Source organism: Strix uralensis, chromosome 4 (assembly GCF_047716275.1).
Source record: "Strix uralensis isolate ZFMK-TIS-50842 chromosome 4, bStrUra1, whole genome shotgun sequence".
Lineage (NCBI taxonomy): Eukaryota > Metazoa > Chordata > Aves > Strigiformes > Strigidae > Strix > Strix uralensis.
The window spans coordinates 91924166-92038655 of record NC_133975.1 but is presented as its reverse complement, the minus strand read 5'-3'; the positions used below and the strand labels follow the sequence as shown (position 1 = coordinate 92038655).

Sequence of the window (114490 nt, the reverse complement as noted above, 5' to 3'; positions counted from 1 at the left end):
ACAATGCTGGACAATAAAGGCTTGTTCACAAAATTAAAATTCTGCCTTGCTCCACATATTCAGGCATTTCAGTAATATGCTCCAGGTTCACAGTGTGTTCCTTGTTTCAGAAAAACAAAACTGTTGTTATCTCTGCAAAGAGCATAAGAGCATACCAAATACTTGCTGTGAGCTTTGTGGATAAAGGAATGTCTCAGAGACAGATTGCAGGGGTACAAAGCAAGCCATGGTCCCCCCTCCCTCAAGGGCTGTCTCTGATGTGGCTTGCAATTGTTATTCGTGAAAATGAGAGCTTTTTGGCCACTGGCACTGTGGGAGCAACAGTCTCAGAGCCCCAGTCCTGGTGGACAGTCTGGTTTATAGCTTAGCCCTCCAAGGAGATGTCGTAATAAAGCACTGCCTTTAACTATGACTGAAAGATGCCAATGTTGTCAAGGTTTTCTGTGACCTAATGAAAAATGCATTTCATCAAGCTACATCATTGTAGCTGGCACATGGAGGAAACATGTCATGTGTGTAGTCACAACTCTTCATGGTGTTGTGAAATAACATAGCCTATGGCAAAAATTTATTCTACCAAGTTGATCGTGATGACTGTTGGTATTATTTTGCATGGGAATGTGCAAAGGGGAACTGTGCTGGCTGGTAGCAACATTTAACCAGTAATCTCAAGAACGTTCAGGGAAGGGGTAGCTTTTTGGTCATAGGCAATATACAAGGAGAGCAGGGGAGCCAAGGGATTCCCCTCCCTCCAAGATTTTGACCTGTTATGACCTGATGAGGATACATGTCTTTGGCTGCCCTTTCTAACCCCGTTCCAGTGAGCTGGGAGCCATGCTGGTTTCAATGGCATAGGGGTCAGCTCAGTGCTCACAGGGGCAGGTGTGGCTGTCCTGCTGAGGTGGTGGCTTCACAGGTGTGCCAGGGATGGTGCAGAGGGCAGTGGGCAGTTGGTGCCGAGCTTTGCCTCTGGCTGGCATGGTTCATTGGGTCAGTCACGGGCACTTAAATGCAGCTAGATTACAGGCAGAGTCAGTCCGAGCTGGAAAGCGGAGCAGAAGTATTTACAGGGGGTGGAGCTAAGCTAAGGAAAGTCATTGCTTCAGGATTCTTCGTCTAAACAAAAATAATAGTAACAAGGCATAGGAAAGAAGAGACAAAAAATACAATGACTTGAGCAAAGACTCAAGCCTGCTGGACCAAGGCTGAGCAGATATAAACCACCATATGAGTGTGTCTACTCTGCACACCTAGACCTAAGATTGCAGGGACATGTGGTACAGAAAGCCTTAAAATGGCTTCTGCAAGAACCAGTTTAGTCTGAGAGCAATAGTGTTGTCCCTCTTTTTCTTTCATTAGCTGTTTCATCCTGTCTGCTTACTGCCACAGATAACCTAAATCAAATTAATGTACTGTTGATGCATCTTATTGCAGAGTATGTATTTCTGTAAGCTTTGAGGTCTTGCTAAGTGGATAGTTCAGTACTCAGATAAAAGGACATCCTTCTCTTACCATTAGTTATAAAGCTGCCATTGGCCAATATTTGGCAAAGTGACTCAAACAGCATACTTCCACCTACTGTACAGGCAAAGGTATTTTTTCCTACTTATTCGACCATAGGATTCAACTTCCTAGCGTAAGAAAATGGGAGGGGAATAACTCGGTTTAAGAAATCAGGCAGAGGTGGGGCTCTGAGTCAGTTTATAAATAGCTGCTCACCTGCATATAAGACATTTAAACTATCGGTGTCTGTGAAAGTTGGGAGATGTGAAATTGCATTGCCACAGATAACACTGGACGTGTATGTGACAGTGACCACAATGGAGCAAGATGGCGTTTTGTCTCAGGTAAGAAGGGTGCAGAGCAAGGCAAGGCATCTGGGATCTGAGCTGGTTATGCTGCACATAGTGCAAAGATGGTACTGCTTTCTTGAACTACCATTGGCTATAAATGTCTCTGCATGGGGTGAAGAAAGTCAGTGCTTCAGGAACTCATTATTGAAATTTAAAAAATGATAGCAAGCTGTAGGAAGGAATTGAAAACTACTTGGGGAGTAAGACTTTATTTAAAAAGGGAGCATTTTGTATATTTAGGGTTTTTTCTTTCTTTTAGAGATGTATGTAACCTTAGAATAAGTATTAAATAGCATGGAGATGTGCTTCAAGGTGAAAGATTATTGTCAGGGTGTGTTTACAGGAGACAGGTTTGCTGTTCCTTTAACAGCCAGGGACAGGATCTGCCTTCCCCCCTGTGTGTCATGCAAAGGGTGGACCTTCCTGGCTGCTATGCCTCTGCTCAGGCTTACTGGGGCAAGCCTGGTGCAGGCAGTGGCACTGAGCACAGCAGGAGACACCTGTACCTGCCGAGGCTCTGTGGCCAGCACTGACCAGGGGCCACCCTTTACTCCTGTCCTGCAGTTCTCAGTTCCCAATGAGGATTGCTTTTAAGAGACAGAATGGTTTTTCCAGGGGTAACGTTGGCCCTTCTTGTTGCAGGATCTGATCACTCCAACCACTTGGCTAGAAGGAATTATGCAGCTGGATCCTGACAGGGAACAGCGGACTCCTGTTACAAAGGTACTGCACAAGAGAATTTCAAAAGAAAACTGTAAAAGAGACTTTCGTGCTGGGTGGAGCTTGGGTGAGAACAGATAGGGTTCATCATCTGCCAAACAGTCTAATTACTTGCCATAACCCATCCAGCTTCCTCTGTGAAACACTGTCCCGCTTATCATTTTGATCACTTCACTTAGGCAGTCTTGCTTCACGTTAAAGTCCTACTGCTGTTTTTTATCCTTGGCACATGGGAAATGAACCCTGTTTTAACAAGACCAGTATCTTGAAAAGGATGGGTTTGAATAGGCTTTCTGCTGCATATATCTTGCTAAAGTACAAGGGCAAATTTACTGTCGGTGTAGATGTGAAATTGTGCCACTTACTCCCACAAAGAGTGGCACAATCTTGAAGTGGATTTTCAACACCTGATCTCCTGGATTAATCCTTCCTTTGGTCTTTACAAAAAACTAATACTTTTCCAGAAGACTTCAGACACGTTATAGGAAATTTAGGAAATGAGAGGATCAGATGTGCCAAAAAAGATTTTTTAACCTTGTTCTCTCTAGTTTGAGGCCATTTAGTAGTAGTTTGGATCTCTCCCTTGTTCTGTTTTGAGCTGAGTTAAGCTGCTGAAAAACAAGTGTTGTGCTTACACTTTAAGGCATAGCCAAACCTTTCTGTTGATTAGTTGAATACAATGCCCAAAGATGAGAAAATATTCCCTAAAATGCAGCTCTCTACACTGCAGGGATCACAGCAGGTTCAGAAGAACAAACCAGACCTCACAAATTTTTTAGGCAAAACTCACACAGCTGACGGGTTTTGGCCATTTGCTTTATACCTCTGTGACGTTTAAGCCAAAGCTAGCTGGTTATGACAGGGCACAACCACATGCCTGAGTACTTTGTTAATCTGCACTCCCTCCCTGGTGATTTGGGATGACCACAAACCACGAAGGTGGTTCCAGGGGACCCGATCCCTGAAACTCAGTTGAGCCCTTCCAGGAAAGAGCCTTCTCCAAAGCCAGCCACTGGCAGCACCAGTTACTGGCTCTGTAATTACCGAACACTTTCCACCTGTACCTGCCTCATTTCTGTGTCTTAGGAGTTGGGGTTTAGACATGAATAGAAGTGCCTTTGATAGGCTTATCCACAGCTACTCTTTGGACTCTTAGCAGTGGTTTGACATCCTTGATTTACACACGTGGTCACCTGCTGTGCAGCTGAACAGCACAAATGTCGTTGATGCCTTTTCCTAGAATAGGGTGCTTTGGTTACCTGGTGGCTAATGTTACCTGTTTCTTCATTAGCCTACTTGTTAACTGTCCCCAATCTCAACAACGTATATTCATTAGCCCTGGCTGCATGCATGAATACACTCAGGTTAAATATTATGAGAGACATCACACATGGACATACATTCCATTGAGCCTATGAATACTGATCACTTTTTACAGATGGTAAGCATGGCACATATAAAATTGTCTTGCTCAGACAGGCCAACTAGAGCAAAAGTCCCGCTCTCCTTTCCCATGGTACCTGTGTCACACATCCTTCTCTGTGGGACTAATGAGGTCAGTGTCATCTAATGCTACTTCAGGACTGGCAATGGTCTTTTTATAGTCCTTTTGCAGTGTAGGTGGAATGAGCAGGTGGTGTCACTACCAGTTTGTGGCCCTGTACTTGCACTAAATGCCTTTTGCATTTTAGAACTTTTTGAGCAAAATTTTCCTGCTGATTTATATTCCAACATCTTGTGTCTTTTCCCCCTTTCCGTGACTGGAGAAATTAAAGGTTAGGTTAAAATGGAGATCAATGGTATGTATTTCTTTATTTTATGGTAAAAGAAGGAGGGATATGGACTCATGTTTGGACTCTAACATGAGACCAGAACAGCAATATGAGCAGCTAAGAACTCAAGCATGAGGCCTTAATGTTGGAGACATGGGCTAGTATGAAAGAGGAAAGCCAAAGGGAACAAACAAGAGTTTCTCATCAGGTGTAGAACACTGTTTTCACTTCTTATGCAAAACAGTGCAAAGAAACTCTGGTCACGAAGAGTTTACATGGTTCAAAACTAGAGAAAAACTTCTCACAAGAAAAACTTAGAGGTGAGCTCAGCTCAGGGGGGGGCAGTTATGACCCTGTAAATGAAAAACACATGCATAGTGAGTAGCATGGTGAAAGGGCAAAGCAGCGATCTCTGACATTAAAAGCAGTGTAGGGATCAGAGGTCAACATTTAATTCTGGGGAGTACTGTACATTTAAAAGAGCAGGAATATGAGAAAATCATATTCCATAGCCCAGGAGACTGAACATGTGTAATGACTTCTTGGGAGGTGATTCCCACAATGATGGTTTTATCACTTGTAAAAAGCCTAAGGCAGCTTTTCATTTTCTATCTTGAAAATTTAACAAGTAAATCTTCTCTCAAGCTGAGTCTGAACTTCACCACTTTGTGCAGCTAGAAAGCAAATAAATGCTCTATAATAATACAAGTCCACATACCATGCTATAAAAGTAGAGAAGTCTTTCAGTCTAGTACTTGGTTTAGATATTAGTAGGAAAATAAATGTATTGGCCATTTCATAGTCACATTGCCCTGTTCTGTGCAATGGGAGCTCTATAAGGTCACAGCGGTACCTATTGCACATATTTCTCTGCATCCCCAAAGGGAGCAGGGAAAACTCTGCAGTCTGTTGAAAGTAAAAAATGTGGAAAGATATCCTGTGTTTTCCTCTGGAATATATTTATGTAACAAAGTCAACTAAGTTGTTCATGATTTAGGTATTTCTCTCTCTTGATCATATCTATTTTCTCAATATGCTATCTACCTTTAGCATTCCTTCCTGTCTTTTGAATGTTTTTTGGTTGTTTTGTTTTGTTTTGTTTTTTTTTTCCCTGCAGATAGAATCATCTGTGTGTTACTTACTGACTATAAGAGTCATAAGAGCAAGAAATATCCACCAGACAGATGTCTGTAAGTATCTGTAGTGCTCTGTACAGTCCTCTTAACCTTCATGGGGTACTAGCTAGTCCTGCTCAAAGCAAAAGTGCTTTCTAGAGTTCTTCCATGGATGGAGAAAGTCCTCTCATTGTCGTACTGGTTCCAGCAGTGAACACAGTGTGTTGCTCTTTGCATCAGTCCTGTTCTGTGCAATGGGAACTCTATAAGGTCACAGCTGTACCTATTGCCCATATTTCTCTGCATCCCCAAAGGGAGCAGGGAAAACTCTGCAGTCTGTTGAAAGTAAAAAATGTGGAAAGATATCCTGTGTTTTCCTCTGGAAAATATTTATGTAACAAAGGACACAAACTAGTTGGGATAATGGAGCAAATACTGAAAATGGAGTAACCTTATCTCAAATTCAGCTTGAACTCAAACCTTACTCAAACCTAAGTAATCCGAATTACCATACCCCAATTCCCTGTGTACCAGTTTTCATGATAAAACCCCATTAGATGTTTTGACATTTTCTAGGCTCACTTCTGATGGCCTGCAACTGAAATATAATAGAATATTATAGTTTTACTTATGCAGAAATCAAGAGACTTTTTTTTTTTTAATGTTTTGGGCTTTATTTAAATGAACTGTCTGGCTAAAATAGAAGCTATCACTTTGTTTCCTTAACCCTTGCAGATATAGGGTGCTGTGGTTGTCCTGAATTACTTTATCCTGGGTTAAATTGATTGCCCAGGACAAAAGGAGGAGAAAACCCTTTGGTTTTAATGCATTTGTTATGTCCCTAATCACATTCATTCAGAGAAGAATCATGTCCCTCTTCCTTTTTCTCCATTCATAATACTAAATTGTAATGTTTATGTTGGACAAATATGTTATCATGTTTCATGGTGTATCTCTTTGAAAGCAAAGCTTCATGTTGTTCAATTCATTCTTTCTTCTAGGGCAAATCCTTATTTTAGATGTGTTTGTGTTTTTTTAACATACAGTAAGCCAGACTGATTGCTATGTGAGCCTATGGCTGCCAACTGCTTCGACTGACAAATTTCAGACTAAAACCATCAAGAATTGCAAAGATCCAGTCTGGAATGAAACCTTCTACTTCAGGATCCAGAGTCAGGTCAAGGTACTGAGCTGGGACTTCCCTGTTAACCATGACCTAGGGAGCAACTGCCAGGTTTTATCCTTTTGAAAAGGGGACATAAGTAATTTTCTCAAGAGGCAAGGAATATGCAGAAAGGTATGAGAATAACATATATCCTTATGATGGTTTTCCATGCCATGAAAGACAAGTATCTCTCTCAGCCATGGGTAGAATGTGATCTTTGAGATGTCTGTGATTTCCTCTCATTCCTCCTCATAGGCAGATGCCAGATGGAGTTGATTTCCCCTCCACCTCCCTCCCTTCCTGCTCTTTTTCTTTACGTCCTCCCACTCCTCACAGCTGACTCTAAACAGCTGTCCCCAGGATCTCCTGCTTTGAATGAAACCTGACAAATTTCTAAAGTCTTTCCATTCTCTTCCCAGAATGTGCTGGAACTGGCACTCTATGATAAGGATGTGGTTACTCAAGATGACCACCTCTTCACGGTGTACTTCGATATAGCCAAACTTTCCCTGGGAGAGCAAGTCTTCATGCACTTCAAGTGTGATTCACAGGTGAGATCTGAAATAAGAAATGGAATAGGTCGGCATGAATGTGTTTGTCTGCTTTTCTGTCTAAAATGTTATTTGCAAAATCTTTCATTTTTTTCTTTCTTGTGTATGGACTGCCCAGCCACATAAAAGGGAGTTGGTTTTCACTCTGACATGGAAAAGCCTGTTCACATCTGGATCTGTAGACACACTGAAGGTTTTGGTGTTGGCCATAGAAGCTCACAGACTTCAGGCATCTCTGCAAAATTGTCACTTTGCTGAGCCTGCCCCCACTGAGGAGTGTGTCCACTCCAGTCCATGATTCTTTTTGTCATAACTTGTCACTTAACCTAATACTTAGGAAGTAATAACTTTGTGATCAGAACCAAGTGTTGAACCAGACTAGTTGCTAATTATGAACTGTGGCATGGGTGTTTAAAAAAGGTGTCTAAGTCATGCCACTCAACTTGGCAACAAGAAATATTCCTATTTTGAATGTCCACATTCAAAATATGAATGGCTCTGAAAGGCTCTGAAAGTCGTACATCCCACCTCCCAGTATGTTCTGTCCATCCCTCTCCTTTTCCAGTTCCCTCTCAGTCTCTTGTGCATCTATCATGCACAATTCAGCTGATTATCTACATACACCCAAACTCCGCTCTGCAATTCATTATCTTTAAATGCCTTATTTGACTATTTCTTTCTCTGCAAAATACCAGAGGATCAGTGTGTGGACTTCTACTAGCCCTTGGTAAAATAGAAACATCTGGCTAGTTGTAACCCAGCTCATTACTGTCTGGGTGGTTATAGGTGCCATATCCAAGCCTTTCATTACTGCATTTGCAAAGCTACAGTAGTTAGAGTTCATATTCTTCAGGCCTTTGTAATTTTTTTTGGTCTTATATTAATAACTTTTTGATGTCATTAATGCAATAGGTAATTTGAGCAACTAAGTAACCTACAGCGTGATCTCACTTCTCTGTTCATCATCCCTTCTGTCTCCACCTTTGTTTTCCTCTCTCCTGTGCTTTCTTCCTCCTAGGGATTACAGTCTTCTCCACCACCCTACAGACCAGGCCTTAATGTCAGATTTACCTCTGCCCCAATGCCCTCAACACATTGCCAAAGTGGTTGCTTTGCATGCCACCGTTTCCCCTCCTTACATCAGAAGGCTTTGGCTGCTCCCCTCAGCAGACCTTCTTTCTCTTTGCTGACAGACTCGGTATGAGACAGCATCTCCGCCTGGGTCTGTCCCTTGTGTCCCAGCAGAAGCAGGCAAGCCAACTACTTTCTTTGTTAAAAACTGCTATTACAGCCATCCAGAAACTTGCTATCAATAAAGAATCTTGAGGCTCAAGACTCGCTGATGTGAGGTGGTGGGTGCCTCTATTTTAAATGCTCTGCCAGTCACAAATAGTGCATGTGTACCTATATTGTGAGACTGAGAACTTGCATTATGAGAACTGCCAGTAGACAGTGCCAAAACTGTTTTCCTTTTTTTATTTTCCAGAGACAAGAGGAGCTAGAGGTGGGATTTGCATTGGATAATATGTGAGTAAACATGAAATGCAACATAATCTGCAGCAAAAAGAAACAGCAATTCAGAGGCATGAAATGATCTAGCTTAATTGTCCAGAGTGCATCATTCCTTGATGATGCTGATGATGAACATGGTTTCCCAAGGAATCTGTGCTATGAGCTGGGTGATGAATTGGTGCATGCCAGGATGACCTCCCATGAACTTCAGGCAGACAGGGACAACACTGTCAAACCTTTTCTTTGCCTAACGTAATAAATACTATTTAAGACCAGAATACTACTGTTTTGTCACGTGTTCATCTTTGAGATCAGCAGGGGAGTTCACCTCCCTTCAAAGCACGACATGGAATAATGCACTAGATTTCCAGTCTAGAGCCCTTTCTGTTCCACTCTCCAACAGACTGCAATTTTTAAAAAACTGGATTCCATTAAATCATCTGCAGCCACGTCTTGGGACTCAGCATAAAATCACTGCACTGTTTGGCCCCGCAGTACCTTTGTTTTTTGCTGACCTCCAGGACTGGATGAGCCGGTAGGATGACGAATGTGCCTTGACAGAGTAGCATGAGGAAACTTGTACCACGAGTCTCCTGGGACTTTTCTTTCAAATCCAATACGCAACTAAAAATAAGCAAGAGGAAAATCAGGAGAAGGGTGTGGCTCATGAATTATACTGTAATTATACCGAGTTATTAAAAATGTATTTTTCTTTCTATTTCCTAGTTCAGGCCCTCCTGAAACCATCATTACTAATGGAGTACTAGTGGTGAGTGTTATGCTTTGTCACCTTTCTTGTCCTGTTGCCACACTTGTTTTACTTGACTCACAGTCATCAGGCCAACATGCCCTTTGACTGAGCAAAGACAGCACTGAAACACCACGATTTCCCACTTCGTCATCTGCCTCACAACACATCCTTGTGGATGGCACCTGTGGAGACGCTGTTGCTGGAGCAGCAGGGAGATCCCCCATGCTAGCATTCCTCTGGTGTCGCAAAGGCAACACATGGAAGTGGCTTAGGTCTGAGACACTGATGCAGCAGTGAAGTCTCCCTTGGACATCACTGCTTCTGAATTCCCGTCCTGCCAAAGTGACGAGGTTTGTCCTGTCCCAAGCATACATCATTTCCTGCATTCATAACCACGCTTTTTACACAGAGACGTTCTGACCATGACATATGCTCATTTATTAGTTTTGTTTCCTCATTATTTTTGTTTAAATCAGTCCTCTGCATCTCTGTCAGGATCCTGGGAGTGCTGTTTTTCACTTTGCCCTCACCTTCTCCTTTCTTCAAGCCCTGTTCATCCATGCTGCATCCCCAGCCTTGCCCTGCCTGCATCCAGTTTCTCAGAGTCCCCTCCTGTTCCAGCCAGCATCTGAAATTGAGGTTGTGGTTGAGAGAAAATGTTTTCCTCAGGACAAAGTGCACTGCCTGTATAGCATTTGTATCATCATCAGTGGGAGCTTAGACTGAATCTCAGACTGGGAAAATTCCCTACCATGAGGTATTTTATTGTTTGTGTCTCTTAACAGTCTCGCAAAATCTGCTGCTTGGAAGTTCAGGTGGTTGAGAAGAAGAAGAAGAAAAAGCAGAAGAAATCTTTATCAAGTGAGGTTATTTCTCCATCAGCTATTTTTAAATCAAGATGTGTTAATATTGTGAAGGCAATTAGCTTAATGTAAGACTGGAAAAAAAAACCAACCAAACAACAAACCCAAAACATGAGAACAGCCTTGTGGTAGACTCTGTAAGAACCTTTGTTTCCAATTTTGATGAGAAAACTACTCTGTGTCTGCTTTTGTGTTGGTTCCTTAGAGAAAGAATTCTCCTTTAAAGTGCAAGGCTCTTACGAGGGCACCCAAGACCTTATGCTGGGATCTGATCTGGTCTTCGGCTTCTCTGCTCCTGCCAAATTCCACTATGCAAGATACAAGCAGCCAACACTGGATGTTACACTACCAGGGAAGAAACGACAGCCCTCCTTTGTATGTTATAATAGGACTTTATAAAACACAATAATGGCATGTAAAGTAACATGCACCATAAATAGTAACATAAATTTGCATGGTGGAAAAACAGTAACATTTCTTACAATATAAACTTGGATATATTTGTATTTTTTCAGTGTTCCCATGTGTATGATACAGGCTCCCCAAACATGGAACTTCATTCCCTTCCAAGTGGAAAAAACATGATCTTAGCAGAGGTGAGTGCCTCCTCTTTTGTGGAGAGGTTGAGAAGCCTGGGTGTGGAAGTCTGCATCCTCCTGATGATTACCAGGGTACCTTCTGATGATGAAAGCCTGCAGGCAAAAATGCCACAGTCTAACAGTGGTAGGTCTTTAGGTGATAAGGCTAGGTTGTGCCTTGTTCTGTTTGAAGGGGTGTGGGATCTTCCTAACTCAATCCTGATCTTACTTCATGCTAAATTTTGAGGCTTTGCTTTTCTCCTTCTCACGCACCAGTGGGTCACCTGAACTAACTGAGGTAGCACCAGTCTCGTGCTGATGCTGACCATGCTTTGAAAAGCACTTTTAGATTCATGGCTAAAAAATCCCATATAGAATGAAAGGGTCATGGCTGTTGTGGTGTACAAGCCACAGAAAGGGAAGAGCAAATGCTGCTCTGTAGAATAGTAATGTGGCTGCAGCCTGGCTGCCTGCCTCCGAGAGGTAACGTTGGTAGAGGTGGGTAAGGTATACATTGTCATTACTTTCCTCTGTAAACAGCAGTTGCCCTCAGACGTTACATTCACTAGAAAACATTAGGAATTACTGAACCACTTACCTGACAATAAACCACTGCAGTCAATTCACACACTCTGCTGGATTATTCAGAGCTCCCGATTTGTACCTGCATTGCTAGGATGGCACAAGCTAAAATTCCTCCTGGGGCTGCAGGGGAGGGGTGCTAAAGCAGGTTGTCACACTTACACTCCTTCCATTCTTGCTTTTCAGGATAAAGGATTTGATTTACATGCGAAGGCAGAAGACTGGTAAGAGACTTGGCCACTCTTGGAGACTAACTAGTCCTTAGATGAACTTGTCTCACCCTTGGCGCTTTACCAGGGAAGGGGCACTCACAGTAGGACAGTAGGTTGTGTGATCAAGTGATGTGGAATTCACATGAGCTGAAAGCAAACTATATGTGCAAAATTAACAATATGTGTAGATAATCCATACTGATGGATGTGTTATGCTCAGCACAGTTTTTAACATCTTTTTAACACTGTGTAAGAGTGCAGCTGATCACCTGGTGCTGTTGATCATGAAGTAGGTAAACTTTGCTGCCAAATTCAAGACAAACATGAGAAATTTTTACTATAGCTCTCGGTGCAGGCTTAAGTATGAGAGAATCCAGACAGCAGATTTCTCAGAAATTATCTGCAGGAATGTCTTTCCTTAGGTTTTATTTTGATAACTGCTTAGGAATTTAGTGGTCATTTTTTCTGTCATTCTTTCATGCAGCATTGTATATCTGCTTGGGAGTGTAGGAATGGCTCCTCCTGTAAATGTGGTAGTGTTTCCTTATATTTGAAACTCAGCCTGTCTACCAATAATAAAGTGGAATATTCTTTTTTCCTGATCTCTGCTCCAGCCCAGACCACCTTGATGTGCGTTTAGGGTTTGACCTCTGTGTGCAGGAGCAAGACTTTCTACGCAAAAGGCAGAATTATGTTGCTCCTGCTCTGAAGAAGGTCCTGCAGCTGGAACACGATCTGCTGGACCATGAGGTCTGTAGATTCAGCTTAGCAATGGGGGAATAACAGCATAATATGACCTCTTTTTCTTCCCAGTTAATTTTTTTTTCTGGTCCTTCCTCATCTTTAAACTTAAGTACACTTCTAATACTGCCCCATACCTCTAATCTCACCCTGCTGTTTGTGTCTTTTGCAACTGCTATCCTGAGTTTAACTCTTCTCCTGCTACACCATTATTGTCAGCCAACTAGATATTCCTTATATAGAAATGGCTTCTTCCACAGTCTTTACCCTATGATTGTTATCTTTGTTGATAATCCTTCCTCCTCTCTTTGACCTGGAAGGTTTCTGTTTAATTCCTGCCTTTACAACTGTTTTTTTCTCTCTTACGCATTTTCATTTGTTTTTTACCAAACATCTGTGTTGAACACGTTGGAGACAATTGTCAGTTATCTAAGCAAAAATTGTCATTACTTTTACTCCTCTTCTTCTTTATGAAATCAGTGGTAGCTTATGTTTCAGCAGGAATAATTTGGAAAGAAGTCTGTGCCTGGGCATGTGTGGTGGTGTCAGTAGGAAGTCTCTGCCACAGTCAGCTGCAGCCCGCTGCTCGACACCAGCCCTTTCTGTTTGTGTGTTGCACAGACCCCAGTGGTGGCCATCATGACTACGGGAGGAGGGATGAGATCTTTGACCGCACTGTATGGCAGTCTGCGGGGGCTCAAGAAACTCAATATCTTGGACTGTGCCACATACCTGACTGGCTTATCTGGTACTACATGGTAAGTAGGACTGGGCAGCTCTTGGCTGGAGTCTCCCTGATGACACCGATGCACTGAAGCAGGCTGGGGCTGACATGCAGTAGTCTAACTATGATACCTTCTCAGTAGTCCAGTTTTTTTGATCTTCTTCCAAAATTGGCAGATTAAAGTCTTTACATGGGGGCAAGTCACATAATTTGCAACAGCATGAAAACAAGTGTTATTCTAAGAACATCTTATGGAGAATTTCTCAAGCCATTTTGACAGGGATAATGACTATGACTTCTAAGGGAACATGTTAGTTTCTTAGGGAGCTGAAGACAGGAAACCTTTACTTAATTTCAAATCAAGAACTTAAAATAGAAACACAAAATGTAGCCATTGCCTATTTCAAACCTTGGTGTGGTTTTTTTCTCTCTTCAATATATATTTCTTCTTCCTAGGACCATGTCAAACTTGTACAGAGATGCTGACTGGTCACAAAAGGATCTCGACAAGCAAATCAATGAGGCTCGAAAACATATGACAAAGTGCAAAATAAATTCCCTTTCCTTGGAGTATTTAAAGTATTACAAAAAGCAGCTGTGTCAACGGAAGACAGAGGGCCGCAAAACATCTTTTATAGATCTCTGGGGGCTTGTCCTGGAATCTTTGTTGCATGATGGGGTACAGTATGTCATAAAGCAGCATTTACAGTGACTTACAATTTTCTGAAAATTAATTTCTGGAGAAGATATTTTCCTGTTTGTTCTGAGAGAAGTAATTTGTTATGAGACTGTGTATGCAAATGTACAGCTGTTTCCAAAGTATTTGGTAGCAGTCTTTTAGATATCCAACCATGGTGGAAATCAGCATTCTTGTTTGTTAGATTTTGGATATGTTCTTCTGAGAAAACTCCAAGATAAATGTTTTGAAAAAATATTATATTTTAAGATTTTTTTGCTTATTCTGCAAGTATTTCACTTAGAAATAGCAAAATTACAGACATTATCTTAATGCCTCTGAGAGGTATTTACTAGTGGACCTGCAGACTTTTGAAATATGTTGTACATAAACATGTTAAGCTGACTTATACCAAAAGCATTGTTTTCTGCTCTTCATCGTTTTCTTCCATTTTCATCCTAATGGGTCATCAAATAATCTGGCATCAGATTGGATGCCTGCAGATATTTCAGTAACAGATCACTTACAGGGATTTTGAAAAATATGGAATATTCAGAATTTAAGCCCAGCACGCATTATACATTAGTGGCAGAAATTTTTCTGCTCTACAAGCTTAGATGCAGGGAAACCGTTCCTGTGCTAATTTTCGTCTGTGTAACCGTATTTCTGGAATCACAGAAAGACAACCATAGACTCTCTGATCAGCAACGGGCCATTGATCGTGGTCAGAACCCATTGCCTATCTATACTGCAGTCAATGTCAAGAACAACTATAGCACTCTGGATTTCAAAGGTAATTATGACACTTCTGAGGGTTATTTGTCTTTATATTTAAGCTGGTAAATCCTGGGACAGTCTTTTTAGATGCTCTAAAAAACCCCCTCTCATTTAAAGATCAGAACCTCAGCAGATGTGTATTTGAATAATGTCCTTGTGGCCAGGGAAAGGTTTGACTGTCAATGCAACAGACTCAAAAATATTTCAAAGACTTTTCACGTTCATGAGTTTTCATTTTGTACCATGCTTCTAACTCATTGTTATTGGTCTGAAACACTAGACTTAACTGCAGAAACTATTTTGATTTTCAACTCCTTTCATTCCCATGATAGCAACATCATTTTTATCTACAGTTAAGTGGCTGTAGTAAAACATTGTTCTCTTTTTTGTGTTCCTTTTCACAGAATGGGTGGAGTTCACCCCTTATGAGGTGGGATTGCAGAAATATGGAGCTTTTGTTCGTGCTGAGGATTTTGGCAGTGAGTTTTTCATGGGTCGGTTGATGAAGAAGGTCCCTGAATCCCGGATCTGCTTCTTAGAAGGTAAGCTCTTAGAAACATCTGAATGATTTTATTTTTTTAAAATTGTGAGCTATATAGACTAAGCACTAATAAAGCACTAGTGCATGACTGACAGGGCAGTTTCACCAGAGAGGATAAATATCTCATTGCTAAATTAATTCTTACTATAATGGATTCAGTTTACTGTAAAAAAGAAAATTCAAAGTGACAGACACACAGTTAGTTTCATTTTTAAAACTAATTTTGAATAGAAATATAGTATTGCTTCCAGTCCAACAATAAAATTCAGGTCCCTGGGAGTCCGCGGTTCTGCTCATGTGACTCCAGAGGGGTGAACTTCAGAGCCTCTTGCCTGTCTCGTGGGTAGTCAGTAATTTGTGTGCTTCCTATAGACAGTTAATGTGAGCCTTCATGCTGATTCCTCACTGCATCGAGGTGTGTTTGAGCATGCTAGGTCCCCCTTGCTCCAGACAGTCTACTTTGGCCACACATCATTGGCTCCAGTTTCCACATTGCCTGGACAAGCCTGGGTGGAAAACAGCATAGTCATATCCAGAAAAATTTTTGCTACTGACTGAAGTGAAGCATGGATATGTGTTCTCCAGACAAAGAGGCAAGCTGTCAACTTGTGACTAGTTCGAGGTGCAAACTTCTCTTCGACTGGCCACTTCACTTAGAGTGAGGGAGACACTGTACTGTTTTAGCCTAAGCCTATGCTGGATGTTCATACATTTGCACTTCCTGAACAAAAAAACACTGAGAACTTGTGCCCTATGGGATAACCAAAGAAATTGTTTCTCAAGCTCAAAAATGTATAGTCAAAACTGATCTCTCCATGTGTTAACAGGCTTATTCTCAAAAAGGGAAGCCTACAAAAGCAGAAGTTGTAAGATCATGTTGTAGTTAGACCTTTATCAATATAATTCCCCATCAAATCTCTCAGATTGCAAACGTTCCTTCTTTCTTTTTATACAAGCCTTGTGATACTTGGGTTTTTTCCGAAAACTCAAGTTCCTTAAATCATATTAATTCACAAAAATTACACCACTTGTTAAAATACATATCCAGCCCTAAGTACTATAAGACAAAAACTGAAGACCAAAATAAGGTTTAAAAGCCATCAGCCAAATAAAAATGACATATCATCCATTTAAAACAAACTAAGAAAAAGCATGAACCTTGCAGATTTCATCTCATGATAAGAGTTTTGCGATTCATGATGTGTGAATATTTGAGTTAGAAAGCTCTTTCCTTTTACAGGCATGTGGAGTAGTTTATTCTCACTGAATGTGTTATACATCTGGAATTTGTCCCATTCCTCAGAAGATTTCTGGCACAGGTGGACCCGTGACAAAATTGACAATATAGGTAAATATCATATTTTAATCATCTTTCTTACTGTGTATTTATTGTTAGATAGGGTTAATGTTAGATAAACATCACACCCATCTGGTATGTGACATGTGCACAGTACATCTGGCATTTTTTGGAGTCTTTCTTCAAAGGCTACATTGCCTTTCTGAAAGGCATTGGATTCAAAATCACATACTGCAGAGCATAATTGGATAATTTAAAAATCTTCAGTCCTGTGATCTATATGCTCACTAAGGGCTCAACACTGATGTTGGTAGATGAGTAAAATGTTCAGGAATAATAAGACTGATCTGTAAATTATTAATAAAGCAAAATATTTTGACTACATTAAGTAGTAGCTACTGAAACGCAAATAAATACGACAGTTATCCTTTTCCAAAGCCTGCATTCAGTCTGTTCCACAAATGTGTGTATGCCTGGTGCAGATTTTTATTGCTGCCTGATACAGGGTCTTGTGTTTTATCCAAGTCTGGACTGTGTAAGGAAATGGTATTTTGCTGGAAGACTAGCATTTTGTTTTCTTTTTCATTTGGCCACTTGTGCTCATCGAGCCTCTTCATCCTAGGCCTTTTAAATAAAGAAAATGCTGATTTTTGTTACTTACCTTGACATCTTGGGGGATTGCCTTGCTCTAGGCAGGTAGAATTTAACAGTCTTTTCCTGTGCAGAGGAGGAACCCCTCCTACCGTTGAAGCTGCATGAGCTGAGGACTCGCCTGTTCACCCCCCCCGGCCCCCTTGGCAGCGCTCTGCGCAGTGCTCTCACCGACCGCTTCTGCGTTGCCCAGGAGCACAACTTCCTAAAGGGTTTCCAGGTGCATAATGACTACCTGGAGAACAAGCACTTCTGCAGATGGAAAGGTAACAGAAGACCTGTCTGCCTGAGGAGAGAATAAACAATCAGAAAAAAACAAAAACCCAGATTTGATATTAAACCCATTCTCCAAGGTTAGAGGCCAGAGGTTTGGGCAGAATCACTATTAGATCAACCAGTTGTGGCACACCAGGATGTAGCATGGCATGGTGTTATCTCCATGCCAATGGTTTGCTGGTGGCACACACCTCCTGAGGCAGGGGCACCAGGTCCTGATGGTGGTTCTCCCTTTCTCTGTTTGAACTCGGTGGGGAGGCATGAGAAACCCCTTTCATGAATGTTGCCACTGCAGGTCCAAAACTGCATGTGGCTGGAGTTGGGAGAGCAGAAAAGGGTTATCGCGAATCTCCCTTCCACAAAGACATTAACCAGTTAGGGCTCTGTGGTCATTGTGTAAGAGCGGAAAACAGGCTAATCAGTTTTGCACTGTTGCAATTACAGCAGGAAAAATCTTTCCTTTTAGATACTGTGTTAGACACATTTCCCAACCAGCTGACACAATCAGAGGAATTCCTGACTCTGATAGATACGGGATTTTTCATCAATACAAGCATCATGCCACTTTTAAAACCAGAGAGAAAGGTGGATGTCATCCTGCATTTAAATTACAGTGCAGGATCCCAGATACAGGTGAGAGAAATTGAAGCAGTCTCTACTTCTTCTTCAACAACTGTATACCTGGAAGTTTTTAACACTTAGGTGCTTTCTACATTGCTCCTACTAAAAGTCTTAACCACTAGCATTTTTAGCTTAATGCTGCAGTGTGATACTTCATTTATAGGCTGTACCTATTCCCATTTGTTTTTCTTGTACGATACAACTGTTTTGTGCTAAGAACTTGAGGAAAACAAAAACCTTCTCTCAAATGATGCAGTGCTTTCCAACAGGGATTTCAGTGCTTTCACACAGATAGCTTGGAAAATGTCCCGTTTGTTACTGGACTCGAAATCCTGAGCACTGAAATCCTCTTTAAGTCTTAGTAGTTCTGTTCATTGTTCTTAGTGTTCTGTTCATTGATCCAGGCTCTGGACCAGACCTGCAAGTACTGCTCAGAGCAGGGAATCCTTTTTCCCAGGGTGGACTTGAGTGAAGAAGACAGGAAAAACCTGAAGGAGTGTTACCTCTTTGATGGTGCTGAGACTCCAGGAGCGCCAGTACTGCTATTTTTCCCACTAATTAATGATACCTTCCAAAAATACAAAGCACCAGGTAAGTAATCAAACATGTTAAAAAAGGATGACATCACAGAGAGCCTATTAAAGGAGGTATATTTAATACTCCAACTCTTGAACTTCAATGTTGGCTCATTTTAATACATCAGACCTCTCTGTTGTTTAATGTTACTTTTTTTACTATGTCAGGTTTGATGCCGTGGCTGTGCTGTTTCAATCCTTAAACTAGTTAGTTTGCAGGTGACTTTGATGTATCTACGTAAGCTCAGACTGCAGAGTAGACCCATGTAAGAGGAATTATCATCATTTTTCTCCCCTCATGATGTGAAGCAGCTGATATCCACCTGAGCCAGGCACTGAGCTGTTAGTTTGAAAAATAATTATTTGTTTTAATTTTTTTTTTAAACTCACAAGAGTAATTTAGATTATGAATTCTCTCTGTGGAGAGACATCTCCTTTCCCTGTTATGTTGTTTGCTTGCTTATGACCAGAGTAACTCCCATCTATCAGCAGTGATTTGTCACCCCTTCCTCCTAGGTCAGAAGCGCTTAGAGTCAGAGATGGAAGATGGTGAAGTTGATCTCTATGGTTGCTGTTCCCCTTATTCAACATATTCAATTCAATACACTGAGAAGGTGTATGACCGTCTGGTTCAGCTGGGTGAATACAACATCCTAAATAACAAAGACCTCATTATGCAGGCCTTGCACAAAGCTGTGGCAAGGAAAAGGCAGAAAAAGAAATAATGATAGACAAGGGAGGATGCTTTTGTGTCCCTTAACCTGCCAAGAGACTGAAGCTCTTTTAAGATCAGCCAGCAGACTTCAAAGTATTCCTGCTCAACCCCACTAAATGGCAATCTCAGATGAACGAAGAAGAGACTGAAGAGAAACTTTTTTTTCTCCAAAGAATTTCACTGCAGCAATTCATTACAGTTCAGCTACAACAGTGGATTACAAGTCATTGTATGGTACAGAGGATGAGCAGCCACAAAGAAGGTGCTAAGATGAGCATGGTGCTAGTTGCCTTGAGAAAGAGTATGAAATATTTAAGTCTAACATGTTCAGGATAGACCACATTAAAAGCATATTTTATTAACTCAGCTTGTGTTTTGTGTTTGTGAGGTGGTGGTGAGGCAAGCAGCAGCCGGTGGGCTGGGTTTGTGACTGGACCATGGCACATTGTAGGCAAGTGTTTAAAGAAAGAAAGGCACACGTCATATGGCATCCTGTGGGCACATATCACCTCCAAGGGAGGCTTTGGTCAGAGGCAGAGGAGGCACAGGTCATGGGTACCAGATCAACTGAGAAGGCACAAGAGTGTTGATAAAGTGCTCCACTGCTTGACCACAAAGCTCCTCTGTGCACTTCCTCACTGGTTCCTGGCTACCCAACCCCCTTCCCACCCCTGGTGTGAGCAGTAGTAGTGTAGTAGCTAGAAATACAAGCCAGACAGAATAACACTCTGCTGGCTTTAAACCCCCGCAAAACAAGAGCAAGGATGTGCAGGCCCTTGAATTTATTAGCTCCACCTGACCTTGCTGTTGGTCTTGCATGAGGTCGGCACCTGCAGAATTAAAAGGCATGGACAATGGGGGAGAAAGGACTTTACATGGTCTTGGTGCAAGAAGGAAGATTTTGTGGTTTGCAGTAGGGCATCTAAAGAGGATATCCTGCTCCAGGAATGTTATTTTTCCCCTCTTGATATAGCAAAAAAATTGTTTCAATTAGAGTGTTTATGTGAGCCTTGTGCCAGCTGTGAAGACAAGAAAGTGCTGACCTATAGAGATCCTTGGAATCTCTGGGAAGCTTTGCTATAGCAAATACATCCTTCTGCATGGCAAGATGTTGCAGGAGGATCTGTGCCTCCTGAGCTATAATTTCTCTTGGACTGGCTCTGCACCAAATCCAGCACAGACATGCACATACCTGGCATAATTTCCCCATTTGGGCCAAATGTGCCATGATGAGAGGTGGTCCAACCTAGGCTTCTGTCACTGTTCCCAGGAGGGAGGAGACAGAGGGGCACTTTGCTTGAACCCACAGTGAAGATCCTCCAGCTCCTCTTGCATGTGTCTCACTGCCTGATTTTTTCCCTAGGGTTAAGATGCTTTACTTGTCATTGGAAAAAAAAAAGCAGTAGAGAAATAGCCTCTAGAGAGAATATAAAAGAGAATAGAGTACACAAGGGTATTTCTTTCCAAACACACAAATAGATTATTTTGATTAAGTTCATTGCAGGTAACCCATGCTCTAGGTTGAATTAATAACACAAAACACAGTAATACTTTGTGAACCAATTGAGTTATTTCAGGTTTCTCCCAGAGCATTCACTTCTTAGTTACTAATAGACAGTTGAAATACCCTAATTCTTCATAGGTATCTATGTTATTAACCAAAGTAATATTGAAAGCAATAATAAAAATAGGACCATCCTATTTTTACAGGATGAGACTATCTCAAAAATATCTCAAAAATAACACCTACTCAACATATGCATGCATTTCTTTTTTTTTAATGCTGTAGTACTTTTAGAAGGTTAGGTTGGAAGATGAAGTTTAGGTTGTGTTGAGTTTCTCAGTGTATGTAATATTACAGCATCTACAGTTTGTAGCCTACTAAAACCACCTGTGGTTACATTTCAATGTTAAAATTATTTGGACTGCAGAAGGAATAGAATAGAATAGAATAGAATAGAATAGAATAGAATAGAATAGAATAGAATAGAATAGAATAGAATAGAACATTTCAGTTGTAAGGGACCTACAATGATCATCTAGTCCAACTGCCTGACCACTTCAGGGCTGACCAAGTTAAAGCACGGTATTAACAGCATTGTCCAAATGCCTCTTAAATACTGACAGGCTTGAGGCATCGACCACCTCTCTAGAAAGCCTGTTCCAGTGTTTGGCCACCATCTCGGTAAAGAAATGCTTCCTAATGTCCAGTCCAAACCTTTGAACCATTCCCGTGTGTCCTACCACTGGATCCCAGGGAGAAGAGCTCAGCACCTCCCCCTCCACTTTCCGTCCTCAGGAGACTGTAGAGAGCCATGAGGTCGCCCCTCAGCCTCCTTTTCTCCCAGCTAGACAAGCCCAAAGTCCTTAGCCACTCCTCATAGGACATTCCTTCCAGCCCTTTCGCCAGCTTTGTTGCCCTCCTCTGGAGCCATTTGAGGCCCTTCACATCCTTCTTGAACTGTGGGGCCCAGCACTGCACACAGCGCTCCAGGGGAGGCCGCACCGCCGCTGAATCCAGCAGGATAATCCCTGCTGGGGACCGGCTGGTTCTACTTACTGTGTGTGATGCACCCCAGGGTGCGGGTTGTCCTCGTGGCTGCCAGGGCACACGGCTGCCTCCCAGTGAGCCTGCTGCCCACCAGCACCCCCAGACCCCTTCTGCAGGGCTGCTCTCCAGCCACTCCTCTCCCAGTTTATATTTGTGCCTGGTGTACAGGAATCCAGACTGGGTTTGTACAGTGAGGTTTTGGTAGCAAGGTGAGGCATTGCCGGGGTGGCCTCTGTGGCTTCCAGCCACATTTCAAGGCTCAGTGCAGGATTTTATCTCTACTTTCCTAATGAGTAGATAAAGGTACCCACAGTGTGTTTGGCTGAGTCATGTCACTCTGAAGCTTTAAATAGCATCATCAGAGCCTGGTAGAGGGAGCAGGACACAGTGTTTCTGTAATGACAAGCCAGACAAGGACAAAAGTGCTCTATGCAGCTCCCTATTTTAAAATACAGGGGAGGAGGAGTGTCAGTGGATGGGAGAGGTGTCTGTGGAATGCCTGCCTTGTTCCTGTAAGGGAGCTCTCTGGATATAGTCATGCTTTTATTTCTGTACTGCTGAAAAGTTATAGCTTTAATAGTATAGTTTGTCCAGGGTAGATTCTCAGAAGATATTTCTTGTGGATTATGGACAGGTTCTGGCTCTCAGTTCTTCTTCACTTTGCATTTATCCTTCCAGAACAAAACTTTTAGAGTTGGTCTTCTTGTAGTCAGCCTGGACTGATTTTCTCATGACCAGCTCACTTTCTTTGCACAGTTAGCGTGAACATCTCAAGGGATGGTTCTTACAGCTACAAACAGGTCAGATGTCATTTCCTTACAGTATCACTAGTGTTTCCAACTTCAGCTGTTCACACACTAGTGGGGAGCTGGGTATCTCCCATGTGGTGTTGTGCTTGCCTTTTCTTCTAGGTTGCCCCTCAAATAGATAGACTCTTTTAAATGACTATGGTCATTTGCAGAATGTCTCATTTTAGGCATTTTCTGGGGCATGGTTTTGCTCAATCAGGCCTAACTCAAGATTCAACAAGCTTGAAGGAGGCTTTTTACACCTTTCACATGTGAAACCAAAACCTGATGTTCAGCAAGGAGCAGCAGCAGGCTGCAGTAAATAAGACTGGAATGTCTTAGGAGAGGTGAGGAAGCCTGTGAAAGTCTTGGAGGTTAAAGTTAAGCCTGAAGGGGTATTTATGCTGTTTGCATCCTTTGCCTTTGCAATCCTTGTTTGCAAGTACATAATGATAAGCTTTTAGCAAAATGTTTAGGAACAATTTTCTGGGGCATGGTTTTCCCACTGCTGCTTGCTAAGTGGCCCCACAAGCTTACACTTCTTTATTAACTACAATTTATAACACTGTACAGAGCTCTTTAATTGTTTAGTTCTGGTTAGCTCCTATTAGGCGGTGGAAGAACAAAGTAAAACAGCAATACAGTTTTGTATTTGTACTAGATTATTCATCTTATTTCTTCCCATAGATTTATAAAAGCCAGAAGTACCATCTGATCATCTTGTTAGACCTGTTAAATGTCAGGCCTGTTACCTGCCATGCAGTTACTTAAATGTTAATCCTAATCACCTGTGGCTGACCAGAGTCCTTCTGGAAGAAAAATGAGCTCTCTTCTTTTAAAGATATCAGGAATGTTGATATTTCATAGAAGCATGTTCTAGGGGGTGATCATCTTCCAGCAGTAAGTATGTACCTGGTTTCTAGCCTCATTTAGTTTAGCCAGACCCCAGACATTAGATCTTGTTAAATCTTTTCCTAGTAACTTAAAAGCCATTGCATAACCACTGTTTCTTCATTAGGGTCGATCTTATAAAATATATCAAGGTTACATCATAGTCTTCTTTTTGTCAAACCGGTAGATTCAGCCCTTCAAGTTGTCATTACAAAAAACTTTATTTGCTATATCCAGCTGTATCTCTGTTCTTGCACTTCTTCCAACTCTTCATTGTCCCTTTATCAAACACAATCTCCAATACCCTTCCCACTATTGCTATAGACTGAGATGAACATTGTCTTGTTATTCTTATATTCTCACATATAGATGACTTCCCAGTTTCTATATACGGAATCCAGTTGTCCTCATTTGCCATTAGAGATTTCTGCTGAGTTGTTTGTCTTCCATAAGCTGGTGAGTTAGTGTTTTCCACACTACAGTCTTCCCTTTCGTAAGGGGGAGTAAATTGTAACATACACTTGTCCTTCCTTTAATCATAACTTCACACTTCAGTGTGTTAGAATTACCTGTGGTTAATCATGTCAGTTTATCAAGCAGGTCAGATCATTCTGTATGATTGCCTTGTCCTCAGTATTACTCAGCACTCCATCGATCTTTGTTCTACTGCAAATCTGGACAGTCAGGATGTCATGTTTAGTTCCAAATCACTCACGAAAATGTTGAATAGAGTTTGAGACTGGTAAATTCTTAAAAATTCCTCAGAAGAAAACTTTTTTTCAGTGATGTTTCTCACTGAGGACTAATTCTGAAATCAGTTAGCTAACAAATTCTTAACCTTAGTAATATATACCTTTTTTTAATCTTTGCAAACAGAGGTTTTACTATCTGCACGATAGACTATAAGTAAAAAAACCCCTGCAACTGCAGGATAGAAGAAAAACAGTTTAATCTTATTAAAAAACCCACTATTTTATACTGACTGTCTTCCAAAAGGTAGCTCAGGGCTTACCAAAACTACTCATCACCTTACAGGGAACCTCTGGCTAATGTTAACCCCAGAAAGATTTATTTTCCATGCAGTCACCTTGCATCACCATTTTACTATTCCATGCACCTTACTGATGGAACACCCTGTAATTGCTTTGACATCCTTTACAGCTTTATTGCACTCTGGTCACTGAGAGACAACACCAGTACTGTGGTTTGCAAGATCAATGCATCCATAGGAACAGCATACTTCAGTTTTGGCAGTACACTGGCATCAACTCTAGTAAGACTTTTGCAAAGCTTAACAGAAATAGATTTAAAAAAAAAAAAAAAGAAAGAAAGAAAAAGAAATGCACAATTATATCTACCTTTATTCAGATCAGTTCCCAGCAGCTTTCCCATACTTTTTTTCCTGCCCTTTTATTTCCCAGCTATATAGTTCTTAAGCTCTTTACCAAACCATGTGACTAGGCATTCAGTTCATATGTAAGTCAGGTAGGTCCTTTATTTCTACCTTCATGGAAAGGGTTTCAGACATCATTTTTGCTCCAAATCTCCCCGGGTGTTTTTATACATATATAGATAGATATATACACACACACAGATAGATATACACACACACACACACACACACACATACAGATACACATGGAATTTGACTGGGTGGAACCATCTGCTGTACAGACAGTAAATTGTACTAGTTGATGACTGTCCTAGGGCTAACTAATTACACATCATCAATCTTTTTTGGGGAAAACACTCTCTTGTGTGGTGGAGTGCGGTTTTCAGTGAATAATTTGTTTGTATGCTGAAAATTATATTTAATATAAACATGCATACATTAACAAATACTGTACAAAACATATGAAATATAAATAAGAAGAATGTATGTAACTTGAAACTGACTCCTGACTTAAAATAAGTGTTGCTATTAACTATTTAAGGGGTGATGGAGCATTTGGTGTGCATGACTACCAGCCCATGTTTTGAGAAATAGCAAGAGAACCAACAGTGGTAATATATGATAACTGATTTTTAATTAATCAGATATTGTGCCCACTATTGCAATGGCAGCCAGAGTAGCCAATTTAGTAACACATTACAACATCCCTCTTGCTACTTTTGAAAACTGGCACAATATTCACTTTCTTTCTATTTTCTGCAATTCTATGGAGTTGCAAGAATTAAAATAGCTCAGCCATAGGCAGTCAAGAATCCTCCTAGATTATGCTTTTGGAACTAATTGGTGAGAATTATCTCTGTTCTGTCTTAATATGTGTTGTATGGCTATGTGTTGCAAAACAGTTCATAATATTCGTCAATGAAACATGTACAGTTTCTACTTTCTCAACATAGAACACAAGTGTTTTGTTAGCATTCCTGCTTCAGCTGCATCATTAGTAATGATTTTGCTATCTCTATAAAGTAATAAATATAGACCTTTGATAGGATTTTGCTTTCTCTTCATATACATTTCCTTTATATTTGCATATATATATATACACACACACTTCATATTGTCACCCTTGGAAACCATGTTTTTTCTATATTCTATAGGTTTTTATTTATGTTGAAAGTTTGGTATTTCCCATTTTCCCATGTACTGTTTCACATTCAGCTGCTGCCTTCTTATCACTTCCGAAAGAGGTTGGGCTTTCAGCCAAAAACGTGAAATTGGGATAGCTCATATCATACACTGAGATTTCCTCAACTGCAGCAGGAATAGATAGTTATGCCTCCAGAGACATCTTTTAGCCCACCCTGACTTTTCCCACTGGTTTTTAGCATGAAGCTGCAATGTTGAGCCTCCAAAACAATACGAATTTCTCTTTGTCAATCACATAAGTTTTTTTTACCAACAGCTACTTGGACCTTATCATTGTCTTGGACTTGTGGAAATACAGGGAATAATTAATTTTCCTTTCACGTCATATCTGTGCAATGTGATCTAATTAAGTAGGTTTTAGTCATTACATCACATAGGGTCAAAATATCAAAACCATGTGAGAGTTGCATGCAATAGCTGTTTAGACAGGTTTCCACCTGGTTTAGTAACATGTGGCTTGCTTACATTTATTATAATGGATATTCAGCAATGTTTGCCACTACAAATTTGCCTTTCTTTAATCTGTGTTTTCTTGACCTGACCTAAGAGTCACATTTGTCTTTGATGTCTGTGAGTTTTAGTACAGTCTCATGTTGCAATGGTTATTTAATTTAGCAGATAATAGGATGTACTTACATAGTTGCCTATCTTGATCTGGAGAATGTTTCTTTCCTTACGCATTTCTGAAACACTTCCTTAAGATGTTTTGCAATTGTTTCTTTAAAGTCTTTCCATGAGGAGCTGTTAACATAGTTTAATCGTTGTGATCAGCCCTTTTGTGAGTAAGTGGCCACACTAGATTCCTGCACAGTTTTGCATTTTGTTCAGCGGGAGCATGTGGAATGATAGCTGGACTCTTTAGCCTACGAGCCCCAAAGTCTCCTACACTTGGCTCCCCAGACAACTGTGAAGCCTTTTGGGACTGCCTGAGAAATAGCTTTGTTTTGTTAGCAGCCGTGTGGAGTCACACATGTAGCATCACTGAGACCACATCCCATGGGCAGCTGGCACGAGGCATGGGTGATAGCTCAATCTCATGGCACAAAATGCAGGTCTGTGGGGTGTCCGAGTGACTCCCAGCAGAGCCTGGGTTCGTTAAGCACTACTTACATGACCTACCAGGTGCCCTGGAAAGGCTGTCACTCCATCCTCCCAGTAACAACACACTGTATATAGGGCAAGATACGCTGCCATGCACACCTCTTCAGATTGCACAAGGGGTCACAAGGCTTGAAGTCAACATGGCAATGGGAACATGGCTTCTGCACATGTGGATAGATACTGGATGCAAGAACTTTTGCAACAGCCAGGCCTTTCTCATGCAATAAAGAGGCACCAGGAATTTCAGCACCGCAAGATTAGTTGGAGTGAGTGCATCACCTAACCCTGTGCTTCCTCTTCCTCTTCCTCCTCAGCCTGCAAGGGGGATGGGAGCCCACAGTGCCTGGCAACTTTTCCTTGGTTAGGTACGCCTTCCCCAAGTATCTCCTTTTCCCATAGTTTGTGTTTTCTCACCAGGGCTCTCATACTGGAGGCAGCAACCTGCCCTGGGTTGTAGGGCAGAATCTCTTGGCTGTTGCTGTCCCTCTCAGTTAATTAGGAGGGAGAGACTTCATTCTCTTGCAGTACTGCATCAGAAGTGGGCTCTGGTCTCACAGTGCACTGTCCTATCCTCTTCTGTAACATAGGAAATGACAGAAAAGTTAGGAATTTCATCATACCAAAACCTGAGCCATTGTCATGTTGAGAAAAGCAGTCTCCTGATGTCTGCTGAAACACTGGTTATGTCACTCTTGGCTGAAAAGGCAATGTACGCAGAAAAGTGCCATGTTCACCTTTACACTGAGGAAGTAAAAGGGATCCTGCTTAGCAATGGGGAAGGCTTTGAGGAACTGCCAGAATCAGTGGCAAACCTGTCACCTGCATTGGGGTCCCCTGATCCTGCCTGGAACTCTCAAATAACAGTCCTCACGGGAAACCACATTTCTGTCTCTGTAGTCAGCAAATGCACTCTGGTGACCGACAGTTTTATGCATGGACTAGATTCTTGTAGTGTACTTTATCCCTTGGAGCTAATTGCAATGAACACTGTAAATTTAAAGTTGATGATAGCATATGTTATCCCATATGCTAGAAAAGAAAACTCAAAGGCATAACCCTCCAGCACTTGCTGATTTTAGTAAGATACCAAGATACCATTACTTTACTACAGCAGAAGAGGTTTAGGAGACAGTTATTTCAGGATAAGTTGTTTTAGCATACCCAATGTCTTTTAGTGTTTGATGGGAGACCGGTGATGCTGGTAAGAACTAGGATCCTACGCAGCACACACCTTACAAAAACAAAGACTAATCTAAGAACTTCATATATGAGCTCAGTAATAAAAAGGTATTGCACTTACACACATGCACGGGTCTCCTACAAGTCAGATCTATCAGAAGCAGGTTATGTTCTATATATGAATAAGCAGACCAAATAACCTTGCAAATCTGAGCTACTGTCAGTATTTGTCCAGGATATTAAGTACTTCTCGGACTGTTTCTAAAATATTTTCTGAATTTAAGTATTCTCTGAGTTTGGGTAAAGTTAGTATATATTTAACAACAAATATCTATACCCCATATTTGTCATGGGGAGGAGCATACAGAGCTGTCCTAAAAGTAATATTATACTGGTAGACAGAAACACCCCTTTTTCTGCTGATCTAACTTTATTGCCCAAATTTTCTCAAGCTATTTCACTTTTTCTGTCCTAATGTGTTTATATTTGAATTACAGATAAATATATGATGACAAATATATTTATCTTATTAAAATAAAGGGCATATGGGTCACCAACAACAATGATGTGGATCAGGCAAAGTTACACAGCCATTGCCATATTAAAGCCTAATTCTTATAAATGATATTTGGCATTACTGTCATGGAGATTGATGTGATCTCTCAATTTTTGACATGAACTTGAACATTTTTGCTTTTATTCAGATGGGCCACCATGTATTATTACTTCTAATATGCCTGAAGCATCATACTGCTATGAGTCACATTAGCTGCATCTTCCTGTATCCCTGGGGAGTAGAAAATAGCTGTTTCTAGTAACGACAATAATCAGGAGTAAACCAGAAGGGCTTTCAGGGAAGCTGGTTCCTTCCTTTCTTCTATGTGCAGAAAGGTGGTCTAGCAAATCTGAGGGGAAGATGTGCTGAAGCAAGAGGAGCTGATGACATTCCTAGGGCAAGATATGTGAGGGCCCATGATATAGGTATGAGATATAAGAAGAGTCCGTAGGCTGCAGAGGAGCTGGAAAGTATGGGAAAGAGGCCTGAAGACGGTTATCATTGAGAACGATTGAGAAAAGTCAAAAGAAAACACAGTCTCAATCTTTTATTTGTCCTTAGCTGTCACTTTATTAAATCTTTCAATAATTAACTGAATTGAATAGTGAATAATCCAACCCATGTCTTTGAGCATTAACGTTAAAATAGCTCAGTCATTGGTTGTAGTCTTGGATCATGTTGATTTTAGTCTTAGACACCATCAGACACCATCAGAAAAAAGCCTCAAATTACAACCAATTCGAGGCAGAGCAACTTTGGGTGATTTGCATCTCACCAGTACCTCACCAGCTGACAGTCAGACCCCAGAACTGCCATAATTGTGGGCATCTAAGGGCGGCCCAGCATAGTTTTTCTTCTCCTTGACCTGCATTAAATGTACCATTTGACCTCTAGGGCTCTACCCCACAGGTTGGAAGTGCATTACTTTCAGATAGTTGTAGCAGTCCTCTCCTCTCTGTCCTTCCCTCTGATGTTCCTCTTTGTTCCAAACATGTCTCAGATGCTTATGAAGCAGGTGCTGAACTTCCACAGATTGCAGCCTGGGGTTTCATGGAAAACCCAACTTCATATTTCTCCCTTAATATGCCTGGGCATGAGCTACCACTGCACAGCCTGTGCTTTACGAACAGCAGTCTCAATTCATATCCAGTCAGGCTGTCCCATTCATGATCACAGGGGCCTTAGGTGATCTCAAACTGGAATACGGTAGGAAATACGTACATTGTATTTTGTATTCTCTTCCACCCTGGTTATCCCAAAACCTCTTTGTTATTTGAATGAATCCATGAGAGGATTTTTCATTTATATGCTAATAGAGCTTCTGCCCAAGGGTATTTTGCAGCTTCACATTTCGACAGGGTGAATCACGTGTTAACAACACAACCAAGTTCCTCAATGTCAGGTTCCCTCAGCATCAGTAACTTTGGAAACAAGTGATTAAAGAGGATATACTGATTATTTAGGGTGGGATTCACCTCACCTACCTTCAGCCATTCAGAAGTTAGGTGTCAAGTATGACCTGGATATTTAGGCTTCTCCAGAAGAATCCAATATAGAAGGGCTTAGTCACTACCTGAAGTTGTCAAGCTTGCTTTGTCCTTCATTCAGTACACAGGGAACACAGGTAACCAGCTTTGACTAGAAGTCTAACTTTTAGATGGCTTAATTTAGGTGAGGTCAAGCCTATCCTAAGTGTGTGCCTTGTGAAAAGGCCATGTTTGCCTCAAAAGGAATAGTGCTTCATAGCAAAAAGCAATTTGAACTTTGAACTAATTTAGGAAATTCCGTGCCAGTGCCAGCTTTGAGTCAAAGGTACCTTTGGCTACCTCTGACTTGGGCTTAAAGAACAGGTATTTCATATTGGGAAGGCTTGAGTCAGGAAAGAAGAGTTCGTTATTAGGCAACAAACAACTCTTAGTCACCTTCCTAAGGGATGCTGGAGGCTTCTTCCCCCACCTCATTTCCTTTTGTCCTAAAACCAAAGGTGCAATATGACACACGTAAATGAAAACCGGCTCTCATGCAAAAACCTCACATGCATTAGCTTCCATACATTGCAGAAACAAGACCTGGAGCTGATAACCTTTGTGGGGCACAATTACAAATTGTAGCTAACATTCTCATTCCTCTGTTGTGGTACCTCACCTCTTCTAGTGGTACCTCACCTCTTCTAGGCACTTCAATCAAGGATACCTATAGGTTGTTGCAGAAGAAATAGAAAATGTGTGCCCTGTTGTGTGTACAGTTGCTTTTCTCTACACTGTTTCCGGTCACCATTTTTACAGAAAAAAAAAAAAAAAAAGGCAGATTCTACACATTATTTTACAGAAGTGCAAGTGCTCATACTAGGCAAAGTATCGGCCAAAGCATGGGAGAGGCTTGCGACTATCCTTTGCCTATTGCTGTAGTTTATCTAATTCTGGTTTCAGTTAAGTAGTTCCTGTTCCATCAAAAAGTTTCGATACAAACCAAAGTTTCACAGCAAACTTTTTCTTTGCACAATGTGATAAAATAAATGTGCTTATTTAATTAAAACAACAACAAACAAACAACAAATGCAGGCATAAAATTAAACCTAAGAAATCAAACTTCTGTAAGGATGGAATACTTCAGGTAAGATGATCAAACTGTCTTAACTTGTTCTCCTTGCAACACCAGCTTTTCATACTGATTCCTCTGTGCATATAAGAAAAGTATGTAATGAGACTGCTAGAAGTGACTGGGTTTGTGTCTAGTTTCTGTCAGTCAAGGTCCTTGTACAAGACTCATTGCCACAGTCAGAGTGGCTGCGATTTCATACTTATGCAGATCTCTAATAGGAAGCATCATGCTTTGTCATCCTATTAATCTCAAATCCTTTCATAAGCACTACTTTTAATCATTTGGGAGGACTTTCAATACAAATGTATGAGTGCCTAATAATGCTTGCATAATGGATTAGAAAATTTAATCACTGAGCTTCCTAGAGGTGTGCTGAACACATGCAGATCCTTATTAGATAAAAAAACCATAAAATGTACAGGATCAGTCCATTAAATACTAATAATCTGCTAGTAATGTCCAGCCAGCTGGTGATTTGAATAAAGTTGCTCAGAAATCTGAATGTTTTTTGCATCAGAAAATGACAGTTCTGAACTGGGTGGAAAAAAAAAAAAAATGAAATTTCCTAAAACATGAAATGATTTTAGTTTGTTGAAATGTTTCACGATTTGTTAAGGTGAAATGTTTGAATCTCATTTAAATTTGTTAAGATGCATACTGTATTAAATGTAAAGCCTAGAAATAAGTAAAACATTTCAAATGGAGAAATAATACATTGTGTTTTAGGGAGCACAGAAACGTTGCTTTTCAAATTTCTCCATTTCTTTTGAAGTCGAACACTGCAATAAAAACAAACATGTATGAACAAATCATGATGCAACTGCACTTTTCGGGGGAAAATATTCCTTCAGAAGAATTCTTAATATCTTCATACATAAACGTCTTCTTTCTAATGATCATCCTCATCTTTTGTTTTTTTTTTTTTATTATGGAGTCAATAGTGCATGTAATTCAGGGTCTTTGCATGGAGACAATAGGTAGATGTGTGTATTAGGCTATTATTATCATCACTTTTAGACTATTGTTGTAAGGTTACCTCTCATAGATGATCTCTATCAGATCATTAATCAGGCTATTGCTGTTACTACATTTCCACGAGCCCCCAGGTGGGAACAATTTGATCTCTGAGCATATTCTGCTCCGTCACAAGACCTGCAGATATGAACGTTCACACCTTACAACAGACATGCTCTTTGGACAAGTAATGTGGGTGGGAAATTTTCCTGTTTCAGAAATCATGGAGGGGTGGAGCTCTGACTCAATGTAATAAAACACCCATGCAGCAACTTCTGACACTCTTCAAGGGTGTAAATTTGTTTCAGGAGGCACTGACAACTGTGGAGCCTAGTACTCAGGGGCCATGAACAGCACCTGCTTTTAATGCAGCAGCAATCTTGATGGCATCAACCTCTGCCTTCCCTCTGGTAAGTGGAAAACAGAACAAGCCTGGCAGGAGTCTGTGAGTATTTGATTCAGATTTTTCCCCAGACTATAAACAGGTCAAGTCCACTGTTACCTGCAGGACACAAATCTCCAAGAAAACAAAATTGTCTTTCCTTGGCTATTTGCACTATGAGGACCTGGGGTCAATATCTTTCTACATAGCACAGAAACAACTGCCACTTCCCTGTCATGTTCATTTTATCCACCACAAACAATGAGGAGGTGCAAATTGCCCATTCCACATTGCAATTCAACAGTGAGGAGTTGAAATAAGTAGAAAGATTGGTCTTTGCTCTCTTTTTCATCCCTTGTTCTCCCTCCCTCAACAGCATTCAAGCAGCAAATCAAGTCCCTTGGAAAATGAAGAAAGAAAATGGATGATGCAGTACGTAGCCCCAAGCGACATTGATGCTAAGGTACCAACTTCAGCAAACTAAAAATAGGTGGGACTAAACTAGTATTTTTTTGAGACGGGTAGGATTTTTTTTTTTTTCTAAATTTGGTTATTCAAGATTCATGCTTATTTAGAAATAGGAACATTTCATGAAAGAAAATTCTCTTTAGGTGAAACATCAGCGTTCCATTTTTTTTATTCCATTCCTTTATTTACATGAACTGTGTTATTTTCATGGTTTTATTCCTTGGAGAAATTCCTTAGGGAGAATGTTCTCAATTTACTGTAAATGGGACTGATTTGGCCTTGTTTTAATGCTATTTATCTCTATTAACTTTAATGGAATTTTAGCCCAGCACAAATGGAGAACATTGCCAGTGTTGGAAAGTCAGAGCATGGTTGTTGGCAATCCTTTGGGTTTTGGTCGTTAATGCCAGTTTCCAGAACAAATGCCCACCTTGATCAGTGTGCAACTCATCACAACAAAAGAACAACTCTAGCAACCTTTGCAGGGCTTGTGGCAGAGATATATTTACATCACACACGTACCAGATGTATCAGTGATGATTTTTGTCTTCACTCTCAGTTAGCTTGCAGCTGACTATATATTGCATCAAGCTGCCTCAAAGTAAAACCAGGGGATTCCAAACAAAAAACTAACTTACTTCAGATGGTATCTTAAATGGCGTGTGATTCAAGTGCCTACAGCTCATAGGAAACCTGTATGTTTAATTTATTTTTTGTGCAACCAGACTTCCAAATCAGTAGAAAACTATTAACATCATTTTGCTTATGTACATCACAACTTTTTCAAACTGATTGATCAAACTGATCTCTTGTTAGTAGCATTCTGGCAGCTCCTACAGATGGAAATTAGTGTACAAAAAGGGTGACAAACTATCACTGCAGTGTGAAACTTGATGTAAATGGCAAAGTAGCATAACGAAAATTGACATGGCATTTAGGCATTCATAATTTGCTCTCTCTGTTGTGTGCTAAAGCTCAGTAAGAGAATGTACTAAAGCAGGAAAAGCAACTATTGGGGAGTGCAATGACCTGATCTCGGTAGCATTTTTGTAATGGTTTACTGTATTTATACTGAAGTTGTGTTTTTGTTTAGAATATCCATGGCTAAAAGCATCCAATCCTTCTTTACCACTAAGGTAGTTACATGTAAAAAAAATCCTGTGGCCATAAACCCCTGCATATAGGGGCTATGGGACCCTTTCTGTAGCTTTAATTTGTTGTTCTTGTCATAATTTCTCCTTATCAAATGAACCTCTGAAAGTTCTGTTTGCTATCCACGGGTGTTTCACAACCAGGACGTGCTCAGACACTCTTTATTTGCCTCCTGGTTTTTGAATATGTCTTCTCTCCTCTGTAATAAAGCTTGGCAGAAAACTGGCACTAAAGGCACAGACATGTGCAAGCTGGCTAATTTCTGCCTCTTACTGGCACTGGGTTTCCTGGGCAGCTTTTGGTAATTCCCTTAATTTTTGCAAGCCATAGCTTGCCATCTGCAAGAGGAGGATAATCATTAGTAGAGAGGTGTTGTAAAGGATAACATGCTTATAGCAAACCTGAGTCCCAGAACAAGTAAACAGGTGCAAAGCTTTCCTTAACGCTAATGCTCAAATACTTGCCCAAGTACTTGCCTCAGTTTCAGAGGACTTTACATAGCTGTGTGATAAATTGAATAGTTACTGGATTGGGTTTAGAAAAACATGCCCAGGGGCTGTGCATGGAATTTAGCTGTGTTGTCTATTTACAGTGCAAAGCCAAATATGCCCCACTGCTAAATTTGCAGGAAAATGTAGCAACCTTGTGAAACCTCCTTCGTATTTTAAAATGGATAGGAGCATCAAGAGAGCATCTCTTTAGATGTTTCAGGGAGTCCCAAGTTGACAGTTTGCCTTCTAGCACCTTACACAGGAATACAGGAAAGATGAACCATACTAAAGGAAGATCATAAGTAGTTGTGAGTAAGGTAGCCCATAATTACAGTGAATCTAGAGAATTTATCACTGGATATTATTTGTTAGTGCATTGTCTTATACAGAACAAATTGTTATTTCCAAAAATGAAAAAAAAAAAAAAAAAGGTATTTTCCTTGGTAATTTATCAGCTTAAAAAACTAGTTGTTGGTTCATCATCTGTGAATGCACTGAAAACAGATACAGTAATGCAAAGAGCAAGAAAGTAGAAAGCATAATCTCAGCTCAAGATTAGCAGTATTAACATAGGGCGGGGAGGCTCACCAAAGTATTCTGCTGGACATGAAATCAGAAACCAGAGAAGAACTAGGAGAATTTTAATGAGTTTTTGATTTATGTGTGATACACATAAAGTGATGCACATTCCTTAACGGTTTGCTGCAAAACTAGAAAAAGCCATGACATTACCAAAGGCCCTGTCACCCTTCCTTCTTAAAAAAGTATCTGTGATTGAAGTGTGTCATGTAAGGTTACCTTTTGCAGGGGTAAAACTGAGTCTTTAAGGAAGTCTGCTCAGTCTGAGCATCACTCTGCCATTGCAGGGATAAGTTCAAAGGTTCAGGGTACACAGATTTATCTTTATTAGCAGGGACTGTAAGAGGATTTGCTCATCTGTGTACTGTGGATTCTCAAATTTTGGTAACACTTTCTTTATTGTAGGTATCAGGAATTGCTCCTGACTTAACATGGAATGCACATTTTGTGCTGAAAATGGCTGTTTATGATAATTAGTCACTCATGGATATTTGATTACATTACCAATTCCCTGAACTAATCATTTTTTTTTAGTGTAACACAAATTATAATCAGCAGCAGCCACACACTTGCTTTTTAGTTTATTAACATTGTTCAATGTATTATTGCAATGAAATGATGACTAGAGGGAAAAGACAATTAGTTGCATGACTTCCATTGATGGCACTAGGGACCTGAGCTTCAGTTATAAGAAGATGTTATTTTTCTTGTTGAATTTTCTGGAGTAGTTTTCATGTCTGGCATTTGGCCTTCAGAAAAGTATTATACGAAGTAATTTTTCATTAACTACCTTCTCTAAGGAGGATAAGTCTCCTTTTCATCTGTCTCAAGAGATTTTCTTTATAGTTAATAATTTGCTTAATAGTTAGCAGTTCTCCTCAAAAGCATTGGTGTCTCAGATGATGACGATCACTGAATATTGTTCCTCCTTTGACACCCTAAGGAGGGGATGAAAATGTTTTCTAGAACAGATTGGTTTTTTTTCTGAAGGACTTTTACTTGGGTGATATGGCCATCTGAGTGTTATACTGAGAGAAAGCGAGAGGGGTTCAGAGTACAGGCTGGTTCTGAGTGCAGTGAAAACCCTTTTCTAACTGGTAAAAATGTTTGGAATATGGAGACAAAACTAGCATTTTCATTATTCCTTCAAATTTAAAGTAATCATTGTTCTTGGGGGCAGGCTAATACCAGAAGAGATTTTGCTAATGAACCATGCTGACCCTATGAATAGACCCAGGACACAAGGTTCTGGCTGAGGGAAGCTCAGCCATGACTCACCTGGCTGCACGTTCTCTGCCACCAGACACACTTTCTGAATGCATCTCTCAGGTTCACATCACTAGCACTTTCCTCTGTTAATTCCTTGAGTCTCTTTTCACATTCTCTCTGTTGTGGTCTTGGTTCCATGACTGAATGCTGGGTGTGCTCTGGCTGACATAGCCTGTATCTTGCTGTCTCACAGGACTCAGATTTCTCAGGCAACTTGGTGAGATTTTTCTCCCGGTACACAGAGTTTCCATGCACAGCTCACTGGTTTTTCTCTTGCACAGCACCTACTTAGACCTCTCCTCCCGGAGGTGAGAAATAATTCTTGCTTCTCATTCAATCCAATTTCTAATCTGTACATTATGGCTGATCAGGTACTCTGCCCCATTGTTCCCTTGGCAAGCTCTTCAAATTTAAATAAACTCCTGCTCTTTACACCAAGCCATCTTCCTGTGACATCAAATATCTCCATCTATTTTCTCACCATGATTGCACCTGAAATTAGGTGTTTGAACCCTTGCATAATCTTTGACACTATCTAATCTGTGTAGTATCTGACTTCTTCATGGAAACACTGGGTATGTTCTATTGTTTTGGGGTTTTGTTTTCCCTTCTTAATATAGCCCTCCCATACTCCAAGTCTCTTATCAGTTTGTCCTCATTTGCATGTAAAGTATGAGGTTCTTGTGATGCATTCTTCACATAACCTCTACTCTCGTCTGCTGCAATGGCACTCAGGAATGAGTGCACAACCGGTCCTTGGTGTAAACGCATCTTCACCAAACCCACGCTTGTTTCTGTTTCCATCATTCTATTTCTTAAAAAGTCATGGTAGTTCATACATGTCTCTGACAATCTTTAAAAACACATGTTCCAAAATGCTGGCTGAAGGACTGGTGCCATTAAAGAAGGCTAAGAAAGCCCCATGCTAAATGTAATTCCTTCCACTCTTTCCTTTATTTCTCCTTAAATATGTCTGCTGAAGTTTTAGTGTATTTCTCTAATTTGAGTACCATTTTTGAGAAATGCATAGAAACAAACGAACAAACCAAATGAGTGTTTGTTTTTTAAGAAAAAAACAGGTCGAGGTAAGAATACACAGTTATTCCTGGCTGATGAAAAAGGAATAGTCTAACAATAATGGTTGAAAAAATAGTGTGGAGTTGGCTCAGCCTGGATTCTGATAATGCTGAGATCTTACCTCCCCTGTCTAGAACAAACAGCCCTATAAAATATCCTCCTACATATGACTTTAAGCAACAGTGATTAACTTCCTATTTAGTTTTGGAATACACCCACCCAGAAGCCAAGATATTCTACTGCTTGTAGCCTGATAAAGAGAATGCATTTTTTCAGCACTTAATAGCACTGTTGTTGTTTTGGGTGTACTGCTTCTGCACCTCACAGCAAAAAGTATTAGCATTTCAATTAGACAACTTATTGAAAACATTCTGATATTAGGCTTCCTGGTTATAAGCTTGAGCTCATGGGCAAAGCTTTATGGTTATTTTAGACACTGGTTAACTTTTCTTTAATATGCCTTTAAATTAACCAGCATTTTATCAAAAATTTTTTCTTCCCAATTCATTGGATAACTTCATAGCTTGAGAATTACTGCAATTTTTTGCAAATTCCTTTTATGACTTTCATGACTTTCATCCTCATAGAGGTGGAAATGATTTGGCAGGTTAAGTTAAATTTTGTCATGGTCCAATGCTTTACACACTTCAGCTGATACACTCTCTTGTCTCGCTGGTTCCTTATACTTCGACATTTTTAGTAGTCTTTGACTTTTGTCACAGTAGCAGCAACTGTGAATGTGCTTTCTCTTATTTCACTCGAGAGTTTGTCTCTATTATTTTAATTGAAGTTTCTCAGAAAATAGATAACATCTCCTAATTATTTCATCATCTTCCACCAGCGCTCCTCCGTTTTCACCTCGGATAATATTTTCAAACTTTTGGTCATTGACTTTCACAACAGGTTTTTCCTTTGGCCACATTTTGTTGTTGTTTCATGAGGTGACTTTACTAAGATTTACTGATCTATTTACCTTCTGCCATTATCTCAACTCCTCCTTGAGCTCTTCCTGAATAACGCTGACTACCATCAGGCCTTCGCATCACTGAAGCGGCCACCTATTGCTTGATGCTGATACATGCTGTTCTTTCAGGATTACTTGGCTGAATATATTTCTGCAAATCTACAAATGTCATCATAATTAGTTTGGTCATTTTATAACTTCCACAGACCCTTGCTATTAGAACTGCAAGCTAACACTTCCCTATTTGCACATCCACCTCATTTTAATGCTATAGTATTTTGGTTTTATTGATGCTTTACTCAGAAATCCTTAAAAAAATCATTATTATTCCATAACCTGACTCTCTCAAGGTAATTTTTTAATATATATGCTATACTATTTATATCTTCACCTCTTATTGGAGATAGCCAATTCAGAATCTGCTGCTAACGTCTTTGTATGCAGTCAGCCCTCAGGATCTGACAGACTTTGAAAGAATATTTTCTTTCCTGTGCAGACCCTTGCCCTCTGGCATTCACTGCAGTCTTACTGTGTTACCCCATCTAACGAGACCTGTTCCTATTATAATCATACATCAGCTTGGGAATTCATTACTCAATATAGTCTGAAATTTCTGGAATTCCTCCTTTTCTTCTGCTTCTCCATCACAAAAATTTTTCTTTTAAAAACAAGTGAGAAAACCTAAAATGATCCCTCTTTTTTTTTTTTTTTCAACCAAAATTGAAGCATTTCTGAATTCTGTGTTGTTGAATTGGATGCTGATGACCGCGTGTATGATTTCATGTAGCTGGCTCACTGAGCTTTTTCAGTTTATTTACTTCCTGTCTTCATGTTCCTATTCATCCTCTCCTTCCACACTTTCTGTTTGTATGCTTAGGGGACGGCACACTTCAGGAGTTGATGAAGTTTGTGGAGAATGTGTATTTTGTTAACTACTGTATTCTTGTTGTGATGTCAACTGGAAGATATGGGTTCAGCAGAACCTGGGTTCCTTTCAGTGTTTGGTTGTCATTACAATAAATACACACATCACAAACTTTAAAGCATATCTCCTTCGTTGTTTTTTTCAGCAGGAAGAAATGTCGCCTTACTCCCTGCTCACTGTAAGAATCATAAAGTTGAGAAATGCTCATCAGGCGGATTTTTGTAAGTACCAGATTTTCCTACTGATGTTATACAGTACTAAAATTGCTTATGCTAGCCACTACACAAATGCAAAACACAGAAATCATACCAGCTAAGAAATCACAATCAAAGCCAATTTCTGCCACAGAATATCTATTTACAATTTCAGAGGTTTGTTGTTTGGGTTGTGGGTTTTTCTTAAAGAATTCAGCAACAGGTCAATGTCAGGTAGAGTATTGACTAAATATTTAGGACCCTTCATCAGTCAGCAAAGCACAGACAAGTTGGCTATTTCAGAGGTGTGAAAATATCCTAACACCAGTTTTAATACCCAGGTGTTCATATCCCATATCTATAACAAATACATAGAATACAGGGCTGAAATCTTTACACATCGGTTGCTCTTCATTCTCTGCTCTAAAGAGCCCTGCCACATCTCAGAAGTTCAGTGAGGTGTATAGTGTACATGTCCTGAGCAGCCACGTTGTTATGGATTTTTCTGGCTCTTGCTCCCCACTGAAAGATGTACAACAGAAATCTTCGGGGGACTGTAGTATATGGTACATTACAGCTTACATGCAAAGTGTTCTGAAAATATGTGGTATTTGGCCAGCCCTTACCTGGTGCTCCACTTCCACAGAGGTTTTTTTCTCCTGTCATCCCTACATGTGCCTCATGAAATTGGTAGGTCAGTAATAACTAGTTTTGCATATCCCATTACCATACTGTTCTTTCTCCATTTACTGTGTATTTTCTTTCCTTTTTGGGAGATTATGTTGAAGTTCACCAATGCCACAGCCTCTCCACTGCCAAATATTTCATATAAAATGTTACCTCACTCCTCTGTCTTCCCACTTTTTAATATTTTTAGTACATCTAGAGGATCTATCAAAGAGAAAAGTCATTTACAATTGCTGTTTTCAGAGACCAAGAGTCAATTATTTAGCTATGGTACTCCAAAATGTTGTGGTTTTGGTGCAGTTACAAGTTGTCAGAGGAAATGGCTGTACATTGCATGTCAAGGACTCTCATCTTGTCCTGATACACTCCGTGAAGTTAGAAACTTAGACAATATCTGACAGGCACAACCTTTCCAAAGAAATAAGATGAGGCACCCCATGCCTCATGCTACCAGTAAACCAGCAGCTCTGCTCCAGATTCCTTTGGCCTGGAAACCATAACAGGTTTTGCTTCAGAAGACTACTTTGGACTAGACTCCTCACTAGCAGATAGGCAGGTCTAAAGGTCCACCTTTCCATGAGGTAGCAAGTCATCAGACAGACTTTCAGGAAGGCTAAGGACATAGCAGGATACCTTCTTGTTTTCTCCAAGTGAGAACTACTTGACTTCCACTGGATAATTCAGAGATGGAAATATTTTCACCCCAAACACTACCATTTGTTTTTATCTTCATCTTCTGATGGAACAATATTCTACAAAGAAAATTTCTCACCATCTCTTTGTATTCCACTCACTTTGGCATTTCAAGAACATGGATGTCACCTTTGTCGATTTTTCCAAGCAAATGGAGAGAAGTGTTCAGTTCACATGTTCTGTAATACTAGGTTGCAGAGAGTAGAAGAAATATCATAGTATAGCAAAGAAGGTCAAATTACTTTCTATTCTTTTTTACAGCTACGAAATACTGCACATACGTGCAAGGCCTCACCTTCCTTTAAAGTGCTGATTTAATTTCTTTAGTATCATCTTTGATCTAGAATAGAAATTGAATGACAGGATAAGAACCATGATTCAGTGGCTTATGCAAAGGGATTGCACAAAGTAAAATGATGCTGCATTCTCAGAAAACAGTGTTACTCTTATGACCTTGTCCTCCATCCTGAGGACAGTGGGATTTCAGAAGTCTTGCATAATGAGATGCAGACATTTGCAAAATTCCCATTATCACCAAAATGTACATCTCTGGAGTAGGGGTCAAGATGTGTGGACTCAGTTTTTAGCTCTGCCAACTGACTTGTGTAAGTTTAGGCAAGTTATCCAGACGCTCTGTGCCTCTGTCCTATCTATAAAACAGGATAACACGGTATCTTCTCCCGTACATTTTCTCTCTGTTTATTTAGATGATGTGCTCATTTTGAAAGGGGTTCTCTCTTAATAATGTGTAGAGGGATCCTAATTTAAGATGTGAAGTAAGTCCTAGAAACAGCCAGAAGTATCTTCAGATTCTTTTGTTAATTACCAGTAAACAAGATTTGGGGACCAGCAGGTGAAGAAAAGGATGTCTTTCCTTTCTGTTGGTAATTCCCCAGGTACTCTGTGACTTTGGGCCTTTTTCTTAAGGATGTAGTTCCATAATGGAGCACCGTAAACCAGCATGTTGTTGAACAAGAAAGACAAACAAATATTAAATAGCTCTTTGACTAAGCAGCAACCTGCCTGTGCTGTCAAAGAAGCTAGAGTCTCTCAGAAAAAATAGTGTGATACCATGTGATTTAAATACTTCAGTACAATGCAAAAAGATATCTTGTGATTTTTAAGTGCTTCATTTTGCACTGATACTGATGTCCTTTTAGCTTAAGGTTTTGTTTTTAACATTTGAAAGTATTTGAAGTATCAGAAAACTAAAACAGCCATGCATGCTAAAATGTGCTGATGAGAATTAGAAAATTATTTCTACTTAGCCTTGTCTCAGCAATACAATCTTTTCCCCTGGAGAACAGATTATAAGCAGCTGATACAGGTGCTATCTGACTGTGAGATATCAGTAGAAATCTGAGAAGTTTTGTGATAATGTATTTCAGATTTCTCTAGATTTTCATCTTCCAACTATCAAAGCCAGGAACAAGCCACCTTCCCAATCAAGTGCAGCAGCTTCTATGACTTGATTTTTCTGTCCCTATGCTGGCTTCCCATCTTTCTAAGCACACACAGTTATCTGCTTGCTTGTTCGCTTCCACTTGGCTAAAACATGTTCCATTTCCCTGATTTTCTCTCGGTTAGTTGCAAGTGCAGTCACGCCAGGTCCTTCGGCCAGAGTTTTTATATTTTTCCTTGACTTACTTGCCAAATCCTGGCTTCAGAGACTGCCACTTTCTATATACTTCCACGGACATTCCTCACTATTGTGTGCACCTGACTTGATCCTGGGTGTTTTTTAAACATGCACCTTAAGATCTGTGGGATGTGTCTTTCACAAGTCTGGGATGGAGTCCCAGCTTATCCTGAAATCTGATGTTACACCTTTGCCTGTAGACAACACATGCTGGTGGAGTTTGGCAATGATTGGATCTGTTTTCACATGAAAAAAACTGAAAAAAAGAAGAAAACACCCCGCTCCTCCTCAATGGATCTATTAGCCTTTTTCACAACATCCTTGTCTCTAAATTGGAGAAACATATATTTGATGGATGGACCACTCAGTGGAAAAGAAATTGGTTGGATGGTCACGCTCAAAGAGTTTCAGTCAATGGCTCAATGTCCAAGTAGAGAGCAGTGGTGTTCCTCAGGAGTTGGTACTGGGATCAGTGCTCTTTAACATCTTTGTTGGCAATATGGACAGCTGAATTGAGTGCACTCTCAGCAAGTTTGCCAACAACACCAAGCTGTGTGGTGCGGTTGACACACTGGAGGGAAGGGATGTGCCATCCAGAGGGACCTGTACAGGCTTGAGAAGTGGGCCTGTGCAAACCTCACGAAGTTCCACAAGGCCAAGTGCAAGGTCCTGCATGCGGTTTGAGGCAATCACATGCACAAATACAGGCTGGGGCAATGAATGGATTGAGAGCAGTGCTGTGAGAAGGACTTGGGAGTAGTGGTGGATGGAAAACTGAGTATGAGCCAGCAACATGCACTCACAGCCCAGAAATCCAACTGTGTCCTGGGCTCCATCAAGAGAAGCATAGCCAGCAGGTTAAGGGAGGGGATTCTCCCTCTCTAGTCTGCTCTCATGAGACCCCATCTGGAGGACTATGTTCAGCTCTGGGGCCCCCAATATAAGACAGACATGGACCTGTTGGAGCTGGTCCAGAGGAGGTCATAAAGATGATCAGGGGACTGGAGCACCTTTCCTATGAGGGCTGGCTGAGACAGTTGGGATTGTTCAGCCTAGAGAAGAGAAGGTTCCAGGGAGACCTTATAGTGACCTTCCAGTACTTAAATGGGGATATAGGAAAGATGGGGAGGGACTCTTGATCAGGGGTGTAGGGATAGGATGAGGGGTAATGTTTTTAAACCAAAAGAGAGCAGATTTATATGAGATGTAAGGAAGACGTTCTTTATTGTGAGGGTGGTGAGGCACTGGACCAGGTTGCCCAAAATGTTGTGGCTGCCCTCTCCCTGGAAGTGTTCAAGGCCAGGTTGGACGGGGCTTTGAGCAGCCTGGTCTAGTGGAAGGTGTCCCTGCCCATGGCAGGGGGGTTGGAACTAGATGGTCTTTAAGGTCACTTCTGACCCAAACCATTATATGATTCTATGATATACCTACTGTTGCTCCACCACTTTTGTGGCCTCATCTATACTTGGGTAATGTTCAACTCCGACATTTGCTTCATACTTCAGATAACTGGTTTCTGTCTTGTATTATCATGCAAATGCTCTTGACAGACCTGAGCTTATTAGTTTCCACTGTATTCCTAACTGAACTTTATGCCAATTTGTAATCATGGGTCAGACTCAAACACACATTTCTAGCACTCCCTGACCTTGCTATGGACACTGGAAGGCGGGTGCCCAGATAAGATCAGTTACACTCATCCTGCTGCCCTGCAGACGCTGAGCGTCATCACCAGGTTCCAATGTTCATAGGCAGTTAGGCTGGGGAGGTGGTAGGCATGCTGGAAAGGAAGCAATTCCAGTGAAGTTTATGGTACTCTTACAGTCTGGCACCTGCTTTGCAGTGGTATTCCCCATCTCTGTCTGAGACTGCAGACAGCCTTGGGTAAAAGAATTACTTTTTTGGTCATTGGGGTGTTCATTTGTTCCTCTTCAGCTGGAGGTCCCCCTGAGAATTCCCCACATGTAGGAGGAATACCTGGCCAGGATGAGGTTGTGGGGGAAACGGTGTATTAGCTCCTTTCCTCACTGCTAACGCTTCTTCCAGTGACTCTGTTTCCCAAAAAGATGAGAAAGCCAGGTGATGGGAGAAGAGGACCATGGTGGCACAGGCTCTCCAACACCTACCTTCCAGCTGCTCTCCTTAAGCAAATGCGTTACTGAGTGGCCACACAGAGCTGCAGCAAGATCCCAGCCTGGCCCACCTTCACCATCATTAGCATTTACTTGCTGTTTTATGGCAGTCCCTAAAGCCCACAGCCGGACCTGACACCTTACCCTGATCCCATGGACAAACAGACAACCAGTGAGGGGATCTGCCTCATCTGGCACTCCTGAAGCTCAAACACCAAGAGAGGGGATATGTCCTGAGGCACCACGAGTGGAAGCAGACCTCTCCCAGGTCCTCAGGCAACGCCGGTGACACAGATCTGCAGCGATGTGGCCCTCCCCACTACCATTTAGCACAATGTGAAAGAGTGAAACTCTCTCAGACTCCACTGAATCTTGCATAACCCTGAAGAGCTAAGTAAAGAGGTCTCTCGGACAGGCCACTCCCCGAAACCAGCAGCCTATGTGGGTACCAGCTGATACCACATCCCAAGAGCTGACCTTTGCTGCTGGAGAGCATGCTCGGGCTCGTTAAAGCAGCAGGGATGAAGAGAGGGGGGGTCAGATATGGCTTGACATACTCAGCCTCACTGGTGCTGGGTGTTTGCGACACTCAACCTGGACCGCAGAGGTGAATTTGAGCTGTGTGTCCCAATGAGGAATTACTTGGAGTGAGTTTCAGGCTGACAGGTGCTTTCTTCCCAGAGACAGAAACTTCTCTGACAGGTGGTGTCCTGCCAGTCCAGGAGGCTGTGGGTAGGGGAATCCCTGTGATGCAGCTGTCAGAACTGAGGTAGGATAAGGTAAAATCTTGGGGGGGATTGAAATGTGACTGTGCTTATCAGGTATATTTTCTAATTAGAGAAATCAGGTGTATGTGGAAGCTGTCTCAGCTGTGGAGGGAAACTTGTTGGTCTTAGCTGGGAGGTCAGAACAATCACGCTGCTCCCTTTACCCTTGCTTTTGGTTTTGTATCTTTCTTTTTGTTTTCATCTTTGTATGAAGAGAGACCCTGCATATTTATAAAAGAGTAGCTCAAAGCCTTTCTCCTCTCTCAGCTTATGAATATTTTGTGGAAGCTCTTATTTTACCTGTTTGGAAGAAATGAGTTGGTTCTGGGGTGATACACCTGGAGTCTTTGCAAATCAGAGTGGTTCTCCAGAGACATCAGAGTTATTTTTGCTACGGAAAATAAATGGAAGCAAATTAGGGAGAATACACCTAGTGCAGGTGATACTCATGGCCCTGCCCCAAGAATGCAAGTGGTGCCAGTGGTGCAGGATGTAGGGGTGACCCAGGGTGTAAAAGATTTTCTTTATGGCTGCAGCAGGTACTGAATCCACTGAGTCTGTGCTCCAGGGAGCAAATCCTACTTTTCCACTTGATGTAAATGGCTGGACAGTGTGAAGGGCTCATTCACATGGGGACTCTGTCCATTCCTGATAAAGGACACCACTGATTAAGCACAGTAGATCTATGAGCTTTTGTTATTTCCCCAAGCAAGCTATGGAGAGTAATATTATGCTTACAGATGAGACTTGTATCTAGATACTTGTAGAGGACCAAGTTCAGTTCAAATCAGCTCTCAGACAGCAGTTGGAGGTAACATCTTAATATTGTTTGCATCATACTATGCTGGTGAGGGAAAATGTCCCGAGAGAGACCATGTCCTGTGATTGAGCAATGGGAGCGGCTCTCCTCCTCCTTTTAGGTGAACTGTAGTAAACTAGGATTCAAAGGGAACGTGTCTGTGCAGGTGGAGAGGAGCTCACTAGGAGAAAACAGCTTCTTTTTGGCATTATGAAATGCAGTAACAGGACAGATGGGATTTTATAGTTTACATTCATTGTTCTTATAAGACTAGTTTTTCGTATATGCTTTGGTCTTCTGTGCTGTAATTTTCTTCTTACTTGTGATGGAGATGAATGATTTTAGAACATGACAGTTCATTTCAGGAACAGGTCACAGGACTGTACTCTCACAGAGCCACAAACTGTTGGCTGCAGTTCTGGACTTCATGGTTCAGTCCTGAATTTTTAGTCCATCTTTGGCTTGAAGACAGAGATGAGAAACAGTCCCACCAACACACAAATGCAATTGAATCAGAAGAAGATAAAAATTGGGAAGGGATATCAGGGTCACTTAGTACTGACTTCCAAGGAGACTGTGAGTTCAGATGTCTCAGCATCCACATGGGGTGACATTATGTCATCAGGGAATGAAATTGCAACACGTGCACTGAAGTAAGGGCCTGGCATGGCATAAAAATTGCTAATGATGCCCAGCAATTGAATTAAAATTAGAGAATGAGGAAAATGCAAATGTATTTTTTTGTATTAGCTCCCAGGTAGCAATGAATAAACTTGAAGATTTTCAGTAGCTCTCTTGTATGCTTTTTTCAGGGATAAGAGGGAGCAAAAAAAGCTGGTTAGTCGTTTCAGTGCTCCCATGTAATGAGGGTATCGTAGTCTTCATAGTATTCAGCAGACATCCAACTATCCTGTTATTTTTGATTTGTCCCACTGTTTGCCTCACAGCTTAGCCTGGCTTCAAGTGAACTGCCATTTCTACAGAAATACATAAGCTCAGTTAGAGTCACAGCATGAGGAATAGCTGATACTGTCTGTACAGTTCAAGGAATACAGAAAATCACAGGAATTTTATGGGAAACAATAACCTCTCCTCATCAGTAGTGACTGTAGGTGAATTGTGGCACAAACATTTATGGCATAGTCCCCTTTTTCCAAGAGAAGAAGACATGCTTTGTCTTAGTGGTTTCACCTCACCTCATCTTCAAGGTCAAATTTGCACTCAGTAGTTACTAACAATTAAATGTAATTTGTCTGTGACCAACCAGACTTGATATTGCAGAATCACAGAGTGGCTGAGGTATGAAGGCACCTCCGGAGATTGTCTAGTCCAGGTCCCTGCTCAAAGTAGGGTCAGCTACAGCAGGTTGCTCAGAGCCATGTCCAGTCAGGTTTTGAACATGTCCTAGGATAGAGACTTCACAACCAATCTGGGAAACCTGTGCCAGTGTTTGACCACCCTCATGGTAAAAATGTTTTTCCTTATGTTTAAATTGGATTTCCTGTATTTTGGTTTGTGTCCATTGCCTCTAACCTTTCACTAGACATCACTGAGAAGACACTGATTCTGACTTCTTTATTTCCCTCTTCGCCACCCCAGATCAGGTATTTACATACATTGATGAGATCCTCCTGAGCCTTCTCTGCTCCAGGCTGAAGAGTCTCAGCTCTCTCAGCTGCTTCTTCTATGGCAGATACTCCAATCACCCCATTTTTTTTGTGGACTTTTGCTAGACTCACTCCAGTACATCCTTACCTCTCTTGTACTGGAGAACCCAGAACTGTGGCCTTGCCAGTGCCTGAGCAGAGAGGAAGGATCACCCTCCAATTGCTGGCAACATTCCTTCTAACAGCCCAGGAGGCTGTTGGCCTTGTTTGCCACAAGGGCACCTTGCTGGCTCATGTTCAACCTGGTGACCACCAAAGTGCACAGGTCCTTCTCTGCAGAGCTGCTTTCCAGCCAGTCAGCCCCTAGCTTGTTCTGGTGCATGGGGTTATTCCTCCTCATGTGTAGGAATTTGCATTTCCCTTGATAAACTTCATGAGGCTCATGTTGACCCAGTTCTCCAGCCTGTCCAGGCCCCTCTGAAAGGCAGTGCAGTCATCTGGTGTGTCAACAACGCCTCCCAGTTTTGTACCACCTGCAAACTTGCTAAAGGTGCACTCTGTCCCATCGCCCACATTGTTAATAAAGATGTTAAACAGCCTTGGCCCCAGTATCAGCCCCTGGGCTACACCACTAGTGACTAGCCTCCAGCTGGACTTCGTGCTGCTGATCACAGTCCTTTGAGTCTGGCAGTTCACTGGGTTTTTAATCCATCTCACTGTCCATTTATCTAACCTGTACTTCATCCGTTTGACAAATTGTCAATAGCTTATTTTAAGTAAATATTTATAAAAGGAAAACACATATGGAAAAATAAATTTAGGAAATAGACTCATGAAAATGTTTTGTCAAAGAAAACAATCCAGAAAATCAGTAAATTCCAGATAAAACAGTAACAAAAGACATTCATAAACGGTGCAGCTGTTCATTCATGAGTTTTAGCACTGCGAGCTTTCTCAGTTCTATCACGAGTCTTGTTTTATACACTGTGTGGTTGAAAGCTGGAATTTAAAAAAGTATAGAGCATTTTGGCTTTCATTAAGAAGAAGGAAAAGAAAACAATTGGCTTTTGCAACTGCAGCAAAAATATATAAATGTGTCTTTCCTGCATCCTACAATGGCCAAAAGGACCAAAAAGGAGAGAAATTATGTCTCAGATCAGTTTAACATTTCTGAAGTACGTCTCATCTCAGTCACTTTTGCGATTTTGGGGATACTGGACTCATGTTTCTGGAATACTCGATATCAGCAGAAGTGTGTTAATGACAGCAGGGATGGTCTGGATGGCCTGAAGCCATGTTTAGTTCTTGGCTTTTGTACAGGCTTCCTATATGCTCTTGAGAAACTCTGTAGATCAGAGCCAGCAATACCACTTCTTAGGATGAGTACATCACAGCTCAGCAGGCTGTCAGACACCATGCTGAGGGGAGATGTTTCAGTTATCAGACAGATCGGTAACCGCAGCCCTCCCGCATGTTGTAAATTGAATATTACACTGGTAATTGCCGAAGTCAATATATTATTCTGTCACTTCGATTTAGTAAAAAAGAGATGTTGAAATGTTGCCTGTGGAAATAATTTCAAAGACAGAAAGGCAACCTACATCCTTCATGAGGGAAAACTCCTGGCAGTGTCAAGAAATTTCTTCAGATTCAGTGTGAAGAGTTACGTGGGAATCTCCCTGCCTGACAGTCATTGCCCTCTGGGGATGTCCCAGTCACAGGGCCACTGGATTTCAAGCAACACCCTATATCTAGGCAAATTATCCCAAAGTCATATATCTGATATGCTGAGCAAAGACACCAGGGCAAACTTTTTTAACCTTGAGGAACTGACTCAAGACTTGGGTCGTGTTTACAAATAGAAGGTATTTGTCTCTGCTTGTGAGGTAGTTGTTATCTCTATCAATTTCTATGGGACTAGACTTCTCCCCTTCTCCTCTTTTCTCACCGAAGCCTGTGTTTACACAACAGGATGGATCAGTCCTTTCAGCAGCCCCTGAAAAAGTTCCAGACCAAGGTCTGAGAATCTCTTTGGTGTCTGCTTGGCTCATGACCTATGGGAGCTGATCCCTTCTAGTAAGTGCAGGCTCACTCTCTTCATCCACAAGATCCAAACCCTTTCTGTCAGTTCATTTTTTCTGAGAAGAAATGTGGAGTATGAAATAGCTTCCAGGTCTTTCAGGCATTGGCAAGCACCAGGAAGAGGCTCCAGCCACCTACTGACCTCCTGAAGAAACAATTGTACTGCTAGTAAGCTTCTCCCTTCCTTTCCCACCTAAGGAGACAATGGATAGGTGAAATAATTAATTTTCCATTGGGAAGGGTTAATAACCAGGTATGCCAGACATTTATTATCTGAATCAGACGCAAGCTTGATTCTTTTAAGATTTCTCACAAAGTTAAATTGCAGACAAAAAGTGGATTAAGAAAGTCAGTTTTCTAGATCATGTTCTAATCTTGTTCATGGTTTTCTCTGCACATAAGCATAGCACATCAAAATGTTATACTTGCACAAAATCCTGACAAAGAGTTACAAAGCAAAGTAGCTAAAGCTAGGAAAAGCTGGGATTAAGTTTGCTCCTGTTAGGTATGTGAGCCCATACAGGCTGCTCAGCTTCCCCAGTGACTTCCTTTACTGGGACTCGTACCTGCTTCTCCTGCTGTTTCTGCCCTTCACCCGAAAGTCATTTCTCTTCACTGACTCCTAGTGCCAGCCTGGCCCACCCAGTGCTGGTGTTCTCTGGGCTCCAGCTGGATGAGACAACGGCCTGCTCTTGCCACAGAGACAATTTATGTCCAGTTCCTCCCAGGGACTGAGGCTCGCTCTATGCTGCATAGGTTGCAATTTCTCCTACTGCGAAAATTCCAGAGAGCTGAAACAATGTTGATAAGGGGCAATAATGGCCAGCAGGGACAGGGAAGTGATCTTACCCCTGTACTCGGCACTGGTGAGGCCGCACCTCGATTACTGTGTTCAGTTTTGGGCCCCTCACTACAAAAAGGACATTGAATTACTCAAGCGTGTCCAAAGAAGGGCAACGAAGCTGGTGAAGGGTCTGGAGAACATGTTGTACGAGGAGCGGCTGAGGGAACTGGGGGTGTTTAGTCTGGAGAAGAGGAGGCTGAGGGGAGACCTCATCGCCCTCTACAGCTACCTGAAAGGAGGTTGCAGAGAGCTGGGGATGAGCCTCTTTAACCAAGTAATAAGGATAGGACAAAAGGTAATGGCCTCAAGTTGCACCAGGAAAGGTTTAGACTGGGTATTAGGAAGCATTTCTTTACGGAACAGGTTGTTAGGCGTTGGAATGGGCTGCCCAGGGAGGTGGTGGAGTCCCCATCCCTGGAGGTGTTTAAGAGTAGAGTTGACATAGCACTTAGGGATATGGTGTAGTTGGGAACTGTCAGTGTTAGGTTAATGGTTGGACTGGATGATCTTCAAGGTCTTTTCCAAACTTGATGATTCTGTGATTCTTTGTAATGTAAGACTCCTGGCTATTCATATTGTTCTATCCACTGGCTATGGCTGTATTTTTTTAAAATGTTTAGGATTGTGCATAGTCATTCAAATACTCTGCTTGTTAAAATAGTGTTGTGATGAACAACAAATTAATTTATCCATCTGTATGATTCCTGTCTTCCTGGTTTGGCCAGTGTATATTAGAAAGAACTGGTCATTTCCCACCCATGTTTAAGCTACAGAGCATTTCAATGCCTCCACTTTGTGTGTTGTGGTTCCACTGTCAGATATTTTGCGCCTATGTTCCTATAGTAAGCCAATCTGATTGCTACGTGAGCCTCTGGTTACCAACTGCTTCAGATGAAAAATTCCACACCAAAACCATCAAAAACTGCAGAAATCCAGTATGGAATGAAACTTTCTACTTCCGGATACAGAGACAAGTCAAGGTACACAAATCAAAAACTCTCTTTTTCATCTCAGCTTTATGCAGTTCTTTCAGTTTAGCCCAAAAAGAGAATGTCATGTCTTCTAATGCCTTTTTGAGTTTACTTAAAACTCTCCTAGCAAGCTGGAGCGAAACAATTTTAGCTATTGTTGGAATCCACTTCTCTCCTAACAGATACTTACTATTTATATATCAGTAATGTGAGCCTGACTGACTTGCAGAAGGCTGATAAGACCAATGACAGAGTGACAACACAGAGAAACACTGAAATAAAACTATAAAGCTGCATTATAACAGAAAAACACATCCTTCCCTGAGAGGACTTGATATAATGGCATATTAATGCCAGGAATTCTAGTATCATTAAGATCTTTATTCAGTTTGGTACTTCTAATTACACTACACCCAAATACCTATGAACAGATGGCTGAAAGTGGAAAGCCCAAGGACACAGGAAGGTGGTTATTGATATGAAGTGACCTCTATTGTCCCTGTTGATAAGGGGCAATATAGGACTTATAGCTATCCATATTACTTCCTAAAAGATCACATTTTTGGTGAGAGCTACTTACAAGCATAAAAGGTGACCCAAGAGAGATCTCAGTTTGGCCTTAATTGACAGGACTACAAGTTATTTCTTATAAAGAGGATTACACTTGTTTTCTTACTCTTTCTCGTTTGTCATCAATACTTTTCTGTTTCCTCTCTGTAAAGCAAACGCTGAACCTGGGAGAGCTGCAGAATGTCATACTTCCTGAGTATATGCTAACAAATTGGATATTTTTCATTTCGTTTTCCAGAATATTTTGGAAATTACTGTTTCTGATGATGACATCATTCATGATGATGACCACGCAATTGTGCTTTTTGATGTAGCTAAAATCTCCCCTGGGGAAAGAGTGTTTACTGCATTCCCACTAAACCCACAGGTAAGAGCTTGGTCAGATGTTTAGTATGTCTTGACATCCATTCTCTCCCCTCTGATTAGAGAGGTGTGCCATCTCTTCTGTCTTTTACCACCAGGAACAGCTTGGTGGTAAAAATATAACAAATTCATTAAAATCTTGGAAACTGCACACCAGTGACAAAATAGACAGCCTTCTCAAATTGCTGTTGATTTCCTCTGGCACAGATTCTGGCCAAATCCCTGAGCCCCTGCGCAGATGCAATTTCAGGGGAGCTTTGCACTTTTAATAATCTGACAGAAAATGACACACAAAGTGTGTCCTGACAAAGGACCTCACAAATCTTCACAAAGATTATAAAAAGAAAAACAACACAAGGACAGGCAAATGGCCTGTTTCCACAATATTTTACTAAACACTAAGTCTTAGTATATCGTGTTCAGCACATGGAAGCTGGCAGGGAAGAAACTGAAAAGTAAAGGTTTAGTGGGGAGACTGGTGAGCACCAAATACCATTTGCCTGCTAGTACAATTGAGTTCTTTTCCTTGGGGAAGAAAAAGCTGACTCTGTCCTCTATTGCTGATAATAGCAAGCACAAAACAGACGATCATTACTTATTAAAGCATAAAGGAAACTGTGCTTGCAAAAATGAAGGTCACTTTGCTCTCTGCACATGCTAATTGAGACTGATGCTTTTTTTTTTTTTCCTTTTCATTTTCAGAAGAGGGAGGAGCTAGAAGTTGAGTTTGTATTGGAGAGCATGTGAGTAAAACCCCATTATTATGGGCAGCTTGGAGTGTTGCATCAGTGCAGGGAAACCTTGTGTACACCCAGTATCATCTTAATAGCCAGATTCACCCATTTTCCAAACTTAATATGTGCATCAGCAAATCATTATAAGAAAAGAAAATGTCATGATGTCAAGAATGAGTTCAGAATTTTTCATTCAGTGACTTTCTCCTAAAATTTATGTATTACTCAAATAGTTTAGAGTTGGTTTTCTGGGGCTGGTAAATTCCACTGCAGTAAATCTATAGATTTTCTGGAGAGCATTCTCTGGGCAGCTCATGGCTGAGGAGAACATTGCTACCCAACCTGTGACATACCTGTGCTATTAAGGCTGTTACAAGCACTTTCCAGGTGCCTTATTGCAGCTGAATCATTTCTGCTAGGTAGTTATGTGGCATCTAATGAAAAGGGAATGTATCTCTAAAAACAATAGGAAGGACCAAATAAAAAAAAAAAAAGAGGGGAAAAGGTGTCCTGTTCAGGACAGTATCCAGATTATATTGTTTATAAAACACATATTATTTGTTCTTGTTTTCTAGCCGGGGTCCTCCTGAAGCCATCATCACAAATGGGGCAATAGTGGTAAAATATTATTTGCTTTGTTCTCTTGCGTTCTTTCCCACATCATTCCTTACCTTAGCTGACTATGATGGCAGTGAGGGAAAAACTTCAAGTATTCATTTTTTAGTGATACCTTTTCTCTTAGGAGCTTTATCTTTGAGGAGGCCAGCATGATCTTAGAAGAGCCATCAGACTGCTATCATTTTGCCTTGTTTTGTCTGCATCCATTGAAAATTACAATATGTTTAGCATAACACCATCTTCCCATGTGACAATGAAGTTAATTTTCACTTTCACTGGGTCTGGCAGAAGTCTTCAACACAGTTGGTCCCCACATTCAGGCAATGACCCTACAATGACCCTTCCAACATCTGCCAGCACTGGTGGTGAGATGACTGGGTGAGTAATCTAATTCTCTGCCCCCATCATGTCTATTCTAGTGTCGTGAAGTAGCCTGCTTGGAAGTTCACTTAAACAGCAGACTGAAAAAGAAGCATTTTTCAGGTAAGCTTATTAATTATTTAACTGGATATTAGTGATTTTACCCACTCTAACAATACCTAGAAATTGCATCATCCAAATATTAAGGCTTTAATTGACCATATCTAAGGTGATTTGTAAAAATTTTGCAGTAGGGAACGCCACCAGTTCTGCAGCAGCTATAAGTTCAGGGTTCTGACTTCACCGGGAGCCTTGTGCCAGACTAGAAACAACATCAGATGCTTGTACAGAAAGTATCTAAACCCCAGGCTGAGGTCCTGAAAACCTCTGCTGTAGTACTGCTAAACCCTGAAGAAGCTTATTTCCTTAAGTGAGATAGCCCATGGCCTTAACTTTCCTAAGGATCTCTGACAGTTTGACTTCTGCATACACACAGAAACACCTCATTTTTTGCAGGGGTTAGCCACTCAGCAGCTGGCTCCCGCCTGACCCTGATCAAGATCCAGAATCTAGAAGCTCCTCTGCCCACATCCCCTGAGGGGCTGGATCTGGTAGGCAATCTCAGAGCATGCATAACACACTCCAGCAGGATTAGCTGATCTCTTCATATAAGTAGGGACATCTGCTGCAGAGTCAGGTCTTATTTTAGGGGACTGAGAACTTCTCTTGCTCATTATTTGGCCTGGGATGAGGATGATTTACAATGCAAAGTACCTGGTTGCATTTGCTGTGTCATGATGCAACTGCAATAGAAATGCAGCAGTCTAAAATTCAGTGCCATTCACGTCATGCTCCCATCCAGCTTCTTGCTCAGACCAGTATAAAGATACAACCACTTGTAATGTTTGGGTCTTGGATCACTTTCAGAAGACAGCTTTACAGGTACAAAGAGGAGAAGGGGTTTGTTCAAAGCTACCTTTTGCTTATTTTTTTCCCTTTCTCTTTTTTTATTTTTTGCAATTAGAAGTAACTTTTTATGTGCTGTTTATCTCATTGTTTTAGAGAATGAGCTAACATTTACAGTAAGAGGATCCTTTGAAGAAATGCAGAGAGTTTCAGTGGGCTGTGACTCCTGCTCCTCTCTCCCAGATCCCATTTTCTTCCACTATGCCAAATACAAGCAACCCTCCCTGGATGTTGCCCTCACAAAGAAGAGGAGGCTTCCCACCTTTGTACGTTGCCCCAGAACATGGTAGACAACATAGACTGTCCTATGATCTGACCTTTACGTGTGAGTAGGCAGCAAGAGGAGAACATTTCTGTCTTAACCAAAAGGCACTCCGTGCTCCTTTTCAGTGCGCTTGTGTGTCATGCGGAGCAGGAAGGAGGAGAAGCATCCCCCTGACTCTCCCTCTGAAATCGCTCCCCTCCGACCGGGAAGTAGTCGGCGAGGTAAGTGTCTGCTGGCCATGAGGAATCATTTACAAGCTTTTAAAAATTGTTGCTGGTTCCCAAGAAGCAGAAACCAAAGACCACCTCTCTTTATACAGAGCCAGTTGTTTTCTAACCTACTTTGAATCTAGGGCAATGCATAATGAAGTAAATTCTTTGGAGCAAAATAAAATGGGAAATCCAGGGGAGAAGGAGGAAGAAGAAAAATGTCTAAGTTGTTGCTCATCCTCCTTCTATTGTCCATGTCCTTAGACAGGCTGGAGGTCACTGGGTGCCACCGAGACAGAGGGGTGAGGGTGCAGCCTGGCACACTGCTGCAGGAGGCAAACCCGTGCCACACTTGCAGGGTGCTCAGCCTGTTTGGCTTCCCCTTGTATCTCACATTGTTACGTGAGAGACTTTAGATTCAAGACCCGTGTTTAATGGTGGACCCTTCCAGGGAGGTGAGGTGTAGCACTGCAGCTCTTATGCTATTTATTTGTGTGGCTAAGTAGTACCAGCACAAGCTACACCTGAGTTTCACAACAGAGAGAAGATGCAGACTATAGATGATAATACCAAAGTCTTAATTTATTAAATTGGTGCACATCTCTGGGTACTAATGAAACACTGAGCGGAGAGTCTTATCTCCTAATCTCAGTTTACTGGGGTTCAGAGTTTGTAGATGTAATGATGACCCAAAAGAGCTATGTCCCACTCTGAATGGGAGAAAAGGACTGCTTTAAACAAAATATCAATATTCATAATTTTACCTTTTGAATTTTCAGCACAGAAAATTTGATTTGCACTTTAAGGTGAAAAAATGGTAAGGTATCTTATTTATCTTCCTTCTGTGTTTTTCTCCTCGATTCTTTGAATTTGGATATTTGTCAATTGAGTTCCAATCCCTTTGGATTGGCCTGAATCCTGAATGTTGGCTCATCCTCATTTCAGACTGTAAGATAAAATGGACTCAGTACACAATACAAAGATTTTCAGCAGCCATGAGTTTCTGTAATGGGACTATACAGTGAGTTAAGAGAAGGTTTTATAAGGAACACACCAATATTCTATTGATATTTTTCTGCAATCAAAATTACATGCTAAGGGCCACTGTAGACCCTCTTTGATACCTCTATAAATTATTGCCAAATGCAGATTTTCAATAAAAGCAGCATTTCAAAACTAATTAAAAGAAACCTTTCCGTTTCCCGAGGTCAGAGTAAAAAACTAAAAGACGAAAGTCAGAGTGCCTGGCCACTCTAGGATACGAAAAAATCAAAATAATAAGTGTTCTTGCATTTATTTTTTAAAGTCTACTCAAAGAGATAAATTCACTCAATCAAGTGATTGCTTTTTTTGAAACCAAGGCAACACATTGTGTATTTTGAGATATGGTTAAGGCCTTAGTAAAATTTCTAAGATGAATATGCTACATGACGTAACATGTCGTAAGGGAAGTTCTATCGTGCCGTTTATTTTAGGTAAATATGCTATGAGATATACATCATTTTACAGGTGTCATTTAAAAACTTCTTCCTTACCACACCTAAGAAAGATTTTCATAGCAGTTTCCAAACTGCAACTGTAGTGCTTATAAATATCCATAAATTACTATATACACCCACACACAAAAAAAATCCAAACATGAAAGTCCACAACTTCAGTCCACAATTTGCAGGTATCAGTGGAAGTTTGCATGACTTTTGAAGGTGCATTTAAAAGCCACCTTTAAAACACTGCCCTCTTCAGACTTTAGCCTTTATGTCTGAAAGGGAACGATTCTGTTACTTGTAGCTATATTTAATTTCAGATATCTTCAGCAAGGAGCAAAACACCCCCAAAACCTCTCAGTCCAAAGGAAGACATACTGTTGTTCTCCAGGAACAAACTAAAGCATTTCATCTCTTCCTGGTTTGCTTTATGCAGACCTGATGGTGAAGGCATGTCTATTTATGGAGTAGAAGCAATTAAAATGCTGAATTAAACTATAAACGTGATGTGAGATGCCTGATCCTCTGTTCCAGCCAGGAAGACCTAGACATACGCCTGGGGTTTGACCTGTGTGCTCAGGAACAGGATTTCATTCGCAAGAGGAAGAAGGTGGTTGCAGCCGCTCTGAAGGACATTCTCCAGCTGGAGGAGGACTTACAGGAGGATGAGGTATCTGAGACATAATTATTCTCTGCCTTCTCCACAGCTGAATGTTAAAATGTAGCATTTGTGTTCAATTCTCATTTTCCTGGAAACAGCTTAAAGTTTCACATGCCAGCCACGGTTGACTTATTTTCTCTATTTGAGGGAAGAAATGAGTACTCATAGGAAACATTAATAAAAAAACCCTGTAGCTCTGTTGCTACAGGATCTACTTTTGTGTTGACCATCAGTCTGCACAATCATGCAGAGAAGGGTTAGGTGCTCTCAGGCCAAAGCCAAAACTTCTTTTAGATCTCACAATCATCTTGGCCAGATCTAAACCATAGATTCAGCACTTCTTTCCCTCACAGTTCAAACTGGACTTTATTTTGTTGTGCCTTTTGTGCCGGCATTTAGGCTCCCATTGTGTGAGCACAGCATGCTGCCACTCTGACTTCATCATCAGATGCAGTTAGAGTGAGCGCTTGCTTGGCAAATTTGAATGATAACAGAGGGTCCAAGGCAGAGAGAAATCAGTTTTCTCTTTTTTAATTATACTCCCATGACTGCAGTGTGAAGCCTGAACTCAAATGCAGACATGACAAATTTTCCTCATTTTGCCCTAAACTGAGCTCAGCAGGTTTTTTGCACAGCTGGACCTTGCCTTTAAATGCCAGCACTGAACCATGGGCCATTTCCTTCCCCTCAGATGTAGAGGCACCCTTACTTCCCTGAAGAACAGTCTCCCTAGATTCTCCTGATGATTTGCACAAGAGACTAATTCACCCCAATGCATGGTAATTAACTTTACTGTTAATGGAGCCAATTCCTATTTATGGATTAATCCTTTTTCTAAGAGTGCCAGACCCTGGATTTCTGTACCATCACAGCAAGAAGTAATTGCAGTTCACTCAAATACCTAGTACATATACATATGTCGTAGGTAGAGTGAGTATGGTTTCTCTTTCCCTCTGGAAACTGTAAAAGGGGATGATGTCACCAGCCTCTGGTCTTAGGGGATCTGAACCGGTCTGTGCTCTTAAACCCAACAGTCATGATACACCTAGTATGGCCTGTGAAATAACTATACAATAATAGAAACTGGCTTTAGCAAACTTCAGTAACAGAGGTCATTACTACACACTTGGAAACTGTGAGACAGCACCTATGTTTTCTGGCCTATTGCATCTGATAAAAAACTGGTTCAAATGGCAGGAGGTACCTTTTCTCTAGTCTTTTTTTGGTTTGTTACTGGTTTTGCAATAGAGCACTGAAAATGTGATGTTTGAGATGATGGCTTTCATTTCCTAATGCATAGTTGATTGGAAGAGGAAACATGAAGTATTTCTTACTCCTTCTATGCCTGATTATTAATTCAGGTTTTTCTTCTCCTTGCAGACTGGTGGCATGTAGCATCTTTATTACTTTATCACTGCTCTTTTCTAATCAAGATGTCTGTCTCCCTTCTCAGATCATGTCACTAAATGCATGTATTTTGGGATTGAACAGGTACCTGTGGTGGCAATCATGACAACGGGTGGTGGAACCAGAGCTCTGACAGCCATGTATGCTCACCTTCTCAGTGTGCAGGAACTGAATGTCTTGGACTGTGTTTCATACATCACTGGTTTATCCGGCACAACGTGGTAAGCCCAAGATAAGCAAAGTTTTCACAGGAATTTTCTGTATGTGATGTCAAGATGTGATCTGAAACCTATCATCTATCAAGAAAGGGCTTTCTTTCTCTGTTGTGGCTTTTTCTTGTTTCCTTCAGTGGGTATTTGCCCACATTTGGAATTAATGCAGTCCTGATTAAATATGTGGATGGTACCACACACATATGTGCTTTTTCATGTAAATCAAGGCATGATACACGAACCTCCAGAACTTCCCAAAGCTTTGCTTCAGAACTCATGCTTTTCCTTGTGTGGTTTTTTTTTGTTTATTAGGACCATGTCAAACTTGTATGAAGATCCTGAATGGTCCCAAAAGGATCTTAAGGAAACACTTAATGATGCCCGAAAGCATGTGCTCAAAAATAAATTCTTTACTTGTTTTGCTCCTGATCGTTTGAAATACTATTTGAAAGAGTTGTGCCAGAGGAAACGGGAAGGACATCAGATATGTTTCACGGATCTGTGGGGACTCATCATTGAAACCATGTTACATGAAAAGGTACAATAGCAGCACCTTTCTCTTCAGATTTGAATATTTATTGAATATAGCAGTGAGGGCAGACAGCAAATTGAAAAATAGTTGAGATCAGAAGGGGCCTCTGGAAGTCGTCTTGTCCAACAGCCCTGCTTAAGCAGGATCAGGTAGAGCTGGCTGCCCTGAACCATGGGCTTTTGAATATCTCCACAGGTGAAGACTCCACAACTTCTCCGGGCAACACATGCTAGTGTTTGACCACTCTTAAGGAAAAGGGTTTTTTTGCTTGCACGTTTGTTTTTCAGATAGATGCCTAAAGCATGTGCCTCTGCAGTATCATTCTTTGTGTTTGTTGGCTGCATTATGCAGATCTTAACATCACACCTGATACAGAAAGGTTGGGAATAAAGAGAAATAACAGGAAACTTACAGTATGAACAATTTTTAAATTAATTCATATGTAAATATTTAAATGAAAATCCTGCTGTTCTTTTAAAAGAGATGCATGGTGTGACAAGGCAAAGAAAAACCACAAACCCGAAGACAGTATCTCTGAGTTGTTAATGGAATTATGTCACTCTGTAAACATTTCCACCAAAAGGCACTGTTCAGGCTCTGTTTTAGTAGTCACGAATCTTTCCTTCCCAATAGGCCATTTTTACCTAAGAAAGAGAAAACATTCCCCTGTAATATGATTAACCCCACATGCATCCAAATTTCTACTGCCTGAGCACTGCACAGTAGTAGAGACCTCCTGGGGATGGGCTCAGCAGGGAGCTGTGAGTGTCCCCACTGTGCCACAGCCCTGTCCCCTGGCCAGCACAGCCCAAGGGAAGCCCAGCAGCACAGCCATCCTTCCAAGGGCTGCCTCAGTGAGGAGGAGCACCTGCAGCTCCCCTTCGAGGAGGATCTGAACTCAACACCCTCTCAAAGTTGGGTACTGCTCCCAAACTGTCCTACCCTTTCCACCCTGCCTGAGTATGTAAGATGCTCCACAGCAGAAGCACTAAGGGTCAAGGTTCATTGAGCATTAACTCTGCCTAAGCCTTGGCTCTGTCACAGGTCTGAGGAAAAGATGATTTTCTGGGCAGTCAGTGAAGGGATTACTCTTTCTAAATGAAATATTTCCTGTCAAGACTGCTTTTCAAATATTTCTAGACATTTTTCTGAAATAAATAACATGAATAACAGCATTTTTTTCCTACTATTGAATTCTCAGGTTTTTTTCATCGTGTGAATTTAATTCAAGACTATTTGTGTGCTGAAGTGCTGGGGCAGGGGAGGATCAGAGGTAGGGTTGACAGCACCTCTCTGAAGTAAACCAGTGGGGAGCATCCTAGCTGGAGTCTAGTATGCACCACGTTGTCAGAACCCAGGCTTAGATGAAGTGGGAGGCTCTTTGTGTCATCTAACTGTCCTCAGCTACTGTCCTTCTTCAAAACAGGAGAACTCCCATAAGCTCACAGATCAGCAGCAGGCATTAAATCAGGGTCAGAATCCCCTGCCCATCTACCTCTCTCTCAATGTGAAGGACAAAATCAGCGACCAGGATTTTAGAGGTAATAATACTCCAGAACTGCATTTAACATTTAATCTCAATAGGGGTCAATTTAGGATTAGGTAAAGAAATCAATTCAAAGCACAAATACTCTAAAAGGCCAATACACCTAGGAGCAGAAATTTAATAGTTAAATTTTTGAAGGCCTTAGTATATTCAGCTGTATTCAGGATCAAAAGCAGGATGATGGAGGACATTATCATGAAATTACCTGCTATGAATTTTTGTAGAAAACTTCAGAAATCTAAAGTTTGTAGAGAAATTTTATTTTAAGAGGATAATTCACTCTTCATGTTCTCTACTATGAATAAATGTCTGCTTGCAAAGTGTGCTATTTAGAAGCCTTGCCTTGCGTTAGTGTACCTTAACCTGGCCAATATCACATGTTTTATTCAACTAATTTGTGCCTCTGCTGCTGTAATCAGTCTGCCTTGTGCTGCTTCTTTCAGAATGGGTGGAATTCACCCCTTATGAGGTAGGATTCCCAAAATATGGCACCTTCATTCGTGCGGAAGATTTTGGTAGCGAGTTCTTCATGGGTCACCTGATGAAGAAAATCCCAGAATCCAGAATCTGCTTTTTGGAAGGTGATTTGTTACTCTGGGGAACTGTAATGTAATGTAATATAACCCACTCCTGTGCAAACCCCTCTTCTGAAATTAAGCAGTTAGTGTATTTTTTATCTGCCAGGAGCAGCATATGGTAAAATATTACAACTAATAACAGGTCACCATCTGCAGGATTTTTTTATTTTCTCTGCAGTCTTATTCAGTTGAACAGCTTTATCTGATTTCATATGTGTTTATGCTTACTGACATGAGGCCTTCACAATACTTATTCGTCTTTGTCAGCAACAGAAGTTGTGTAACATTGCTGCTAAGTTAAATCATCAGTCTCTTCTGCAAGCCAAGTCTCTAAAATAAGGCCTTTTATCTACAATGTTCCTGCCGCAGCTAACTCTGAATAATCCTCCAGGATAACACTTGCATTTCAGAGTGCAAACAGGTCATAATATTTACCATTTTCCCCCTCTTGCATAAGAACACTAAAAGCAGTAAAGAAACCTTTTTTCCCTTTGCAAAAGCAATCTCTTGCCTCATTGTTCTTCCTACTTCCACCAATTGCATAAATGAAGTTTCAGGGTTTTTTGAGAAGTTCAGACTTCTTGCTTGTATGGAGATTTCACTACAGCTAGTGGTGAGATGTGAGGAAGAAAATCAGACTCTCTCTATCCCTGGCTGCAATGTCAAACAAGGCACCCAGGTCTCCCTTTCTGTGGTCAGAAATGCCAGCGGGTCACCAGCCCCCTTCCTACACCTCCCACCTTGGCATTTTCTTCCTCCCTTCCCTAGAGTGATGCTAGGATATTTCTGCCCCCGTTCCCTGCCAGTGACCCAGAGTCCCCTCATTCAGGCAGTGACACAGATATTTGAAAGGTTTTCAGCAAATTCCTTTGCAACCCAGCCCCCGAGCAGAGCAGGCAGAGTCCCTGAGGACTACAATGGTCCTGCAGCTCTTTACTGCATGGCTAGACCCGTCCCTCTGACTGCAGGCTGGCACTGCTGGGGCACGAGGTGGCCAGGCTGCCCGGGTCCAGCCTCTTCTATCCATCACTCAGTTCCTCCCAGGAGCACCAGGTTTAGTTCTGCAGTTTGGAGGGCTCAGGAAGGCATCATTGCACACCAAGCACATCTAACCATACCAGGTAACAGTGTTCTATCAGCCTGAAAAGATGATTGCAGGTAGGTGGCAATCTGGGCTGCCATCAAGTTTGCTCCATCTGTTACTAGAGGAACTTGAAAATGTTACCCAGATATGCCTTAAACCCTCAAAAATCAGAAGACAAATCAAAAGACTCATATATTTACACTTTCTATTTTCAAAACTTTTAAGTCAACTTCCTCATTCTAAGGGATATTAGTGTATCAATCTTGAATGTTTTGTGATTGACAGTTCTGCATAACTGCATACCTGTAACAGGATTATGCTAGAAAGAAATAAAACTTTTAGAATTACGAACGCTGAGAACTTGGGGAATAAGATATGTTGAGGACAGGTGGAGAATATGGAGATGTACTTGACAAAACGTTATTTGCCACATAACAAAAATTAATGTGTTAGCAGCTATACTGAAAATACTACCAGCCCTCTTCATATATCCCAATAAATACATTATGGATTCATATACCAATTCATAAATACATTCCCTTTTATTTGTGCACTAAGATAATATAATGAATACAGTTTGCTGGAGAATTCAGAAGGTACTGAAGGTTTTTGTGAATGAAAATGCTTCCAGGTCTTTACCAGTTTACTGTCTGTCAAATATATCCTATGCCACAGGGATCTGGAGCAGTGTATTTTCCTTGAATCTTATGGATGCTTGGTATATATCTGTTAATTCAGAGGACTTCTGGCACAAATGGACCCGAGACAAAATTACTGACATAGGTGGGTTATTCTTACACCATTATGTTATTTTATTGTCTCTTTTTTTTCTTTCTTTCTCTTTCTTTTATCCTCTGTGCTGCTATTCTCTCACTTAATTTTTCAGAGTCATTTTGGAATTCCCTCTTCAGGGCTTCCTGTAATCCACATGGAAACCAGGAGGAAATTCATGCCATGTATTTCAGTATGGCAATCATTTCAGTTGTGTGAAAAAAGAATACATGGGATCTGTCACAGGAATAAAAAGAGAGAATGGCCCTCATATGAGCCATTTGCAGAGCACAAGGGTAAAACTGGAGAAAAATATCCCTGTAAACTAGGAGAGGCTGGAGGCCTTCCCTAGCAATCCACAGTCTTCCAGTTCCTCTCTTGGAAGCTGGAGTATGGCATGAGGCTTTACAGAAACAAAAGCAATCACCACCCCTGCCTCTCTGGAGTCTACAAAGCATGGATACAAAATTCAGCACTATCTCAAGTCAGTCCAAACTAATCCTAAGGATGAGATTTGCAAAACACACTACCAAATTAAGAAAGATCTGCAGGGTGGGATTTCAAGGAGAAACACACAAGACAGACATACTGCAGAGAAAAAAGATGAGAAGGAAAACAAATGTAGCAAAAAGGGTGATTTATTTTATCTTCTTGCACTTGTAGGGGGTAGTTTCTGGTCGTTAAAACAAGGAGCTCGCCTTTGCTAGTAAGGAACATTAATTATGTTTGTGTGGCCAAGAGATTGGGATTGTGTGGCTTTTTTGTGTGCGTGGCTGAGAGATAAACTGTAACACAGAGTAGCAAAGCAAGACAGGATAAGTTCAGGATATTGTAGTGGATAAAATCATAGAAAAGCAAAGGAAGTTATGGTAGATGAGACACATTAATTTACAGTACAAACAAGGCTTTTACCACTGTGGACTAAGAAGAAGAGATGGATTTTTTCAAAGCTTAGCTGAAAAACTGAGATTTGTGGAGATCCTGGAAATAAAAAGAGAAAGAAGTCCAAATTTTGCCAAATGCGTTAAAACAGATTATGATTGCACAGATTAACCTCAACAATGAGACCACATACAAGAACTGTTATTCTTCTGCAGATGATGAAACCCTATTCCCTGCAAGACCAAATGCGCTGGATACTCGAGTGGTTTGTCCCACTGACAGCTTTTCAGGCATTTTCCGAGATATTGCCATGTTACGTCCAGCAGCTTCAGAAATCCATAACTTTCTGAAGGGCTTCCAGATGAACAACAACTACCTAGAGAGCGAGTTTTCCAAATGGAAAGGTATGATAATAGCACCCTGGTTTTAGTTATACTTTAAACCATCCTCGTGAAAAATGTAACAATGCTTAGATTATCAAGCCAACTACCTTTTTGTTCTGTTCCCATCCTCTGATAATATTTGAAACTGTTTGTTACCAAAATCTGAAACTAGCTAGCAGGAGAGGCTTCAAAAACAAGTTCTTAAAAATTTCGTGAAGATTGGCAACTGATAGATGAGAAAGAACCAGCGTTATGTCTGCTGATGTGACAGCCAGCCAGCCTGCACACTTGTGGCATGGCACCCGTGTCATCATATGCAGTCTCTTGCCCGGTCAGCTATCAAGAGATGTGCAAGGGAGCCTTGCTTCATGTTACCATTTTACTTAAAAGTAAGATAGAACCTTAGAAACAGTATTGCTTGATACACAGTTTGGGAATTAGTGCTCAGTCTGGTACCAGCTCTGCCATGTTGCACAAGGGGTTGTGCCTGCCTCAGCTGTGTACCTCAGTAGCTGTGTGCCTGTTTTCGTAGCGTGCAAGGCACCAAACATCTTTAATCTTTAGTAAGTTGAGACAATGAGGCAATGAGGTACCATTTTAATTTTTTCCATATTAGAAAAAAATAAAAATTGACCTGAACAGTCACACACAAGACCAGGAAATGGAATTAACTCTATTCTCCTGAGCCCCAAGTTAATCCCTCTTAATTAGAGGAAAGCCAAAGAAATTGCAGAGTAAATAGTGAAAAGAGGAAGCCAGATGAGGAACTGAAAATTACTGAACTGCAACTATCAGCTATATAGGTAGGTCTAAGACCCAAGAAAAGCTGAATTATCTTTTTGTTAACAATTGACTTTCCTCAGCACATCTCTTTTATTGAGCACCACCCCTGAAAAAAAAATGCTTCTTTTCTAGACTGTGAGCTTGACTCTCAGCCCAACCGCCTGACAGCAGCAACAGACTACCTCATCCTGATTGATACAGCGTTTGCCTTTGCTACCAGTTACCCACCCCTTATGAGGCCGGAACGGAAAGTGGATGTCATTTTGCATTTCAACTACAGTTCAGGTTCCCAGACAGGGGTGAGCCTTGTACATTCTTCTTTAGTGATATCTCTGTCTCATCACTGAGTTCCAAGAATGGCTGATCCTCTACTCGTAGAAACTTTTTTCCCAGTATCGTGGAAGTGTAAATAAGCTAACAGTTTACCAGGGTCACATATCTTTATTGAACAGTACAAGTGTCATCAGAAAGTAAGCATTTAGTAAGCTAAATCTACTCATTTGTATGTGTAAATGTGTTTTAGCTGATTTGAAGGCAGTCAGATGTTGAATGAATGAAGCTAAATGTATTTTAAAATTGTCTATAACTTCTCAATCCAATCATACATATTCTTATGCATGGGAAAATGTACATTCAGAACAACACAATCATAACAATAGAAGGGTTTGATGCAGAAGGCCAGATATGCAAACAAATGCAACTAAAGTGTGTATTTAGGAACTTTAAATACATTTGAAATAAAAAGTCCTCTAAAGGTAACATTTTTAATACCCAAATGGGGGATGTAGATTTTCAAAGACAAGCATGTGGACCCAGATCCATCCCATTTAACTCTGACTTTCCAGATCTTGGCTCCATATACAGTGTACAACACCTAAATTGGGTATGTGCCATAATCTGTCAGAACTTGTACCTTACCCCACAAAAATCCTGGTGAAACTGGGTTCTGGTGAAGTTCTGTCCAAGTGTTTCCCACATGTTCTGATGTTTTCTTTTGGTTTGTTTTCCTATTGTGGCAACCAGCCCCTGAAAGAAGCCTCCAAATACTTTGCAAAACAGGGAATTCCTTTCCCTACAAAGGTGCCAGATGATCAGGAAACTCCACATCTGAAGGAATGCTACATTGTTGGTGACAAGGAGACCCCAGAAACGCCTATTGTGATATTTTTCCCTCTAGTAAATGACACCTTCCGGGACTACAAAGCACCTGGTAAGTTTACAACTACCCCTCACATTAACAGAGGCAGTGGCTGCCTTCTTTCTTTTTTTTACCGTGCAATATCTGTTCTTCAGATCATCCTGTAAACACAGATTCAGACTTTGCTTAGATCTGAACCATACTAAGAAGCTTAAAATATGTAAATTTTCATTGACAGTAGAGCAGCAGCTGGCATCAGCCTTTAGCATATATGCCCCTCTTCAGATTTTTTTGGGGACAGATTTTTTCATAGGTAGATTGTAGAGTTTACTGATGAAAAGTATATTGTATTTATCTGCAGAGGCAGAAGTTAGCAGGGTTATTTCCTCTCCTCATACTTGTCATCCTTTCCTGTTAGAGAATGCTCTGGGGAATCTAAGGATTTCATTGTTTAAAATAATTTCCAGGCTTACAGTTAAGCAGATAACCTTGAAAACAAAAGTGTGAATGAGCAAAATGATGAAAATGATGAAAATGTAACACTGACCCATGCTGACAGCTTCTGTTCACTTCAGTGAGTCCTACTTTGAAATTTAACAAGAGTTTCAGTAGCAACATTGCTGGTCACTTCAAAATAGATTGTTTCTAATTCCTGGTACTATATCCCACAACTCCATACTACCTCTGTTGGTTCCAAAAAGTCTCATTTAACACATTATTTTTTAATCACTTCAAAGCCCCACAGTATACTGAAAACAAAAAATTCTGGGCTTGTTTATGGTACATTAAATTTAATAACAAATTAACAAACACAGAAACTACTGTTCCAATTGTATTAATTATTTTCCTTTTTGTTTAAAAAAGCAAGTCATCAAAAGTCATGCTGTACTTTTGATTTGTAGATATTCTGGATTGAGTTCATGCACATTTGAGATATGCAGCTGGGGTTCTGAACAGGATTCAAATACTCTAAGTGTATTCACACAGGTATACTCCAGCTCTTCACACAGATCAGATAACTGAAAGGTTGTTTTTTGTAGTTGCCCTTTGTAGAAAGAACTAGAGAAAGGAGAAAAGGAGAAAGAACTAGAACAGGAACTGAGAATTAGCTTCTGTACTGCTCTGTGAGGGAGTTTGCCTTTGCTCTCCCCATCAGTAATTTCCAGAACCCAGGGATGTTACTCCTAACTCAGCTATCTAATGTCAGGTGAACATCAGATGATGTGCAGATGCTACACGTCAACACAAATTATCAGGGAATCTAAAAAGGGGTGTTATTAGGTGTGTAGAAGATGTATACAACCTGCATAATATCTGCATATTGAGGCAAGCCTGCACTGCCTGACCGGTTCAGCTGGTAGCTACAAGCTGAGACTACACAGAAAAAAAGAGAACGGGTCCTTGTTGGGCCTCTACAGGTGAAGTCTCAGCTGAGCTGACATGGAAGGACTCGGCCCATGCATTTTTTTGGGACGGCTGCCATCTCTCAGCTGACAGCCAGCCTCCACAGTAGCAGGAGAGATGCTGCAAAAAGGCCTGTAGGCTGGGGATGGATGTCTGCCCTTTGTTAGTGACAGGCAGAGATCAGCTTAATTTATAGTGCTTCAGTACCATGCCCTAGACCAAATCTGGATTGTACAGCATCCAAAGTATTAGTTCAGTTACATGAACAGGCAGTTTTTCCATAGCCAACTCATCCATCAGCTTGTTCAGCAAAGGGAATTTAGACCCTGGGCAGTAAATGCGTAAAGCTGACATATTCAAACTAGGTTACTCCCCCACTGGTTAGACTACTCCATAACTGGAGTAGAAAGGGGAAATCCTTCGTGTGAGGTGGCTCAGACTGCTTCACTTGAGTAGTAACAGTTGCTTAAAACTCTCTCTGCAAAGCCTGGAGGAGTACATCTATCAGATTTGCAGAGACCCTTCCAGGAAAATCAGAACTCTGATCTGTTCTAGATCAATGTTGTTAGAGAAGATCTCCCAAATGCATGTGGTCCTGTCAGTAAGAGAGATGCTGACTTTCCACAAAGCCTACTGCCCTGCTTTGGTACAGGTATCTGTGACTGTGGAGGTGGATTTTTTTGCTATGGTAACAACCTCCTGCCAATGTGATGGTCTCACTGGAGGCTGACAGAAAAATTCTCCAGCCTCTGATGCTCTCTTATCTGCGATGAGGGGGGATCAAGCATTTTACTTTCTGCCTGTGTTCACCTGTGTTGTCTATCTCTGACAGTATTATCTACCATTAGTGCCCATTTCATGGTTGTTACTGCTCTCTTTTCCTCACACTGGCTGTTAGAAAACCGAGGGGTCTGTGGTAATGATGAGGAAGGAAAAAAAGTGCATGAGCCCTCATGTCAGGCGTACAGGCTAGCGTACAGCAGTGGATCTCTGCATCTTCAGGGCTCTGGCCCAGGGCTGGGAGCCTCAGCTGTCCTTTAGCAGTGAAAGGCATATACTGGAGCCCAAGAATCTGCAGAATGTAACCAGATCAATTGATCTTTTCCCTTCCAAGAACCTGTTTATTCTATGTACAGGTAGATATAAATTCAGCTTGCCCATATGTTGTGTCCCACCAGGACAGAGTCTAGCCAGAACTAATATGGCCAAGCAGGCTTCTCACGCTCTCTGAGTGCAGGCAGAGAGCAGTCACTTTTGCTGAGTTCAGGAAGGGCAAGCTTGCCTACTGTGCATTGAGTATATCACTTAAACACACCCTCAGCTCAGAGGGTGCATGTTGCATCTACTATATTTAGTGTACAGATGTATTCCCACCAACTCAGTAAGTGGCGGTGTGTCCAAAAGAGCAGCTAAATCAAACGCTGTCTAGAGCAGATGGCCAGGACCAAGCTGAGATCAGCTGTTATTCTGAATCAGAGGTGACTTATGAAGGTTCTAGAAAAACAAGTGAGGAGATGAGTTTTACATCTTCTGCATCCATAAATTTGTTGAGATTTGCAATTCCCATGGTAAGCCTTGGGTAATTTTCTCCCTGTACCAGCAACCTACTGTGGAGGTCCCTATGAATATCTTCTCTGTGACAGCCTGCAAATAAACTTCTGCATTAGCTTTGGATCTGGTTTCTACTGTCAAATTAATTAAAACAAATAAGTTAATTTAATTTGTCTTCAGATCTAATATTTCCAGAGATGACACTTGTGGGACTACCTGTCTAATTATTTTGCCTGGATCTGTGATGCATATGTTGATTATCCTGGGATGATGAAATGGGCATGAAAAGTTCTTTCAGTATTCCTGCCAAATCTTAGTGATTCGGGGAATATCAAGTTCATTCTCACTGCTGAGGTTACCTAAGGCCTATAGATCTTTACAGTAGTAGGTAGCTCAATGAAATGACAGTAAATATTTGTGCCATCTGCTTCCAGGATATGTCCAGATAATGGCTCTGTGAAGTCTTTCAGTTTAGATAATAGAACCTAGGTTTTTAGGTCTGTTTTCTGTATTTTTTGATAATTCTTCCCAGTAGGAACCAAGAGTTGATGTAGCAGATTGTGCCGGGGGATGTGCTAGGTTGTGCTGGGTAAAAGAATATCTGTCAGGTCGCCGAGAAGGCAGGTGTGCTTTCAGAAAGCTTGAATCACTGAAATACATGGATTTTAAGCAGCCTATTTCTGAAGGCATGAAAGCATAGTAGTGAGGAAAATAAAACGATGTAGAGTTGAAGATGGAAGGCACAGAAAGTGGCAGTGGCTTCAGGCCCATCACCCACAAAGAAACCATGCTGTCACGAGATCCTTGCTATAGTTATCTGCTTTGGGAGAAGGAAAGAGAAAAAGAGTAGTTGCCTTTTACTCACACCTTGGCTAGAAGCGTAGGGTGCTGTGATGGCTGGGAGACAGCAGCAAGGAGGGGGCCAGGGCTGGGAGAGCATCAGTGCTGAGGGGCACCTGGGGACCATGCTGATGGCTCACCCCAGAGCTAGAGGAGGGAGCAGGGAGACTCACCCTCCTGTGCTCAAAAGAGGAGCTACTCATTTTGGCATTTCCAAGAGGACCCAGGACAATCCCTACTCCCCTCACCACCACCAGTTTCTCCACCCCCTGCTGCCAACCAAATATCCCATCAATAAAACACCTATGGAGGGAAGATTTTGAGTTGTCATCCACTGTGTGAGCATGCCTGAGAAACACAGAGACCCTAATAGCTTTTTGCTAACTAACCGGAGTCATTGTTTGTCCTTTAGGTGTGAAACGTAGTCCCTCAGAGATGGCGGAGGGTGATGTTGATGTTGCTAATAGCTGTGGTCCATATTACATAAACAATCTGACTTATTCAGAGGAAGATTTTGACAAACTGGTGAACCTAAGTTACTACAACGTCCAGAACAATAAAGAGTTGATTCTTCAGGCCTTGTGTACTGCCGTGCAGCGGAAAAAGCAGCATAAGAAAGATCAACCACTGCGAAAACCATCCAGTGGGGATGGTACATGTGTGCTGGATAGAGAGGGAATCCAGCATTTGGCCGACTGCCCAGTACTAGGGAATATGAAATAAAATATCTGTGAATCCTGTTAATGAAGAAAAAAATGAATTTGATTAGGAAGTGAAGAAAAGCCAAAGAATGCTAAGAATAGCACTTTGTCATTGAAAATGCTAAGGCCTGTCTGTCAGTGAAGGGAATAAACACAAAAACCAGAGCTCTTCCTTAATGAATTAATGTGCTTCCCTCGTTGACAACCTCAGGAGTGTGGCTAGGTGAGGCTGTGCTCTGCTCGCGCTTGCAGATCTTTCGGGCCAAGGCTGAAATGCGTGGACAAGGAAGTGTGAGGATATCTACGTTGACTGTGTCTGTGCTCTATCTGTGCTATAAAAAGAGAGGACTGTCAATCCAGAAATGCAGCAAGGAACAAAATCCGTTGTCTCTAAAACAAAATCAAGAAGCCCAGTTATGAACTAGGGAGTTTTTATGTGAATGTAAATAAACAATAAACTTTGTATAATAAAACACTTTTTTGGAGTCAGTTACAGCAAATAAACATTTTTTCACAGCAAATACATATGAAAGTCATTTCTTTTAGGTGCTTCTTCCTATACTAGAAAGACAACTAAAGACAACATGCAGACTTACTTCATAGCTGCTGAAAAATAACTGAAGAAGAAATTATGCTTGCTCCAGACCTAGATTTGGACTGCCCCAGGATCCTGGGACCCCTTGAGTTTATGATTACATTTAAAACCCATCTTTACGAGAACTGACTCATGCTAATTTATTTTATTAAGCTTCATTTAAATGTTATTGACATATACCAAAGGTTTAAAGCTTTACAGTTTTTGAGAATGTTAAATCTGAAAAGATGGAAGAAACACAGAGCAGATCTAAAATTGTATACCTACTATCACTCACCCAAAAGCAATTTTTTAACTTGGTGTAGAGTATTGCAACTGAAGTTAACAGATCATTAATTTTCAACTTTCTGACACTCTGTTCATCACAGCAACATGGCTTCTTTCAAGCAAGCAGTCTGATTTTTGACAGATGGAATCCCACGTCTCTATTCTTTTTCTGAATTAACTTTTATTCAATGTTATGATTCATCTACTAGACGTCTTGTATCTACCAGCCCATGTTCCCTACAGGCTTCCCTGCTCCTCAGCTCTGCTATAGTATCTTTTGTCAAGAGATCCTGTTATTGTGGGCCAAAAATGGAAGCCTTACAAATCCCTTTGCCCTCAAGGGTCTCCTCCTACGTGGTGCACAGAAACATAATCCTTCTGCTTACCACTTAGGTCGGTGAACGTTTACCTGTGGTGCACACTACAGGAGCCCATACCGCTCCTGTGCGGGCTATATGCCCAGGGTTTACCTTCCATGGAAACAAGAGAGCAAAGGCAGCAGTCATGTTGATGCATGCTGGATCTCATCGCAATATAGCATGGGATGTAGCCAGAGGGCACAGCCAGACCTGGGAATTTGGAAGCACTCCCAGGTTCCCATAAACAGTTAGAGCTTTATTGTGTGAAGGGCAAAAATTACCCCACTGATAGCAGGAAGCACCTAGGCAGGAAGTCTGAAGACAAGCAGAATGAGGTGTGTAAGTGCAAACACTTCCCTGCCCTTCCTGCAGTTTTCCAGCAGCCACGAAGGGGTCATGGAGAACAATGAACACTTTACCTCATTTCAAAAAGCATACAGTGGAACAGAAATAACTATTCGGTATCTCTGAGTTCTCTCTATTCAACAACAATACAGAGGAAAATGTCAGGGCTGATCAAAGAGGTGGAACAGCTTCCACACAAGGGACAAATAGATAAGGAATCTGCAACCTAGAAAAAGGACAACAGGAGTGAAAGGCAGAGAAGAGAGAGTTCTACAAAATCTGGAGTGCCCTGTGGGAGATGAACAGGGAGTGACTGTGCACCTCTCTTCTAATACAAGACCTGAAAGGGATCAGACAGAACTAGCAAGCAGCAGGTTCAAAGTTAACAAACTAAGGTAGTTCTGCACACAACATGTAATTAAGTTACAGACCTCTTTCACCCTGGACCTTGCAGTTGATAAAAGCTTATGAGTTCAAAAAAACTGATGGATGTATCCACTGGAAAATTTTTAAGGAGTATAAAATACAAAGGCTCCGCATCTGCCTCAGTCCTGCTCTGAATCATCAGTTCCCAGAGGCTGGGAGGACGGTCTGAGACAGTATTGTACCTGCTCTCTTTCTGTGATGTTCTCCAGTCACTAAATACTGGACACATCAAAGACAAGCAGGAAAGCAGTCTCACCCCGGCCTGCAGTGCTTAGGTTTTCCACAGCTGAGATATTTTTGGAGATAATAAATGGTCAGGATTAGTCAGAGCTCCTAAAGATGCAATGATACAAGATTCATTTAAAAGAAAATACCAAAGTAACGTGGAGAAGATGTAAGTAACTGCAAGCATAACTTAACTACCTGTGGATTAACCTATGGTGAAAGGTCATGAAAATGAGAGGAATACAAAACTAAACTGTAAAAAGGGGATTTCAAAAAATGAGGAAGCCAGTCAGCAAGACCCCACATGAAATGGTATAAAATCTCCAGACTCAGCATGGAAATTGCAACAAAAGAGTTGCAAAACACGTGCACAGCCCTAAATAAAATGTGAAGCAAGGAACCAAGAAAAGGCAGAGTGGTTAAATGCTCAGGACTGAGCATGATTAAAGCCTAACATCTCCTTTGAGGAACAGCATGTGGAGGAGGGAGATGGAGAGCGCACATCTAAACCTTGTGATGTATTTAGAAGAGAGCTGGACCATATAGAGAAAAGGTAGTATTGAAGATGGAAATTAGGAGGAAGAAAGATACATAGCTAAAAATGTGAGTCAGTAGCTGTACTAGATGAGCAAAAAGGGATTAAAATGATTGGGATGCTGCAAAGGAATCAAGGCCCTAAGCGTGCAAGATGGAAGATACCCTTCTAACACAAAGTTTACACACATATTCAGCAAAAAATGCCTCTCATTTGTTTTTAATTGAGAGCCTAAGCTTTTGTTTTCTAAGTAGTGAGTGAGCACAAATTTTTGTCAGAGAAAAAAATACTCATTTTACAGATTTCTTCAATGTTTTACAGAATATGGCATTATATTCCATTAAAATCTCTTGTTAAAGCAATGGAAAAGGTGATCCTCCCACGTGGCTTAACACAGTATCAAGACCTGGGGTTACATTAAAGTCTGTATCTGCTACACAAGTCCCACAGCAAAATTCCGATGTATGCTGTGTTAGAATCAGTTGCCTGCTGCTGTGGCTAACCCCCACAGCGCTCAGTCGCTCGCTTCTTTGGCATCCAAAGGCGGCAGCCATCATCAGAAAAACACGAAAAGCATTTGGGCGATTCTCCGTTCAGACCGGCTTGTCAAAGGGTTTCCGGATTTCATTTCAGGGGGCTGAAGTTTTAGCGTCGAAGAGCAGCAGGTGCAATTAACCTCCAGAAGCGGATTTGTGGAAAAAAAACCCCAAAACCAAAAAACCCAAGCCAAACCAAAAAGTCGTCTGATTCTTAAGAAATAACACCCCCCTCAAAAAAAAAAAAAAAAAAATCCTAGAGGCACCCGACACCACGTGCGTGTCCTGCAGGGGGACTGGCGCTGCTGGCGCCGCCCCGTCCCGCCCCGCGGCCGGCTCTGCCCGCCCCCCCCGGCGGCTGCCTCGGTGGGGCGGCGGCGGGCGGCAGAGTGGCGGGGTGCTGGCGGCGGCGGCGGGCGGGCGGCGGCGGGATGTTCAGCTGGCTGGGGAAGCAGGGCGGCGGGCGGGAGCGCGGCGGCGGCGGCGACGTGGTGCAGACGGTGACCGGGGGGCTGCGGGACCTCTACCTCCGCAAGCTGCTGCCGCTGGAGGAGCATTATCGCTTCCATGACTTCCACTCGCCCGCCCTGGAGGAGGCCGACTTCGAGAACAAGCCCATGGTGCTGCTGGTGGGGCAGTACAGCACCGGCAAGACCACCTTCATCCGGTGAGCCGCGGCCCCGCTCGGGGGACCCCGCCCTGCCCTGCCCTGCCCTGCCCTGCCCGCCCGGTGATCCTCGCTCTCCTCCCGCCCAGCGCGTTGCTGCTGCGCGGTAAAGGCCCGCTCCGCGCTAGCAGCGCGCCCGCGGCGAGCTCCGCCGTGAGGGGCAGCGGCCGCCCCGCCCTCAGCGGCCTGCCGGGCGGCGGGGCGGGGCGCGCCCGGCCCGGCTCGGCTCTGCTCGGCCCGGCCCGGCGGAGGGCGGCTCGTGGCTCGGAGGCGGGGCCGGTGCCCCTCCCGAGGAGCGGGGGTGCGGCCGGTGCCCCTCCCGAGGAGCGGCGTTTGCCGCGCTGTGCCGAGGGTGGTGCCGCTCCCCATCCTGTTAGGTGCTCTGTAGCTCTCCTGCCAGCTTCCTCTTTAATAATATTATCTCGGTTTATGTTCTGGTCAGAAAGTGTAACCTCGTTGTCTCCTTCCTCTTAGCTTTTTTTTTTTTTAATCTCCTACATTTTTTCTTCTTGTTAAAACGGCATGACTGCATCGGCCATCACAGACCACTTAACCTTGTCTCCTCCCCTTCTTTCCCAAAAGTAGTTTAATGCATAGGTTGGATGTAAAGATAAGAAAGAAATGCAACAACACTTTTTGGGCGAAAACCACATGGTATTTGGATAGTCATTTTTTTCCCCCCTTCAGCTCTTTTGGTGAATTGCATTTAACAAGCAATATCGCTAATAAGGCAGCTTAACAATGTTGCCGCTGTTACAGTATTTTTTGTCTTCCCCGTCTTCCTTATTGCTAGCTTTGTTAGTAACTGATTTGAGGAAGCTGCAGTGTGACTCGGGTATTACAAGCATATGAATATTTTGTATGTATTTGAGTGTGTTTGCCTTATATGCCCCTTACAAATCAGTCTAAGGTTGTACAAAACTGTAGAAGACACTGAGCAGTCACTTGGATCAAATTTTGACCTAGTTCTTATATCTGAAGTTCACTACAGTCCTTCTGAGAATTTTACAAGTGTTTCTCTTTCGGTTCCAAAGGTTACTGGCAGCCTTGCCATAACAGTTTTCTTTTTACAGTGCAAAAGACCTACCTTCCTTCTTCATTGAACAGTGGTGTTTACTTCTAGTCACCTGAGAGCTTTTCCGATGTTTGCAGAGCTAATCATGTTTCTTTTCTGGTTTTACAACTAGCTAACTTGGAAGCTTGAAGCTGAACTTGGTTCTTGACCGATTATTACTGAATTCCTGTGAACACTTAGAGTGGTTTTGCTCAGAGGAATGTTTTAAAAAATAGAAATAGGGCTATAATTAAAAGAAGAAAAACTTAGTTTCAGGATCCCCAAAGGTAGTCACAAGAAAGTGTTTGTGGGGAGGGCAATTTGGGGTTTCCTAACAAAAAGTTTTCTAGCTGTGCTGATTTATTTTCTTTAAAATTACAGTTGCTTTGGTAGTCTGTATATATTTCCAGGTAAGTGTTGTTACCTGGCTTATGGACAGGACCATGGATAATACAGAGACAGAACGGTCCCAAATATGTGTACCAGAACCTGTTCTGCCTGTCAGCTGAGTTGCTCTGTCATTTGCAGTTCATAGGAAACTTTTTTCCCCTCCTGTAAGAGTTTCCCTTGGATGAGAACACACGTTCTTGATTTATGGACATTCAACTTTTCTGTCCTTTGCAGTTGCCCATATTTGACTGCAGTGCGAGTCAATATTGTGCCTAGGAATGTTGGTATTCCTTGCGGTGCCTTAGATCTGGTTTTGGTACTGTTGCTTTGTGAGTAACTTATCACCTTAACCATAAAGTACTGAGCAATAGGGTTGACTGTTACTAATGTACAGTCTGAAGGAGAAAAGAAGTATCATTTATTACAGCTATTTCCAGCTTTTTTTTTTTAGCATTGGTTTATGCTGGGCGAAGATGCCCAGACATATTTGACAGAGATGAGGTTTTGTCCTGGTTTCGGCTGGGAGAGAGTTAATTTTCTTCCTAGTAGCTGGTACAGTGCTGTGTTTTGGATTTAGTGTGAGAATGATGTTGGTAACACATTGATGTGTTAGTTGTTGCTAAGTAGCGCTTATCCTAAGTTAAAGATTTTTCAGTTCCCCATGCTCTGCCAGTGAGCAGGTGCACAAGAAGCTGGAAGGGAGCATGGCCAGGGCAGCTGACATGAACTAGCCAAAGGGCTATTCCACACCATAGAACATCATGCTCAGTGTATAAACTGGGGGGAGTGGGCCAGGAGGGGCGGATTGCTGCTCGGGCATTGGTCAGCGTGTGGTGAGCAATTGTGTTGTGCATCACTTGTCTTTTCTTGGGTTTTATTTTTGTCTTTTTTATTCCTTTTCATTACAATTATATTATTTTAGTTATTAAACCGTTCTTATCTCAACCCGTGAGTTTTACTACTTTTTCAATTCTCCTACCCATCCCACTGGGCAGGGGAAGGAGTGAGTGAGCAGCTGTGTTGCTTAGTTGCTGGCTGGGGCTTAACCATGACAAGTTTTCAAAGATGTTTTCTCATGCATTTTTAATAAAATACCTGACTTGATGGAGCAGGTATCTTCCTCCATGGTGTGCCCTTCTCTTCACTCACGCCTTTCTCTCATCCCTGTTTTGGGTAGATTGCAGAATGGTTTAATCCCTTCCTAGGTACCGCAGAAGGCAGGAACAGCTGTAACTGCTTCTAAAGGACCACAGTCTGACCTCACCGTGATGAACATTCATTACATCAGTGTTCACTATAGAATAGATAATTGGCTGAATCAGCATGAGAAAATGCTCCATTCAAGGTGGGCGGCGGGCAACTTAGACAATAATGTCACAGTGACTGTAAATCCAATTTAGAGAAAAAAAAAGGAAAAGTAAAAAAGGTAAGTGCTTGTATGCTGAAGGCATGACTTAGAAGAAGACATGGGAAAATATTATAGTGTCCAGGTCAGCTACAATTAAATTTCCCCTCTGGTAGGCTGAATTTCCCATGGAAAAATGTCATACACTCTCAAGATTGTTGTAATTCCGTGTTTATTATGAATAGTTTTTCTTAGTATGAAGTTGGACTACAGGTGGGTTTTTTTCCTGCTAGCCTTTTAACAAGCAAACATTCTTTCAAATCTTAATTAAACTGCTTTTTGTTCCACATTTTTCCATTTCATAGTCAGGAGGGCATGCTAGATATACTTAAGTGTTTACTATTAGGTTTATGTGTGAGCATTACAATTGTGTTTAGCTGACAAATATTCATTTGGGATTTACTTTGATTTAGACATTATCGTGAGAACTTCACATTTTCATACCTCTGACACATCCACATCCACCCAGTTCCTTCCACTAAGTCTTCATGGAAAACACTGATCTAGCAATGACTGAATGTCCCTGGGGAGCACGATATGCAAACAAACGCTTCCAGGTTTCTAACAGCTCTTCTGGTTTTTCACTTGATGCTGTTTATCCTCTTTGCACTTGGAACAATGCAGCGAAACTGGCCAGTTTCGCTGTTTAAGGTGTAGCATGGTGATAATTGTTTTATTCAAGTATCTAACAGTGCTGACAATTCAAACAAATATATCCAGGACCAAATGTCTGATTGTTTTTAATGGGGTGGGAGGATGGGTGAGAGCCAAATGCTTATCTTGCATGTGAGCTGCTTGGCCTTGCAGCTTCTGTAATTCTCTCAATTTCTCCTGACTGCTTTAGAGAAAGGAGTGCGGGAAGGAAGGACAGGAGAGGCAAATTGCAGTGTATGAAAAAGATAGGAACTGGTCAGTGCGAGTTTGTTGTTGCTGACCTTTTTCTTTCCTTCTAACAACAAATTAAACTTCTAGTCCGATAATGTTTAACTTGTTAATAACTTCTCTATTTTAAAAGCATAAGAGACTGACTTTATTTTTAAAGAACTTACCAAGATGAGGAAAAACAGAAGTAAAGGCCTCAGCTTGCCAGGCTGTGCTTTTACTTTGCTCACAGGTATTACTCAGAGGTTAAAATGGTAAACTTCCTTCTATTTAACTCAACCAGAGCTGGGTTTTCTGAAAACACCCTTTCATACGAATAATATCTGGAGTCAGCAAGTAGTGTGCAATCACCTGTATGGTAATAACGAGCTGCATGTATTTCTTCTGGGTAGAAAAGGTCCCTCTTAATTTCTTTGGGTGAAAGCTGGAACTTGTTACTAGCTCTACATGAGAGTTTTATTTGAGTTATTTGGAGCAGAATTCTTTACACTAAAACAAACATCTGCTGGTTTTGTTGTGTTTAAAAGAAAAAACCCCAAAGCCTAGAGGATTTGGTGCAATATGTAGCATGGAGGTGAGCAGCCTTATGAAAGGAGACTTGAGTTTGTCTCCCCACGCATCATCACACAGTATCCCTGCCCAGTTGCTGCTCTGTCCAGCTCACCTGCATTCGTGCATTGGTATGGCTTAGCTAAAGCATTTAGACTTCAGATGATTATCAGCTCATGAAACTATGAGTAATCTTTGCTATCTCTGGAACTTTGTAAACCAGTTTCCCGTAGTCTGGCTATAGATCTTGCAAAGGAACATAGATGAATGTTTATTGGCAAAGCAGAAAGGTTATAGCCCAGGTAAAAACAAAGGGAGAAGAATCAACAGGATGTCTGTTGTTTGATCTAGACTGTCTTTGGGACGTTTGCTATTTTTAAGCATTCTTCCTGTGAACCTTTTTGAACTCCCTCTCTGCTGAAAATTCCTGAGAAGGGCATGCAGTTGTGGATGCTAAAAATCCAGGTATCTTCCTGGGTTCATATAGCATGCTGTACAAAAACATCTGCAGCTTTTCAGTTTACAGAAGACCGCTCATCCCTTTTGTGTGGCTAAGTGAAACTGATATTTTCATGCTGAGAGGAAGTGTCATATAGCTTGTACAGCCAGTGCTCGAGAACAAGGGTTTATTTTAGTCTGTACTGATTCTTGACGTGCAACTGTGAGCCAGTCTTAATGGAAAATACCTGCCTTGCACAGTGTTTCCTATCTCTGTTGAATAGCTGTACCAGGCTCAGCTCTGTGACTGTTGGGTGGGATTCAGTATTTGGAAGGAGATCTTGCCTTCCTGGATTGTTATCACCATAAAAGCCTGTTTTTAATGCTGCATCCGTGACATTAACTTGGAAGCACCATTGCAGTTCAGTAGCACTTTATTCTTGTTTAGTTATTTCAATAAGCAGCTCATCTGAATTTGCATTGTTTGAGGTCTGGGCTATAAATACAGATGTTGGAGATTCTGAAAGGTGCTCCATACTGCAACTCTTTGGAAATTCAGCAAGTGTTACATGTGCAGCAACTTCATGAGCAGGCCATGAGATTATTTCTAGTCACCTAATAGACCACCACCACTGAATGTCCATAACCATGCCTGGCAGGTTCATGAGCTTATGGTGAATAGCAATTATCCTGTTACCCTGGAGGTGTCTTATCCTACGTTCAGATCCCATCATGTAGTTTTCTGTGACCTGGGATCTGGGACTTCTCTCATGTGTATTTGACTCAGTACAATGTTCTTTACTGCTGCTCTGGGAGCTTCTTGTCATGTGTGTTGCCACCTTATGAACGGCTGCTGCTGTCAGCAGAAGTCTGGGTATGACAATTCATATCAAGAGAACAACTTAGTTATGAGTCTCATAGAGACCCTTTCTCTTTAAAAAGAAGGGCAATGAGGAAAAGCAAAATTGAGAGACTTTGAGGTAGAAGATTTTATTGTGGCAAGTTAAAATCTTATTGTAGATGATAAAAGTATAATTGACCTTTCAAAATCAGTGCTGTGGATAAGTCCAGTCTGGAAAATTGTAGTGGCTCTTGTGAGTTAGCCTTTGCATCCTGTTCTAGATGGCTCTGGTCTGCAGTGGTGTTCTGTGAGGAGGCAGGAACGCACTTTTGTGTTTCGGGTATTTAGCTGTTTGCTACAACACTTGAAGGTCCTGGGTTTCCATGCATAACAGGTTCAACTGCTGAGCTATCAGAGTTTTGTCTTCATTTTGTTACATGATCTACTGCATAAGATGAGGGATCTGCTGGACTGTACACTCCTGCATGTGCAGAGAGGTTTGAGTGTTGGGTTTTCTGAGTGTTTGGAGTGTTTTATTTCCCTGTTACTGTGCATTAGGTACAGCTTATTCTAGAAGTAGAACAAACTGACTTTGGCATGTTCTGGCGTGACTGTTCTTATGTTCCTCCTTTCCCACAGTTTTTAACATTGGCCTTTTTTTTTGTTTGTTTGGAAGCAGAGAGTTGCAGGAAATCTCATATAAATAACTGTTCTATACTTTAAGCCTCCCAGATCATAGGTTGAGCTGATTGGAGCCAGTTTGTTAAGGGTAGTGGAAAAGGATCTTTGAAATGTGTAGTATATATTTAGTTCCTTAAATTCAGCTTCTGTGCACTGATCTATAAAGTCTGAATGTTTGGGTGCTGAATTTAAAGACAGATTGTTCAGCAAGTACAGACACTTTGTAGAATTTTTTTTGCAGCAAAAGCAGCCTGCAAGTCCTATCGAAGCAATAGTGGTTTATGAAATGATAGCAGAACAGGCATAATGCCGTTAGGAATAACGGCCAGAACAAACCTATTATTCAAAGACTGATGTTAATATAGAAGTACTCAAACCTAACTAGTGCTGTCATTGGATGTAGGACCATCACCTGTGCCTGAAGAAGGTTTCTCATTTAAATCCAGCTTTGATTATGTAAAAAGTAAAATTGTAGTTGGTTAAAATTGTGGGGGTTTTTTAAGAACTCCAGGGTGACTGGAGCCCATGGAATTAATAAGTACGAGATGACTTGAGTTGATTGGAGAATTCTAATGCTCCTGTAATGTCACATTACAGCATACTTGAAAACAATTTGGTCTTAGTCTCAGGGTGAACATTTTCAAGATGTGCTGTCGTGAATGAGGACAAAAGCACTCGTACTTTAAAATTAAGCAGGGTTGTCTGGTTCTGTTTTTGAAAACTGGTAGTTGTCACAGTGTCAGCTGGAAGAATGTTGTAAGCAGGAGGCTTGCTTGATAGGCTTGGGGCTTCCCTTGCTTCTCACTTGCCATTCAGGAAGGGATGCAGACAGGCTTTTTCTGTAAATACATGCTCTGGTTCCATTAAGTTTTAGCATTTAAATACACACGTCCTTCACTTGAGACCTTGTTGTCTGGAAAGTCAGGACTTGGTGTATCAGACATGGTCCACTGAGTATGTGCTGTCTGCATCTCTGAGTGGACTACAAAGGGAGATGCAGGATGGTTTCTGTTGGTACAGCGCTGCCTGACTCCATGCCTCTCGGAAGTATGTTACCATTAGGCCTCAAGTTCTGCAGGTCTGACTTACTAACAATTACTTTTCAATATGCGGGTCAAAAGAAAAAATCCTTTCCTCACTCCCAAACAGATGTAACTTTATTGTCTCATAACTGTGTTACTTATGCCTGTGGTAAGATGAGTTAAAGGCAGTAAAATCATACTGAGTTCATTGAAGGGTTAGATGTCAGCAAATGGATGCTGTTCATGTGCTGTTACAAAACTGCTCTCTTTTATTAGAAGCAGCACTTGTGTAGACTTGAAAACACATGTGAAAGCAGCAATGTCATGTAGTGTGGAACCTACCGCACTGGGATCCCTGGTAGAAGCATCCACTTGAGTGGTTCAGGTGCTGCGGTTGAAGGAATACATTCCACCCTGTTTTTGTAAAGGGATTTACTGTATCCCTTTAAAAACCTAGTTGTTGTGAAAAACTGGAATGAGGGTCTCCGTGTGTCGTGTGTGTCCGTGTCCATACCCCCCCCCCCCCCCCCCATTTAATAGAAACAGTGAAATATGGGAAAAATGTAATTTTATTATTCTAGAGTGTGTATATCCTTGGGAATTTTCAAGCAAATTATAGGTATTTGCTTTTGCCATAGTTCCCAGTCATTCATTTTGTTACTTTGTGTATTCTCCATCTCTAGATACCTACTCGAACAAGACTTTCCAGGCATGCGGATTGGTCCAGAGCCTACCACAGATTCTTTTATTGCTGTGATGTACGGAGATACAGAAGGAAACATTCCTGGAAATGCCCTAGTTGTTGATCCTAAGAAGCCGTTCCGCAAACTCAGTCGCTTTGGAAATGCTTTCCTTAACAGGTGAGATTTGTTTGCTGTCTTTTGATTTTTATGTTTAAATTTCTACTTGATACCATCCTCAAGCATCAGTGTTTTTTACCAGTTTTATTCTGCTGGATTTGTTTTGAAGAGCATGGGATAAATATTCAAATACAAGCAGGAGTGGTGGCAGTTCAAGTGAATTGAAGAAAAAATAAAAGGCAGTACTAGGTAGAGTAGCATTAGCACAGATAAAATTCAGTTATCTGAACAGAAAACCATTGTTAAAAGCAGTTCACAGAAAGTTGCTGAAATGTTCCACCAGCTGACTTGTTTGTAAGGCATTATGCCGGCTGGAACTCAGGATCAGTTTGGGTATAAATTGTCATGCTGAATAAAATTGATAGAGTAGTACTATTATTAAAAACTACCATCCAAAAAAGGAAAAAACCATCTCTCCTTTGATGCTGTCTTGTTCTTTTCCACTAGTCTCACCAGAGGTCTTGGTATAGATCTTTAAAAGTGTGAATTGCTGGGATATGTGAAAAGGCCTACAAGAATTGAGAATATTTGAATATGCCTTCTGGATAAATACATATTCAAGTTGTTAAGTGTTTAATTTTGACTAGCTGCTCTTCAAGCAGTCCCATAGACCAGGATGATATTGTTAGCTTCTGGATGGCTGCTGTTTAAATATTTCCAGTTAGAAGTTATTAATAACTTTGTTCGCATTGTGTGAGCAATCACCTTGTTTTCTTCCTGTATTTGATGGTAGCTTGACATGGAGGCCTGGCTTTGCAAGCCAATTAATCTAAATTAGTTCTCTTTTAACAATAAACTTTCCTGTTTAGCTGATAAGTGCTGGCATATGTGTTAAAAGTTCATCATGTATGGTCTTATCTCTTGCTGTTCTTATTCACAGAAGAAAGTTTATAGCTGCTCATAGTTGGCTTGGCTATCACTTTGCTGAGAGATAAGAATATGTGCTGTGGGAAGCTGCAGTCAAGTCCCATTTTAAATAATAAATTTGTGGTCCAAGACCCCTTTCTGTGGGATTACTGGCTAAATCCTGTTCTCCAGATGTTTCTCTCTTTCCCCACCATTGTGGTCTCCACAAAAAGTTAATATAATTATACTGTAAATTGTATTTTTAACAATAGTAAAATAATTACACGCAACATGTAATAATGCTACGTGTTTGTTTGGATGAATGGTACACACATCATTTTTTGGCTAAATCATCTGTCTAGCTGGTTGTGTCAGGTACTGAATCTTATGCAAGCAGGATTATTTGCAAGCTAAAAAGATGTACATTCAAAGTAACCGACTAAATTATTCCAGTTCTTTTGGTGACTGTGATACTGTTATATTGCAGTGCTGTGAGCAATGTTATCTTCCCCAACAGTCACGTTTGCTCCTTAGTTTTGCAGCAGAGATCTAGGTGTTTATAGGCCCCTAGCATCACCCTCGGTCTGCCACTCTGATCATACTGCTGCTATTTCAAAACTTGTCAACTCCTTTCTTTTTCCTACTTCACCTAGTTGAAAATGTCTTAGGCTTCATTTCAGTATCTTTGAGTAACTTCCCCCTGTTCTTACCTGCAATCATATCCCATGTTTTTACTTTGCCTTTTCTCATCTGCAACACTGACAGTCCTTTATACCCAAATACATTTTTCACTCCTGTCTTAGTAGATTTTTCTCTACTCCCTCCCTCTTGCCCATCTTCTTTTTAAACGATTTCCCAATCTTAGTGTTTTGCTTTGTGGAAGAACTTAAGACTATGGATACTTAAACTGCGAAGTTAAGTGCCCTTTTCATCTAAATATAACATGAAAGGAAACAGTGACTGAGGTAATGGAGAAACGGAAACCAAACAAGAACAAGGTAGCACAATCTAGGCTTGTACTTACTAATTAGCTGCATTAATTTATTGATGTCACCTTGCTTCTTTTTTCCATGACCCCTTCTTATTCTTATTTCCCCCTGTATCTCACTGCTTGCAACAGATGCCTTTGTAAGGCTCCTGAGTGTAGAAACTTGTCTCTTATTTCCCCTGAGTACTTTTAAGGCAAGTTGAGGGGGAAGGGGATGGGGACAGGACCTAGTGTGCCCCTCGATGCTGGTTACAGTTAGTGAGGAAAGAATATTGCAGTATACCAGAAGACCATGAGAAGAAACACATGGTCCTGCTCTATTCTAATGGGTATCTGGACACAAAAAGGAGTATAAATTCTTACTAGATTCCTTGAGTCATCCAAAGTTAATCTAAAAAAAAAATCAACAACAGATGTTTACAAGGTTGTTGATTTCATTTCTGCAAACAATGTAACTTATTTTTGCAAGGATAGTCTAATATTGGTGGTTTTCTTTAACAATAGTTTTATGATAATATGAAAGACACGACAGTATTTCAAAGGTCTAATGTGTCATAAGCAGTTACAGTCATCTAATTCGCACAACTATTTTTGTAACACTTTGTGAAGGTCTGTTGTCATTTAGGTATATAGTATGCCATTTTGCTTTTTATGATGCAGTACTTAAAATCACAGTTCATACAGGTCATGTAAGAAAGAGTAGTTCAGAGCCAAGTCTCAATGTCAAAAAGATATTCAAATACAACTAGCATTACAGTTTTGAGTTGTCTGAAATGTTAGTTTGATGTAGGATTATTAACCCATCTGTTGTCTTTAGATTATGGATATATTCTAAAAGCTACAGCCAGTTAATTCAGTGTTTATCCTTTTATTTCATATCCTTTTCCTATATACTTTCCTTCTCCCTTTGCCAGTAATGACTATTGTGAAGACTGCAGCATCTTTACATTTCTGAAGCTTGTAGTTCTAGGCCTTTTCCAACTGTCCAGCAGTTTGGGCAATGCTTGAGTCAAAATACTGCTGTATTGTTCAGATGAAATAATGGTGTCTGTCTTTCTGTAAGATAGGCCTGGAAACATCTCAGTGATACTAAACAAGAGCTGGGCTTTCTAAAGTTGAAATAAAGTGATAAGAAAAAACATACAAAAATTCAGTCTTCACACTTCCAAATTTATGAAAGTTACTTCGTGTTGTACATACTAGTGATGTGGTTTTTGTAATGTTTGACATGGTCAAATGTGTTTTATTTGTTGCTTATGCACATCCACTATGCTTCAACAAAATGTGTTTGCTTTAACATAGTGTCTCCTTTAGGTTTTGGAAAGTTCAAAAAATGTTATTTTATTCAGTAGTAGCTCACTGCTCTTTGAAAAGCATCTGTTACACTGGTAGAAAATCAGCCTTAGTGGAAGAGTTTGCTTCAGAGATGCAGTATTTTATAGACAACCACAAAACAAAAAAACGCCCACACCCACAAAAAACAACCAAAAAAACCCACCCCCAAACCATAAAACAAACAAAAAAACCAATGAACAAACTAACAAACAAAACCAAAATCCCAAAAGGGTAGTGCTGTTTACATACCCTAAGGTTTTATCAGGCCAACATGGCTGCTGTTTCCTTACCCCCTCTTGAGTTTCAGTGAGAGGCGTAGCTCATGCTTCTGTTTCTGTTGTACCCATGTACATGCTATGTGCTTTTGTTAGTCTTATTACTACAAGGTCACCCGAAAAACAAGGTGAAGTGAGATGTAAGGATTTTTTTTCTTCCTGATTTCCTTTGAGTCATCTGGATTGTTATCTGTCGAACAATAGCTTCCAAATTTTGATATATCTTGCATTTTCTATCAGATATTTAACTGCCTGAACTCTTCCTAACTCAGATTATCCTTGGTCTTAAAGTTCTTGTTTGCCCTTGGCACAGTTAAAATTTGCTGTCAGCGATACCGTATTTCTTGCGGTAGTGTGCCTTCTAAAGTGATGGGTTAATGCAGGGCAGCCATTTTACAGCCTGAGTCTGCAGCTTATCCTTGTGCTAGGCAGCCTCTGGGCAGCTTCACGGGAGGAGGGTAGGTTACATTGTGTGTTTGTTAGTACGTCTTCAGCTGCTACCCCATAAGAAGATTAAACTCTTACGCAAATCTCTTAAAGGCAGTTTATGATGAAGGGTGGTGAGTCTCTTCAGTCATGAACTATCCCAGAAGCATCACAGTAGTTTGGATTTAACACACAAAGTGTTCTGCACAACTCTCAGAGGCCTCGTGAATTATTTACTTTTCATAATACCATCTCTGAATTTGTCTCCCGTCACAGAGGCAGGAGGTTATTGTTTAGAACATGCTGTGTGTAATCTGAACGCTTGGTTCTGGCAGTGTGAAAGCTTTTGCTCCGTTTGCGGGTATTGAAATACTGTTTGTTTTCAGTCCTCTGCAAGCTCCACCTAAGGAGGGTGGTGGATTGGAGACAGAGTGTTCAAATGCTGCTGGAACAGGTGAGACAGTGACATGCCAATGACTGGAATATTGTCAATATGGCTTTCTGCCTGCTTCCCTTTTCTTTTGAATCTCTTTGAATTTGGGCAAAAGTTGGAGTACATAAAGAATTGTTTCTTGTGTGTACTAATTTTGGTCCCAGCGAAATGTTCCATGGAATCTTTTTAATGTTGCCTATACAGCCCATGTTGTCAGCTCTTGCAAAATTTGGAATTTTATCAGCACTTAGGCATACAGTTTCACAAGGTTTTCCTGTGTTTTCTTTTTTATGAGAAGCTCTCTGTTTACGTTTTGTGTTCTTAAACATGTATGGTTGCCAAACAGAGGGGTTCATTAGGACAAACTTTTCAAAATCTCACTTGAGTCTTTCTGAAAGCAGGTACATAAAGGGGAGTTCTCAAGGGACAACCTATGTGTGAGCTAGAGCTATTGTTAATGTTGGTTTTTTCACCTCCTTTCCTGCAGGTTCATGTGTTCTCAGTTACCTAACCAGGTATTGAAGAGCATCAGTATCATTGACAGCCCTGGCATTCTCTCTGGAGAGAAGCAGCGCATCAGCAGAGGTGAGCTGCAGGGCTTGGAAATAAGAGCTTGCTATTTTTGCTATACTGGACAAGTCATCATCCTAATCTGTTGGGGGCCTGTTTTAGTGGTGATGTGTGCCAAACTTTCTTGCTACAAGGCCTATTAAACCCATGTTTTAAAGCTGGATGTAGGGTTTGGAATTTTTCTCTTGAAAACTGGTTGGGTTGGGATTTCTGTTGTCCTGGTGCTATGGCTGCAAATGGCTATGGTTGCATGGTCTGACAAATTAGTGCTTTGACGCCTCTGAGAAAAAGCCTTATTTCCATCATTTTAATTGCTCTCCACAAAGTAATAATGTCTAGACTACTATATATGCTACTGAAGTTCATGAATGAAGAAATGTTTCATAATAGCTATAGCTCTTCAAGCTGGTCATTTTTAAAAACTGAGGGGGTTGGGCTATAAATAAGGTGCTTTTATTGTAGGCACAGCTGCTAGTGTTGCTTCTTAAGGTTGCTCAGTCATGCCACAATATAATTTTCAGTCAAAAGAGTTAAGGTAGCAGGAGGAAGAGGGAATGGTAATATTTTTAATAAAATAAAAATTCTACAAAGAACTGAACCCTGTTTTTTTAAGAAACTAGCCTGTCTTTGAGAAAATATTAAAGCATCATAATGTAAATAACTTTCTTCCTTGCTTCCTTCAGCTGCATTTAAGTTCGTGTCAGAGATTTCTGTGGAGTTATAAATGGTAGTGATCCAGTGTGTGGCTTATGCTGCCGTCTGTTTTCAGACCTTCTCTTAAGAAATGGTGTGGTGGTTTAGCCCCCGCAGGGGTCTGAGACCACGCGGCCGCTGCCCCTCCTCCAAAAAGGGAGTGAAGTACAAAGCCCCAAGACTGAAATAAGGAAAGGTTTAATACAACAATGCAATAGCAACACAACCAACAACAACAAAAACAATAACAGTAATAGTGATAGCAATGAACAGAGCAAAATAGCTACCAAATACAGCAGTTTGAAGCACGATGTACAAAACCACGAGTGCACCGCGCTCCGCGCCAGGAAAATGTGACCTGCCAGGATGTGAAGTCTGCATGGTATCTGAATAACCCGGCTAGAGCTCCCCCCCACTGCTGGGGAAACTTAACCCTATCCTGGTTAATCCAGGACAAATGGAAACGTCTGTTTCATGTCTGTGGGAGGGGAAATAATCAGTTTTTTAACATGTTACACTTGGAATTTTTCGAGGAAATCCTGGAATAAGCACAATATATCGCAGCTGTGCAACCATAGTCTTGTCCTTTAATTGCACTAATATAACAAGAGATTAATTTAGGACTGTAATCTAAACTATGCTTGCTTAGTAAACGGGTCTACTAGATGTTTCTGGATTCTTTAAGTGACAATGTGGGTTGTTTTGTCCTCTCTATTGCTCATAGTCATGTTAAAGCGTTCATCATGGGGAGAGCTGTGTTTTCCTGTATGTGATATATTGGTGAACTAGTAGAGATGAACAGCACGAGTGCTACATCTGCACAAGCAAAGGCTTGAATATTGTGAAACAAGATGAGTAAAGCAAATACTGTGTGTTGGCACTCTTATTTCTAGGCAGAAATAACCAAGTGTATAACTAATGATCTTTAATCCTGAAAAACCCTCTCATAAAACGTCCACAAAATGTTTCAGTCTCAGTTTACACAGAGTCTGATAAAATCAAAGATGGTCTTAAATCTCCTACTTCTGCTTCTCCATTGTTTATTCCAGCTACCTTTTTCCTCCACCAAGAAAAGTTAGGCGCATCTTTCTCCCTCTCTAGGGAAAATGATGCTTGGCAGCATTCAAGTATCTGTTACCACTTTCATAACGGTATGGAAGTGAACATGAAATAAGCAGAAAACTAAAGCATCATATTAATATGCCACTGAAAAAGTGAGCAATTGTGTGACAAAATTCAACACCATTAGGGATTGCTGTGGAAGTCCCAGACTTCATGTGTGGGACAGAGCTGTGTTTCACTCCAGATAATGTTTCACTGGTAGTCCTGTGTTGCTTGAATGACCATGGCTCTTCACTGCCATCTAGAATTGCTCGTGTGACTTAACAAAACATATGACTGTTCCCTTATCATTCAGAAACTCCTTTCTTGATGGCATGTGCCTTATCGATTGTTTTTATGGCCTAGCTGGCCTGCCCTTTGATATGGTAAACTTTCACCTAAGTTGACAGTGCTCAGTGATAGCCTCAAACTCTTACCTGTTTCACAGGCTTTAACTTGACTAGTTTGCATTTCATGAATCGGGGGGTTTTTTATGTGTTATGGGTTGTCTTGAATACATAACTTGGCATAGTTCTTTTGTCACAAATGTAGTCCTCCTGTATGCTGTTTAGCTTTAACCAGTGTGTCTGTACCATAAATAAGGTTTTGGGAGTCAGCTTTAGAGCACTGTTCTCTCTGTGCCCCAGGCTTGCAGGGCAAGTGCTGCCAAGGTTTAAGGTTTCATATACTTAGGCACTGGTGTACGTGAAGTACCTACAAGTCACTGTGTGGACCCTATTGCATGTACCTATTACATGCTCTTATGATTAGGCAATACCGTGCTCACCCATGTCTGAAATACTGCATAGTCAGATACATTTCCTGTATATGACTTTTGCGCTGCTTACGCAGTTTCCGTACGGGTGGTTTTGTGGAGTACAAACTTGACTTGTCCTGTGGCGCTGCACAATGCGAGGCCTGTCTGACCTGCTTCCTGAAGGAGTCAGACTGACTTCAATGTATTTATGCTATAAGTCTAATTCAGCATGTTTTGAAGTTTGAGCTGCTTAGGTTACTTTATAAATCACTGTGTGCAAATGTAAGCAGGATTCTACAAGATGTTTTATGCTGTCCGTAGTTGTGTGTCTGTCAGAGAAGGTTCTGTTTGTACACCTTCAGACCAACAAAGGTTTTTTCCCTACAAACTGTGTGTTGTTACCCCTTTAATTCACTGGCTGCTTCTCACTGAAAAAGGTTGCAGCTGGTGTGCTTCACCATGGGAACTGCCATTTCCTTTCAATGTGAAGGTGATTATAGACTTAAACATAGGGATGCTTTTCTGTGCTTGCCCGGAAAGCTCTGGATATACAGGGTGATTCTTCAGAATTTCTTTCCTGATAGTTTCACAACTTCATATTTCAAAATTTTATAATTCAGCAAATTTTTTTAAGCTTTTGGTTTCTTTCTATTTCTCTCAAACTTTTGTTTCTTATGAATCTTGCTGTGATTCTCTAAATAATATATACAAAATGAGATTTTTCATAATTCAGTAATGGAATATGTCATTTAATAACACCTGATAAGTATTTTTAGATGCTTTCTGTTCTGCACATTGCTGGTGTCTGTTCATATCTGAGTTTTTAAATTACCTTTCTAGAAGTTCAGTTTGTTTCTAATGTCAGTGAGCATCAGCTTTTCTTATCGGTGATGTTTTAATGTGTTTGATGGAAGAATAATGTTACAGGACCTCAGTGTAAAACCCTCACTCTTTGCTGTTGGTGTTTTCCATCTTCCTGTGAGCTACTGCTTAACCATTTACCTATAAATTGATGTAACACCTGCATAGTGATAGAATTTGGCAGGTATCACTAGGAGTAAGGTGAAGCCTTCAGAGACCAAGAAAGCAATCAAATGTTAACTTTCAGTTTTAAAATGCAGGAAAACAGTAAAGGGACTGTGTAAAAATAAAGGATGTGCACTATTTCCCAGTATGTTTTATTTATAACTCTGGAAAGCATCCAGGCCATGGATGGAGCTGATCACTTTCTAAAGGGTCAAAAATATACACAGAGTGCAACATTCAAAGCTGTCTCTCTTGACGCAGCTTTCCAGCTCCTCTTGTCAGCAAGAGGATGTGCCAGAGCCTTCCTGCCTGTCAGATCAGGGGCTGCCTAAGTGGCTGGATGGGAATGTGCAAATGTGTGCCAGCATTGTCCCTGGTCAGAAAGTGCCCATCCCTGTGCTGCTTCTGCAGCATCACTGGTGACGTTCACAAAGCCTGTGTCAGACAGAAATGTGCGTATGGTCTGCAAGACTTGGAAGGAAGAAGGAGAGGAGGAAGGAGAAGCAATGTCTGGCGGGGTGTGGGGAGGAACTGCTTTTAGGAAGAGGGGGGGCTTGGTTCATGATCGAGTGGCATGAAGGCAAGGGTTTCAAGAAGTACAGCGAAAGAGCTCACAGGAGTACAGAGGATATTGGTTAGCTTGCATTTTTACAACTGGAGTTACTTAAATACGGGTAATTTTCTCAGTTCAATCTGGCTTGTGAAAACGTAGTCATGGATTAAGTAAGGTGACGTGTATGTAGTTGCAGCATTGTGTCAGGCTTTGCCTTGCAGTGAGACGCTGTACATTCTCTTTAGGATCAGTCCATGGACAGAAGTGCAGTAAGAGTGTTAACCAGGAGTGGTGGTCTGAGACAGGCTTTCATTAACATAACTGCAAACCTCCACCCCAGACAGCAAAAGTGCATCTTTCCATGTGGGACTGAGCTCTGTTTGAAAGACTGTGAAGTTCAGATGCTCACCTGTGGCAAAGCATTAGAAGAGCAGCAGATTGGGTAGGGTGGGAAAGGCTGCACTTGTTCACATCCAAATTGTGTGTTGTAGCCTTGGTTGTGTGGTATTTAGACAGCAATGGCAGGAGGGATGGCTCCAGCATTCTGCCCACCCCTGATTCATCTTGTAGGTGGGTAGTACTGTTCTCTAAGTTTGGAGGCTCCTCACTGCAGCATTCATCTGAGAGGCGCCTCTCTTTTGCTGTGCCAGTAGTGCCAGCCCCAGGAGTGGAAGAACTGGACACTCTGCCTGTCTGTGCTCACAGAGGATGGGTGGAGCCCAACAAGCCTCCCTAATTGTTTTCTAAATTGCAAAAGCTTTGGGAGATGCCATTAGGGCAAGTTGGAAATTATCTACCATGGGCCAGTAAGGGAAAGCCTACTGCTTGTTTAAATCTTTATTACAAACTGGCACAGAAAATTGACCCACGCTCATACTGCACGATTGCGCAGCTGTATCTTTGAGTGTGGCTGGTGGCTGTCATGCACGGGCCTGGCACTTTGCCCTGTGCTAGTAACACATGAGAGCTCATGATCATTCCTCGCATCAGTGTTTCCAGAGCTGGTAACCATGTGCAGTTTCTCTCCAGCTTTTTCATCTCTTCGGCATTGTTTCATTTTGTTCTCCTCTGTGTGGTCTCTGCTCAGCCCGTTACTGATGCCCAAGAGTTATGCCTTTGTTGGAGGCACCAGCTTGCTCCCTCCCCGCAGCTCGGGATGAACTCAAGAGCTCTGCAGTGCTGCTGGTGGGTTGCTGCTCTCCTCTGTCCCCTAGCTGGGTACAAGGGTGACTTGGGACTTCTAATATGCAAGTACATGATGTACCTGGTAAGACACAGATCCTCAGGCTGGATGTAATTGCTGACATCACTCATTGGGAACAAACCTTTGAAGAAAGAGCAATGGTAGAGCAGCAGGAGGCTGAGAAGTGTCTACACTAAATTTTTTTGGTCAAGTTTTCCAAACTGGTCAGTGTTGACCTCGTACTGTTAAACTTTGAAAGCCCTAATCCACACACATGTACTGTATGTGACAGGATCCTAAGAGTGTTGTGTCTCAGCACTGAAATATTTAGCTATATATCACTTCTTTGTAGTTCAGATATACTCCAATGTGTAATCACTGAATTTGTATCTAAAATAGGTTCACTTCTAATGACAAGTTTTTATTAAAATTAATAGATTTTTTCAGATTTTTTTGAGGTCTTTTTCTTACCCATTTTCAATAAGTGGACTATTCTTTCTTAAAGCAAATGCTTCATTAATATTTAATCCCTATTTGAAATAAATTTATTGCTAGTTAACATACACTTGTGCCTGCACAGTTGTCTTTACAGTTCAAAATCCATCAAATGTGTGGTGGGAATGTATATATTTCACAAGCCTTAAGTCACCTTCTCACATTCATTTGTGGGAAACTTAATGGAATTTAACATGCTCCATTTTGCAATTTTATGTATTTCATTTCAAGCCTATTTCCTTCTACGTGAATGAAATCAGAACAGGTTATTGCATAGCTCAGATTTGTGCACTGTTTCAACTATGTCATGACATGCAAGTGACATACAAGATCTCTTCTCCCTTTCCTGCTAAATTTTTGTAACGATAAATTATACATACTGGTTTTGATTAGTTTGTTAGTGTAAAGTGAAAAGAGTTCTCTTCCAGCTGTGTTTTGTGCAGCTTTCCTCCTTGCTGCACCTTTCATCTCGCATTCAGCCCTCCAGGAACTGGTCACAGGAGAGAAGTATGAAAGCGCCAGAGCAGTATTATCTGGAAAGGGGCTGGATTTTGCGTTCCTTACGAAGTAATCCTTTCAGTGGGAAAGATTATGTTGGCTTTTTTTTTTTTGTATAGCTGGTTAGTGAGTCTGACCTGCATCCTTTTGGATCCTAATAACATCTTTTTAACATAACCCTCTTCTTTCAGTTTGATGTTTCCGTGTTGGATTTTTAGTGATGTTTTGTGGTCTTTTTTTTTGGGAGGGTGGTGGGGCAGGGAAGACGGGCAACTGGGGACATTTTGTCACTATTAACTAGAATTTCTGGATTTCATTTCATATGCTATTTGCAATTTTTAAATAAAATATTTAAGACTGAATTATTTCCTGTGTTGCTAAACATGCATAAGTATTCTCCATGACAAATCTGGCATTCCCCATTTTTTCCTATTACTTTCATGTATGTTGGCCCTAGTTATGTTCTACTGGAAAGCAAAAAAAAGCTGATTTGCTTTTGGGTTCCCTGTTAAAGACCAACAACCTGAAGGTATAATGAGTAATGACTTGACTGAACCATCATTGTTTTCAGAAAAGCTAAGCAACTTAACAATGTCCCCATACCCTTTTATTTATACAGTTTAAAAGGTACTAGGAAGAATGAGGAGTGGTGAAGAGGCTTTTTTTTGTTTCTGGACCAGCTGTATGAAGTGTTTGGATAATTGGTTCACATATTGAGTAGTCTAAGTGGGTTTTCTCTGCTGGGGCATTTGAGGTTTAAAGGCTTATCTTGCACAGTTGAGAAATGACCAAAGACACCCTGGAGGGCTCACTGGTGGTAACTGAGCTTTCTTTGCTGTTGGCATTTAAATATATGCTGCTGGGAGCGAAGCTGTTGATTCTGTTGGGGTTACTTTATACCAGTCCTTGCATTTTGACTGCTCCCTCTTTTAGCTCTGATTTGTTTCTGAGAGGAAGAGGAGGGGTGGAATGTGAGCTCCCAGCTCATACCTTACTGTTCCTTACTCAAACAAGATGAGTCACATCCACACCAAGCTCAATGCCACATCACTAGTGGTTACTCTCTGCGGATTAAACGTGTCACTTGTGAATAAGTAGTTCCTGATACTATTTGTTGGGTGGATTAGGTACTGGCTGCACTCATAAAAGTGTTCAGACAGGTGCTATGAATAGGCTTTCCTTTAGAACATCAAAAAGTTTGTTTCAGATGATCAGAAAGGTCACTGGTCATGTTCTGTAACCTGTCACATCCCCAAAGCCATCAGCAACGCAGGCACATTACTCTGAGTCTGCTGTGGGAGAAGTAACAGCAACTGTTGCAATGAGCTGAGTTTGGAAATGATTTTAAAATACAAATATGTTTGGTTGCTGACTTACACTGGAGTGCTGCACTTGTACTGTTTTCCTTGTCAGTACAGATAGGCAGTGCTACCAAAGTGGTCAGTGTTACCAGTGATGGAGAGCTTGTGGTAAGAGCCCCACAGACCTCCTTAGCTTGGGCACTCTGCTGGAGCCAAAACTCCTGGGAGGAGGCAAACATAGGTGTGAGATGGTAACTCACAGCAGCACAAAAGATAGTGATGTAAGAGAGGGATGAGAAGGTTGAGGGAATGGGAGTGAGAAAAACAAAAGGTGGTAATAGTGAGACCAGTCTAAGAAATGTAGGATACAGTTGTCCTGACCTCATCGTCCACAGACACTCTCCTCCGGGTGGCCCATCTCTTCTTTTCCCCCAGGTAGATGCTGTGATCCCCTTGTTCCCTGTCCCCAGCCCTGCTTTCTCTGAGACTCGCTTTTCTGACTGGTAGGGCTGTAATAGTGTATTCTTCCTTCAGGCTATGACTTCTGCCAAGTCCTCCAGTGGTTTGCAGAGAGGGTCGACCGCATCATCCTCCTTTTTGATGCCCATAAGCTGGATATATCTGATGAGTTTTCGGAGGCTATTAAGTCATTCCGGGGCCAGGATGACAAGATTCGAGTGGTGCTTAATAAGGCTGACCAAGTGGATACACAGCAGCTGATGAGGGTCTACGGTGCACTCATGTGGTCCCTGGGAAAGGTGATCAACACTCCAGAGGTGCTGCGGGTCTACATTGGCTCCTTCTGGGCCCATCCTCTCCGAAACACAGAGAATCGAAAACTGTTTGAAGCAGAGGCACAGGATCTTTTCAAGGATATCCAGAGTCTCCCACAAAAGGCTGCTGTGCGGAAACTCAATGATCTCATTAAAAGGGCAAGACTTGCAAAGGTAAGAAAAGATAAGAAAACTACGTCAATTGAATGAGCAGTCTCTTCTGTCTCTCTCATTGTGTCCTTTCTCACCCTTCACAGTCTTTTTCTATACATATAAACTGTGTGTTTTTCAGCAAATGGGTTGAATTGTCAGTTTTTCAAGGAAGAGGTAGCCACTCAGGATATATAAATAAGTAGGAGGAAATCGAGACTTGTACTGGGATGCTTCCCTAACTTTAGAGAAGGGTTTTGATGATTTTTAGGCTGTTAAAGCTATTGTTTGCTTGGAAGGGGTGTGAATTTTTTTTACACTGTGCAGTGAGGTAATCTTAATGTTAGTTTTTGGAGATAAATCACTCTTTTTTTTCTTTTTTCTTTTTTTTTTTTAACAATAGCTGGTATGTAGAGAACACTATAAAAAGTGAGGGGGAGCAAAAAACCACAATGTTTCATATGCTTTTTTGCATATTCACATGCCACCTTCCATACTCTTTTTTGCATATTAATGCCTTAATGCACACTGTCAATCAGCTGCTGTGAAAAAACACTTTGACTAAATGCATTTATGTTGCACCCTGGCATACAAGACTGATTGAAAGCCTCACTCTCGGTGAAGCACAGGTACTGATGAATTGGAGAGGTGCTTCTGCATTAGATTGAAACTCTTGAGCCTCTCAGATTACGTCTTCTTCATTCCCAGTCAGAAAGACACTTGGGTGATACAGACTTTGTGTCGTCATATCCAGAAAAACCCATCTCTTGTTATCCAGGAACATGAGTTATGTGCCCCGCTGTAGGCAGCCCCTGTCACCGTTCCCCTTGGTTTTGGCTCTGGAGGAGCACATGCACTGTGTGCAACTCACAGTCGCTAACTAGTGTGTGCAGGCAGGGTGTGTGTGTCAGTGCTGTGACTGTCTACAGCTGACTGTTGAAAACCTGTTTAAAACCTGTTTAATGTTTTTGATAGGTCTTTAGTTATCTTTGAGTGGATGTCACCTTAAAGCTTTGTGAATTATCACCAAGTTTTAATTACCTATTCATAAAACCCTCTGGTTATATTTTACACTAATCTACAGACTCCCTGCTTAACAATACTAGCTTCATCTGTCCTTTCTTCTCACAGCCTGACTAGAATAAGCTTTGCAGTCTGAAATATTTCTATGCCTGTTTCTCTGATTCTGCAGAGAGTTTCTTTTACTGTAGCACTGCAACTGCTGTTAGAATAATAGTTAAAAGCACTGCCAAGCTGCTTCTTGTTTTGAAAAGCTCAAGAACAAAATGAAAATTGGTGATTACGATTTGTCATTTGGAAAATTGGAAAAGAAGGAAAACTAACCTCAGAAATACTTGGGTACTTGGGGAGAAAGCTAGTGGTACCAGACAGAAATTCTAGTTTCCTATGCAGTTATCAGACAGAATGTGAATTGAGTTAATGAAGTTGTCTTGGAACACATTTTCATGTGGACTTTAAGCAAAAATGAAGAGGACTGGCAGTTACATTGATATAAGAATAGTTGTTTGGGGATGTATACCACTTCCTATGTTGGTGTAATTAACTTTCTGGATATAATGACACACTTAAAGCTTTTTTTTTTTGTGGCCTGAGCTTTACGTAGCAGTTGTTTCTTTGAAAATTCCATTTAAAATCACATTCCTGACTATGTTGTGTTAAAAGTTATGATCTCAATTATTTTTGTGAATGTTGTTGGCAGCTTTTTGCTTTCGTTAGTTACAATCATTTTGGAAGTGGAAAAGTGTCAGATGAATTGTCTTTAGGTGTTTCTATGTAATGTAAAATAAAAATGGATAAAGGTAAATACAAAATATAATGCTCATAGGGCCTGCTGATTAGACAGCTATGGAAGGGGACTAAACTGTTTATCTGCAGGAAAGCAGCAGTGTAATCTTTCCAGTGTCGTCATTCTGTCTTCCAGACTGACCTTAAAGTACTGACACTCAAAAATAATTTTTTACAGCATTACATTTTTTGGTCCTATTTCTATGCCCCTCTGTTCTTAATCTCTTCTAAAACATGTATAGTAACTAAAAACAAAAGCAAACTGTCAACTTGCTGCCAAATTTGGGCATTAGGCTTTTTTCTCTTTTTTAAGTCCTGTGACTCACTATCCAATTTTGAGGATGGGAACTGTTCTTATCTACAAGAAACACATGTGCATGCTGGCAGACCTTAGACCGCTTAGCATACGCATGTGAAACTGTTAGTGCTTGTGAACTATAAACATACTTTTCTAGTTTTGCTAGAAGTATTATTTTAAACATAAGATCCATAAAATTACTTACAATTATTTATAAATTCCCTTGAGTGAAGTGGAATGTCCTTGTTGAATCAGTTCTATCATTCTGGAGAAATAGTTATATCTACCCTATTAGAAGATGTCATGGGTTTATGCAGAAACCCTTCTTATTTATGCTCTTTATTTTCTTTCTCCTCTGTAGAAATCTAAATTTATCTGCAATTAAAATGCATGCACTCCTCTTAAATATGAGGAAGTGATGTTGTGTGAAAGCTGTGATCTTAAGACGTACAAATAAAAACTGGTAACACTATTTTTCTTTAAAAACAAAGAGATTTTTTTTTTCCCCAGTTTCTAGTAAGCTTCCTAAATAAGTAAGGAAAGTAGGAGCACTTCCCCTGTACAGATTGTGTAAGATTTGTACAGAACACTATAAAGGCACGTTCTGGCATGTTTTGGTAGGTATTCAGTATTATACTTACACCACATCTACGTAATCACTTTTTTGCTACTGATGCGTTTTTGTGGTAGTCTGTCTTTCCCCAGTCTTCAAAATTTCAGCTTTTTACTGCTCAATGGTTTGATAGACATCTGTGGTTTTTTCAGTGTGTGAGAAAATTGTAAGTAACCTCTGTTTTGGGAACAGCTTCATCCATTTTTAATGAAGAAGGACCTGAGTTCTGTAAAGATTTATCCTGTTGCGGAGGTCATTTGACTTCAGCGGTCAGAGTCAGACCTTAGGAAAGTGGTTTGATTACGTTAAGTTGACAGATGTTCATTGCTTCTAAAATAAAGCTGCCCTTGCACTTCCCTCTCACGTACAGAATGAGTATCAGTGTCCACAAAACAAACTGGATAAGTGAACTGACCTCAGTTAAGAAGCGCAGCCACTGTTTCTGTCCTGAACCAGATCACTTGCTGTGTGGCCAAGCAGATCCTTTTGGTGGTGAAAGGTGGTGGGAGGGTGGTGAAGGAGAAGAGATGAATGGTTCAGGGTAAGGGTGGAAGGAGGGTGCATGGGCAGGATGGATGTTTTGATGGCAGTGCTGGATTATCTTGATCATGGCAGATGGGAAACTGTTAAGAGTTCTGTAAGTATCAATGTGTTTTTTAGGACTTGTCATCCTAAATTAATGTCTTTCCTTATTTGCTGGAAAGGCTCTACTTTTCTCCCTAAGGCCTTGCAAGGCAGCCATGACATGCTGTTCTTACACTGACTGTTCTGTCATCCTCTGGTGGCTGCGTAAGTATAGACTATAGGTACTCACTTCTCTGGGAGTAAACAGGTAGGAATGCAGTGTCGCTTCAGCTGGATAGCCCTGCCACTTAGCATACTTGGATTACTTGAGGCATTATTCCATTGCTTTCTGCAATAATTGGCAAAGCAAATGGAGTTAGAGATCTCTACTGCTGAGACAGATGGACCTGTGTGGCTGGTGCTCTGTATGATCCATGCATGTAGTGTCAGGACGTGGTTTCGGGGCCTTGCTTTTTCTCTCACTGTTGGTACTGACAGAATGCTGTACCATGCTTCTCCTTAAACTGCAGGTGTGTATCTATATTTCTTTTAAATGTGTTTGCTTTTTCTCTGCCCCTCAAAGGAATGCTGAAAGCAGCAAAAGCAAGTTGATAAGCATGATGTTCCAGAAACAATTGGTGATAATATCTTATCCTTGAGCTGACACAAGGCAACGTTATTTCTGTTTCTTTTTATGACCTGAGTGAAGAACACTAATGTTAAGTGTAGATAAACATTAGTCTTGATTTCAGTTTTGCTTCTTCTTAGGTTCATGCTTATATCATCAGCTATCTGAAAAAAGAAATGCCCTCTGTATTTGGAAAAGAGAATAAGAAGAAGGAGCTGATCAGCAGATTACCAGAGATCTACATCCTGCTGCAAAGGGAATACCAAATCTCAGCAGGGGACTTCCCTGAAGTCAGCAAAATGCAGGTAAGATGATAGATTACAGTTCCACTCTAATAATACTAACTTTACAACAGGATCGCCATATTGGAAAAGGTAGGACAGAGCATTATAGTTTAGGGTCTTCAGCAGTAGCGCAGCTGAAGTGACAATCAGTCATGTGTCATGGGGTTAGCATGACTTGGAAGCAGTGCAGAACAGAAAAAATTAGTTGCTTAGTGTACATCCACTGATACAGGACTATAGAAATTGCCATAAGGAATCAGACCACCTGTCCTCTTAGTCAATATTTGGTGTCTCATGGCAGATAGCACTAAAGGTTTTGTACAAATAAAATGGCAGTGGACACTTATGGATGTTGTGGTTTTAACCCCAGCTGCCAATTCAGCACCACACAGCTGCTTGCTCACTTCCCCTCACAGTGGGATGGGGGAGAGAATTGGGGGGAAAAAAAAGTGTAAAACTTGTGGGTTGGGATGAAGACAGTTTAATAGGACAGAAAAGGAAGGGAAAATAATAATAATAATAGAATATACAAAACAAGTGATGCACAATACAGTTGCTCACCACCTGCTGACCAACACCCAGCCAATCCCTGAGCCGTGGTGACCCCCAGACAACTCCCTCAGTTTATATACTGGGCATGATGTCATATGGCATGGAATACCCCTTTGGCTTGTTTGGGTCAGCTGTCCTGGCTGTGTCCCCTCCTAACCTCTGCTGGCAGGGCAGTATGAGAAACTGAAGAGTCCTTGCCTTAGTATAAACACTGCTCAGCAACAACTAAAACATTGGTTATCAACACTATTCTCATCTGAAATCGGAAACAGCACTATACCAGCTACTAGGAAGAAAATGAACTTTATTCCATCTGAAACCAGAATAGGTTAAGCTGGTTCTTGTTTTGTGTCCCAAATGTGGGTATTTATATTGCTTTTGTAATGCTGTCATATACTTGTGTAGGTCAAGATATCCTTAGTCACATATTATTAGTTTTTACCCTACTCTGTTTTTGCTCTTACTGATACTGTTTGCCAGTGAGCAATAAAGGCAATGTGTGGTCTGAAAAGTTCAACTTAAAACTGATCTCTTCTGAAAATGGTGCCTTTCATTTTTCTCCTGTCTTTCTGAGTGTGTATTCCATGAAGGTAGAAGTTCTGAATTTGTACTCTTATTGTTAATTTTTAAATGCCTTTTGTCTCTTGTTTCTCTTTTGAACTTTATGCAATCTACCAACTTTCTGTCACTTTTCTCACCTTTTTACTTCTGTCCTGAGATTTGAGGTGAGTTGTTTAGAGAGTACCCTAGGGAAGAACAGCTAATGTTGTGTTAGCAATACTTGTCAATTTATTCCTCAAGCCTCAATTTGCAACTTTTGGATCTCAGATCATAAGCTGCTTAAATGGCCTTTGAATTAGAAAATAATTCAGCTTGGAAGCTGAAGAACATGAGATCAGGAGCCTGCAGTTTGGTCTGACCATGGGCTGGTGATGGGTATGATGGAGGAGATTTTCCAGATTGACACTTGTGTATCATTCTGACAACTTATGTGGTACACTTTCACTGCTAATCGTAAAGAGTGATGACTGGCTCATTAACCTATCTATAGGGATGCACAAATTTCTTTTGTGAACTGAAATATTTAGCTTGGGAATCAATTATTAGCATGAGGCGGTCAATTATAGATGAAGCACAATATCTTATTTCAGCTAGGTTTTCACAGGCAGGATTGTTGGAAGGGTTTAATGAGTTAGGCTTTAAAAGGGAGTTGTGTGGAAAAAGTTGTCTCTTTCTTCCCTTGCCACTTTTGTTGGTGATGTGAAATGAGAGAATGAGAAGTGATCACCTGTCAGTTTGAACAGTGAAACAAAATTTGAATGGAACTTTATCAAACTAATAGTGCATGTCGCTACGCCTCAGCAGCAGATGGCAGCAAATACATACATCAGAGATCAGTCACTTCTGTAATGGGGAGCAAAATTGTGAGAAAATAAAATTGTGCCAAAACAGATAGCAGGTTTGACCTTTGCTTTCTAAGATTTATTGCATATCATAAATTTATATTGATCAGTTTCTGTAAATCAGGTGATTGTGTATAAATGTCACCTGATGGCTGTTGGTTGGTGATTTTCCTCTAAGAAATCGAAAGTTCACTGTACATGGGCAAAGCCACTTGCCTGTGCTTCAATTTTCTTGGGTTTGTATCATTATGGTTCTGATATGTATGAGAGCAGCTCTCTGAGGTGATAGATGTGACTTGTTAAAGTGGTTAATACCATTTTGAGAGGGATTTTGGAGGGGGGTTGTTTGGGGTTTTTTTTTAAGTTTCCATTGTAACTCTCTCTCTTCCCCAGATAACATTTTGCCTGTAGAAATCATTTAATAATTGCCTAAAGCATTTTTAACTTTCCAGTGCTCTGGTGTAAAACGTGCTTGGTCTTGTGTTGGAATAGCACATATCACCTAGTTAAACATCTCACTGAGGTTAGTAGGAGTTTATGTACAAGATGAAAACTTGGTAGGGACCATACTTCATGAATTCTGACAGCACTTCTCTAAAAACGCTGCTGCTGTTATCCCAGCTCAGTTTTTCTTTACTGGTAAAGGATACTTCTTCATGACCTAACCACAAATGAGAAGATAAAATCAGATCAGTCCTGCAAACTCTTGGATTTATTATTGACGTTAAACACTTGAGTAAGTGCTAGCAGGACTGAGGATCTACTTGCATGCTTTCTTTGATGTTTGGAAGAAAATCACCAAATGGAAAGTTGTTGGGTAACATTCATCAACTGTCATGTTTTTATGCATTGCCATTTTGAAAATTGTAAATGTAATTTAATAGATGGGCTCATACATGGTTGCAAAATTGTCTTAGTGTGTTTCATCAATATATTGGGTATATGTCAGCTTTGCTTCTCCTTCAGGAGGCCTTTCAGTTACGAAACCTGCTTCAAAAGATTACAGATTATTTTAATTTAAAGTCCATTCTTTAACCTCTTCATTGTATCTGAAATGTTCCTAACTACTGTCCCTGAAACCTTTGTTATTGACAGGAGCTGCTGGAGACTTGTGATTTCACTAAATTTCATTCTTTGAAACCAAAGCTAATTGAAGCTGTGGATAACATGCTGGCCAACAAAATTGCCTCCCTGATGAGCCTGATCAGACAAGAAGAGAGCAGTATGCCCACAGAGATGGTACAAGGTGGAGCATTTGACGGCACCATGGCAGGACCTTTTGGCCATGGATACGGAGAAGGTGCTAAGGAAGGAGCTGATGAAGATGAATGGGTTGTTGCCAAAGATAAACCTGCTTATGATGAGATTTTCTACACTCTGTCACCGATTAATGGCAAAATATCTGGGATTAGTGCAAAGAAGGAGATGGTGACTTCTAAACTACCCAACAGTGTCTTGGGGAAGATCTGGAAACTTTCAGACTGTGATGGTGATGGGATGTTGGATGATGAGGAGTTTGCATTAGCAAAACATCTCATCAAGATTAAACTGGATGGGTATGAACTGCCTGGCATACTGCCTTCCCACCTGGTGCCACCATCTCACAGGAAACCTTTCCAGACAGCAGAGTGAAAAATACAACGAGAAGAATGAGGATTTTGGAAATCTTTCAACAAATGTGTTGAAACCACCAAAATTTGAAATTAGGCTTAGATCCTTAAATCTCACAGCACATCTCACGCAAGTTACTGAAATTAGAAGCACGGTAGCAGGGAAACATTTGTGTAGCTGTCCCTGCACCTTCACTCAGACATGCTTGTCACAAGTGCCTTGTATAGCTCTGTTGTAAGGTGAAAATGATTTTGTAGTCTTGCTTCGGTGTCTCGCTGCCTTTACAACCATGAAGCAGAAAAGACCATGTGTAAAAATCACTGACCTTCACCAAATCTAAATACTTAAGTTTCTCCAAACTATTGTAAATAGTGCAGGGAAGCTCTAAATGCTGAATTCACCTGCCTATGCAAGGAATGTTTTCTGTGCTAAAAACATACTTTAGGCATCGAGTCATCATATCTACAGTTTAAGAAAAGGCTGATGTAAAAGGAACTTTTTTTATTCTTTTCATTATTTAATAGGGGATTAGTAAAAGAAGAGTAACAGGGAGAGTCTTTTAAGTGCTCAAAATGTGAGCAGACTTGTTTTAAAACTTTGCTGATTATAGCTAGAACTGCAAAATATTAAAATGATTCTTTCAGTCTGTCATTGTGTCTTGTTTTCTGAAGAACTGCTTCTTCAGTATTATCATTAGAAGTTCTGAATCTCCTTTGTTCCTTGGATTTGGAGTTTCTTTTGAGGTTTCAGTTTAGCTTCTCTGTAGACAGTAAATTTCTGAATTGTTCGAAGTGACAGCAGAATGTTTTCATAAGCTTAAAAAAAACCCTCATTTCCATTGAAATGAAGCCTCACTGTTCAGAAAAGGTGCATTGCTCAAAGTCAGCCTCTTCAAAGCACATCTAATTGTCTCGGGAAATTTTCATTTGTATTTAATTTCTATTTACAGGTAATGATACAGTTATCTCTGTATATTTTTTTATATAATTTTTAGAAAAGTTTTTAACTCTTTCTTTTGCCAACATGTAGCTGACAACCACAAAAGAGAGATTCAATTCCTATGGTGGCAGATTTGAAAGATGGGGAAGCTAACAGGAATCTTTACATTGACTGTAATAAAAGATAGCCTGGTCCCTCCAGATATTTTTCCTTTCTTGAAAACAATCTGTGAAAGGAATGGATGCTTAATAAACATCCATTTTTCTAACACAATCAAAGTTGAACATACTGGCTGCTTACAACTGATTTTTATCAGTACCTTAAAAGAACACAAATTTTTGGCCCTATGAACTTGAGTCTTTCAGGGAGGGCCAGTTCTTTTCTAAAATCAAACTTGGCAGTCAGTTTTGCTCTGTGCATGTGAGCAGGAATGGACTTGTATTCCGTTTGTAGTATGAAATACCCTACACATCAAAGGTACTGTAGTTTTGAGCACTTTTTGAGTCTCGGTAAGTGGTAGCAACAGTGCCTTCTGAGACAGAGCAAGCCAGAAAGTGTTTTAGCATCTTTGCAGTAGGGGCGGGGGGGGGGGAAGTAGATTGGGTATTGTCTGCCAGTTAAGATTTTAGTCACACTTAGGTGTTCAGATTTGTAGGTGACCTAAGAAGAACCTCAGCTTCTTTTTTCAAATCATACATTTGTAAGTTGTCGGTCAGGTTTAATACTTAAGATCTTTCTGGACTTCTTATCTTCTGCATCTGTTCTGTTCTGATGTGAAATTACCATGAACTTTGCCAGGTCTCTACCATGGGAAAACAATAAAGCTATTATAAATAATGACAGAAGAACACCTTTACCTTGCCAGGCTTCCAGGCCTGCATCAAGGATATCCTGGCATAATTAAATTGTTCTTGAGGACTTGCTTGCCTTTTTTTAATTCTTAGGTTTTCCTCTCATTCAAGCATACCAACTTTGTTTCTGTTAGACCTAAATTAGGAGCCAAATTAGCCTTAGTGCATCTCTGTGCACTTCAGTGGAGCTGTGAAACTGGACCACGAGTCTACCTGTGTGACTGTGCATCTGCAGAGTAACTGATTTTCTGTGTAATTTATTTTTGAACAAAAAGTAGTCTATAGACATTGCAGGAGTTGTTAAAAAAAACAGGCTGCAGAAGTGGTAACGTATGCTTGTTTGTGTGTAGTGCTTGTAGTCAGCAACAAATTCATACACCAAATACCAACCTGACTAGCTTAGTAAAGAAAGCCACCAGGAAAAAGCAAGCAAGCTTGTGTATTGTGACTGCTGTAGTATGGGCAAAGCTGAGAGGATCTGGGAAGTTGCTGATCTTCTGCCTCTGTCTGCTTTACCTTGCTCTTCAGTAGCACAGGTTCCAGGGGTGGACCCATGTTTGAGTTCCCACCATGTGTAGCTTCCAGGGGTGATGCTCCAAATCTATTGGAGCCATGTGATCCCCTGCCAGTAGAAATATCCTCCCTGCGTGAGAGGAGCAGAATAGTTTCTCGGTGATTTTTTTTTTTTTTTTTTTTTTTCCCCTAGCTTTACTGTAGTAAAAGGGAGAACACAGCCTTTTCTTCAGTCTCAATGACAGTGTGCTAACTTGGGTTTAGGGGAGATGAATTGAATTGCATCATTTTGATAAGTTAAAATATTCTGTCTAGATGGGATTGAAATTTCTTCCTATGTTTTCCTGTAGAATTTGGAAAGGGAATGCATGAAGCATGTTTAGCAGTAGAGGTGGATTTTCTCTGTTTATCTGGAGGAATAGAAGTGTTTCGGGATCGGCATGCAGAGCTACATGCATAAATGTATTTCTAGATATGTGGTGCAGTGCACTAGCATCGTACTTAGCTGATAGGAATAAAGTACATTTCATGTGGACTTTAAACAGCAGCTTCTTGCACAGCTAAACTGATAGAGTTGGTTGCTGTTGCTGAGGGGAAGGGATCTCTTTTCTCACTACCTCCTCACAGACCTGTGGGCCTATTCCATTTGCCTTGCTGGCTCTCTGGCTTGTCAGATCCTACAAGTCCATTCAGTTGGTTGAACCAGCCACATGCAACAGTTTGGATAATGTTCTGTGGAGTTAGTGAGTCCCTGTGTTAGGAGCATGAGAAGTGAGCAGGATTAACTTCTCTCATGAAATTGTGCTCTAGGTAGTTATTTGGAACAGCAGTGTGATGTAACCTTTGGTGTTCAATTTGATGTTATTAATCTCTGCTGAAGAAAGAATAAGATGTTGGATTTGTTGGCCATTTTATGCCTAGGATTTTGATTACGTTTGCTGTGAGACTATTCATCCTGTGAAATCAGTGCCCACAGGTATGGTCTGCTGCCATAAACCAAAATAGAGACTGCTGCTTTTACCTCTTTTCCAACTATTCCACAACACAGTTTTAATTACCAACCGTAGTTCTGTTCCCATGTAAATTAATTAGAATTTTGCTGTAGATTGGAACAGAAAATGTGGGGCCACAGCTCATAACTACACTACAGGACAGCAAGAGCCTTCTGAAGCTGTGACAGCTGGAAAATGGTGAGTTTACAAAGGGTTTTAGGTCAGAGCAAGGTCCCAGTTGTTAGTTGGGGATGGTACGGGTTTGTGTGGAACCCAGTCTCAAAGCAGCAGTATCCAGTCCTGGACTTTCAACAACATTGTTCATCCCCAGTACTTGAAATGTGCCCTCTTTTTCTTCTCACTTCCCTTCACAATGTGTGCTCACTTTGGCTCTTTATATTGTTGGAATTCAAGCAGAGTTTGAAGTGTATGGTTTGATGAGTATGTGTAACTTAGCACTGAGAGAATTAACATAAACTTTGTTTTATACTTCACATGCTCATCTTTTCTAATATTTTTGTTAAAATACTGTTTTCACTTCAAAGGCATTCTGAAGGAAGGTTTGATCTGTGCAGTGTGCTTCAGTTTGTCCAACTAGGCAGACCTGTAAGTTTATTATTGTTGCACTTTTATTACACAATAAATTCCTTGCAGATACTGTAATATATTTTAATATGCTTTGTAATCATTTTTAGAAAGTGGTGATAAAAATTGCTGATTTAATAAACTAATATTGAACTACCTGAGATTTTCTTTTGTAAGCTGGTTTCTGGAAGGTAAACTTTCAGTGACTAGAATTTTGTAATCCTGCTACTTATAAGCATGGTAGCTGTTTGGCAAGCTGCTTATTTTCCCACCTCCGTTTATGTATCCGTAATAGCTTATGGCTGTTTCTCTTGTGTGTCCTTGAACTTGTTGCTGAAATTACTGCCCACACCAAGGCTTGATTCCAGAATTAAATTTATATTTAAAAAGGAAAAAAACCCAAACCTCCAGCATCTCTCTGTAATTAGCTTTTTATAGCAGAATGTAATTTTGGAGTTTCTTAATGTCTAAACATGGAAATTCCTTAAAGTCCAAGTGTGAAAGATAAATCAAAAATTTCATGTGTGGATTGAAAGCTTGAAACTTGAGCTGAGAGGCACTTCTTTTAACTTCAGTGGGGGTACTAACCTTGAAAAGTAAGAGTAGATTAAGTAGCGGTTTAGCAAAAAGTACTTTGATATGTTTGTCCCAAAAAATCCAAGGGCATCTTTCACCCAGTGCTATCTATTACTTAAAAATAACTAATTATATCAATAGAACATTAATTTTAATTTTGTGCTTAAATTAATTCCTCCTGCCCTTATGTATACACACAACTTGAAGCATCTCCGAAGATGCATCTGTGCCACCAGGATACTACAGTTTAGTTATTGCTCCTACCACTGTCAAATCTAAGTTGCTGCAGAGTTAAAGGGGTTTGTATGTAGCAGTGTTAGCAAGCGACGCTGTTACACTCATGGTGGTCATGCCATGTGTCACATGAAAGCAAGTGTTTCATGGGCAAACAATATGTTGCGGGTTCCTGGAGGCTGCGTTGGTGTTGAATTGCAGTGGCTTGTTTGAATTGTTCCTTATAAGTCAGGAATAGTTTGGAGAAGGTGAGGGTTTAAACCCCCGCTGAAGGAGTTGGCTGCCTTGCCCTGCTTAGCCAGATACACAAACACACCTGCTGAAGGTGCCTCCCTTCGCTCAGAATTCGTTGCAATGAGCTATCGAAACAATAAATTGAAATAAGCTATTGAAAAAAATACGGCAATGAGCCATAACAAATGCCCAAACCCAGCAAACACCTGTTTTACAGCTTTTTTAATTTTTTTTTTTTACCTGTTATACAGCTTTTCTGACCTCTGAAGGAAAAAACCTTCTCTCATGGAAACCATGGTATTGACATGGGTTCCTCTCCCTTTCTCCATAGGACTTCATGCTAGCACAGATTTGTACCCGGTGATAGACTGTGGACTCAAGTTACTTTCTGGTCCAGTGAATACTACAAACTTGTTAATGCCAGGTCTAACTTGTTCTCCCACCTATACTTTTCTCTGAGATAGAGCTTATCCATGTTCTTTCCAAGGTGTTGCTAGCTCAGCAACCCACATTCCACTTCAGTCTGGAGCTCTGAAGATTTCATTGTAGTGACAGCAGCTCGCTTTACATGGATGGTACATATCTCTCACCAGATACTCTATTTCAGAAGCACTGTAAGATTTCTGATTATCATTTTTTAAACAGAGAACTGTTGAAAGATGCTGCTCATGCTTAGTGATTTCCTTTTCAGATCACTTGTGGTTTTTTTAAAAAATGTATTCATTTCATGTCAAGTCTGAAAGTTAGACGTTAACCAACAGCGTAACTATAACCAGTAAGTTCCGGACTTGGCAATTTTAGCTTACAATGAGGAGTAATTGTAATTTTTCTTCATTTTGCACTACCCTGTCTTATCTCTGCTAAAATTCGCACCCTTAATGTTAACTGTTTATATGATGCTATGTCTTTTGCCAACTACCTTCAACCATTCTACGTGGCTGGGTGGCCTTCACAATGAGACTGGGCTGGCTGGGCTGGGAGGGAGCTGTGATTGTAGTCAATACTCTGCTGACTGGGGCAGTGGGGGACCAAAACCTGAGCGCGTGCTGTGGTGTATGCCATCCCTGTGGGCAGGGTACAGTGCTCTGGCACTAAGGGTGCTGGGTCTCATAATTTTGTTTCATTGATATGCTAAATGCTTTATCACTCCAATATACAAACAACCCCCTAAAATACAGCTGTAAAGGAGAATTTTTGCCCCCATGCAGTGGTCTTCCTCAGTAGCAGTGAATAAAAATGAAAACATCTGAACCAGATGATAAAAATACACTAGTTAGATCTGGCATTGCCAACGCAGCGATTTCTAAGGCCCAATTTCAGTTTGATGTTCAAAATATTAAGGCTGTTCTGTCATTGAAACCCTTTATCTATGTTTGTATGAAATGGAAAGAGAATTAAAGTCCTCTGTCCCATGTGTTCATCCCACAAACCCTTTGAAGCTCTTATGTTAACTATTTGAGGTTCAGAAACAGAAGGATAATTTCAAGATAATGTAAACAGCTCCAAGGAGAAAATATCTTTAATTCATGACTAAACAAGCAAATGTATATTTTCTGTTTCAAAAAGATGACTGAACTTCTTCATGCCAGGAAAAATAAATCCATCTGATTTTGCTTTAAGCTGTCCTCTTTTTCAAATGCAGCGAGGGGCTCCAGTTTCTTTGGATGATGTAATTCAACTGTTCTGCTTGAATTCTGCTCCCTGTTGATGTCATGTCGCCGCCAGCCAACTATTCAAAGAGAAAAGCAACTTCTAGTTTAGACTAGAGCATGGGGAGGCTGAGGTTTATAACAACCCAGCATCCCGGGATGCAGGTTTAGATTCCTCCCAGGCAGAGCTCAGCTTTAAGAGGAGCTGGGGATCCATCCGCCGGGACCCCCCCGCCCCCGGGGCGGCTGGTGACAGTAGCACTGGGAAGGCAGGTATGTGGGGGCTGGGGGGGGTGGTGTGCCTGGGGGTTGGTGAGCTGGAGCCCCTCAGGGAGAGAAGCTGAGGGAAGTATTTGGCTATTAAAGGACAAAGTTCAGCTGAGAGGCCTGTGAAAGTGCAGACTGACAGCTGAGGTCTCCATGCCTCTCCTAAGCTGTTTTTGACTAACTCCCCAACTTTTCTTCAGCCTTAGTATCCCAAATGAGCGAACAGCTTCTTGCAGTGATTACTGCCTGCTGCTCTCCAGTGTTTTCAGTATCCAAAGTGTAGCTCCTCTGTGGCACAATAAGGTCTAAGATTTGCTGTAATTCAAGATGTGGTTAGGAAATGTTCTGGGATACAGTTCATCTCACCTGTGTCCATGCTTCCTTGATTGAGACTGATTGGTGCTTGCTGAGCTGAGGAGAGCAGCAGGGGGGAGGGCTACCTGTGGGACCCAGGCTGCTGGCCCCAGGCAGCAGGCTAGTCTCTGCTTACTTGGCACCCAGGTGGCTACAAGACTATGGCCCTGAGAGGTGGCTGCCTTCCTACTTCACAGAGTCAAGACCCAGATGTTTGTTGTTTTGAGACTCTTACATGTGGAAACAACGTGTCTGGAGACACAGTGTGGAGACGCAGAGGGCTGAGCTGTTATGCACGTGTTTGCACTTAACATACTTATTTTCTTTGAGATTTGGGGAACCTTCTCAGTAGAGATCATAAAGGATTTTCACGTACCTTCGGGAATGTGTGTATGCAAAGCATATGTAACAGAGGGTGATGGACTGCCAAACCTTCTACCTGACCCATGTGAATAAACTCAGTCCTCTGTAAGAGGCATGAGTATGGCCACATGGCTTTTAAATGGGAGCTGGCTTTGCTTGGTTGGCAGCTCAGAGCATGGATGAGTAGCTTGGTACAATGAAGGGCTCATTTAGTTACAGGACTGTCAGCTGTGAACAGCCTTATGTAGGGACACTGGCACATGAAGGCATCTGCACCCACCTGTGTGAATGTATTCCCCTCTGGCAGACCCCCCCATCCATACAGGCAGGCAAGGGCAATGCCAGAGGGAAGCCAGCACTGTCACCCACAGAGTGGGGCCAAGGAGGCCTCTGCAGACCCACGGCTCTGCTGTCCTGGGAAAGCTCATGGTGATCAGCCCTCGCTCTGGTCAGGGGTGGGAGTGGGAGCAGCAAGCGCCGCATCTGCAACCCTCTGCCCATTCTGTGTCTGTCACTTCTATGCTCTTTGCGATGGGGGATTAAACATTTCTTCCTGCCTTAGAGAGGACCTGGGAATTCACATACATGTTGTGGGAGGAGGAGGGCCACTATATTTCAAAAAAACAAATAAAATCTCTAATAGGTAGAAAGGAAGCATCACATCCCTCTTTATTTTACATAGTGTTGCCAGGAGTGGAAGAGCAGTGGGGAAAGGGCTGGGGGCAGAGGAGCTCTGAGGCTGCAAGCCAGGCTGCTTGGGCATGAGGTCTGTTTGATCCCCACGGTCTCTTTTTTTAAGATTGGGGACAGATAAGAAAGGGTGCTAAAAAAAACCTAACCATGTCTTATGTGGCTGCTACTTTGCAGAAGGGAATCCAGCATCAGGGTCCTTCCTCTTAAGAAACAAGAAAACACTGCTGCCATCATGGAAAACCACTTCAGACTGAAAACAGGGCAAGGCGAGTGTGCTCTTTGCGCCCTTCTTCCTGAGGTCGGTGGCAAGGCTCCCCTTCTCTGTGAAGGCAGCAAGAGAGGGCACATAATTAGCCTGGAGGGGTGATTTTTTTCCTGGTCCCTCCAGGAAACTGCACACAAATATTGTTGTGCCCTTCCTCTTACCTTGTTAGGATATAAATAACTGAGGAAATGGCTTTATTTATCAGTGTCACATAAATGTCCACCATTTTAACTTTGAACTATATATAGATACTACAAATGGAGACAGATATTCAGGAGTTAGTGAAATTTTATACCAGATCTTTGATTGCCTTGTATCATCATAAAAAGCAAAGCCAGTGTTTCACACATTTAATCGTTTAGTTAATAATTAACTTGCAATAGGGAGAAATGCCTGCATCCAGGGCCAATTCACCTGCTGGTCCTCT

At 41.1% G+C, this 114490-nt stretch overlaps 2 protein-coding genes and 1 pseudogene across 2 annotated transcripts; all 3 read left to right on the top strand.

The window, feature by feature from the left end:
- The first annotated feature begins 927 nt into the window (after positions 1-927).
- On the top strand, positions 928-19528 carry LOC141942017 (cytosolic phospholipase A2 epsilon-like). Its single transcript, XM_074864959.1, has 22 exons — positions 928-990; positions 1788-1847; positions 2496-2576; positions 5463-5535; positions 6507-6643; positions 7045-7176; positions 8663-8703; positions 9415-9457; positions 10225-10300; positions 10508-10677; positions 10818-10898; positions 11649-11686; positions 12289-12424; positions 13037-13173; positions 13596-13818; positions 14494-14608; positions 14997-15134; positions 16374-16481; positions 17156-17347; positions 17824-17990; positions 18383-18569; positions 19070-19528. The coding sequence occupies exons 1-22, from the start codon at positions 928-930 to the stop codon at positions 19276-19278; spliced, it is 2607 nt and encodes an 868-aa protein (XP_074721060.1). The 3' UTR covers positions 19279-19528.
- A 7821-nt stretch (positions 19529-27349) lies between these two features.
- On the top strand, positions 27350-72830 carry LOC141942016 (cytosolic phospholipase A2 epsilon-like; annotated as a pseudogene).
- A 2477-nt stretch (positions 72831-75307) lies between these two features.
- EHD4 (EH domain containing 4) lies at positions 75308-109589 on the top strand. Its single transcript, XM_074867850.1, has 6 exons — positions 75308-76264; positions 84210-84386; positions 89177-89274; positions 97401-97813; positions 101839-102003; positions 105033-109589. The coding sequence occupies exons 1-6, from the start codon at positions 76029-76031 to the stop codon at positions 105567-105569; spliced, it is 1626 nt and encodes a 541-aa protein (XP_074723951.1). The 5' UTR covers positions 75308-76028; the 3' UTR covers positions 105570-109589.
- Positions 109590-114490: the final 4901 nt, after the last annotated feature.

Excerpts from the sequence above, each read along its gene's own strand:
- EHD4 (XM_074867850.1), top strand. The coding sequence starts at position 76,029 with ATGTTCAGCTGGCTGGGGAAGCAGGGCGGCGGGCGGGAGCGCGGCGGC. Across the intron at positions 84,387-89,176 it reads GGAAATGCTTTCCTTAACAG|GTTCATGTGTTCTCAGTTAC; the intron begins GTGAGATTTGTT and ends CCTTTCCTGCAG. Across the intron at positions 97,814-101,838 it reads AAAGGGCAAGACTTGCAAAG|GTTCATGCTTATATCATCAG; the intron begins GTAAGAAAAGAT and ends GCTTCTTCTTAG.
- LOC141942017 (XM_074864959.1), top strand. The coding sequence starts at position 928 with ATGGTGCAGAGGGCAGTGGGCAGTTGGTGCCGAGCTTTGCCTCTGGCT. Across the intron at positions 10,899-11,648 it reads AAAACATGATCTTAGCAGAG|GATAAAGGATTTGATTTACA; the intron begins GTGAGTGCCTCC and ends CTTGCTTTTCAG. Across the intron at positions 13,819-14,493 it reads AATCTTTGTTGCATGATGGG|AAAGACAACCATAGACTCTC; the intron begins GTACAGTATGTC and ends CTGGAATCACAG.